Below are 144,179 nucleotides of genomic sequence, written 5' to 3' on the forward strand. Positions count from 1 at the left end.
ATGCTGGAAAAAAAACCAATTTCCATTCATAGTGGGAAGCCAAGTAATATGAACAAAATCGATGGCATGAGGATGGCACTGAAAAGAGCTGGCACAAGGAAAAACAAACAGAGCCTCCGGAAGCCTCCCTTCCTCCATTCATGTTATTAAAACAGACAGAACTAATTGATTATGTTGATATATGAGGAGAGAATCCATTTTACTGTCTGGGCTTGAAGGACCAGAAGATTTGCTATTTTCAGACTGCTAATCGGTTGGTGGGATAATCATCATAAAAGCTCACTGAGAGTAATTTGCTTTCTGTATCTCTGGTAACCATCCTGTGTAGGCATCAAACACTTTCTTCAAATCATTAAGTTTTACAGAGATAATTACTAATTGCTCAGACAAGGCTATTATATTCTAAGCAGTTAACAGACAATGTTTAGCCAAAAAAAATCTGAAGAGAATTCAGGAAGTATTATTTAACTCATCAGCTAGAATCTCATTGGAGGTATAGAACCAAATATTAGTGTCAAAATTTGCAGTCTACTTGCTACAGGCAATATTTTCTTGGAAGTCATCACTCCACAGGAATATGTCACCCTCACTGTGAAGGGAGTTTGGTGTTTTGATGCAGTTTGAATCTGCTTACAGAATTCCAAGAGATTAAATCTACAGTTGAAATTTTTGAAGTAAGGTTATTAATGTTTGGTTGTTTTGCTGCTTCTGATGGTTTTCAAGTTCCAGGGCTGGTTCTGTCTCTCTGTTTTTTCTTACTTATACTGCAGGAAATTTTAAATAAATCTAATAAAATAAACAAAATATTAAGATGGTGTCAGGACCCACCCCAAACCACGTCTTAGGAAGACAAAATTCTTGGAGTCAAATCTATTCCAAAAAGAATCTTTACTATGACATGCTTGGTTGTAGGAAACGAGACAGGACTTAATATTACTCCACGAAGTAAACCCTTATAAAGAGTTCCCGGTTTAACCCCCCTTAACCCCATTTGGTCAGTCCCCCATCCTTTATCTCGTATCATCCCTCTCGTGGGAAAAAGGAATTTAGGACCCTTCATGTTTATTGCTCTCTTCCGTGACACAAGCCAGATGCTAGCCCCCCCCTTTTGTTTCCCCAGTTCAAAAGGCTTCTCCTTTCCTTTGAAATGCCTAATACCGGTTCAATACACATCTATTCTCTTCTCTTCGGGAGATGGCAGAATCCATGGAATAATGTTTGAAACATTCCATTTATGAATATGATATAAATGGATTCTGACAGATGGATCAGAATAAAATAAGGGATAAAGAGAAGGAAACAATAACAAAAGTCAAATAAGATGAGCTTGGATGGAACTTACAAAAAGTACACATAGTTACTTTTATCATTTACAAGAAATTTTAAAGATTTAATTAGTTTCAAAAAGTTACTTTGTATCCCACTTAAATTATTTCTGAATGTCTGATGAAAGACTGAATTACTGAACGATAAAAGGGTGTTGAGTTATATAAAATGGATGTGGTAAAAAATGTAAAAAGTTAAACTAGAGTTAAGAATTTTTATTATTTGAAAATAATTTTATAAATAATATTTGAAAAATAGTAGAAAGTAAAAACAGCTATCATATTAATGCAATGTTTGATTGTATTACTGAAATATGATATTTGGCTTATATGAGATTGAAATTTCTTCAAACTATGGTTGTATACTTGAAAGACATTTCTAGATCGTGATATTATGTTATATACCGTAGTCTTTCCCAGTCTGAGTGCCATTCATATATTTGGACTTCATTTCACAGAATTAGCCAACCCTAGAATCACATTTTAATTTTCAGGGCCTTTCCCCGCTACATCACAAAAAAACAAAAGCATACTTTTTTAAAAAAAAATAAGGTAAATATTAATTTAGTTAAGTATATCTTTTATTTTTATTCATTTTATCAAATTTTAAAACCATCCATCTCCCTCACAGAAGATAAAATATCACAGGTAAAATATTAAAAACATGCATTGTAACAGATAGTCCTCCTCTTACAACCTTTCCTTTGGTGACTGTTCAAAGTTGCAATACTGAAAAAAAGTGACATGACCATTTTTTACACTTATGACTGTTGCAGCATCCACATGGTCACGTGATCAAAATTAAGTATTTATGTATTTATGAATGCATTTATGATGGTTGCAGTATCCTGGGGTCGTGTGATCACTTTTCCTTACCTTCTCCAAGCAAAGTCAATGGGGAAGCCAGATTCGCTTAATAACCATGTTAACTAACTTAACAACTACAGCAATTCACTTATCAACTGTGGCAAGAAAGGCCGCAATATGGGGCAAAACTCACTTAATAACTGTGTTGCTTAGTAACAAATTTTAGACTCAATTGTGGTAGTAAAATCAAGAACTACCTGTAATTTACTACTACCCTTTCCAGGGAAAGAGACCAGGAAGCCATCACTGTAGAAACTTTTGCTTCAAGGTGTTTTTGTCACTTATTATATTGTACTTTATTGGATAGTTATGAAGCAAAGGTGAAAAACCTGTGACCTGTCAGATGTGGCAGAACTGAACATGCTTCCCACTGAACCCAGGACTGCCAGGAATTCAACATGCAGTAATGCATATACTGTAATCTGTTTACAAAGCCTCCATCCTCATTTAGGAATAACCAGTCCTCCTTATGCGCACAGTCAGAAGGGGTCGTGATGTACCCTTTTAAGGCTGCAATTTCTCTTCTCATTCCCTTGGGAGAGCAGGCTCCAGTGAAGTTGACGGGACTTTCGGTAGACATATAGAGCATCCGCGTCGAGTAATCAAATCATGTCTTCCGCTGAATCCTCTTCTGCGTACACACGTTCAACTTCCAACGCCTTGTCGCTTGTGAAGGGAGAAACGCTTTCCGGGACACCCTCTTTTTATTAATTTTGATTTTTTTTCGCGGTGCAGAACATTCCGGCACGTTGGGCAAGAGTTAGGAAGAAGGGCTGTTAACGAACGTGACTGTGGATGTCGAGAAACCCCCTTGCGAAGAAAGCTCTTCTCTTACGGCACAAGCGCTAGAATAATGGCATAGTTAGCGTTACGTGTGCACGCGCCATTCCGTAAAAGCTATTTCAGGGTTGGAAGGCGGGGGGGGAGGGGAGAGAGAGAGAGAGAGAGAGAGACTGGCTGGCTGGCTCAGCTGGCGGAAACTTGCTCCCGCCATTGGCGACGCTCCCTCCTCTGCTCTCCTCCGAAAGCCAAACAAAGCGAGAGGGACGGGAGCGGCGGCTCCCTGGAGGGAAGGGGAGTCGTCGCTGCTGCAATCCCGCTGCCAACAGCTGCGCGGAGAGTAACGAAGGCGCCCCTGCCGAGGGACGTTTAAGGCAGCTCGGCCTTTTCGGCTTCGCGGGCGCCGAAAGGCCCGGGTTGAGGAAGACCGGCCGCGGCGACGCGCCCGCGTTCCTCCTTTAATAATACAGCTCAGCTCTGGCCAGGCGGGCTTGAGGTGAAGTCGGCTGCGCGGTGAAGGCGGGGCGGGGGAGGCTGGGGACTGCGGCTCTTTCTTGCCCCGGGCAGGCGCGCGCTGCAGCGGGGGCTGCGCGAGGCGGCCCCCCGGAGAGCAGAGGCGGAGGGGGGGGAAAGAGGGCGGAGAAGGCGAGGCAGGCGTGAGGAGAAAGCTAAAGAGGCGGCTTGGGGAAGGGAGCAGAGGCGGGAGTCAACGGTGCGGTGTAAGGCGGGAGAGATGCGGCACGGCGAGGGGGAAGGAAGCGGAGGCGGCGGGTAGTAAGCTAGGAAGGAGAGGCTTTCCCGACCCCCTCTTTGGGCTCGGCTCTCCGGGTTCAGCTTTGGATAGCCGGCTCCTCGGTTGTGGGGAAACGGCGAGGGGGCGGCGGCTTTGCCTCTGGGAGAGAGGAGGAGGAGGACAGTCGGCTTCCTTTGGCCGCAAGTGTTTTAGCCGGCGTGGTCAATTATTGAGGAGCTAATCGGCGAGAGCTGCCGGTATCAGATGTCCCTGCCTCTTGACCCACAACGCAGCGCGTGCTGTGGTATTTATGTGGCCAGCTGTCTTCTGGTCGCGGTGTAGATCTCAGACTGTGCCTTTCTAAGTGGGGCTTCATGGGTGAGATATAGGGTGCTTTTCTCATTCCGTTCTCTTTTCTTGGCTCTCTACTTACTCAGAGCATCATTTAAACGCTGTGTTTTATATGTAAAACTGATATTGCCTTCCTAGCGAGTGTGTGATGTACAGTATATGCTGTAGAGGTGGGGAAGTCAAAAGAGAAAAGCATTATTTAGATCCGAAGAATGAGAAACCTGAATAACAAATAGCTGTTAGTGTAGCAATTGTGGATTAGGAGGTGACGGGGGATTTCTGTGGATATGTGCAAAACGAGTTTATGATTTGCTTCCGATAGATTCTGAGGCTATTCTGAACAAATCGCCAGCAATTAAGATAAAATTGCAGCAATTATCAAATATATAATTGCACAGATTACGGACAAGAAAAGGGGCCTGTACTTAATTGTAGTCAGGGAAAGGCCATCTTGTAATTTGATGATCAATTACTATTTATGGTTAATTTTCAGAGTAATTAACTGAAAGATGCAAATATTTGGAAACTCTATGGGAGTTTGTTATGTAATTAAGAAACTGGGAGAAAGACTAGAAGAAAAATTAGCTATCTCCATCCCTTTTCCCCAATAGAAAATCAGATTTTCAACTATGCTACACTTTCTTGTACCCAGAATACTGCATAGTACTGTACTGGAAGAGCAGAAAACATTGTAAGTTAAATAAAATGTTTGTGAATGTTCACTAAGGCATTTAAAGTTCTTAAAAGGAAATTAAAGTACAGATTTATTTTTAACTTAACTGCCTACCCGAAGAAAAGAGATGAAAAGCGTAAAACAGTAAGAGAACTTGATGTGAATGAAGGCCAGCGCAACTAAAAAACTGGCAGTTGTATTATGTATAATAAAAACATTCATTTAGTGACCAAAGTTACAATGGCACTGAAAAGTGACTTATGACCAATTTTTACACTTAAAACTGTTGTAGCATCCTGATGGTCATGTGATCAAAATTTGGACACTAGACAGCTGGCATTTGACAGTTACACTATCCCAGGGTCATGTGATCATCATTTGCAAACTTCACAGCTAGCTTCTGATGAAAAATCAATTGGGGGAAACCAGATTCACTTAATAACCAAATGATTCACATAACAGTGGCAAAAGCGTTGTAAAATGGGGCACAACTCAACAACTGTCTTGTTTAGCAACAGAGATTATGAACTCCATTGTGGTTGTAAGTCAAGGATTACCTGTAATGCATCCCTCCACATCATTACAGTTATGTGCAATTACAATTCATTTATCTAATCAAGTGTATTCTACTCCATGAAGGCTTATGCCACAAGCAGTAAGATTATCATTGTTATTTGGCACTTCTAGTTTCTAAATTTTTGGAATGTTGTACAGATTTTAAAAGAAGCCAGTGCTAGGTTGTGTAATGCCAAATGGAAACAGAAATGTAGTAGGAAGAGTAAATTTCTTATAAATACATTATATGACTGGATTCACAGTTACTGCCTTTTCATGCAGATTATACTAGCAGTTGGTATCGGGTTAGTATCTGGTTAAATATGATATAAAGAAGGATATTAAGCTAAGTTGTGTCTCATTAGACCATGATACTGCAAGCTAGATTCTAATAATTGGGTCCTATAATCTTGATGAATTTAGAAACCTGTACCGCATACCTTTTAGGTGTGATGGTTGCAATGCCATATATGTCCTCAGCATCCTCCCCTCCCAAGGTACATATGATGCCCATTCTCCTAGTGTTCTTGCAAGGCCCTTAAGACCTGGCTCTGTTACCATGTCTGAGTTAATATATTTATTGGATCTCCTGTGAAGCTTCTTGATTGTTATGGTACCTTGTCATGTTTTTATCTACTTTACTTGTATACTCCAATGTTGTAAAGCCACCCAGAAACTTTTGGATTGGGTAATCATAAATCTAAATAATTATTTTTATGTAACCAGGACTAAGCTCTGTTCAATACAGTAAAAACAGATGTGCAATGGATCACTGGTTCTTATAAGCACTTCTGCTCAGAGTTTGAATTGAAAATGACTATTCCTATGAGTTGTGTCATCTTTAAGTAGAACTGGTATGCAGATCTAATTCTTCTCTCTGCTGTCACTGCCTGTTTACCTTTCTCTCTGATGAGGGAGGGAGGGAGGGAGGGAGGGAGAGAGGATTCTTTTCTATCATAGTACACTAACATATTGTGCCAGTAAATATTTCAGAATTTGATAAGTGTATAAATGCTTTCTGTATAAGCATTTTCTCTGGAATTGGGAGGTGCTATGAGGAAAAAGTGCTTATAATACCACTCTGTTGTATATTATCTCAGTAGTGCAATTAGGACAGAGCCTTGTATAATTTCAGCTCTCTATAGACTACTCACAGAATTAACGAGGACTTGCCAGCAGATAGTGTTTATTGAAGTAAATATGTTTTACAATCTATGGAGCTCTCTCATAGTGTAATTACCAAAACACATTTCTAAAAACAAGTACTAAATTCAGCTTTCCTCTAAAAACAAATACTAAATTGAACATCAGAACTATTTTGTTTTAATCTATGCCTATTTACATGTAGCATTACATAGATATTTTACTTTGACTGGATTATTATAGAAGTATGGCCCTCTTGTCAGCTTGTACCTGCTAATGAAGGCTGGCTGCATTTTTATGCATGCTTAAAAAGAATTTAATCCAGTTGAAATTGTAAGTAATCCTTGTTAGGAGCGGATCACTTACAACAGTTTATTATTTGGACTAAGATGTAAGAGACCTAGATGCAATGCTATACTGTAAGCATTTCTTAATTCAGTCCTGTTGGTGGACTAATTTTAGATCTACGGTACTTCTAAGTTATTGCACGATTTTTCATAAGATTTGTCTTACTGGCCTTTTTTCCAGTCTTCAGAATGACTGTTTAGTCTGTGGGGGAATTTGGAGCTTGATTTTGATTAAGATCTGTGGAAAAATACAGGCATGCTAAACCTGGAACAATTAGTTTGGGTAAATGTTTTTCTTGGGGGGGGGGAAAGCTATTTTATATGGGTGAGATGCTATTTTTTTCTTTTTGCAATCATTATATGTTGTCTCTCTGGTACTCTTTTCAACAAGCATTGCTTTGGAATGATCCTGGAAGAGCAAAAACAATGTCATTCTGCAGAAGCTTAGTGCAGGGGCCCTCCATGAGTCATCATTGTTCCTAGCTTCTTAGGTAAACTTCTATCTAGTTGCTGCTTTCTTAGGAACTGGAACACTAAATGTGGAGAGGAGAGGAGAATCTTCACCAGAGATGTCAATAGCTCTGTGAAGCAGTAGATACGAAATTCACTGTGCGAAAAGGGTTTTCAAGTAACTTGGTGAAATTTCCCTGCGTTTTAAAAATTAATTATATACACAATTTTTGAAAAAAAATCTTTCTACCTTTACCTTCAAATTAAATCCTGTATCCATTACCCTCTCGCAATTTCAGATTTTGTGATTAACTGGTATTTGAAATGTCCTGAAATAGATATTTTTAGTTTTTTTAATTTTTAAAACATACAGTAATGAAGTAAAAAAAATATTTTTGAATACATTGAGTTTAGTAGATATTTCAGTCAGGCACAACAGTACAACACTATCATGCCAAGCTTCAGTGTTCAATTACATGTCTCGTAACATTCAGTTTATTTCTAGCAGGCTTCATACAGTATGTTACCTCATGTTTACTGCCATTGTTGTCCGTCTTTATTTAATAAAGATATATGATTGAGTGCTTTTATTTCAGTATAGTACAGTTTTAAAAAGCTGTAATCATTTCTATCTCAAAAAGAGATACCCTTCAAAAATATTTGTATGATTTTGTACAGTACTAAGAAAAGAGCCATTATCCCTTAGTATTTTCAGTAGAAAATCCTTTAACCTTGTCAAAATAAATTATTTGGTAGTAGATTCTAACAGAGAAAGAAGGCTTGCTAGATTAGATTATATGTTTTTTGCAATGTAACCCTCTTCAATAATCTTAAAATTTGAGAATAGATGTAGATCTGCATGAATGTCTATGAATCTATGGTTGTACATAATGAAACTGAATATCATCAGTATAAAGCTGACAAATAGTTTCAGACCTGCAAAGGATCATTCCCAGCAGGTTCATATAGTATAGATATTACATAATATAGAATTTGGTAGATGATGGGCAGTACAGTAATTTAAGAGATAAGAGCTGAACTATATAAACCAGTTCATTCATGCACTCCAAAATGACACCATGGTAAGTCACATTAGAATACACACAGATCCAGGAATATCAGTGGGGACTCATTCCCCACCACCACCCACCCCGTTTTCTTGGAGATTATCCTACAAGGTGACCAAAGTTCTCTCTTTGTCAAATCTGGTTCTGAAATTCAGTCTGAAAATACTGTAGAAATGTTTGAATCTGTAAAAAATAAGGTTTTTTAAAGTGTGTCATTCCTTTAAACTGTAAATGTTCATTCAGGTGGTAAATTCTGACTCTTCCACTCAATGTTTCAAAAAAGTAGTCTTATCAAGGACTTGGAAATATGAACATAATTTGAGCAGCATGAGTTGCGGAATAATAATGCAGTAAAATGTATTTAATTTGTAAACCCTATTTTTATTTTTATTATATAATAGAAGTATTCTGATTTCAACATTTTGCATTTGAATAATTACCCTTTATGGTTAATGTTGCAATGCTACCAGTTGAAACTGGCTAGTGCACACACCCAAATCAATTGCATAATAGCAAAAAGGGAAAAAAAAGTACCAGATTTTATTTTAATCTATGCTATTGCAAAAAACAAGTATGAAATTGTGGTCAATAAAATGCAAATGCATACTAATAATAGTTTAAGAGCAAAATAGAAAAATTTTGCCATGAGGAACTTCAGGAAATTGTTCAGAACCACAATGAGTTATATAATTTGGATATTTTAAAAGAGTTAATTGGTCATATTAATCATAGTTTAGGATTTGGACAAATTCAATTTTAATAATAGAATCTGAAAACAAATAGCATGTGTGCATATCCCAGTACATGTTAAACTTCTACTTTATTGTATTTGCAATTAAGAAGAAGATACAGGTAGTGTTTGACTTACAGTCACAAGTGGGATTGGAAAGTGATCTGGTTGTTAAATAAGTCATGCCTGATTTTACGTCCTTTTTTGCCATAGCTGTAAGGTGAATAACTTCAGTCATTAAGCAAATCTGCCTTTTTCCATTCTCTCTGCTATTCAGAAGGCCCCCCCACCCCACCCAGTAGGTCACAGATGGCGATCACATGACCCTAGGATGCAGCAACTGTTGCAATATCAATGCCAGTTTGCCTAGCATCTGAATTTTGATCATGTGACTCTGGGGACACTGCATTACTTAAGTGTAAGTGCAAGGATCAGTCATAAGTCATTTTTTTCAGCGCTATTGTAACTTTGAAATGAATGGTCATAAGTCAAGGATTGCTTGTAATGTATTTAGAGCAGCAATACATCTGCAGGTCAGATTTCCTAAAATTTATCTGAGTAGCATCACTTAAAGAGAATTGGTGAATGTTATATATAATTTCACAGAAATGTATCCATTTAACATACTGATCAGTAATATAAGTGTAGTGAATGATACTATGGTTAAAACGATTTAAAGGGATGTACATTTAAAAGATGCATGTAATTGTTTGCTTTTTCAGATGCAAAAATGTCTACAGATGCTTCAAGACAAAAAGGAGTGTGGCGACAGACAAGAGCTCTGGTTTATAAGAATTGCTTGGTTAAATGGAGAACCAAGAAGAGTAGTGTTCAGGTCAGTTGATCTGCAGTTTTCTAAGGTTTGAAGAAGTTAAGAGATTAATCTTTTGGATGTTTTTAAATAATTGTTAATGGTTTTAGATATTTATTTTAGTTTTAATTACGCTGTCCAGAATCACTTGTTTGTGAGATGGGGCAGTGATAAAAAAAATTAGCTAAATAAATAAATCATTTTGTTCATTGATTTGAGCTCTGTTTTAAATTGTTACATCAGAATTATTCTTAGGCTTCTGCGTCATTAAATGATTTTATTAAGGATAATGCTTTAGTTTGGCAATTTCAATATTTGTACAAGTAGTCTTCAACTTATGACCACAGTTGGGACAGTTGTGGTCATTAAGTGATCATGCAGCTCATTAAGTGATCACATGAGGATGCCTTGGGTGGGAGAGGCTCTGGGAGTCCCTGCGCCACTGGGTCATGGAAACCTCCCATGGACCGGGAGATCTCAGCTGGCTGCAAGCTCACCAGTACGTGAGAAGCTGAAGGAGGTTGAGTCCTTTCCCTACACCACCATGGCTGGGAGGCCGTCCCTCTCCCCCTGCGCCCCAATACATGGGCCAATTTACTTTTGCCTTTTTCTGCAGCTGCTGAAAAAGCCTTTGTAGCTTTCAGAACCCGCCACCTTTGCTAGCATCCTGTCCATTTTGAATACCTTTAAATTAAAAATGAGGACATTCTATAGGAATAATGAATGATTCAAAGGTACACAATAAACAGATCTCTTGTTTTTTTTTGCAAATTTCCTCAGATACGTCAGATCCAATTGAAACTAGATATTATATGACTTATTCTACTGAATGGATTAACATGATAATTTACCAAGCCTTTGAATAATTTTGAGAAATTTAAATAAAGGCCATTGAACTAATCAGTAAGATTCAAAATATCCTCAACATATAAAAAAGGCTTAAGTTATCTTCAACTCCAGATATTTTTATACTCTATATGCTTTAACTGTGCAATAAAACAAGTCAGTGTTTCCTGTATCAATTAAAATATGTCTTGTAAGTTTCCCAGAATGGCCTCTAGGTGGGATGGGCAGCATATAAATTTAATAAATAATGAGGGGAAATTAAAAAAAATCTTTCCTGAGATATTTTAATTGGAGGACAAATACCGTAATTCCATTTGTAATCACAATAGATGGATTTTAACCCAAGAAATTATAATGGGGGGAATCTACATCTGAAAAAACATATTAAAACTTCAATCTGTACCACATGAAAGGCTTTTTCTACATTCAGTGAAGCAACTACTGAACAATCTAGTTTCTATGATTTTACTTTTAAAACATTAATCAGCAGTCTAGTATTATCTAAACCTTACTCTTTAATAAAAGGCTTAGCCTTTTATAAAGCCAAATTGCGCAGGATGAATTATTGTAAGTAATATATTAAGTTTCTCAATGCCACAACTGCAGACAAGATTTAAAGAAATCATGGATTGGCTTATACCTTTCTACAGGATCTTTTCTTCAATATTACACTTACATGAGCCTCACAAAAAGAAAAGGACTGCATTCAAACACCATTCAAAAATATTTTTATATATCCACCAGCAATATGAGAATAAAAATCTTAATATATACTGTATGTTATAGGATTCTACTGGATTAATCATGTGGACCAAGCTCTTTCTCTCTTTTCATTTCTCTTAAAATAAAAAAAATAAATACAGATTAAGATGCTGATACTGGAGTATTTATTTATTTTATTTATTTAATTGAATTTTTATACCGCCCTTCTCCCGAAGGACTCAGGGCGGTGAACAGGGCATATAAATAGAAGTACAAAAGTTAAAAAGGATTAAATTGTTGCCCAAATTAAAACAATCAAAATATAAAAAACATTAAAACCCTAACATTTCCCCCATCAGGCCAGGCCAGCTTGTTCGAATAAATGGGTCTTTAACCCGCGCCGGAAGGAGCGAAGATCCGGTGCCATCCGGAGCTCAACCGGCAGTTGATTCCATAAAGCCGGGGCGCCCACAGAGAAGGCCCTCCCCCTGGGGGCCACCAGCCGGCATTCTCTGAGTATAAAGAATATAATTTTGTTTTATTAGATTAAGCATATCCATTTTTGTTGGGCACAAAGTATGGATTATAACTCCAGTCTTATTGATGTTTAAAATGAAAATTAAGCCCCTATTTCAGCAATAGTGCACTTAGATAGAATAGAATAGAGTTGGAAGGCACCTTGGAGGCCTTCTAGTCCAGCTCCCCACTCAAGCAGGAGAACCTAGACCATCTCAAGACAAGTGACTGTCTAGCCTCTTTTTAAAAATCTCCAGTGATGGAGCACCCATGATTTCTGAAGGCAAGCTGTTCCATTGGTTAATTGTCCTCACTGTCAGGAAGTTTCTCCTTAATTCCAAGTTACTTCTCTCTCTGGTCAGTTTCCAACCATTGTTTCTTGTCCTGCCCTCTGGTACTTTGGTGAATAATGTGACCCCCTCTTCTTTGCGGCAGCCCCTCAAATACTGGAATACTGCTATCATGTCTCCTCTATTTCTTCTTTTCTTTAGACTAGTCAAAGCCAAGTCCTGCAGCAGTTCTTTGTATCTTTTAGTCTCCAGATACTGGGAGAGTTGTTCAGTTCCTTCTGTCAAGTATGCAACTGTGACTGTCTATGGAGATTCTCAGTCATCCAGGTCATGGTTGTCCCAAAGGTGCTTTTTCAAGAGGCAACCTGACTTTCTTGTTTTTCTTTGAAAATGTTTTTCTTGTCATCCAAGCAGCTTCTTCAGCTTTGACTGAATGGTGGGGAATGAAAGATCACCTGAGTGGTGCAAATGTGTGTGGAGTCTTCTTGGAACTGTTGAAGAAAGGACTGTGTTGTAGACTGGAGATAGATGATGTTGTATCTCCCCCTGTATTGAGAGAGGGGTGTTCAGTTTTTACACAGGTGGCCTCTTTGACCCCTCTTACAAACCAGCAGTCCTCTCTGTCCAAAATGTGGACTTTGCTGCCTTCAAAAGAGTGCCCTTTGTCTTTTAAATGCAGATGGTCTGCTGAATCTTGTCCTGATGGATTTGTTCACCTATCTTGTGCCTTGTGTTTATGAAATGGTTGTTTTGTTTCCCCAATGTACAGATCTTCACATGCCTCACTACATTGTACTGCATATATCATGTTGCTGTAATTATAATTGTGAGTGAATAATGCAGGCTGAACCATTACGATCATATTAGTTTTACCCCTATGACCACATTGAAATAACTATAGTATGTGTGAAGTTTTGAGATGTGATTTTTCTTGTGTAATTATCCAGACCGTGTAAAATGATCTGTTCTATCAAATGTAGTTCATATTTGCCAGGGAAAATATGAATGCTAAGATTATAAGAGCGTTAAAATGTAGTTTGTACATCTTTTCAATATTAGATAACTTCATGTTCTATTTTAATTTTACAAGTACACTAATTTAGCAAACTTTGCCTGCTCCATTGGCCATCAACATTTGTTGTTGCCAGAGTGTAGATGTTATTTCTGAGCCCCTGTACTAGTGCCCAGTAAGTGCTAGTTAAATCAAATCTTAGCCTGCAAGAGAGTGGAAATTAACCCTGCCCCATCTTCAACTCTAGATTTTGAAATAGTCTAGATTTATGTTATTCAGAGAAAGCTTCTCTCTCATCATGTTGAGAATAGTAGGCAGTATTTGTGAATGCTATACAAATATAAAGATATGTAATGTTTAAATAGTGAAATAATGGTAAACAGATTTTTAAGAAGACTCTGTTTCAGTGAGTATTGTATACAGCTGCAAGTGGTTGTTTCTGAGTGTTACTCATTTAACATGTTGATTTTATTTGTGCAGGAAATACTGCTTCCACTTTTCTTTTTATTCTGGCTAATATTACTGAGCATGATGTATCCAAATAAGAAATACGATGAGGTGCCTGACTCTGATCTTTATTCTGTGGATCACTCTAGTATTTCTGAGTTTGTTGTGGGCTACACACCAGTGAACAATGTGACGAGAAAAATCATGCACAAAATGTCTGCAGAATATTTTACAGAAGGTATTATAAGCAAACTCTTCTGTTCTCCCATATGTTTATATTGTATTTGCTAGGAAGATACAGTTAGAAAAATAGATTAAACATGTTATTTCCATATAATAGCAAGCACATTGTTATTTCATGTTAAATATTTATAAATATTCTTTTACATTAACACACATTTATTTATTTTTTCCTTCTAAAGCTTATTCTAGCAATATGCTTCTTACTTGTGTCCCAAATCAATCAATCAATCAATCATATACTCTTTGGGAGTCATTGAGGTTCTTCTGATTGCAGTGGGATACAAATGTGATAAACAGATACATAAAATAAATAATAAAAGCCCTATTCTAACCTATCTGCTAATAGAAAGGTGGCTCAGAGGCCGCAGATCCAAATTTCACTTAGAGTCCAGCAAGTTCCATGTGAACAAAACAAATCGATTAATGCCACCTAACAGAAAAGACCAGAACCGCTGAATATGTATCCAATAGAGCTAAATCTCATCCTACTTGGCACTGGCAAGGAGAATGATTCTTGTAGCTCTGTTCCTCATGAGTGAAAAAATCTTGCCACCATGCAGTCTGTGTTGAAAACCCATACTTTTTAGTACAGGTAGTCCTCGACATATGACCATGGTTGAGCCCAAAATTTCTGTTGCTAAGCAAAACAGTTGCTAAGTGAATTTTGCCCCATGTTACAACTTTTCTTGCCACAGTGAATCACTGCAGTTGTCAGGTTGTTAAGTGAAACTGGTTTCCCCACTGACTTTGCTTGTCAGAAGGTTGCAAAAGGTGATCACATGACCTTAGGACACTGCAACCGTCATAAATATGAGTCAGTTGCTAAGTGTTTAAATTTTGATCATGTGACCATGGAGATGCTGCAATGGTTGTAAGTGTGAAAAATGGCCATAGGTCACTTTTTTCAGTGCCGTTGTAACTTTAAGCAGTGTCTAAAGCAGCGGCTCCCGACCTTTTCTGTATTCCGCACCCCTAGAACGCTTCTGATATATTCTTGCACCCCTTACAAAAGTTCGAAATAATGGCAACGAATTATGTATATACACTATAATTTTGAAAACCCAAGTTTTTGCACCCCCTGGAATATCGTCTTGCACCCGCGTCGAGAACCTGTGGTCTAAATGAACTGTTACAAGTCAAGGACTACCTGCACACAGAACTCTGTTGTGTAGATTTAAACTGATCCTCTCAAAATAACTTACGTATTTTGCAAATATACATTACTCTATTCATTTAAAAGATCCCACACTTTTAACAGAGACTTAAAAATTTAAGTTGACATCAGTAGCTTCAGATATACTTTAGGCTGAATGTTATATGTAAACAAAAATATATGATTAATAAATGAGACAGTTACAGATAGAATTGTACTTATATTAGTACAAATAATCAGAGATGAAAATAATTAGAAGAAATACTTTTCTTTTATAGGAATCACTACTGAAGAATTTCTAACTGAGCAAGAAATGCAAGAGGCTGCCTTTCATAGTCCCCAAAACTTTGTGGGTGTAATTTTTAAGGATTCTATGTCCTATCAACTCAGATTTCCTCCTACAAAGGTTCCTGTTTCTGCTATTCACGTGGAATCAAGAGGTATTATATATGTATGTATATATATATATATATATATATATATATATATATATATATATACACAAACAAACTGAGGCTTGCTGCGAAATATTTGATTTTCCTCAGACATAGGAGTGATCTTTTGTAATATTTTGTTCATAATTTATTACTCAATTGACAAAATTACTTCTAGATACTTATGAAGTTCCATATGTATTTTAAAAACATTCTAGCTACCGGTATTCTGTTTCCATAAAGGCATGCAGTCATTCAAATATACTATAAACGGAGATGCTGTAATTATACCTGCTGGACATTTAATTTGAAGTCAGTTCGATCTACCAAATGGCTTAATTAGATGTGTCTGAATTTTTTCTTAGAATTGCTGAATTGAAATGATGATCCGAAACTGACTGAATGTTGGAATTAGATCCATAAACCCTTAATATATGTGTTTTTAGTTTTAATTATATAAACAATCTAAATATCTAAATTTAAGCTTTTGCCACTGATTAGAAATGAAGATTTGAAGAATATGTTGCTTCATTCTATAAAATAACAAAATTGTCTAATACTATGGTATTATATTTTTAATCTTTTCGAATGCTTTTAGATGATATAAACGTTTCAAATTATATCCATGCTTTCTTTACATGTATATCTTTTTATTTTTCGCTAACAAAGATATCTGTAGAATTCTTTGAATTACAGCTTCAACTATGTGAATAATTGTAAATTTTAAACAAGAATATATGCTGCTAATATTTTTGTCTTTTAATTTCATTATGGGTTTTTTTCTGAGCACCTATTTGGAAGAAGGCTATGTTAAATATTAGTTTCTCCATATATTTTATATGAAATCTTATATTTTAGTATAAAATAATAGATGAGTTTATTCATGCCAATAAGATAATTACTTAGTTGAGGATAAAGTAATTCTTTCCGTCTATATGGCAGAAACATTATATGAGCCTATTTTTGATGTTTTGGAATAGATAGTAAAAAATATTTTTAATTTTTTTTTACAGCCAGTTGTCCAAGTCCTTCCAAGGTATGCGAAGCTGAAACGTACTGGCGGTATGGATTTATAGCTCTCCAGATCGGCATTGATGCAGCTATTATTCAGGTAAATATAAATGATTAGCATACAACTCTCAATATTGCTTTGTATTAGTCAAAATACAATATATTTATTTATTTATTTCTTATATAGGAAAATGCTTTATCCAATTGAGCAGTTAGGCTATGCAGTGATCTGAATTTGAAAAAAATACAGTAGATAATTTGGAACACAGAGTACTTCTTGACTGGTCCTTAATACGATATTTGATTGAAGAAATAGTCAAATGTGTCTATCAAGTCTCCATATTATGGTTTTCTCTTCAAATCTACACAGTGCACTACCTAGTGAGTGGCTGTAATAGTCACCAAAATGTTTGATGGAATTTCAAATTAATGTTTGTAACTAATAGCTGAATATGAAATAATTTTGCTTAAGATGCCACATGCATATAAACAAAGTGTATTTTGGATTTATATTTTCACCAAATACACCCATCTCCATCTTCATCTATATCTCTCTACATCTATATATCTATATCTGTATATCTATATCTTTGTGTTTCCTCATATTGACCGGTTAATTCATTATGTAGTTAAGTCTTGTTGACTGTTGGGGACCATAAATAGGATTACCTGTCTCTTTGGGTGTCCTCCAACTGTGCACTGACCATGACTTTTAAATGAATACATCCACCTTGTTGCTGTTCATCCTTTGATTTTCTTTACTCCTGCCTTTCCCAAAATTACATTGGCATAATGTGTTCAGAATATAACAGCAATAGCAATAGCACTTAGACTTACATACTTCTTCACAGTGCTTTATAGCCCCCTCTAAGTGGTTTACAGAGTCAGCCTATGGCCCCTCAACAATCTGGGTCCTCGTTTTACCGACCCTGGAAGGATGGAAGGCTTGAATCAATGGGGAGAATCGAACTGCTGGCGGTCAGCAGAGTTAGCCTGCAATACTGCATTCTAACCACTGTGCCACCATGGCTGTTAATAATTTGTCCCCAATCATGTGTGTCTCCAGTAAATTTTGGGTTGATTTGATCTATAATACATTTGGGTGTTTTTTGTTGTTTTTTTGCTATTGATAGTGTTTCCAAAGTCTTGTCAGTACCACAGTTTATTCCATTCCACTTGGAAACCATCTAGACCATGAATTCAACCATTTTGCAATGATTGGATCAGTTCCAATATTTCTTAAATAAAGTCGCAAAGGAGCTTTCAAAACATCAATATTCCTTTGTGATATTGCTGAATATCTGTCTCATAAAGTGATTAATATCATATTAATTACCAGTTATCCAATTCATAAAATGACTTCTTAAGAAGGAAAAAAACACCCTGATTACCATATTTTCCGGCGTATAAGACGACTGGGCGTATAAGACAACCCCCTACATTTCCTGTTAAATTATAGGGTTTGGGCTATACTCGCCGTATAAGACTACCCCTCTTCCAACGCACACCAAATAAAAATTAAAAAACATCAGATTTGATTTTAATATGGTAATTTTAATTCAAATGCTTATGACATGCAGGTGCTTAGTAGGAAAACTGTCACTTATAAACATAAGGCTGTTTGTCATCAAACATGTAAACAAAACAGTGCAAGTGGATTAAACTATAATAATAATAAGAAGAAGAAGGAGGAGGAGGAGGAGGAGCAGAAGAAGAAGAAGAAGGAAGAAGAAGAAGAAGAAGAAGAAGAAGAAGAAGAAGAAGAAGAAGAAGAAGAAGAAGAAGAAGTAGTAGTAGTAGTAGTTGGAGGGGACCTTGGAGGTCATCTAGTCCAACCCCCTGCTAAGGCAGGAAACCCTATACCATTTCAGACAAATGGCTGTCCAGTCTCTTAAAAACTTCCAGTGTTGGAGCATTCACCACTTCTGGAGGCAGGTTGTTCCACTGGTTAATTGTTCTAACTGTCAGGAAGTTTCTCCTTAGTTCTAGGTTGCTTCTTTCCTTGACTAGTTTCCATCCATTGCTTCTTGTCCTGCTTTCAGGTGCTTTGGAGAATAGCTTGGCTCCCTCTGCTTTGTGGCAGCCCCTGAGATATTGGATCACTGCTGTCACCCCTCACCCTTCTCTTTGTTAAGCTACACATACCCAATTCCAGCAACCGTTCCCTATTTTCCTAATTCACTTTTTCACTTTTCCTAATTCACTCTAAAGCTTTCCCTGCGCAGAGCCTTAAATAGCACCAGCTGCCTGCAATTATTGCAGGTTCGCATCCCACCAGGCTCAAGGTTGACTCAGCCTTCCATCCTTCCAAGGTAGGTAAAATGAGGACCCAGATTGTTGGGGGCAATAAGCTGACTTTGTAATAATGCTGCTTGGGGGGGGGTGTGAAAGCCCTAATAAACAGGCATATACACAGAATGAAGGCTATTGCTAAGCACATTGATTTGTGCTTTAAATTGTAAGCCACCCTGAGTCTTCGGAGAAGGGCAGGATATAAATGGGATTTTTTTAAAAAAAGACCAAATGGGAGATCCGCTCCAGGTTTTCCAGCCAGCCCGCCCAGTTCCTGAGTCAAATGTGTCCTTAGAGCTAAGCCGCTGCTCTGGCTGCTGCCTTCCCCACCTGCCTTTCAAGTTGGGATATACTACAGCTGCTCTTCAACTTTAGAAGGAAAGACGCCCAGACCCCAGCCTGTAAAAAATTACAGACTGCAGCTTCTTCTCCAATTGGTCCCGCTTTCCCTGCGCAGACTAAATGGGAGATCCGCTCCAGGTTTTCCAGCCAGCCCTGTCCCTAAATTTTCAGTACCCGGCGTATAAGACGACCCCTGACTTTTGAGAAGATTTTCATGGGTTAAAAAGTAGTCTTATACGCCGGAAACTACAGTATTAAAAGCTTCTGAATCTACTATCTATCAGCTACAACTATTTCAAAAATTTGACTCTACTGGTTCCTTTGCTTCAAACAGTGGGCCAACAGCTTAATAGCTTTTTCACCTCATTACCAGCAATGGAAATTCAATCTCCTCAAAGAGAAAACCTGATCAGCCTAAAAAAAAATCACTTGGCTGCAACTGGGCTAATAGAAATGTATTAAAAGTCTGATCTATAGGGTGTTTTTTTTTTTGCCTAATCCGGTAAGAGTTCTTTAACCAAGTTTTCTGTCTATTGATAAAGAACATTTTTATCTTATGTCTTCCTATTTTATTTATTCCACTTTTTCTTCATTCTAAAATTTGAGCAGCCAATAGAGAAAAAAAGCAGATATATATAAAATAAATCAGAACTCCTTTGTAAAACTCAAAATTACTTTGTGTGGAGATATAAAATAGATAGATCTATTGTAAATTCTTTTACAGCTTTGGAAATAATGCTTCTTTATTAGCAGAAGCTATTCCAAAACCTGGTTTTAAATAGTCATTTTCTTTTTTCAGCTGAAGACCAATCAGTCAGTTTTGGAAGAACTGGAGCAAACAAAAGCTGTCATGATGGGAGAATCTGCTATTTTGGAAATAGATAATTTTCCTCGTGCAATCATTCTGATTTACTTAGTGGTTGCCTTTTCACCCTTTGGTTATTACTTGGCAATCCATATTGTGGCAGAAAAAGAGAAGAAAATAAAAGAATTTTTAATGATAATGGGCCTTCATGACACTGCCTTTTGGTGAGTAAGTTTCTTAGCTCTTTGGTGTTAAAACAACTGCAACAGCTATTGTTCAGTTACACAATTGGAGAGAAAAGGTATAGATAGCATCTTGATTGTGACCCAAGGTAAAGTCTCTTTGTAGAAAGCATTTCAGGCTGCTCTCGAGCTTTCCTAGACTATTTCTTAGAGCAGTGATGGGAAGAGGCGTGGCAAAGAGTTGATTGACTTGGTCTCTGAGCAGGAAGACAAGGATTAACCCATCTATTGTGGATTCTCCATCGGTCATGCTGGAGAACAGGCATCAGCTAAAACAGTGATGGCGAATCTTTTAGAGACCAAGTGCCCAAACTGCAACCCAAAACCCACTTATGTATCATTGGGTGCCGGGTGGGTGTGGCCCTTTGGGTGGGCTTGGCCCATTGGGTGGGCGCGGCTGCAGTGGTAATGGCAGACTGGGTGGGACTAAAAAGTTCAATCAATCAATTCCAACTTTGCGAGAACTTTTTTTCCCACGAGAAGTTGAAATTGATTGAACCTCTTTTTTTGTACATGGCGACTGAGGCCTAAAACGAAAAGGTTTTATGAAACCCAGCTGAAGGCCTAGGACTGGGGCAAGGGTGCGTGTGCCCACAAAGAGGGCTCTGCATGCCACCTGTGGCACCCGTTCCATAGGTTCGCCACCATGGTCTTAGAGTGAATAGATATGACTACAGTGTGATACATTTTGAACACTGAGCTGTGTGAAGAATCAGATGCAATTTTGAAAATAAAAGTGACACTTGAAACGATCTGCAGTTTTTGGTCACAATTATATCATCACTGGTCTATCATCACAAGTGCTTTTTTTGTAAAAGAAAAAGGTGCCGGAACTCACACATGTCATACAACCCGCCTTGCCCTACCCTACAAGGTTCCATCCAAAAAAGGTGCCGGAACTCTGTTCTGAGCGTTCTATGACAAAAAAAGCCCTGATCATCACTGTGTATATATGTTAACGGAGTTACTTTGTAAACATGTACAAAATTTATTTAGAGATGGCTCTTTAAATGTAAGCTGATTTGCTTTTCTGGATTGACGCTGTTATGCTGAATGCTTGAAAAAGCTTTGCAACTCTAATGCTGTGTGCAAATTCTCTTGTTGAAATTTCAGTTTAAATTTCAGGTACATATGCATGAGAAATCTTTAATTGAGGGCAAATGTAAAGAAAATGCATGAAGCACTTGATTGGTGGAATTGGAGAGGATTTCCATAACCCCCATTTCTTTTTTTTAAAATGTAATTGATGTGATAGAATTGTCTTGTCTAGTTGTACTTTGGAAAATTTTGGGGCAGTCTAGTTTGAAAAAGAAAATATGTCCATTGATAAGCCATCTTTTCCTCTAAATAACATTCCTAGAAATCTTAGTTCCACACTTTTGTTTTCTCTCTCATCAAATAGTATGTTGAGAGAATAATTATGATATCCATTCTTGAAGGATTTGGACTAGTTGTTACAAAATCTGGTTTTAAACAGTCTTTTGTTTAAATTTCTTAAACAAAGAATTCCATAAGCAAATTCCTTAAACAAAAGAATTAATTTTAGCATTTCTGATAAAGTTAGTTCTTTTTATTTCAAAATTCATGTGCAGAAAAAACTTATATTAGCAAACATGATTTCTCCATATTTTAAGGCAAAATTATGTGCAAAAATATGTATATTAGATGAAGCAACATAAAAAAATAATTCTTAATTTTGGAAAATTCAATGAATTTTATTTTAAGATAGTATAGAAGGATTTTTCCAGAGCAATGACACTTTTTGTGTAAAGTACAGGTCTTAAGGTATTCCTCTATTTTCTTGAAAAATCCAGATAGTCATAAAACGCTGTTACTGCTGTTTCCTCTGTTGGGGTCAGTGATCACTTTAGATATTAGATCTCTTCAGTGTTTTGGATTAGCTTTCCAAAGCTTCTTTTGGAATGTGTGTGAATGTAGTGCCTGCCTGTAACTCTTTAAAACCACAGCATCTTTTCCCAAGAAGATTGCAAACAAGTGATTTATTCTTATTCCTGTGCTCTAGGGCACTTTTTTGGAATCACATCCAAAAGATTTTAGAGTCCTGCTAGATCAGGGGTCAGCAACCTGAAACAGTGAAAGAGCCACTCGGAACTGGTTCCCTCACAAAAGGAAAAACTGGGAGCCGCAAAAAATGTGTGCACATGTGCGTACATGCGCGCATGCGCAGAACAGGGTTTGACTGAATAATGGAGCCAAGGCGAGATATGCACCTACCCTGCATATTTGAATTGATTGGTTGAACTTTTTTAGTCCCACTTTTTTTTTGGGGGGGGACTGCACATGGCAGAGGACTGGGAGCTGCAGGAGACGGCTGAAAGAGCCGCATGTGGCTCCGGAGCCACGGGTTGCAGACCTGTGTGCTAGATACTTATTTGTCAGTTGCCTAGATACTTGCAAAGCTTTTGTCTTTTGTATTAACAGTATTGCAGGATTCTGTAATTCTTCATATGTTAGGTTGCATGAATGTAGACCTCTGTGTTCCTATTAGTAGGTCACCTAGACACATTAATAACATTCATATCTTGCACTAAAATAATTTTTATGAACACAGTTTGTTGAACAAATTGTAATGGTTTGGTTTACACATAATACTGTCTTTGGAAGTGTCAAGAGCAAGAGCTCTTCGATTAAAAACTTTTTGTTTAAAGGGGACTTCCCCAGTTCTGTTGTATCACTTGTTTGTAAAATGGGCAGCTATATAAATTAGACAGACAGACAGACAGACTGACAGGCAGAAGGACAGGCGATCATGTTCACAAGACTCAGTTTTTGCTTGGTTGCTTTGAAAGAGCTAGATGAACATGGATTGGCAGCAAATGGGCATTTTGCTATCTATGATATCACTGAATTATGTTCTTTGAATCCTTCAGTTAAAACAACAACAACAGCTGGCTGACCGTCTTCTCAGATAACCAAACATTGCAAAATATTTATGTTGTTACATTAAATACCACGCTATTTCTGCGTTTTAAATTTTTTTTAATTTATTTTTTTTGATGTCTGCAACATTGTGCAAACTAGCATGATGGTGCCTGCTGCCTGAAAAGATTGCTGCTCTCTGAAGCAGAGGTAAGTTATCTTTGTGTAGTAATAACGTATAGCTTTGAATTCACGAATCTTCATTGTATGTTTTCTTTTTTAGGCTTTCTTGGGTCCTACTGTACACCAGTCTGATATTTGTCATGTCTCTTCTTATGTCGATCATTGCAACATTCTCTTCGCTTTTCCCCAAAAGTAGCAGCTTTGTGATATTTCTTCTTTTTTTCCTGTATGGAATATCCTCCGTAAGTGTTTGTATATGTGTGTGTGGTCATTGTTGCTATATTGTAGTTACGGTTAATGTTTTAGAGTCTTATTTGACCTACATAAGCAATTTGGTTTTCTTTTCACTGAATGATAGCTGGCAGAGGTCTGATACAGTTTTATTTGTTTAGTTTAACAGATGTTGCTTCTTATTTTGTTCTAAGTATACTTTCTGATTTACCTAAGTGTTTACTAAGTCTTTAAACGTGTAATATTTTGTGATGATTACAGACATCGCTATTAATAAATATTTATGTAGTCCAGAAGGCACTAATATTAAAGTTAGTTTAATAACATGACATTATTATATGGAAATAAGTATGTAGTCTAGCTTTTTATTGATTTCTGGTCTGGTTGTGTATGTTGAATTTGTTGTCCATTCTTACAATGGAGCAGTTGTGCAAATTATATAATCAGCACATTGCTATCTTCATTTTTCATTATTTACATATCAGTTAACAAAACTAAAAAAACTCATATAAAATATGACTTCAATTATCTCTCAATCATTGACATTCCTGAACTGGAACTGTTTGAAAAGGCAATACAGTATTATTTTTTCAACTCACAATGAAAACATACCGGTATCTTGCTTTTAGTAGTGTACTTTTATATATTACATTTTATATTTTTACTTATGCTTAAAGTAAAATTGAATATTGCAGTATATGAAAGCCAGATTATTCTAGAAATTTAGAAATGCCTTGATCATCTCTGGCTTTTAAATCCTCAGGCCACCCCCAAAACACATAATTTGAAAATTTTAAGAAACAAAATCAACCCGCTGATTGCTTCCAATGAAAACCATCTTAATAATAACCATTGGTGTGTTAAATTGAGATGATTCTAATTGTTGCAGTATCAACATAAGAGACCATAATTTCAGCATTTTACTGCAAAGTTTCTAATGCATTGAAATAATTGTTTCATTTCTGTTTAGGTTTTCTTTGCATTCATGTTGACTCCTCTTTTCAAAAAATCAAAACATGTTGGTACAGTTGAGTTTTTGTCAACCCTGGCTTTTGGTATTATGGGTCTCACAATTTTCCTGGTAGAGGATATTCCAAAATCCCTTGTGTGGCTGGTAAGCCCTCTGTGTCAATGCACATTTTTAATTGGTGTTGCACAGGTTAGTAAAATACATTACTTATACATTGTTATACATCTTTCTATGGTTTGAATCCCGGCTATCGACACTAGTGAGAGAAAGATAGACATAGAGACATTATTTGCCTTATTCTATACTTGCAGTTAACATGCTTCTTGCTTGTTGCTGTTTCCTTCATTAGTTAAAATTATTTTTTAAAAAAATCAAGGACCGATTTCTGTAACAAAATAATAATCTTAGACTAGGAACTGATAGATATCAGATTCTTTAGTGAGCACTGTAAAGCTACATCTCAAGTTATGACAGCAATTGGACCAGAGTTACTGTTGTTAAGCAATGCAGTAATAAAGCACAGGTGATGTAATCACACTTCTTAGTGATGGGAGTCCAAATTGCTATAAAAAAACAGGACCTCTGGTGGTGCAGTATTGCAGACTAACTCTGCCCACAGCCTGGAGTTTGATCCTGATGGGGCTCGAGGTTGACTCAGCCTTCCATCCCTCCAAGGTTGGTAAAATGAGGACCCAGATTATTGGGGGCCATATGCCTGTACTCAGAGAGTGCTGTAAAGTATAATAGAGCAGTATATAAGTTTTGAGTGCTAGTGCTATAACTCCCAAATGTGTGAGTCATTAAGTGGGAAGAGGCAGGACTCTAAGGTAAAGAGTGTGGGCAATGCTGCAGTCGAGTGCTAGGAAGCACAAGCAGGTCAGTGCGGGCCACAGGAAGACTGGTGAAGGCCTAGGGCAAATTGGTAGAGGCCCTACGGGGACCACAGGAAGGAGGGAGTGCTGCAGGCAGGCACATGCTACAGAATGTGGGTGGTGAGGGGTGCTACAGAATATGAGATCTTTGGGATCTCATAGTCCATAGTGGATTCCTTGTGAGAAGGTCTTGCGACCTTCCCTGACTGCTTCCCCATTTACTTCGCTTGTGGGAAGACGGCAGGGAAGATCACAAATGTTGATCATGTAATGCAGCTTACTGTGCTATAATCATGACCCAAGCACCCAGATCATCACTGCAGTCAGAACATCAAGGACTGATCATAAGTCCATTTTTTCAGCACTAGTTTTGTAACTTTGGTTAAGGAACCAGTGGAGGTAAGCTGAGAACTCAACTATATGCAAGAAATGATTATTAGTTACAATCTTGTTTAGCAGCTTTATCAATAACATTTTTGTGAAACGATTTATTTTTGATATAAATTTAGGTCATAATAAGTCTATTATGTTACAGCAAGAACAACAGCTACTATTCTTCTCTTGAAGCTATTTCTATAGTAAACATTTACATGCTATATTCTGGTCATTGTATTGCTTAATATTTTTCCCCTATTTTATATGACAACATTTCAGATCAAAAAGCAAGGTTGCAATATAGTCAGGTTTTGAAATTTGCAATCAAAAATGTGGCTCAACAGGACAAAAGACTATGGCCATTTGAAAACGTGCAGTGAAATGTGTGCTTATTTTTAATATAAGTATTAATTGCCTGAGTTTGAAGATAAGAATTTACTTCAAAAATATTTACTTAGTATAAGTAAAGCTAATTATAAAAATAAACAGTAAACAAACTGTATCCAAAATATCCAAGCTAAACCAGATAAATTTATGAATCCTTAAGAATTAAAGTGGTTTCAAATTATTTGATAAAATGGAAGAATTCTTATGTGCCAAACGGTGTTAATTTGCAGTGGAGTGCCATAAATGTTAATTACTTCCCTAGTATTTTAATGCTTTGATGGCGTTCCAAATAATATTCAGATTTCATATTTGCTTGCAGGTTATGTATTTAGAAGATTATGAAGATGGAGTTAATTTTTCAAATTTAACTTACGGACCTTATCCACTAATTATTGCTATACTACTTCTGGCTCTTGACAGTGTGCTTTATTTACTACTGGCAGTTTACTTGGATCAGGTCATTCCAGGTAGATTTAATTTTTGACTAAGAAGAATGATTTTAACTAGGTATAATCATTTATTTGATCGGCATTGAATTCAAAACTCAAAATATATTTATCAGCAATGTGCATTTTACGTATATTTCTAGCAATAAGCCTGAACTAGGATAATTGCTTTAACCATTGTAATTTATATAATCCTTGTCTCTCACAGAAACACAGCAAAAATGTATAAATAACTCTTGACAATAATATATTTATATACTATCTGATGTTTAATAAACATTTGAACTGTTTATTTTCACTTTTTTCTCTTGAAAAATTGGAAGTTGTTTGATGTAATCAATAAATAGCAATTTATATTCAGATGTCTCTTTAGTTTTAGATTGTCAGCAAATCAGAATTTGCCATTCTCTTTAAATTGGGCTAGAGTGCATATAATTATATTCCAGTCCCAAACCACTTCTAGTTTAACAGAGAAAATCTCTCTGTATAAGGGGTGTTAAACTGCTGGCCCACGGACGGGACGCGTCACGAGGAAACTGCGCCCACCCCATTGCCAGCAATGGGGAAAAAGCTCCGATGTGTTGCGTAATGTCACGTGACGTCACGAGTTTGACATGTTTGCTCTATATGTTTAGGTAGGGAAAATACTTAGCCAAGGGTTTAAAATAATGTGAAACTTTTACTTGTGCATTGTATTAGCATTAGTATTACATAGATTCCAATGTATCGCAAGCATCAAAAAGTACAAATACTTGGAATGCATGAGAGTAAATTCTTCCAGTTGTTGACTATTATTGTGCATAATTTGTTTCACGTATACTCTGGTTACATTAAAAAAAATAGTTCACCAGAGATGAATTCATTTTGGAAGTTAAGCCATTTCTTAAATAATATTTTGTTTCATATCTGATAAAGAAAACTCAAATACCGTAATCTGCATTTTGGCTTTGTGAAATATACGAACCCAGTGATATATTTCTTGATCTATTTGAGTAATAGAGTTTTGATTTATTTTACACTTAAAGTTTAAGACCATGTTCTTTTGCTGAAGTTTGATACAGGTAGTCCTTGCTTACAACAATTTATTTAGTGATCAAAACCACAACTGTCATAAATCGAAAAGTGATTTATGACAGTTTTTCATACTTGGGTCCTTTGCAGCATCCCCTTGGTAATGTGATCAATATTCAGACACTTGGCAACTGACTCAAATTTATGGTAGTTGCAATGTCTTGGGGACATGTGATCATCTTTCATGACCTTTTGACAAGCAAAGACAATGGGAAAGCCAGATTCACTTAACAACTTGTGACTAACTTAACAACTGCCATGATTTGCTTAACAATAAAAGAAAGGTCTACAAAGAAAGATCATAAGATGAGGGAAAAGTCACTTAACAACTATCTCACTTAGCAACAGAAATTTTGGGCTCAATTGTGATTGTAAGTCGAGGACTACCTGTAATTGATGAAAATAATTCAGTCATAGACCAGTATAAGTGAACATACAGTATATCTTTTAAATATTTATGTACTGTTACTAACAGCATTTAATATTTTTAGTCCTTATTTTTCTTTTATTGCTCAGGAGAATATGGATTGCGTAGACAATTCTTTTTCTTTCTCAAGCCCTCATTTTGGTCAAAGAGAACAAAAAATTACAAAGAATTGTATGAAAGCAATATTAATGCGAATTTGGATTTCAATGAGATCATTGAAGTTGTGTCATCAGAATTTCAAGGAAAAGAAGCTATCAGGTATGATTGGATATTCTGTTTTCCTTCAGCTGCTAAAACCAGATGCTAATATTTCTTTTACCTAATTTGAAATTTCTTATCTAATTTTTTTCCTTAAGTTTGATAAATCAGAAGCTTACATAATCAGGAACTGTAGACTAAAATTGAGTTTGAGTGCATGCAATGCAAATATTATGTAATGAATTTTATATATGAATTTATCAAGCCAGGAGTTTTCTTAGTGCTGTATAAAGAATTCACTATGGGGAAAAAAAGAAACTTCCAAACATTTTGCTTGAAGCATTTAAGCACCATATCTTGTCAATATTTTGGCGATCTTTTTATGTCATGTTAGTTATTTCACTTTGGTAGCAACGATAAAGAAAACGTTCAGGCAATTCTCACTTAATAATGGTAACTGGGGCTGAATTTCTGTCTCAAAGTGATGTAGTCATAAAATGCAATGTCATATGACTACACTGCTTAGCAACAGCCATTGTTAAGTGAATCCCAAAGTGTCATTAAAAACGTGACACCATGTCACCATTTGCAACCTTCTGCCACCTTCCCCACTGATTTCGCCTATTAGAAGGTGGCAGTGAAGGTTGCAAATGGTGATCACGTGATTGTGGGACACTGCAACATTGTAATTGCAAGCAGAATGCTGAGCAAGCACCAGGATAGCAATCACACAACCACAAGGATGCTGTGATTGTCATAAGAAAAAGGACCAGTTATAAGTACTATTCATTCAGTACCATTATAAATTTGAACAATCACTGCTTGAGGGCCATTTAGTGAGGATACGTGTGTGTGTGTGTGTGTGTGTGTGTGTGTGTGTGTGTGTGTAGTTAATGTGAGCATTGGGTTTAGAGCAGGGGTGTGAAACTGCCGGCCCGCGGGCTGGACATGTCATATGGAAGCCATGCCCACCCCATTTCCAGCAATGGCAAAACAATCCCGATGCGTTGCATGACATCACATGATGTCACGAGTTTGACATGTCTGGTTTAGAGCATCAATCCAGATACTCTTTGAAATCCTTTTTTTAAAATTGTTGGCAAAGAGAACGTTCATTGGAGAAAAAAACATAACTAATCATTTCTCTACTAAATCACAAAATTGGGTTGGATAGATAATGACTTATAGCAAGAAAGCACTGAAATAATCAGTGTTTATAAAACAGAATTTAAATCAAAGGTCATTAATCATGAGTAAATATGGTCAGCCCATTATATGTAAAAATCAACCATGCCTACATGTAGGAATTACATTTGATATGTCAGTTGTATATAGCAAGCATCTAAGTGATCATAAAGGTAAAACTGCTTGCATCAGACACAGTCAGAGTGTAATTTTTGCCTAGCGGATGAGGCAAATAAAATAGCTACATCAGTCTGTTCAACATGTAGAAACTTTAAAAGGGGAAATTATGTTGGTTTGTATTCAATATATAATGGAAGTTGTTTTACTAGGTGCTTAGAGAATCTTTGCACATGAATCAGTACTAAAACAAATTGATCCATATCCTTTCAAACACAACATGTAGAACTGTTCTGTCACCTTTTTTTAGTATTTCAAACATGAATTTATTTAGCATATGGCATGTCATATAGGGACTAGCAATATATATTAGCATTTGACTTAGATTAGTAAAGCACAATAAAATATAAATGTTAAAAAGAACTGTGTTCAAATACCAACATCTAGGCCAGATATGTGAAACACAAGGCCCGGGGGCCGGATCCGGCCCGTGAAGTGGTTTCATGCGGCCCGTGAAGCCATCCTGGAAACAGTGAGGAAACGGCCCCCACTGCCTTGGCCCTAGCCCAGAGACCCTCCTTCTGCCAGAGACCCTCAGATCTGTCCCACTCCTGCCCAGGCCCCCATAGGCACCCTTGATGCGATCGATGTAGAGCTGGCCATGCCCACCCAGTAGGCCATACACACTTTAGCCACGCCCACCCAGTAGGCCATGCCCACCCAGGCCACACCCACTCGGCCCCCTGAGGGCAACCACAATGCTGATGTGGCCCTCAATGAAATTGAGTTTGACACCCCTGATCTAGGCCATCTAACCATGGAAGCGCAGCATCATTTATGTTAAAAAAAAATCAGATACCGGACCGGTATATGCCCTCAGCTTATAGCCAGTCATGATGTGCGCTTTAGTTTGACGTGAGATCTTACAGTTATGCTTAGAGGAGGATACTATGCCCCATTTATGTAGGCAGACACCATGGGAGGTATAAATCCTATTCAGTATTGTCGATTGCTGACCTACTAGTTCGAAGCCTGGCACTTTTTTTGTGGGGTCATTTATATGTCTACCTATGTCTGGGCGTTCAGTGACCCATTTGGCTTTCCATTGGGAATCAGTGTTAAATGTCATTGGGTAGATGTTGTGTAGGTGCCAGTGTATAATGATAAGAGTGGTTTTAGGATTAAGAAATGTATCCTTTAGCCTTTAATAGGAGTATTATACTGAATTCAACAACTGTTTCTTACATTGACAAAGTTAAAATCCAAGAGAAAAATAGGATACTGTAGTTAGACATGTTCCCTACTTAAAAGCTCTCAGAAACTGAGAAACTTTCAACTATGCTTTGTGAATCTTCAGTTAGCATTAATTTAAATTACATTAATATTCATGATAACATAATGATTCTTTCATATTGCTTGCTTTTATCTTGCTAAAATACGATCAGAGTTTAGCTTTCCTTAAAAAATAAAGTTACCATGCTTTCTTTCAGAATCAACTCTGTCCAGAAATCTTTTTTTAAAAAAGGTGAAACTGTGGAGGCTTTAAAAAGTAAGAATTTTGGGATTTTCAACTATTTATCATAATAAAAATCCTTGAAGTTTAAGTGGGTTTTTTGTTTTCTGATAATCAGAAACTTGCATATTGGCAAGATCCTGTTAATGTTCAATGGCGTATTAAATAATCTGTGAGTTTATTATGTTAATGTTATGATAAACAAAAAATGTTTATTAAAGGTGAATGTAGTTTTATGTTAAGCATCTTAATAATTAGTAATGTAGTGATTAATGGTGTTATATTACTTTTTACCCACTCGCATAATCATTTCATTATTTTATTAGATTTATCTTTTGATATATATGAGGGTCAGATCACAGCATTACTTGGACACAGTGGAACAGGCAAAACAACACTGATGAACATTCTTTGTGGTTTGTGTCCACCTTCTGATGGTAAGTATGATGGAAATAATTTTGATTTGCCATATTTAAGGGCAAGTAAAGAGAAAATGCACTATTTTAAGTTTTTTTCCATGTAATCACATTTTGTTTTGATCCATTCCATTTTCTGTGGTCCTTCCAATCACTAATGCATATAACCTATTGTACTTTTCAGTTGATCAAACCTTCAACCCCAGAATTTGGGGGAAAGGATTGCAAATTTTTTCATAGCGACATTCTACTCATGCAGTGCAGAATACTTTGCATGTAACTTGACATTTCTGTTATGAATAAGTTATTTCTGTTCCCTTTTAATTATGCACTGAGTTTCATTTCAGCTAACTGCAATTTATAATTGCAGGATGTTGGTATCAGATACTGAGAGTGTAATCTTGCTGTTCACTTACTTATCCTTTTGTTCTGTTTGATTTCTTAAATATATGTTTCTTTTTCTACCCATGCACCAATGACAAATAAAAACAAGTACAAATAAATGTCAATTTGTAAAGAGAGAGGATTTGTAAAGAAATTGCTGTGTACATGATGCCAAGTCTCTTCTTAAATACTTCCAGTGTTGGAGCATTCACAGCTTCTGGAGGAAGGTTGTTCCACTAATTAATTGTTCTAATTGTCAAGAAGTTTCTCCTTAGTTCTAGGGTGCTTCTCTCTTTGGTTAGTTTCCATCCATTGCTTCTTGTCCTGCCTTCAGGTGCATTAGAGAATAGCTTGACTCCTTCTTTGTGGTAATGCCTGGGATATTGGAACTGCTATCATGTCACTACTATCATGTCACCCCTAGTCCTTCTCTTCATTAAACTACTGTAGACATACCCAATTCCAGCAACCGTTCTTCATATGTTTTAACCTCCACTCCCCTAACCATCTTTGTTGCTCTACTCTGTACTCTTTCCAGAGTCTCAACATCTTTTTTACGTCGTGGTGACCAAAACTGGATGCAGTATTCCAAGTGTGGTCTTACCAAGGCATTGTAATATAGTATTAACATTTCATGTGATCTTGATTCTATCCCTCTGTTAATGAAGCCTAGCACTGTGTTGGCTCTTTTGGCAGCTGCAGCACACTGCTGGCTCATATTTAAGTCATCGTCAACTATTGAGCAAGGCACCACCTATATTGTACTTGTGCATTTGGTTTTTCATGCCTAAATGTAGAACCTTACTTTTTTCACCATTGAATTTCATTTTTTTAGATAGCACCCAATGTTCAAGTCTGTTAAGATCCTTCTGTATCTTAAGCCTATATTCTGGAGCATTGACTATTCCTGCAAGCTTTGTGCTGTCTACAAATTTGATAAGTTCCCTATCTATCCCCTCATCCAAATCATTGATGAAGACGTTGAAGAGCATTGGGCCCAGAACAGAGCCCTGGGGCACCCCACTACACCCTTCCCTCCATGTAGATGCAGTTCCATCGAGGACCACACGCTTAGTACGGCCAATCAACCAGCTATAAATCCATCTGCTGATGCTGTCTAACCCACTAATGAAAAGAAGGACTAAGGGTGACATGATAGCAGTGTTCCAATATCTCAGGGGCTGCCACTAAGAAGAGGGAGTCAAGCTATTCTCCAAAGCACCTGAAGGCAGGACAAGAAGCAACAGATGGAAACTAACCAAGGAGAGAAGCAACCTAGAATTAAGGAGAAATTTTCTGACTGTTAGAATAGTTAATCATTGGAACAACTTGCCTCTAGAAGTTGTGAATGCTCCAACACTGGAAGTTTTTAAGAAGAGATTGGACAACCATTTGTCTGAAATGGTATAGGTTCTCCTGCCTTAGCAGGGGGTTGGACTAGAAGACCTCCAAGATCCCTTCCAACTCTGTTATTCTGTTAAGACATCCTGCAAGTAATCAGGCCCTATGCCATGTAGGACTCAATATTTTGATTGCCTTCCTTTCTACAAACTGGCAATACACATGCAGAAAACATTGCACTTTTTTCGTTTTGATTTTCTAGTTTTAGGTCTTCCCTCCCCCCCCCCCAACTTTGGAAACATTCAGAAAGGGAGAATTTTCTCGATTTTCTGTTGAAGAAAACTAATTTTAGTAACTATTTTATGGTCACAATCCAGTAAAAGTCCATTTTTGTGATGTATACACAAATGTATGTATTTTAGTGGCAATCATTTTTTCCCCTTGTTTATTTTTATTAGGATTTGCATCGATCTATGGATACAGAGTTTCTGAAATAGATGAAATGCTAGATGCCAGAAAGATAACTGGAGTATGTCAACAAATGGATATATATTTTGATGTATTAACTGTGGAAGAAAATTTGTCAATAGTTGCTGCAGTTAAGGGAATACCTCCCAATTATGTGATACAAGAGGTGAGTAGAATACAGTCTATATAGTGCATGTATTTATTTTTTTATTTTCAAAATGGTATCATATATGTATTCCAATAAAACAAAGATAATTTTACTTGCATAGTAACAATGTATTGACTGCATCTTTTATGTTCAGATTCCATAGTATGCTGCCTTATTTTGAGACCTGTTCTAAAAGCAGAAAAGCTTATAGAATTTAAGATAAAAAGATTATAAGTAAAAGAATGATGTGAGATAGATATAGGCATCATAATTGTTTGTTTTCCTGATACTAATCTATCTGCGCTTTCAAATACCAGCTTAGCATATTTTTAAAAAGGTGTGGTTAGCTGAAGCAAAATGTTTTTGTTAAAAACCACTTTAATGATTGGATGGATGGACTGATGGACTGTTGGTTTTAAAAACCTCTCACCTTAACTCTTGCGTGTGGGGGGGTTGTTTTTGAAATTCCAGAGAATAAATAACATGGAGTTTGAGTTATTTTCATAACGCATTACATTATGGTAAGTTACAGAACTTTAGATTCCTTGAGCTTTAGCAACAATAGCATGGTAAATACTCTGATTAATTATGGAATTACTTGCTTTAATTATCCCTAAATATTTTTCATGCTTGATTTTGAAAGGTCCAAAAGATTTTATTGGATTTGGATATGCAGCCCATTAAGGATAACCAAGCAAAAAAACTAAGTGGTGGACAGAAAAGAAAGCTGTCAATTGGGATTGCAATTCTTGGTGATCCGAAGGTAAATAGCAAAGTAACTGAAATACTGATAGTAATACTCTTTATCAATTCCAAACCACACACAAATTGAACTATAATTGTGTGCTCCAAATAGGAGAGCTGGGATAGTAGAAATAATAGTACCCGTCCATGCCGGCCTTCTACAGCAGCAGTCTGCTCAACAAAAGCTTAACTCAAGGGTGTCAAACTGCTGGCCCGCAGGCCAGATGCATCATGCCGAAACGGTGCCTACCCCATTGCCAGCAATGGAAAAAAACTTGAGATACGTCGCGACATGTCATGTGACATTGTGAGTTTGACACCCCTGGCTTAAGCAATTAATAGCTTTCCCCGCACGTGAATAGGCTGCCTCCTCTCAGCTGGCCCTACTTAATCTTAAAAGAGTATTTTAAGAGCATTTTAAACACTCAACTTTACAAGAATTTGGTCAGATGTCACATGGTTTTCTAGCTGCTAATCACTTTTATTGAAGAATCATAGAAGGAATTACAGAAGTATATTCAGATGTGTGCATCCATATCCACAAAGAAATAACACCAGATTTTACTCTGGGCTCTTCTGTTTACTGTCTAAAATACTTATAGCACTTACCTTAACAACACTTTTAAAAATAGATTAAAAATAACATTACCATAAACCATGTAACTAATTTAGTAGTATACTGTGTCAATAAAGAAAAATCAAGAAACCTTAATTCAAAATTACAGCAGACCAATAGATATACGTACTGTATTCAAGCAAAAACAACTCAGTTAACTCACAATCAGTGAACTGACATTCTGGAAAAAGGACTTTCTCAGCATATGGAAGCAGTTCCACTTTTCTTTCAACCACATGGATGTGAGCACATGTATGCAGTGTGCGCGCGCACCCATCCACGCATAGAAATGTTTCGCTCATAGGTACAAATCCAAACAGATACACATTTCAAAGTCATGATTAGCTTAATGGTGAGATAAAAATACTTAGTTTTAGAAAGCAATGTACTGCGAGGCAGCATCTTCTTTTTAGATGAGGTGCCAGTGAAAATCTCTTCTTTGCAATGAATGCAACACTTAAGTGCTTTTATTGGGACATCTGCTGAAGCATGTGTTATTGCCAGCTTCCCATACTGTTTATCTGTGTTTGTCTATTAGCCATTCTGCAAAGATTGTGCTATGCCAAATTTGCTGGGAAAGTGGGCAGGACAGTGCAAATAAAGATCAAGCCCATGTTTTTGTACTGTATTATCAAGCTTAATTTTCAGTGCATTTGAAGTACAGCAGAATAAAAGATTTTTGAACTGACCGGTTAGGATACATTGCATTCCCCCACCTGGCAGCCTGTTGCAAATCACTCAGGACTGGCAATTTCCTGCCAACTTCCCTATTGACACTGCTTGTTGGAAATCGGCAGGAAGTCTTAAGTTGCTATCAGGTGAGGTCCTCTGTTCAGGACCTGTGATCCTCACTTAACAATGGGGACTTGCCATCCCTAAATGATGCAATATTGTGACACTGCGCTTTATGTCTGCATGTTCTGTTCCAGCTTACGACCGGCCCTGTTTGAATGTCAGGGACAACCCTTTTTTATAGTCAACAGGCTGGAAAAAACCCAACCAAATTTATTTACAAAGAAATCAAAAGTTCAAACGAGTTAAACCAAAAGTTCAAACAAGAGTTAAACAGGAATAACAGACCAGGACTCTAGCAGAAGATCTTCAACGGTTGCCTTCAGCAACTAGCACCTCCCACACCTTCCCCTTTTATCAGCAGTCCCAAGGCGTGGCTTCTCGTTGCCTTCTCCTCCTCTCACCAAGTTGCCTCATGGCCTTTCTCTGTTCTACTCTGCTGGAATCCCTCCTTCTCCTAGCATCCCTGAATAGATCCAGCTGTGAATCATCTACGTCCAATACCTCGTGCTCACATGGCTGAGTCTGATGAGGAGGATGATGGGAGGGGCCAGGCTGAGAGTCCTGCAGTGCATCAGAGCCTCCCTCTGACACCAAAGGCTCTCCAAACCCCTCGTTCTCCTCTTCAGAATCATCAGACTCAGCTGCCGGTATCACAGGCTGACGCTGAATCACAACACTGCATCTCTTTAGTGATGGAAATTTCAGTCCCTGTTGTCATTGTTAAGCAAAGATTAACTATGATTCAGCCGCCTTCCCCTTTCCCTTCAGTACTCAGCAAACCTTTTTTTTTCAGTACTCAGGCCATCATGGGATGTATGGGACTTCACTCCATATTCCCACACCATTTAGAATATTTTGTTTTCCCTACAGTTTTGGTGCCATGCAGCGTTTGTATTTGTAAAATGAATACTTAGTTTTAACTATTGTTTTCCTTGGCTGTTGTTCAGGTGTTACTCTTGGATGAGCCAACTGCTGGTATGGATCCATGCTCCCGACATACAGTTTGGAACCTCTTGAAAAACAGAAAAGCCAACCGCGTGACAGTGTTCAGTACCCATTTCATGGATGAAGCAGACATTCTTGCAGGCATGTTCAATTAGATGCCTGTTAGGTTAGATATATATTATCCATAATATAAATAAGATACTTTTGGTTGCTATCATGTAAGCTTTATCTATTTATGATAAAGATCCCTTCTGGCCTACTTCTAGATCGGAAAGCTGTAATTTCTCAAGGAATGCTGAAATGTCTTGGATCTTCCCTTTTCCTTAAGACAAAATGGGGAATTGGCTATCGTTTGAGGTACAACAACTTTCTGTTCTGTTCTGTCACAATCCTGCTTCAATATTTCTGTTCCTAAGCACATTGAAATAACTTTGAAACTCTTTCATTGTTAGGTGCTTGTATGAATTGGATTGTATGATTAACATTGTTACCATGCTTTGCTTGAGGCTGTCATTGAAAATTACTTGAGAACTTCAGCTGGTATGGAATATAGCTATTCAAATTTTTCTTAGAACTAGACAGCTCATCTGAAATGTCTATTCTACTCAGTTGCTAGTTCAATTTTAAATCTTAATTCAGATTACTTAACATTGATCTTTGAAAAATTGGAGTCATTATTTGAAAGACTGCTTATGCTTGCATTAATGTACCAGGGAAACAGCAAGTAAGCCTTATTTACCTGTTCCTCCATTAATGCTTAAATCTCTTAGTGAAGAACATTGTACAGGTAGCCCTCAACGTACGATGCAATTGAGCTCAACATTTCCATTGCTAAGTGAGATATTTGTTAAGTGAATTTTGTCCCACTTTACAACCTTTCTTGTCACTGTTGTTAAGTAAATCACTGTAGTTGTTAAGTTAGTAACATGGCTGTTAAAGTGAATCGGGCTTCCCCCCCATTGATTTTGCTTGTCAGGAAATCACAAAAGGTGGTCACGTGACCCTGGGACACTGCAGCTGTCATAAATATGAACCAGTTGTCAAGTATCCAAATTTTTATTACGTGACCAGGGGATGTTGCAATGGTTGTAAGAGTGAAAACCAATCATAAGTCACTTTTTTCATTGTAACTTCAAATGGTCACTAAATGAATGGTTGTTAAGTCAAGACTGCCTATACTGTATATTCCTGACTTTGCTCTGGTTTCTTTTAAAGGGGTTTGAAACTATACTTGACCTCTCTGGTATCTAGTTTAAAATTGTTGAACAGTTTGTGTTGTTCAGTAGTCATTTTTTTAAGTCTTTACATTTTGCTGAAGTTTATTAAATTTTTCTACTTTATAGTGTAAGTACCCTTAGGATGATAACTAATATATAATACTTATGAATAACTTTCATGAACTGGATTATGAAAGTACAGATACATTTGCAATTAGACAGCAGTATGGGAATAATGTTTATTCCTATAATGAATATCGTGCATCACTTTGCAAAACCATGATGTGTATATATATGTGTTTCTTAGCATGCATATAGATAGGTATTGTAACACAGAAGCTACAGCATCTGTCATCAGACAGCACATCCCCGGATCAAGTTTGCTAAAACAGAATGAAGAACAACTGATATATGCATTACCATTTAAAGATATGGACAAATTTTCAGGTATAACTTTTTCCTCTGTTGAATTCAAGAGAAAAGCAGAAGACTACGTGGCTAATTACACTTGAGCTCAAAGACTATGATGTTAATATACAGAGAGTTAGTTGGTGGTTACTTTAACAGAGAACAGCTAACTCCAGATACATTTATTACCTAAACCAGACATGTCAAACACAAGACTCGGGGGCCAGATCCGGCCCGCAAAGTGGTTTCATGCGGCCCGCAAAGCCATCCTGGAAACAGTGAGGGAACGGCCCCCACTGCCTTGGCCCTGGCCCAGAGACCCTCCTTCTGCCAGAGACCCTCAGATCTGTCCCACTCCTGCCCAGGCCCCCATAGGCACCCTTGATGCGAACAATGTAGAGATGGCCACGCCCACCCAGTAGGCCATACGCACTCTAGCCACACCCACCCAGTAGACCACGCCCACCCAGGCCATACCCACCCGGCCCCCTGAGGGCAACCACAATGCTGATGCGGCCCTCAATGAAATTGAGTTTGACACTCCTGACCTAAACTCTCTGTAGCGAGTTAGTTGGGAAATTGGGAAGACTGTAAAAAGGGCATTGCAGAGAAATATGATTACATTTACAAATTCATTACTAAGACCACCACCACTACTTTTTCTTGTAGCGCTGTTTGCTGATTTAGATACCCATGCTCATTTGGGTGTTATTTCTTACGGTGTTTCCATGACAACCTTGGAAGATGTTTTCCTCAAGTTGGAAGCTGAAGCAGAGATTGACCAAGCAGGTAAGGGGGGAAAAAACCTGCCAAACCTCCTATATAATACAATACAATACAAGATCAGAAATGCTGTTTCATTAGTAATAGTCTCATATTTCAATTATATTTCAGATTATAGAATAGTAGAATTTTCCATTTTTTTAATTTGGGTTGGGCAATGACATTTTTGGGATGGAAGCTTCACTGATTCCTTCAAATTACTTGTACAGGTAGTCCTCAATGTATGACCACAATGGAGCCCAACATTTCTGCTGTTAAGCAAGACAGTAGTTGAGTTTTGCCCCATTTTATGACCATCCTTGCCACAGTTGTTAAATGAATCACTGTAGTTGTTAAGTTAATAACGTGGTTAAGTGAATTTGGCTTCCTCTGTTGACTTTGCTTGTCAGGAGATCACAAAAGGGGATCACATGGCCCTGGAATACTGCAACTGTCATAAATATGAATCAGTTGCCAAGCATCTGAATATTAATCATGTGACCATGGGGATGCTGTGATGGTTGTAAGTGTGGAAAACCAGTCATAAGTCACTTTTTTCAGTGCCATTGTAAATTTAAATGCTCACTAAATGAATGGTTGTAAGTCAAGGACTACCCATATACATTCACATACATACATACCCCTCATCTACTTGGAAGTAAATTTTAAGCCATCCAAGCTATTCTTTCTTTCTTAGATTTTAGTGTATTCAACTCAGAAAAAGTAGAAGAAGAAATGGATACAAAATCTACTGATGAATTAGAGCAAAGTCTACTAATGCTCTCTGAAGTAAAGTCTTGTGTGGTGAACAGGAGGTCTCTCTGGAAAAAACAAGCTAAAACTATTGCAAAGGTTCATTGCCTGAACTTGAAACGTGAAATTAAGTCAGTGACAGTGGTGTAAGTATATCAACTTTGAATTAACCTGATATGTATATGTATGTATACCAGCCTGAGGATGACGGATGAGATTTCATCGAAACGTTGCTCTTATACCTTCAATTCTACGTGGTCACAATAGTGACAGCTCATATTTGTGTATTTTTTTTTTGAATTGCTAACAAAGAATCAGTCTCCCTTTAATTCTTTGTTAGCAATTCAAAAAAATTTTACACACACACACTAAGTGACATTATAGTCACTTTCAGCTAGCCTGGGCTAGTTTCACAATGGGCGGGTAATGGCTGAGGCCCTTTTTGAAGCACAGCAGCTTCATTCCAGAGGATGGCAATAGGTGGCTGAGAAGGCAACAACAGTTGTTCCAAATGTCCCACTGGCAGCTATCATAACTTCTTTGTAGTGTTTCATAGGAAGTTATTGCTGTAGTGAAGGTATACTTGGAATGGTTGGAAATTAAAACAGCTTTTAAAAGATCACTTAGAATTTTTTTTCTGGAAAAAAACAAAAAACCAAGGGGTGGCTCAGCAGGGTACATTTAATGATGGCTACTCCTCAGGCAGCTCCATGCAAATGAGCTTCTGTTTAAGTGGTGGAGCTGGTACATTTTTCATTTGCACAGTTTCTCTAATGTTGAAATTACTGTGGAATATTCCTCTCATTTAATGAAGAATTTCTAGGCAAATCTGGGGAAAATAAAGGAGAAATTCTTGGCAAATTTGGGAGGTGCAGAATGAGGAAAGAAATGTGTCATTGTGCTTGTGTTTGCACTCTTGTTAAACTAACACTTTATTTTTCCCCCCATTTTACTGCCAATATTCTTTTTTCAGATAAGAATGATGATTCCTAAAATTGATAGCTTGCAGAAACAACTGACTGATAACAGCACTGGTTGCACACATCTTCTGTGCTAGTCCTACCATCTTATTCCCCTTCTCTCTCAGGGAAGGGATAAATGTTGGCAATAGCTCAGTCTGATTGGTTGATTGATGTCTCACTCTAGCAGTAATTGTCAAAATATTTCTTTTCTGTATACTTGCTGCAATGCTGCATTTAATTGTATACTGAAGTTTTAAAAGTATTTATAAGGTTATTTATAACTGGTATATGTTACAACATAGAAAGTTCACATTCCAGACCATTTAATTACAATTCTCAATATCTCAATACTGTATACTTTTAGTCACACACTGATGCACTGTAATGTAATGTAATGAATTCCTCTAGACAAGCCTGCCTAACTCTGATCTAGTTCTTGAATGGACCTCTGTGAAAGCAGGATTGATAATTACATCTGCTTTTTTTTCTTTCAGACTTTTGTTATTTACAGTGTTTCTTCTTATTCAAATTTTTATGTTTGTTGCGCATCACTATTTTAAAAAAGCTGTAGTCCCTATACAGCTGTCTCCAAATTTATATTTTCTTAAGACCAATGAAACATATGACAAGTACAAAACTAGTCTCCTCATTCAAAACTGCACTGGTAAGAATTTTTTTTTTAATTCCATTTATATCCCGCCCTTCTCCGAAGACTCAGGGCGGCTTACAAGCTTAGCAATAGCTTTAAGAACTACATTTTAAATACAATGTACTGATTGGTTTTATTTCAATTCCTGGCATTTCCAGTTCTTTATTTCATCTGTATAAAATCTACTACGGGTGGACTTTCTTGTTCCAAAGGATTGTATTCTAGCATTTCAAAGCAAAATACAAAAATACAGATACAGGTATTTTGGAACTGGAAACTCCATCACTAACTGATGTGGTAGTGAAGTGAAACATCATGTGGCAACTTCTGTTGTGCTGCAGTTGTTAAGCAAATCACTGTGGATTGTTAAGTGTTTCTTCATGTAAGGGTGACCTGCAACTTCCTGCCGGTTTCCCCACTGGCATTGCTTGTCAGAAGCTGGCTGTGAAGGTCCCAAATGGTGATCACGGACCATTGTACCCAAATCACGATCAGATGACTGTGAAGATGGCAAGTTGGAAGACCAGTCATAAACTACTTCAGCACTGTTGTAACTTTGAATGGTTGCTGAATGAGGCAAGTCAGTAAGTGAGGATTACCTGTAATGATACAGGTCGTCCTCAACTTAAAACCACAACTGAGCCCAAAATTTTATGTTGCTAAGTGAGACATTTGTTAAGTGAGTTTTGCCCTATTTTATGACCTTGCTTGCCAGAGTTGTTTGTTAAGTGAATCTTTGCAGTTGTTAAATTAGTAACATGATTGGTGAGTGAATCTGACTTCCCCATTGCCTTGTCAGAAGGTTGCAAAAGCTCATAACATGATCCTGGGACACTGCAATCATTATAAATACGAGCCAGCTGATAAGTATCTGAAATTTTGATGTCCATAAAGATGCTGCCATGGTCATAAGTGTGAAAAATGGCCATAAGTCACTTTTTTCAGTGCTGTTGTAAATTTGAATGGTCACTAAATGAACTGTTGTAAGTCGAGGACTACCTGTATGATTGAAAAGATGACAGAGATTCTCCCAAAAATTATAGAAAGGAAATAAGTGTATTTTAGCCACTTTAGATCTTATGTTCTCTCATTCAGCTTTATTTCAAATAAAGAATAAGTAATTAAAAAAATTAAGGAAATAATTTTCAAAATAAAATACAGAACAGTGGTACTTTGGTAGTCAACTGCTTTGAAACTCATTGGATTTGGTACTCAACACATTTGTGACGCAAACATTTTGTCCCGGTACTCATTGTTTGTTCGGCACTCAACATACAAGCTAGAATTTGTCAGTGTTGGCTGCCTTGGGAGTCACTACATTATTCCTTATGGGAAAAATTTGTTTGGTAGTCATCATTTTTGGTACTCATCACACCTCCTGGAACCAATTAACGATGATTACTAAAGTATTGTTGTATACATAATAAAAATAAAAAGCAAAGATTATAGAATAAAACAGGCCTGGGGTTGCTAATCCCACAGTTGAAATTAGCAGCACTCCATCTCTCTGTTTAGCATTTTTAAGACTATTGCAGATTGCTGAAAAATTATAGTGAGTCGGGCAGGCCACTAAAGAAATGTTCATTTTCACTGTGAAAGGAGTAGCTTGCAAGAGAACACAGTTTACATGTTAGGAACACTGCAAGCGCTGGGGTTACTGAGAAATTGACTGGAAGCTACCGGTATATCCAATTTGTGCAGAGTAAAATGGCAGACTGCTTAGAACACTGTACCAAAAAGTATGGATATGCAAAGTGCATTGTGATGAATAATGAATTCAAGTCCATATAAACCAACCATGGAAAAGAAGGCCATAAATTATAAGATTCAGCTGCATATTTGCATGTTTCAAACTAATAGTTGACCAATGGAGAGCCTAACCTTGTATGTGTCTGCGGGAACAAAAGCAGGGTTGCATCATAAGGTGTTTCCCTTTGTGCTAGAAAAGGTGTGGGGGTGTTTCATGATACTGCAGTTCTGCTTTTGTCATTCTGGTCCACCCTACTGAAATGCCATTTTCTAAGGCTCTCTAAAATTGAAAAGGACCCACTTTTTTTTAAAGAATATTGTCATCCCTCTCCCAGATCATTCTTATATTATACCTGAAACTCTTTTAAGAGTTAACTGAAGTTAAATTTTATATACTTAATTTGCTCTGAATGAATGGAATAATTGTGATATTTTTATGCCATGTTCTCCTTTTTTTAATCCAGGGTCAAACATAGATGACTTAATTAGTACTCTTAGAAATCAGAATATACTGACAGAGGTACACAGTGGCAGTGGTTATGAATCAGTGGATTTTCACAGTACTGCATTAAACAACAGCGTATATGTGTCATTTGCCCCACATAGTGCAGCATTAAATGTAATTAAAGTAGACAAGGTAAGAAGAGATAATAATTCTCTACAAATACAGAGGAATTTAGTAAAATGTGTGTGCAGTTAAATGTAGTTACATAGCATGCTTTGAAAACAAATGTATCAAATGTACTAGGAGCAGAACTATCTCAGTTTAATAAATTTGTAGATGGTGAATTGCTTTCGAACATTTCAGTTTTGTGAGGGAATAAAATGTATACATCTCCATAAAATGAACATGAACAGTATTTCTTTTAAATATTTGGTTCTCCTTTGGACACCCAGAAACCACTGTGACTGCAATTGCACAGAGGTGTGGGGAACAGAACATGAAATTCTAGCCCTGTGGGTATGAGGTGTGCCTCTGCTGATTTTGCCTCTCTCATTCTTACTGAGCCTTTGCCTGCTCCCAAAATATGAAATGCAGCCTCCCAGCCACTAAAATCTGGCCTCTCCATCTTAAATGCTAAGTGTTTTTTCAGGTGACAAAAAACATAGGGAAAGGTTAGAATAACAAAAACAAGTATTTATCTATACATATAAACAAACAATTTATATAGCTGCCCATCTCAGGACAGCAACTCTGGGTGGGACACAGAGTTTTAAGACCCCCCGCCAAAAGAAGCCTGTTTGATACAATGGTTAAGGTGCCGACCTGCAAGCCTGGAGACGGCTTAGGCACAAAAGACGGCTGGCTGACTTTGGGCCAGTCGCTCTCGCTCTCTCAGCCCAACTCTCTCACAGAGAGGGTTGTTGTCAGGAAGGAGCGTTAGGTATGTTCCCCACTTTTTTTTTAATCCCATTTATATCCCGCCCTTCTCCGAAGACTCAGGGCGGCTTACAATTTAAAGCACAAATCAATGTGCTTAGAATAGCCTTCATTCTATGTATATGCCTGCTTATTAGGGCTTTCGCCCCCCCCCCCCAAAGTGGCATTATTACAAAGTCAGCTTATTGCCCCCAACAATCTGGGTCCTCATTTTACCTACCTCGGAAGGATGGAAGGCTGAGTCAACCTTGAGCCTGGTGGGATGCGAACCTGCAATAATTGCAGGCAGCTGGTGTTGCAGGCAGCCTCCTTTGAATTACTTATAAAGTAATAAAGGTGAAATAAGCATGCAATCTAACAATACATAAAACTATGCAATAACAAAAATAATTTTATTTATTTGTATTTCCTATTTTTTAATCTCCCATCTCCTTCAGAGATAACAACACAATGTACACCTGGGCCTAAAAATCCAATCATAATTGGTTTGGATCAAACAAAAAAAAATAAATCCTGCAACAGAGCTTCTTAAATAAGAAACACGAAAACAGAACAGATGTGAAACATGAAAATGCATAGCCACTGCAGCCCTGTTCAGATGGCAAAGGCTGCCCCATGTGTTGCATCACAAAAAGAAAATAGGTTGTGTCTCCATTTCATTCTCAACAAATTAAGGTTTATTCATGAACCATCAGTGTGAAGAATCGGGACCATACCTTAAGTTGCAGTTCAGATTTATTGCTTAAGCCTATATGTGAAAATCTACAAACTGTCTAGTGCCAAGGATTGACACTAGATAAGGGTCAATGGAATTCAAGAGAGGTTCAAGAGTGATTGGACTTAGACCGTTTGTGGGAATGTAATGACTCTAGGCTGCTGACTTGCTTAACTTCGTCAACCGGCTCTGCCTGTTCTTTTCCTACATCAAGGTTCTGTTCGGTTCTAACAAATAGTTAAGGAGGCTCATGGAAGTGTATTAATTAGTCTGTTCAATCGTGTGTGCCAGGAAATAATTTCGCCATCTAACTTCATGTGAACCATTACTAATGAATAGATTTCAATGATTGAGGGGGTAATAGCCTGGGGCCCTGATGGGGGTGCTCTGTGCTAAGGGTGGCTGACAGGTGACAGAGAAGTTCCCCATCCCCATGTTATTTGTTCTCTTGGTTTTTAGTCTCTATTTAATCTTTCTTAATTTTAATCACATCAAACAAACAAATAAATAAATAAATGGAAGGATTTCAGGATAATCACCCAAATCTAGTAAACCATTTGACAATACCACGTAGGATTCAGCAGAGATGCAGAAATATCTTGTGATCAAATCATAAAAGAAATATCTCTTTTAATGATATCATTGATTTATATTTTAAGTAGCGTGAATGATACCATATTGCATCATTTTATGCTTCTAAAAGTCCATTTTATTTCCTTTTTTGTAATGAGATATTTATCGCTTGTTGCATTATACCCAGGTGTATTCTCATAAATATAACAAGTTTAATCTTTATCTTTGTTGTTGCAGAGTTATATCTTTACTGCTGCTTTTAATCGTACCATGATACATTCTTTACCTGTTATGATGAATATTATTAGCAACTTCTATCTATACAATTCAAACATAACTGAAAAGATCCAAGTTTGGAGTAACCCTTTCTTTCAAGTAAGTGAATGTAAAAATCCAAATGCTGATATTGTAAATTCTGAATATAATCATGTATAATGATGTTATATATTAGGAATTAAAAGAGTTTGGGCATTTTTTCCAATATTCTAGTATAGCTCCAATCTGCTTCAGTTGATTGATGTTACTCACTAAGCTTTTTTTTACATTAACTTTGGCATTTGTACACATATCTTCAAGTTGGTTTTACCATTTACATAGTAAAAATTTTCAGAATAATTTGCATGTATCTACTGTGTAATGATGAAATTCTAAGCTGGGAAATGCCACTTGAGGCCAAAGATTCCCTGAAAAATGAAAATTGGAAAGTTTCAACATATGCTTTCAAGAAAGTATACTTTGCCAATTGTACACAACAGATTGTTGCGCTGACTGATCTGGTTTAAAATGCTCTTGACATTACACTGATACTCAACTGATTATAAGCTGTTTCTTCATCTTTAGTATAGCTAATAGCACAATGTGGCTCATACCTCCATGGTGTACAGATGTCTTGAAATTTGTTAATAATAGGAAGGGATAATATAAAAGAAAAAGAAACTAGAATAAGGCTTGTGGTAGTGGCTAAAAATGGTTGCAAAGCAGTTTTGAAATGTAATCTGGGTTCATTTTTGTCAGTATCAGGTGATACATCAGAAAGGAAAATTGTATCCATAGGTTTTGGTATTTAAACATGTTATTTAAAGTTCTGCATATTGCCTATTTTTGGATGTACAAATACAAACTCAGACATATTGGAATTAGTTGGTATTGTATGATTATTTAATATGAGACACATGAAACCAAATGCAGTTAATGAGGCATGATCTATGGTAGACATGTCAAACTCGCGACGTGACGTCGTGCAACGTATTGGGACAGTTTTGCCATTGCCGGCAATGGGGTGGGCACAGCTTCCATGTGACGCGTCCAGCCCTTGGGCTGGCAGTTTGACACCCCTGATCTATAGCATACCAAAATAAGCTATATGGTTTAGACTTCGTTAGATTTCTATTCTTACAAATACTGATTTTCAAGGTATTTTTTACAATATTTTTCATACACAAAAATCTCTTATTCGTAGGAAATCACTGACACAGTTTTCACTCTTGTGCTGTATTTTGAAGCTGTCTTACTAGGAGTTCTTGTCACTGGAATGCCATCATATTTTGCCATGGAGAATGCAGAAAACCACAAGGTAGCAAATCATAATGTTTATATCTATATATCTATCTATATCTATATCTATATATCTCTATCTCTATCTCTATCTATCTATCTATCTATCTATCTATCTATCTATCTATAATGGATGGATGGATGGATTCTGGATGGTGTACAAATTAAAACATATCCAATACAATAAAAATAAAAATAAGAAATTAATAACCTGTGGACTGATATACCCATTTCTGTGGAGTGCCTTTGAGTTAGTTTTGACATCAGTACCTGAGAAAATGCTAGAAAAGATAAACAGTGAGAGTATAAGGAGGAAAGTGATTATTGGAAACCAGTATGACTTTGTTAAAAACAGGTTTTATATTGATTAAATAGAACAGTGTGATGTTGCCACTACCAAATGGATCACTGAATAACCATAGCCAGTATATGGTTCTTAATGCACGTATGGAGGCAAAGCAGCTGGCTGGCAAGAGAAACAGTCCTTTAATAACTGCCAATGTTCCCCAAAAGCTCCCACATATGCTGGCAAGCCTTCAACCAAAGCGTGCGCGCGCACACACACACACACACATAGACCCCTACACCTTTCAGCTGCCTCTGGCTGAAGGCAATTTCAATACAGCTGGAGAAGTCTACAATGTCCTCAAGGCCAGACAGATAACAAAGAAAACAAAACAGAAACTTAATGAGTCCTTTTAAATCTCAGCTTGCCTGCAGTCTGCAAGAAGAGACTCAGAAATGCAGTCTGCCGGTCCGGTATTCAAGGTGTCCAGGTTAAACAAAGACAAGAGCACAATTCACAACTGTCCCAAGATACCACGTTTGTTCTGGGCAAATGCCCCACCCCACAGCTGTCTCCTTAAATCTTAATCCCCAGGTGTGCCTTGTGGAGTGGGGCGGGACGCTCTCCTCCTGAGCAATTGAGCCTGCCTACATTGTTCTCTCCTCCTCTCTGCTCTCCTTGCTCTAGGATGGGGGGGGATGTTGCTCCTTGCCTGAACTCTGCCTCCCCTGTTCCAAACCTGAAGGGCCCTGGCCTGCCTCAGCCTGCTCTTCCCCTCAGTCCTCCGAAGCCACAGACACCTCCTTCTGGGCCTCAACAGGGTCCTGCTCCAGCTCCATGTCCTCCTTGGATTCAGGCTCGGATGGAGGCATGACAGTATGTCAATATGAAAGCCAATATGCATCAGGATTCTGTCCTGGCCCAGTATTTTATCAACATTAAAAAAATAAGAGGATAAAAGGGATGCTCAGCAATTTTGTAGATGACGTGAAGCTTGCAGGGGATGGTAAAGATTGCTAACACTTTAGAAAACAGGCTCAATGTCAAAAGGATCTTGACTTCCGAGTGCTTCAGCGACCTCGGGCTCAGGGTAGGGGCGGGGGAGTGGCAGTAGTTATAAGAAAGACTCTTTGTCCTCAGGAGACCACCATCGTCCAAATAGCCGGATGTGAATCCCTCCTAAGATGTGGCCCTAGGTCACAGCTAGGCTTACTGCTGATATACATTCCGCCTAGTCGCACAGCAACGGCCCTGCCTGAGCTTCTCGATATCCTCTCGGGGCTGGTGGTTGAATTCCCCAAGTTTATAGTTTTGGGTGATTTCAATCTACCATCCCTGGGAGGATCATCTGAGTTAGCCCGAGAGTTCATGGCTTCCATGACGGCCATGGACCTGATACAAGTAATTTGGGGCCCGACTCATGTGGGAGGCCACACGCTTGATTTGGTTTTTCTATCTAGACGGTGGTTAGATCTTGGTGGGGGTTCCCCAATTATTACACCCCTGTCATGGACCGATCATCATCTCCTGAGGCTGCTCTTCTACTATGCCACCCCCCGTTGTGGAGTTGCGGAACCATCAAGATGGTTCTGTCCCAGGCGCTTAATGGACCCTGAGAAGTTCCAGGCAGCACAGGGGTCTCCACCTGCCTCCTTTGCTCACAGCTCGGTGGAAGCCTGGGAAAAGGCTGCCACGGATGTACTTAACCTAATTGTTCCCTTGCGGCCCCTGACCCGATGCAGATCCCAGTTCGCTCCATGGTTTTCCATGGAGCTCCGGGAGATGAAGCGTCGGAGACGGGGCCTAGAGAGCCGTTGGAGATCCACCCGATCTGAATCCAACCGATCACGACTAAGATCCTTTACTAGATCTTATCTCGCAGCAATGAGGATGACGAGGTCCAATTACTTCGCTACACTCATTGCATCCGCAGATAACCGCCCGGCCGCCTTGTTTAGGATAACTCGCTCCCTCCTTAATCAAGAGGTGAGGGATGATCCCTTACAGGGTCGTGCCGAGAAGTTTTGCCAACATCTGTCGAACAAAATCACTCGGATTCGGACCGGCTTAGACTCCGACTGGGCAGATCAGAACATGGGTGGTCTTGTCGATGTTATATGGGATGAGTTCGACCCTGTGACCTCAAAGGAAGTGGACAGAATTATGAGGAAGCTGAGCTCCACCACTTGTTTATTAGATCCGTGCCCTTCTTGGCTGGTTTATTCAGCTCGAGAGGGAACACGAATCTGGCTCCAGGTGGTGATATCCGCCTCCCTGAGTGAGGGTTGTTTCCCCTCCGTCTTGAAAGAAGCGGTGGTGAGACCCCTCAAGAAACCTACCTTGGACCCAACTATATTAAACAACTTTCGTCCGGTCTCCAACCTTCGCTTTCTTGCTAAGGTTGTTGAGAGTGTGGTGGCACATCAGCTCCCTTCGGTTCTGGAGGAAACTGACTATCTGGACCCGTACCAATTGGGTTTCAGGCCCAGACACAGCACAGAGACGGCATTGGTCGCACTAATAAATGATCTCTGGAGAGCTCGGGACAGAGGCTGTTCCTCTGTCCTAGTCCTTCTAGATCTCTCAGCGGCTTTTGATACCATCGACCATGGTATCTTGCTGCAGCGTCTCAGGGGATTGGGAGTGGGAGGCACGGTTCTCCAGTGGTTCTCCTCCTATCTCATGGGACGTTCGCAGTCGGTATTAACAGGAGGGCAGAGATCGAGATCGAGGCCTCTCACTTGTGGAGTCCCTCAAGGATCGGTCCTCTCGCCTCTTCTATTCAACATCTACATGAAACCGCTAGGTGAGATCATTCGTGGTTTTGGAGTCGGGTATCACCCAGTATGCTGATGATACCCAGCTTTTTATTTCGACCCCAAACCACCTCAGTGATGCCCTTGATGTGATGTCCCATTGCCTGGAAGCAGTTCGGGTCTGGATGGGGAGGAACAGGCTTCAACTCAACCCTGACAAGACTGAGTGGCTGTACGTACCGGCATCTCGGGATATTCAGAACATTCCATCTCTTTCTATAGGGGGTGAGTTATTACCCCCCACAGATAGGGCTCGCAACTTGGGAGTCCTCCTAGATTCACAGCTTTTCTTGGAAGACCACATAATAGCTGTGACTAGGGGAGCCTTTGCCCAGGTTCGCCTGGTGCGCCAATTACGGCCCTATCTAGACCGGGATGCCCTACGTACGGTCACTCATGCACTCGTGACCTCTCGTTTAGACTATTGCAATGCTCTTTACATGGGGCTGCCCTTGAGGACCACTCGGAGGCTCCAACTGGTACAGAATGCAGCCGCGAGAGTTGTGTTGGGAGTCTCCTGATACTCCCATGTTACACCTCTACTCCGTGAGCTGCATTGGCTCCCAGTTGTCCTCCGGGTAAGATTCAAGGTGCTGGTAATGGTTTTCAAAGCCCTACATGGCATGGGTCCGGAGTACCTTAGGAATCACCTGCTGCCAGTGTCAACATCCTTCCGTCCAGTGTGCTCCCACAGAGAGGGCCTCCTAAGGGTTCCGTCGTTCGGAGAATGTCGTCTGGTGGCTCCCAGAGGGAGGGCGTTCTCTGTGGGCGCGCCTGACTATGGAACCGTTTACCGGTTGAGCTCCGGTTGGCTCCCGACCTTCGCTCCTTCCGACACGACCTAAAAACATATCTGTTTGAGCAATCCGGTCTGGTCTGACGGGTTCTGTTGTAATTATTGTTTTAAGGTAACTATCTTTTGCATTTGGGCAAAATTAGGGTTTAATTTGTTTTCAATATCTGTATTTGTGCATTCTGATATTTATGTCACTGTTCACCGCCCTGAGTCCTTAGGGAGAAGGGCGGTATACAAATCAAATAAATAAATAAATAAATAAATAAATAAATAAATAAATAAATAAATAAATAGACTTGAACGTTGGCCCTTTTCCAACAAAATTGCAAGCAATGTAAAGTTCTAAATTGAGGTAGGAAAAAACATATAGAGATACAATATAGGTGGAACCTGGATCAACCAGTAGTATTTGTAAGAAGTACCTGGATGTCCTGGTATACAACCAAGTGAGCATGGGCCAACAGAGCGTTGTTGCTGCTAAAAGAGCCAATGCAATTTCGGTCTGCATTTATAGACATATGTCAAATTCACAGGAAGTAAAGTTTTGCTTGTATGCTACCCTGGACAGACCTCATCTGGCACACTTAAAAATCCAATTTTGGGTGCCATAATAGAAGAAGAATGCTGAGAAATGAAAACGGTACAGAGAAAAGCAACAAAGATAATTGGACTTGGAAATGAAGTAGAATAGTTAGAAGAAGTTCAGCCTTAAGAAGCAAGGACTAAGGGGAGTTATGATAGCAATCTTCTGATACCTGTCAGGTATGGGAAGAGGGTATGAATTCATTTTCTGAAGTGTCCACAGTTAGGACAAATACCAGTGGTTAGAAGTTTTACAGATCCAGAAGAATAAGGAAGAATTTCCTGACTGTGAGAACTATTAAATAGTGGAAAAACTTGCCTCCTGGAATCATCTCACTTCATCTCTGAAATTTCTGAAACAAATGTTGGATGGCCATTTGACTGAGTTGATCTGAAGGTTACTGCCCTAGAAGCAAGTTGGATTAGAAGACTTTCAAGGTCCCTTACAGTCCCGTGATTCTGTTAAATGTCAAAATCCTTAGTGATACAATACCTGTGTGATTTGTATGTGATTTAGTGATACAATGCCTGTGTGATTTAGAATATTTTCCTGCGGCAACAGAAATATTTGATTGAGTCCAGAATCATTTTCTTCTACATATCACATCTCAATTACCAATAAAGGAGATGGAATAACTTAAGAAGACATTTTAACTTGATTTCACATTACGGTAGTTCTCAGGTTACAACAGCAATTGGGATCAGAATTTCCATTGCTGAGTGATGTGGTTGTAGATGGCAATCCCAGTTTGCCATCATAACCCAAAGGCCATATGGTTTGTTAAGAGAAGACCTCACATGACATGGCTTATTGGGGCTGTGTAACAATTCAGCCAAGTCAGAGTGCAACTTAGAAGGGAGAATCTAAATAGGCAATGGGGTATAACTTTCAAAATGTCCAGAAACATCAGTATAGAACCTCATTTCATGTACATATCAGGGCCATTGCAAAGTCTAGTGGGAAAGCAATGTGCAGATTGGCTCCCAGTGGAATTTGTATCAAAATTATTTACAGCCATACTATGGACGTGATAAAATTTGAAGAAGCACCATTAGGATAAGTTTTGCTCTGTTTTGGCTCACTGTCATAGCTATATTTAGATTTAATCACTATCCTAACTATAATTGCCAAGCACTCTAGGGGTTCTAATGTACTATGTAATTACTAATACTTCTAGTATGTACTATTTTAGCTGTCTTTGCTCTTGTAATTTTTTTCTACTCTTTAAGATGTACTTGGTTCATTTTTTTAAAACTTGAATTTTTTTTGATCCAGTTTTATTCATGTCTCACTGTTGGTCCATTTTTTCAGCAATAACTTAATGTTTTAGTTGATTATGTTTAATAAAATATAATATTCTTCCAGCGTTATGATTATATAATGGATCAATAGTCTATTTAAAAAATGCACCATATATAGCATGTAGATACGTTTAATATTAACATATCAGCTAAAAACAGAAACAACAAAATCAGGATGAATGACGAGATCTACTGCCACAGTATGTTGTCTACCCACCTATTGACCTATCTGTTATTTATTTTCCAGATCAGAGCTTACACCCAACTTAAAATCTCTGGACTTTATCCTTCTGCTTATTGGTGTGGACAGGCACTAATTGATATCCCATTATTTTATATAATTCTTCTTCTTATGGTAGGAAGCTTATTTGTATTTCATCATGGAGTTTATTTTTTTCCTGAGAAGTTTCTTGCTGTGGTAAGTTCTATTTTACAACAAATACATTTCCTATTATTTTTCATTTTATTGTGAATACATTTGGATTTTATACTCTCTCTCCATAAAAGTGAATATTTTTCTTTATCTTTTTTTTCAAAATTGAAATCCATTTTATCATTTAGCCCATACTGGTTTATCTTAAGAAGCAACATTACAAACAGATGCTTTTCCAAAATTTAAAGACTGATTATTGCTTGGTGTGATAAGAATGTTTGTTTGTTTGATTGATTGATTAGAATGGTTCATTTTATTAATATATGCCAGAGCTAAGCCAGGATCTCAAGTCGTGGCTAGGGAAACAACACAAACAATAATTAAAAATTTGCTTCTATGAGAAATGGGTTATAATATTGTTCTCGTAGACATATGGAGGTTCTTTATGCAACATACATTTTTATCTAGTGAAAACTCAGCACTGTTGCTAGAATAGATTTCTTTCGCATCCTCATTCTTTGTTAGTGTGGCATTATACACTGTTACTTTCCAGCCATTTTCATTAACACCAAGCTGCCTGCAATTAGTGCAGGTTCGCATCCCACCAGGCTCAAGGTTGACTCAGCCTTCCATCCTCCCGAGGTAGGTAAAATGAGGACCCAGATTGTTGGGGGCAATTAAGCTGACTTTGTAATAATGCCGCTTGGGAGGGGTGTGTGTGAAAGCCCTCATAAGCAGGCATATACATAGAATGAAGGCTACTGCTAAGCTTGTAAGCCACCCTGAGTCTTCGGAGAAGGGCGGGATATAAATGGAATTAAAATAAAAATAAAAATTAACAAGAAAATCCTCTTGTTCCAGTAGAGGAGACTATCTGAGCTCAGAGTTGAACTATAGAGTCCTTGGTGCTCTCTTACCTTGATGGTTTGTTTCCAGACTGTGCAAGCAAACAACCAAGCCCAGAAAACACCAGGGACTCCACAGAATCCTTTGTACCTCTTCTGTCACAGTTCCTACAAAAGGTGTCAGACAAATACATGTATACGTATCAACAATGACTGTGATAAGAGTTTTGAAGAATTTTGTTGTTCAGTTGCTAACTTGTATCTGACTCTTCACAACTCCGCGGACATAGCAATCCAGGCCGTCCTGTCCTCCACAGTCTCCTGGAGTTTGCCCAAATTCACGTTTGTTGCGTCAGTGACACTATCTAACCATCTAATCCTCTGCCATCCCCTTCTCCTCTTACTTCCAATATTTCCCAACATCGGGGTCTTTTCAAGGGAGTTCTCTCTTCTCATTTGGTGGCCAAAGTATTTGAGCTTCAGCTTCAGTTTGAAGAATAGGGCAGCTGAATCTATATGAAGCAGATGAGAACAGAAGAAAAGGAGTAGGAGTTAAATGGCCTCCTAGGTTGCCTGTTAGAAAACTTCTTTTAGGGGAGAGGAAGGCTTAGGCACTGCTTTCTTTATCCCTGATCTTAACAAAACAACAACTAAGAATTTTCTTTTCACCTGCAGGTTTTTTGCCTGATTGGCTACGTACCATCAGTTATTATGTTTAACTATATTGTCTCATTCAGCTTTAACGCCATACAAAATACCAAAGAATTTTGGTCGTTTATTTTTTCAGTGGTAAGTTAAACTTATTTGTTTTTTGTTTGTATGACCCACCCCTTTTATATAGTATAACCTTGGTGGCTAGCAATAAACTGACCACTATAGATGTATCAAAAGTAAAAAAAAACATAACCCCACAACATTTTTTAAGGAATGACACACTCCAGCCAGAACATCTTAATAATTCTATGCCAATTACATATGTGCTGGTTTAAATTTCTATCCTAGCCCATTGCCGTGGGTGGGGGGGGGAAGAGAGACGAGGGACCAGGTGTTCACTGGCTTCTGAAAAGTCAAGAGGAAAGGGGCCTCCAGATCTTGGAGTGAAGGCTGTTGTAAAGGAGAGGTATTTTTACAGAGAAGGCATGCCTCCTAGATCCAGCCAGGTTACATTGTTTAATAGAGGAGGTCTGGAACACACCCATCCTATCTGATTTGGCAGGGCAGGCAGATACTCTCAGGTGTTGCCAGTCCTGTTGATAACCTGTCCCATGCATGCAGAGCTTTCAGGATAATAACCAGCATCTTGAATTGCATTCAGAAGGAGATTGGGAGCCAGTGCGGCTTGCACAGCAGTAGTGTAACTTGTGCAAACCTTAGAGCACTCCATACCGTGTGCCCTGATCTATTCTGAACCAGTTGAAATTTAGGTGGTCTTCATGTACAGTACTATACTTGGGAAATGACTAAAGGGGCAGTGGCTTTTGAATTGTGCACAAACTCGCCAGAGGAGTGCTTTTGAGATTTAATGATGACAACTGCCCAAATCCAGAGGGATCCAAAAATCCCAGAACCCTTTTGTCTTGCTAGAGTTGAACTGCAACCAATGCTTCCCCATCAATACTTTATAGCCTCCAGGAACTGAGTAAGCACCTGAGTGGCACCATTTTGTTCTGCCTCAGTGGAGATGTATAGTTGAGGATCGTCAATATACTGCACCCTATGCCACTGAATAATCTCACCCTGTGGCTGTTCTCCCCCATCTCTATGAATACAAACTGGGACTGACCACAGAGGAAAGAGAAGCCTTGCAGAACACTGCCCCTTGACTCTCAAACCCCTAGGCCAGGGGTAGGCAACCTTGGCTCTTTTATGACTCGTGGACTTCAACTACCAGAATTCCTGAATTCTGGGAGTTGAAGTCCACAAGTCATAAAAGAGCCAAGGTTGCCTACCCCTGTCCTAGGCCAAGTCCATAAGTATGCCATGGTCAATGGTATAGAAAGCCACCAAAAAATCCAGGATGGAGACATCACCCTATTCCAAGCCCTTCAAAGATCAACCATAACTCAGTACTATATCTCATTCTGAACCCCCACTGAAAAGGAGTCAGACAATCGGCTTCTTCAGATTATCTTGTCCTCCCTCTCTCTAGGCCAGGGGTAGGCAACCTTGGCTCTATTATGACTCGTGGACTTCAACTCCCAGAATTCCTGATCCATCTGTGCTGGATCAGGAATTCTGGGAGTTGAAGTCCACGAGTCATAAAAGAGCCAAGGTTGCCTACCTCTGCTCTAGGCTATTTAATGCTTTTCTCCACTTTCCTTAATTTACTACATTACTAAGTCTTAAACCTGTCAAAGGGCTAGGACTAGCCCTGCACCCTGAGATGCCATTTATACGTTCGCTACAATGTCTTTCTACTATGTATTTGATGTCACATGCTGGGACATTGATTGCCACTGGATAAAAACAAATAACAAAAAATAATCTTTAAATTTTCTTTTCTCTTCCAGGCGGCTTTAGTTTGTTCTGTTGTCATCGAAGTAGCCTTCTTTATGTGGTATTATACAACAGCCGCTGTTCTTCACGTTTGTTTTTCTATTTTTGTTCCCATCTATCCTCTTATTGGGTGTCTTATTTCTTTTATAAAGGTAGGTTTTCTAAGGAAAAGACAATAAGTTACAATGCAGGAGAAGTGGGAACAGAAAATATTTAAATGGGTGATTCTGCCTTCACTTTAATCCTATTTGTGGGGTTTTTGTTCAATTGGCTATCCTCCCCACCACTGCTTAACACTACTGCAGATTGTGCTATGAAGTGTTTCCCAGCCCCCAGGAGTAGATGTCGACACTGTGTAAAGCATTTGGATCACTAGAGGGTTAAATTACTTCCATCTTTTATCTTAAATAAGATTATGATGATGCTCTTTACAAATTGGGAATCAAAGCGTGAGAAAGTTACCTTCAGGCTGAAGATCAGAAGAAGACTCTTACAACCTCTGATTTAGATACTATATTTAACATCATTCCATTTCAGTTAATATGAATTGCCACTGCAATGCTTTTAGTGATTTATTACAACCAAATCAGATAGCATACATGGGGGGGGGGGCTCTCATTTGACTGTCCTGGATATTTTCTGAACTTAGCATCTCTTCCTTTCATTTTGTTATTGTCATCACTTCTTCTCACGATAAAAGAAAGATTGATTAATCTTAATGAATCTTGACACTACTGCTGATGACAGTAGTTTATAAAAACTATTTTTTTATTAAAAAGTTTTAGAATACATTTTAGCTTTAACAAACAACAAAAACAAAACAAAAAAGGAGAAAAAAAAGAAACCCCCCCAGCCCCCTTCCCTCCCACCCTCCCCAACCCTCCCCACCCTCCCTTTCCCCTCCCCCCCACTTCCCAGAGCAGAATACAGGGTATAAAAATACAAACAATCATAATCTAGCTTACGCAAACAATCCTGAACTATATAGACTATCGAACTTTAACTCATATAGATAAACTCCAAACATATATATATATATCATATCAATAATTATTCTAAAACAATATAATACTTTTCAATCTACCCAATAAAAACAATCACAAATAAAACAATTTATATCAATTGTCTAACGCTGTTCTTCTTCCCAGCTAAGCTTTAAATTCATATTATCCTGATATATTGTACAAATTAAAATACCATAGATTACTTCCAAACTTAAAAAATTTTTTTATATAATCACATCATTCTTATATTCTTATATTCTATTACCTACTCCAATATTGCCCATAAAAGTAGTTTATAAAAACTATTGTAAGTTATCACTGGTTTATAAAAAGCTAGTCTAGTAAATTTGACTGTGACTGTCAATTCTACTGATTTTGGAAAAAAAATAAGGCATGCCATGTAGGTAGTTCTCGACTTACGATCACAATTTAGCCCCAAATTTATGTTGCTTACAGGCGTTTTAAGTGAGTTTTGCTCCACTTGACGTCCTTTCTTGCCATACTTGTTAAGTGAATCACTGCAGTTAAGTTAGTAACATGGTGGTTAAGTGAATCTAGCTTCCATATCTCAGAAGGTCACAAAAGGGAATCACAGGACCACAGACACTGTAACTGTCATAAATATCAGTCAGTTGCCAAGCATCTGAATTTTGATCACATTTAATTTAATTTAATTTTAATTTTAATTAAATTTTTATACCGCCCTTCTCCCGAAGGACTCAGGGCGGTGAACAGGGCATATCTTAAAACTACAAAAGTACAAAAGTTAAAAAAAGAATTAAATTATTGCCCACAATAAAAACAATAAATATATATATATATATAAATATTAAAACCCTAAGTAATTCCCCATCAGGCCAGGCCAGCTTGTTCAAATAAATGGGTCTTTAACCCGTGCCGGAAGGAGCGGAGATCCGGTGCCATCCGGAGCTCAACCGGCAGCTGATTCCACAAAGCCGGAGCGCCCACAGAGAAGGCCCTCCCCCTGGAGGCCACCAGCCGACATTCTCTGACTGGAGGCACCCTGAGGAGGCCCTCTCTGTGGGAACGCACATGACCAAGGGAGTACTTCAATGGTTGTAACTGTGAAAAATTGTCATAATTCACTTTTTTAAAATGATGTTGTAACTTCGAAGGCCACTAAATGAACTGGTATAAGTCAAGGACTACTGTATTTTCTTTATGCATGAATGTGTTTTAGAGCTGATATATAGAATCAGTGAGATAAATCTAGACAGAAAACCTAATTATTTATACATTTTGGAACAATCTATATTTGGGAAAATTTTGTCACTCTTCTGAATAAATTTCTGAATAATAAACTTAACCGTATCCTGTGAAAAATATTAGAAGAATTAAAAATAAGAGTATTATCTTGTTTATCTGGAATCCCCTCAAGATGGAAGAACATTCAGATGGTTTATTGAGTTCAGTAGCCATACTAAGTACCATTTTTTAAAAGTTTATTAAGGTTTGCTTTAAATATTTCTTGTTTTGTTAGATAGTGCGGAAACTTGATAACAAGATGGAGAAGCACTCAGAAAGATTGTTGATTTCTGTTGTAGCGGTAAGCACCTTTTAAATAAAAGATCCAAGAGATCAGCTATTTTCTTACAACTAGAAATAATAACGCAGTGTGTTATTTTACAGTTAGTCTGTTTAAAATTTGTGCAAAACTATGACATGTTTAAAAATTGGTTTGGCCGCTGTGGTGAACATCTCTCTCTCCCTGCAAAAGTAATAATACTGTTTGATTTTGCAGGAGCACTTGTTATAACCTGGAATAAAAAGCACATATTTTCAACTTTATTATGTTAAATGCAGTGTTATAATTATGTAGAAAAAAATGAGTTATTTTATGAAGGCAATTTAAGTTGCTTTTGGACTGGGGTGGGAAACGAAGGCAGTGCTCTTACGAGCTTCTTGAAGGAACAGAACTTTTTTTTCCAAGACCTTCTTAACACAAATTATGGGGTTTTCAGTCCCTCTTTTAGTTTATGTTCATATTTATTGCTTGGTCATGAAGAATTGTTTCTAAAAAGCTGATAATTTCAATTATAACCACTGTGTCTCTATTGATACAAGTGGTTTTACTTCAAAGGCTAGCATAGGAGCAACAGACGGATCTTGCCAGTGCTGTGTTTAATTATTGAAGAATATTTATTTGTTTCTGGCATGCAGCCCATAGTTGCATTACTCCAGATGGGCAGTCATATAAAATCTTTAAATAAAAATGAGACAAGACAGAATATTTCTTATTTCATTTTCATGTTTCTTAAATATAAAACAGTTCTTGTGATGGTAGGTGGAAATGACCTTGAGATGCCACAACCTAGGCTACAGTCTGGTGGGAGAAAAGACTTGCCAAAGGGACCCTCCCTAGTTTTTCAAAGAAAAGAGAGGAGAGACATATTTTCAGTCTTGCAAGATTCTGCTAATGTAACCTTACAATAGCAACAGCAATAGCACTTAGACTTCTGTACCGCTCCACAGTGCTTTGCAGCCCTCTCTTAAGTGGTTTACAGAGTCAGCCTGTGGCCCCCAACAATCTGGGTCCTCATTTTACAGATCTTGGAAGGATGGAAGGCTGAGTCAACCTTGAGTCATTCAGGATTGAATTCCAGGCTGTGGGCAGAGTTAGCCTGCAATGCTACATTCTAACCACCGCACCACTGAGCTCCTAAAGATAGTGTTGATGCTCCTGGTTGTTTCTTGTCTGGACTACTTAAAAGAGTTAAAATTAATCTTGCCAGACTGAAAGTACTTTTCCCCTTAGAAAACTAAGTGTTTCTCTTCTGAAACACTTCCCATGATTCCCCCCCCACCACCACCATTTGCAGACTGAACTTCCTCTTATCAGACATTGCCTAGGCTCTGGGTCTTCGTCCTGCATCCCAAGGTCATTCTCATATGCCGCCACAATTCCATTATTCACCTTTTGAGATGGATTTAAGAAAGTGAAATAATGGAATGTAAAATGGACCCTCAATCCATTATAGTCATTTCACTTTGTGCTATATTAGGGGAGAGTGGAATTGTGGTGTAAGTAAGTGATGGGATCAGGCATTTTTATTCATGAAGTGCACATTTGACTTGACAGGAACCTAGGGCAAAATATAATAAACCGCATCTGAGAAAATAATGCACACAAGAACATCACCATAAATAGAATTAAATTTTAAAAGCTAGAATATTAAAGGCCAAGATGAAACAATAACAAATAGTATTAAAAAAGATGAAAAAAATATGCTGTAAAACCAAAACATACCCGCTCTTTTTCATGCATGAGATTTATAAAAAGACTTATACAGGTTATAATATAAAGTACAGACAGATCTGGATCAAAGGGGACATTCCTTCAAATGTCCCGAAGCCAAATGATTTAAGCTTTCTGAATCAAAGCAATAACTTAGATTGTTGGGGAGAAAAAAACTAAAACCTAGTATAATACCTCATAACAACACAATTTACAACCACAATCTCCATTGCTAATCAAGACAGTTAAGTGAATTTTACCCCATTTTATGACTTTTCTTTCCACATTTGTTAAGTGAATTGCTATAGTTGTTACGTTACTGACATGGTCATTAAGTGAATCGGGCTTTCCCATTGCCTTTGCTTGTCGGAAGGTGTTCACGTGATCCCAGGACACTGCAACCATCCCTACATACACGCCAGTTACAAGTGTCTGAATTTTGATCAGATGACCATGGGGATGCTTCAGTGGTCATACGTGTGAAAAATGGTCATAAGTCAGTTTTTTCAGTGCTGTTGTAATTTTGAATGGTTGCTAAATGAATGGTTGTAAGTTGAGTACCTGTATTCAATTGCTGCAGTGAATTATTTTGTAAAATATCCTATCACAAGCAGCTGGCATTCCAAGCAGCTGTTTTCAGTTGTCTGTTTCGATTGTACTTGTTTACCAATTGTTCTTGTTTCTAACAAAACAGAAGTTTTGATATGATTTTTTTCCCTTTCATATTAGCCATATTTGCAATGTGTAATCTGGCTCTTTCTTCTGCGCTATCTTGAAATGAAGTGTGGGGGGAAGTCAGTAAGAAAAGATCCATTTTTCAGGTTGGTATATCACTGATACGAAAATGTAATATGCTAGTACCAAGTTTCAATAGGAAATGATAAATTTTAGATACGTGGTCATAATTTTTTTACCTGGCGGCATCCTCATTAATTTTGCTTATCAGAAACCAGGGGGAAAAAGGATACAAATAGCAACCATGTGTCTGTGGGGATCTACAGCCAGAAGAACCAGTCATAACTGTTACTATTTTTTAGCACCATCACAAATTGGAATAATCCCCAAACAAGTGGTCGTTAAGTGAGGACCACCTGTATCCATTTAAATAACATTTCCCAATATTTTCAAACCCAGTTTCCTTCTCCACTCGTTTTGCTGATATATTTACAAGTGCCTTCTGCTGATCCTATGTTTTATAAATTGTTTGGTGGAAAGTCTGCAGATATCCTTGTGTTGATCATCATTTGTTCTACAGCTTCATTTGAATTAATGGGCATTATCATTTATTTTTACATAAGATCCAGCTTCTCCTGACCTTTTCCATTGATCATCTTTCATTAAAGCTTCCTAGACTTTAAAGTATGTGGCCTGAAAAGCTTTTTCTTTTTCCTGATAGATGTTTCAGCAAAGGGGCAGACTTGCATCTGTACCTTTTCTCCCTGTTATGTTGAATTGTTCCTCACATCATGACACCTGGGAACTTTTTCCAAATAAAAACAGGCTAATTTGAGGGGTCTTGTTACCTTATTGTTAAATATTACATGGAATATTTTCCTGTCTATTTTGTCTGTTCAAAGAGCCATTGTAGAGAATGAATCTTTTACCTGTTTTCAGAACACCTGTGAAACTCAAGCCCTGGAAACTCCCTGATGTGCCGCATGATGAGAACGAGGATGAAGATGTTACAGCAGAGAGGCTGAGGGTAAAAGAGTTGATCACTTGTCAGAGCTGTGAAGAGGTAAATATTGCCTCCAGTTTTGGTCAACATGATGTAAAAAAGATGTTGAGACTCTAGAAAGAGTGCAGAGAAGAACAACAAAGATGACCAGGGAACTGGAGGGTAAAACATATAAAGAACAGTTGCTGGGATTGCGCATGTCTAGTAGTTTAACAAAGAGAAGGACTAGGGGTGACATGTAAGCAGTGTTCCAATATCTCGGGGGTTGCCACAAAGAAGAGGGAGTCAAGCTATTCTCCAAAGCACCTGAATGCAGGATGGAAACTAACCAAGGAGAAAAGCAACCTAAAACTAAGAAAAAATTTCCTGGCAGTGAGAACAATCAGTGGAACAACCTGCCTCCAGAAACTGAATGCTCCAACAACGGAAGTTTTTAAGAAGAGACTGGACAGCCATTTGCTTGAAATGGTATACGGCAGGGCTTTTCAACCAGTGGTATGGGTACCACCTGTGATAAATATTGGCACCTGGCAGGTGGTACGCGACCATTTTAGAAAAGTAGTGGGGGAAGGGAATGAGCTGAACCGGTGGCAGCACCGCACAAGCCTGAGCAAGAGATGGCTGGAGATGTAGGGCTGTCAGGGCTCAGCGGAAGTGCCAGGATCAGCTCCAGGCTCCAGCTGGAGCTCGATGCTGATCCTGGCGCTTCTGCTGAGCCCAGAAGAAGCGCCAATCAGCTGGAATGTTGCAGCATCTCCAGGGTCTTCTGATTTACATTCAGATGCTTGGCAACTGATTCATATTTATGACGGTCACAGTGTCCCAGGGTCATGTGAAGTGACCAAAACCTGCTGCAAACACCCAGCAGACAGGGGGAATAAAAACCAAACACCCCCCACCCCACCCCCGCTGCCAATCCTCAACAGAAATGCTCACAACAATGAAAACCTTGGACAGGAGGAAGAGCGCCACCAGGCAGGCAGGCAGATGTCTTGTTTGGCTGTGGCTTGGAGGGCACTTTTTCAGTGCCATTGTAACTTCGAATAGTCACTAAGTGAACTGTTGTAAGTCGAGGACTATGTATTTCATCACTTTTTTCCCTTTTTTGTTTTTTGTTTGTCATCAAGTTTTTGACACCTTGCTAGGCCACTGGTGGTACTCAGATGTTGCCATATCCTAAAAGTGGTACAATGGGTGAAAAGGTTGAAAAGCCCTGGTATAGGGCAGGGGTGTCAAACTCGCAATATCATGTGATGTTTTGTGACGTATCACAACTTTTTTCCCATTGCTGGGAATGGAGTGGGCACAGTTTCGGCATGATGCATCCAACCTGTGGGCCGGCTGTTTGACACCCCTGGTATAGGGTTTCCTGCCAAGCAAGGGGTTGGAGTAGAAGACTTCCAAAGTCCCTGTTCTGTTCTGTACTGTACTATACTAATACTAATACTAATACTAATAAGTATTCTAATTCTAATACTAATTACTATACTATACTAATAACTATACTAATTCTAATTCTAATTCTAATTACTATACTATACTATACTATACTATACTATACTATACTATACTATACTATACTGCATTCAAGAAAAATAAAAATAGTTTGTTGCTGTTCTTGTGCAGAGTGTTATAGTGCATTGCTCCTGTCCCTGTACATTTTGTATGTTGCTGTGCCAGGAGCTCTTCATTTCAGCTTCTTTGTGATCCGCTGTACAATGATATGCAGGAACTGGGAAACGAGAGGAGTGCTTTTACTGTGATTGTTCAGACCACACCTCCTAGTGGCAGAAACCACAACCAACTTGGGAAACAGAATTAAACCTATTTCCCACACAATGTAAAGAAAGAATATTTTTGTTCAATATTAGTTGTGCGGGAGAGGGGAGATAGTGATCTCATGTTGAGTAGATAACCTCCCCACCACCACCAAATTTGGAAATGTTTAATCTATGTACATTCATTTTTATATTCTAAATGAGATCCAGGTTAGTAACTGAATTGTGTTTTTATTCATTTAAAGGAATGTATTTGCATTGTATATTCATTCTAGCTCAGATATAAGCTCTGCATTCTTTCTTAATTAGAAACCAGCAGTTTTAGTCCACTCTTTGCACAAAGAATATGATGAAAAGAGTGATTTTCTTCTTGGAAGAAAAATAAAGAAAGTGGCAACTAATCATGTTTCCCTCTGTGTAAAAAAAGGTTGGTGTTACAAGTTATTTATTATGGACTCTATATTTAAAAAAAAGATGGATAATCTTGCCAAGCAAAAACTGCAGATTCCGGTATTTTTTTTTCTTAGGGGAAATACTGGGAGTGCTGGGTCCAAATGGAGCTGGGAAAAGTACGCTAATAAATATTCTGGTGGGAGAAATTGAACCAAATTCGGGCCAGGTAATTGATTTTAACCATATCTTTTTACTAGTTTTTGCAACTGGACATTATGGCATTCTCATCTAAAAGATCTTACAATGCAGGTGGTAATTCTGAGTTGATAACTTGAATATTTCATATTGAGATTGAATATTCATTATTATATATGTTGAATGATGAAGGAATAGCATTGGAAGTATATTTCTTAATACACTTTAGTGATGTGTCCACTGATGGTTCCTCATGCAAGCTTCTTCATAAAGTCCTCTTTTTGTGATATTTTATCCTTTGAATTGAATAAATAAAATGACCTGACTACAAAAATAAGTGCTTGAACTAAGCAAAATTGGGGAAGGGACGTAGAAGAGCTATCCAGATAAATGGATGGAAGGATGGAGTGAGCCTCTTTTCCTTTTATATATTACATTTATAACCTACCTTTCTTCTAAGGAGCTCTAGATGACATGCTTTTCAGTCACCCCTCATCTTATATTAAGAACAGCTGTCCTCTAAAATAGATTCCCAAGAATCTACAAAGGGAGCTCAGTGGAAAAGTGGAAATTAAAACTTTGATTTTTCTTCAAACTACTGCACCCCACTGGTTAAAGAGAACTGAACTCCTTGAGCTAATATATCCTATTACTGTCATTTCAGTAAGGTGTGCGTATAATAACTTTTAAATGTTTCTGGCGTATTAATTAGAATTATCATCTGAAAACAATGGTGTATCTATAGGTGCTGATGGGAGACTTTTCTTCAGGTGATAATAATGAAGATGATTCCATGAAGTTTGTGGGGTACTGTCCACAGACAAACCCACTTTGGCCTGAAATCACATTACAGGAACATTTTGAAATATATGGTGCCATCAAAGGAATGAGTGAAAGTGACCTGAAAGAAGTCATAAAGTGGTAAGACATTGCTAATAGAAAAAATAATTCATTAATATATGCTAATAATTCATTGATACATGTTAATACATTCATTAGCACGTATTGACATGTTATCAACTGTCCAAACTGTCAACTTTTTTGGAAGTTGACACCATGATTTATTGTTAAAACTGCTTATAGGGTAATTTCACAAACCTCTAATTAGTATGATGAAAAACATCATAGCATATGCTGAGTATAAAGATCTCTCATATTTATTTGTTTTCATACTGCTAAATTACCCATCTCCCTCAAAGAGAGGCTCTGGGTGGTAATATAATGTAATATAAGTGATAAAACAATGTATAAAAATTAAAATTAAATTAGGATTTTTAAAAAATATATATACACTAATGACAAAATTCTAAGATGGCCATTTAATGTTGGTTATTATAAAGCAGGGGGAGGGGGGTCTCTCATGGAACTAGCCAGCCCCAAAGTTGGATTGTCCTAGTGCCCCTCCTCACACCCAAGGCTGCAGAACCAAGATTTGATCCCTTTGGGGAAGGAAGGCCAAGAGATTGGGGGCCATATTGCTTTTTTCACATTGCTTACAGGTATAATACCCTTTCAAGACAGAAAAATGAGTTTGTTTTTCTTGCAGCATCTCCAGTGCACTTGATTTTAAGGAGCAGCTACAGAAAAAAGTAAAGAAACTTGGAGCAGGGATCAAACGAAAGGTTTGGTTTTCTTCTGAAATAGTTAACTTTCTAATTCATGCTATGGCATAAACATTTAACTATGTAAGCAGAGAAAAAAATGTTCCTTCCCTTAATCTTTTGCCATGGCCATTAAGAATTATAAGATAATATCCCAAATATCTTTTCATCTGGAGGAATAGAACTAAAACTGCCATCAGGTCATTTAGTAGTTGCTATCTCCTCTTTGGAGGGACGCAGTGGCTCAGTGGGTTAGGACGCTGAGCTTGTCGATCTGAAGGTCGGCAGTTTGGCGGGTCGAATCCTGAGTGCCGTGTAACAGAGTGAGCGCCTGTTACTCGTCCCAGCTTCTCTCAACCTAGCAGTTCGAAAGCACGTAAAAATGCAAGTAGAAAAATAGGGACCACTACGGTGGGAAGGTAACAGTGTTCCGTGCGCCTTTGGCGTCTAGTCATGCCGGCCACATGACCACAGAAATGTCCTCGGACAAGCGCTGGCTCTTCGGCTTTGAAACGGAGATGAGCACCGGCCCCTAGAGTTGGAAACAACTAGCACACATGTGCAGGGGAACCTTTACCTTTACCTTATGTCCTCTTTAACATGTTCGGTTACATAAAATGAAATTTGACACTTCTTTGAAAGTAGCAGATGTAGAAAGTCTCCTAGAGAGTTTTGGAAGATTTGACTTTAATTTGTATGGATGCAATCCATCTTGAAGTGATTTGTTTTCTTCACTTGGCTTTACTAAAAGTAAATAACCATCACTGATGTGGTCCCCCCCACCCTGGTCTCTTTTTTTAGCTATGTTTTGCCTTAAGTATGCTTGGTAGTCCCTGTATTACTCTACTAGATGAACCATCTACTGGTATGGACCCCAAAGCAAAACAGCACATGTGGTAAGTGTCTCCAAAGGACATGGAGAATATATTTAATGTGAAATCGCAACCATTTATTTACTTTAAATTTATCCATCCTGTTGCATAGTGGGCCAGAATGGGCAATGATTAATGAAGGATCCATTCTGTAAGCCTTTAAAAGGCATTTTACTTTTGGTAAAAAATAACTTAAGCATAACAAATTTGGTGAAAAGACAATGCTCAGAATAGAAACAAAAACGAACATACTACAAAGTTGCGATCCCAAGAAGCAGAAAAAGGCTTCTACTCTTTCCCCATCTGTCTCTATGTAAACATCTGGTCTAACAGATCTTAGAAGACTAATGGCCTTCATATTTCAAAACACTTTCAAAGGAACTAGCCATAAACAATAAACAGAGATCGAAACCTCTCTTACAATTGTGTCAACCCTCCTTGCTTTCTTCATGATTTGCTCTTTGGGCAGGTGTAAAATTAATTGCAGATGAAGCTGATCCTGGTAGTGGTTCTGCAAAAGTGCTGTCAGGGCTGGCTTTACTTGACTCACACAATATATTTCATTTTTTTAAAGAAGGAATGGAGAGATAATGTCATAGTGCCAGACTGACTGGGTGGTACCCAGCATTCTGATTAGGGAGGGCACAAAGTGGCTCTGAGAGGGAAGGCAACAAGAACATAAACCTCTGAGAGATAATAAAGGGAGCATTTCTTCACTTTACATGGATGATCTGGTGAATTCACCACTGGAAGAGAATCTGTTCTCTAGCCCTGAAATAGAAAAGTGCAACATTAGCAAAATTTAAAATAGAAGCATATTTTCTTTATTTTTCAGCTGGGCGGTTTGGGAAAGTAACACATTTATTATGACATACAGTACACTGCAGGTCCTATTGCTGCAGAGATTCTACAAGAATAACCAGAAATTTCCCCATTGCTGGCATAACATCCATCTATCTATTCAAGTGCTGCTGCTACCATCCCACCTTTCCCAGCCACCGTTTGTCTCCTTAATCATTTTTCTCTTACTGTCCAGCTTAATAAATTTGAGTAATCTTAGATTGCAGAGGACTTGATTCAATTTCATGGATTCATGCAGGATTGTGGTTTTTAAAGTATCACAAGGCAGCATTTGTTTAAAGGGAACTGCTATATTTTTCCCCTGAAAAATATTACAGTCGAAGCATATTATACCCATCAACTATTTTAGGCTCAGTAATAAGTTTTAAAAAAGCAAAACATGGCTAGAGGATATTAATGTTAGCTAGAGTCACATTACCTCATTCAAAGAGTTCTTTTTAATGGCTATAGCTCAGATTGAAGAAGAATATTCAGTAGATTGCTTTTTAAAAGCAATAACTTGGATGTGGGAGTTAAGACTGCATCTCATAATTGAGAATAAGTGGAATAAAATATTGAGAAGACAGCAACAGATTGCAAATGCCATCTCTGCAAAGAAACTGAAGAAACAATGGATCTTCAAATTAGCTGCTGCAAGAAGACCGCACAGATTGCCTACAAACAATGGCATGACAAAATAGCAACAGCAGTACATTGCAATATCTGCAAGTAATACCATTTGCCTGCAAGAGAGTCCTGGTGAGACTACAAAAGAGTTGAAGTAATAGAAAATGAAAAAGCTAAATTGTTCTGGGACTTTAGAATTCAAAGAAGCAAGCACTCATCACATAACACCCTGGAACTAACAATCATTTGAGATGAAAAAGGCTGGATAGTGGACGTTGCAGAACCTGGAAACAGCAGAACAGAAGAATTGGCAAAAATCGCAAAATATCAAGACCTTTATATAGAAATTAGAGGGAAGAAAGCAAAGGTAGTGCCAACAGTAATAGGTGCCCTGAGTGTAATTCTAAAACTTCTGAGGCATCACTTGACAAAATCACTGACAAAAGCATTGACAAAATCACCATCAGTTACTTGCCAAAGGCAGCTTTACGTGGAACAGCTTACATCCTGCGACAATATCTTTAGCACTATTAGACAAGATCTACCTATCCCAAATCCTTGGGAAGGATTTGATAGGTCGATAACAATGACAAATCCAGTCTAAACATCTGGCTGACTGTGCATCCAGCCATGATAATCAGCATGGAATGCGGATATATTTCCCTTTTTAAAATTTTTATTTGATTCAAATTTGAAAACAAAAAAGTAAACTAAAAGCAACAAAACGGGAAAATCAGACAAAAAAGCAAGATAAATGTGGAAGCAAAAGAAAAAAGTAAAAAAAAAAAGTCTTCCAATTTTCTTTGGTACATATATAAATAAAGATACATCTAACCCTAAAATTAATAATAGTCTATATTACTTCTATAATTCTGTATAATTCTAACAAATCCCAAAATAAAAGTTGTTTCCCTACTTTCTCACAAAAAGTCCCAAAGTGGCTTTATTAACAACTCATCCCTGTCTTATAAAATACAACCTCTTCGTTCCATTCCTCACCCCATTTTCTATAAACTCAAATGTTCAGCTCTCCTTATTAATTAGCAAAGACCAAGTAAAAAGTAGCAAAAATACCAAATAACACAAATATATACCAACCCAGGAATTAGGGGTGTATCCTGACCTGGCCATCTAGTACTTCTACTATGGGAGGTTGATTGCATGCTAATTAGCTTCCAAGTGCAATTCAAGGTACCACCTACCACCTTAAAGACCCACATGGCTCAGGGCCCAAATTTCTCCGAAGCTGCCTTATCCAGGTTTAATTTGCCTGCCTGTTACAGTCAGAGAAGGTTTTCTGAATATCCTTGTGCTGAGAGAATACAACCAGCAGGGACCCCATTATCAGGTTTTCTCAATGATAGTCCCTTCTCCCTTGTGGAACAGCTTATTCCTTGGTTTGGGGGATCCTCTCAATTAAGCTTCTAAAGAGTCATAAAAACTCTTTTTACTAGAGTTTATTGGAGAGGTGTGTTGTGAAATTATCAGCCTGGCAAGGAGGAGGGATCAGGCGAGGAGTTAGCCCTGAGACTGTCTCCCCTAAGATTCATGGAGCTTTATATTTGTTCCCAAGGAAGGAAGAGTCTGGGGATATTCTTGTATAGGTGGAATATAATAAAGTAGTCATCTTGAACCCTTCATGTATGGCTGTGGTTTCTTGCGCCTAACAAAGTGAGTTATTCTGTTTGTGAATGGTGGCATAACTGCTTGGTCATGTTTAATTGCTAAGTATTTTCTTTTTTTAATTGGCTTTAGCTCTTTTATTTTATTTCCCGAAAGCTGCTCAGAGCCTTTTGAAATTGAGGAACATAGAAACCAAATACATAAATAATACTCCTTGCCATAGCCATCACTTATTTCTATAGGGAGAGTTGAGGATCAAAGAGCATTTCCAGACTTTAAACTTACTCTTCCAAGGGATAAGCAATGTTATTCAAAATAGACAGAACCTTATTTTTTAAAAAAATTTCTTACCAGCAGCAGCTCCATTTTGTCTGGATTTAATTCCTGTTTGTTCTTCCTAGCTGCAGCTTTAGTTTTGGGAAATATTGATAGATCTCTTTATGCTAATCAGATGGGACCTTATATAGACAATGATATGAAGAAGAGTTGGCCTAGCAAGACTAATCTTTCCCGAATATCTATTATGTTTGATAGGAAAGCCATACGAGCAGCCCTTAAAAGTAAAGAGAGAGCAGCTATTCTGACTACTCATTACATGGAAGAAGCAGAAGCCGTGTGTGATCGAGTGGCCATCTTGATATCTGGAAAATTGAGGTATCTTCTCTAGATATTGGGGCATTTTGGGGGGGGGAGAAAGAAAAAATTACAATTAAATATATTTTTGCTTTTCTCTTATTCCTGCCTCAAACAATTGATAGGTGCATTGGGACAGTTCAACACCTCAAGACTAAATTTGGCAAAGGATATTTCTTAGACATGAAATTAAAAGAAGTTCCAGATTTACAGATGAAGGAACAGCTCCAGAGGGCAATTTTGCATATCTTTCCCAATGGAAGACCTCAGGAAAGGTAAAAGGCTGCTGTTGCAAGTCAAGTGGCTATTAATCAATTCCATCACATAACTAGAGTTGTCTCGTTATATACTCAGCATAAGGATTAGAGAGAATAATATATGGTGGCAACATGCCTGACTACAGTACCGTTTTTTATTCACTCTAGGTCCTTCCCATTACTAATCTGATCTGTGCCAGCTAGGTAAAATCTTGACTTCTGAGTTTTGATCAATTTAAAAAAACATAAAGATGCAATTTGAGAAGCCCAGGCTTCTATAGTACAGATTCAACAATTAATGTATGAAATGAAATTCATTCTATGGGCAGTTGGTTTTTGTTAAAAATCATGGAATGCTTAACTAGCAATTTTTTTGTTATTATAAGTTTTATTAATTTTATACTATTTACACTCAAATATTTGTGAAGCAGTACGGTGGTTGGGTAATCAAAATGAAACAATATCAAATAACAGGTTATTTGTACATAGCTCAGGTTACATCAACAAAAATTCCCTCTCCACTTCCCTTAGTTATAACATAGTCAACTTAATCAAACTAATACGTTTCTAATTGTGACCTAGTCAGTTAAAAGAGTTTTCAATATATTTTAACTAGCAATTTAACTAGCAATTTTAATTTAATTTAATTTATTTAGATTTATATACCGCCCTTTCCCGAAGGACTCAGGGCGGTTTACAGGGTATTTAAAAAAATCAATACAAACGTTAAAACAAATTAAAAAAAAGATTAAATAAAACCCTGAAAAAAATAAAAAAAACCAGTTAAAATTAAAAATTAAAAAATTCTCAGTAGATCTTTTTCCTATCAAGTGATGATAGTAATAACACCAAGTTACATAAGCAATATTTATTGCAGAACAATTATGATATAGGCTTTAAATCAAGTATGCAGACTATCTAGGTCAGGGGTGTCAAACTCGCAACGTCACGTGACGTGTCACAATGTATTGCGACTTTTTTCCCATTGCCAGCAATGGGGTGGGCGTGGTATCGGCATGACACATCTGTCCCGACATTCCTTCAATCTGTGTAGTGTCAGTTTCTTGATCTGGTGTCCTACAAAGGGCTGCCAGTAGGCCAGAAAAGCAACTGGAGAGAGCCTCTTCCAAACATATGCAGAAACTTTGGATAATTATATCACCTGCGAGAGACAAAGCAAGCTTTAGTTTCAAGCTGTCATTCATTTTTCAAACCAGGAGTCCTCACTAGTTTACCCCCTTGTTTTGTTTCCTTATTAGCATCATCCACTGCTGAACCACGGAGTACACAGTCTTCTAGCTCTTCTCTTTCATGCAAGAACATGGGATATTTTTCCTTTAATAAAGTGGTGAATTCATTTTCATCTTCTTTTTTTTTAAAAAAAAAATCATCTGTGTTTAAAAATTTTGCTGATCTCTCTTAATACAAGTTTACCTTCTGAATCCTTTTTCTTGTACATTTATCTTATTCTTCTGCCTCTTTTTTCTAACCAGTTTTCTGTCCTGCTGAAGTTTTCTTTAACCACTGGTAGTTTTTCAAACTTTAGAGCAAGTTCCTCTTTGTCCTTTATTGGATAAATCTTCCTTGGATCTCCTCTTGTCTTCAGGTTACTGGACTCGGTCTCTGTTTCCTTTTTTTTTGATCTGAGGTTTCTGAGAGTATCCTCCCACAATTGATTGTTTTTTGTCTTCTAATGACATTTTCAATCCATAACTGTCGGGATTTCAGCCAGGAACTCAACTAAGAAAACATTGAATGATATTTCAGTGCTAAAATCTTAATATTTTATTGCTATAACGAGTCCTTTTAGACATGATGGCAGCATTTTGACTGTCTCAACCATTGAATATTGTTGTTTAAATTATGGTTCCTGGGCATCATTGCCAATGTCCTAGATTGATATAAATGTTCTTTGTCTTATCCTTTTTCTGCAATATTGCATGGTGGATTACAGTCCCAGCAATTTTCTTTTATATTCAGTGTCTTTCAGGGATCAGTCCTATATCCTGTTCCCTGATTTACAATTAGGGTTTTCAATATCATTGATATGCTGATAATGCTTAGTCTATTGGTCTTTTGGGACCTTTGATAACAGTGCATGGCCCACATCTTACTAGCATTTCCTCTTGAATGTGTTCCCATCTCCTCAAGTTGAAAATGCGTAAGTCAGAGATAGCATTTGGCCTGATTATCCTTCCCATCCTGTATTATGTCTTCCCTTATTTGTCTCCAGAGATGTTGAGTGGTCTCAATTTCTTTCACTTGCAGCCTCAAAGTTTTTTGGTTGATGATCAGCTGACTTTATTTGTATATTTATTTATCAATTCTTTATAGCCTCCCATCTCAGAACACCCATTTGATAATCTTAGAGCAAGGGTCACAATTTGATTTATTTATGTATCAAATTTGTGTAGTTGCTCATTTCACAAAAAGTGATTCTGGGTGCGATTCAACAACCTAATCAGCAAAAATTATAAATATAACAGAGACAAAATATATTACATAAAAACCAAATCCCACATGAAAATATAAATATTATAAAAACTAATAGAGATATGATGAATAATTGTAGGAAGAGGGTGGGGAACAATGGAGGAGAATATAGCTTTGTTAGTGCTTTTGTGTGTGTGTGTGTGTGTGTGTGTGTGTGTTTAACTCTTAGATTACTGCAAGTCTTCTAATAGGTGTTCCTTTTTGTGTCTCAGGTCTTATTCTAGCCCAGTTCCATTCCCGATTATCTGAAACATTCCCGTTTTCTCATGTTCTGCTGTACCAAAAGGCTCTTTACTGGCTACTTATTTGTGCCAGAGCCCAGTTAAAACCATTGGTACTTATATTTGGAGTTCTCTGATCACAAATTTCTCAGTAGCTATCTTAATTTTCCCTGCAATCCTTTTTACTCCTTATTTCCTTTGCACTGGACCATCCTTCAGTTTCTCCCTCCAGGATTGTAGTCTCTAGGTTCTTTCAGGATCCTGGGCTTGCAATTCTGTAATCAGCTCCCTTTTTGTCTTCCTCCCTGTGAAAGTTTATTGGCCTTTAAAGGGAGCTAAAAAGCATTTTATATGACTATTAGTTAGTCTAGGGCAGGGGTGTCAAACTCAGCATTGCAGTTGCCCTTAAGGGGCAGGGTGGGTATGGCCAGGGTGGGAGTGGCCTGCTGGGTGGGCGTGGCTAGAGTGCGTATGGCCTACTGGGTGGGCATGGCCAGTTCTACATCGTTCGCATCAAGGGTGCCTATGGGGGCCCGGGCAGGAGTGGGACATATCTGAGGGTCTCTGGCAGAAGGAGGGTCTCTGGGCCAGGGCCAAGGCAGTAGGGGTGTTTCCTCACTGTTTCCAGGATGGCTTCGTGGGCCACATGAAACCACTTTGCGGGCCGGATCCGGCCCCCGGGCCTTGTGTTTGACATGTCTGGTCTAGGGCCAGGTTATCCCATCCTACTAATTAATCTTGGCAGTTTACATTAATGCTGTTTTATGCAGTATTTTATTTATTTATTTATTTATTTTTAATTCCATTTATATCCCGCCCTTCTCCGAAGACTCAGGGCGGCTTACAAGCTTAGCAGTAGCCTTCATTCTATGTATATGCCTGCTTATTAGGGCTTTCACACACCCCCAATTATATAAGAATGCATTGTTTCTAAACATGTTTAGTTTGTCTCAGTGATTAACGTTTATTTACTGGTTTGGCTATTAAGTTGTGAATTACATTTAGTATACAGAGTGGAATTTTGTAGTCACTGCCTTTCTGATTTGTACTATGTCTCAGAGGTATCTAATAAGTAATTATTATTATTCATAAGTGGATAAAGCAAAGATAAAACAGTAGTATTTATCATAGGCAGGGTCAACAGTCTCAAAATGATGAGCATAACTTAGTGACTGTACACAGTGTTTGTGTGTGTGTGCAATGTATCATACATATTAAAAGAGGGCAGGGCTTCACTTGTTGGTTGCCTCTGTCATTTTGATGTCATTGACCCTCCTGCACACCCCTCATGTCTGATGAAATATCTAATGACATTGCATTAAAATACCCAAATCTAGTATTACTCAAACTACTTGTTTTGGAATACACTTACTTTCTTTTTATTTGTTGCAGCTTTAGCTCAATTTTATCATACAAAATCCCAAAGGAAGATGTCCACTCACTTGCCCTGTCTTTTTCCAAACTTGAGGAAGGTGAGGTAACAATACTAAGTGAACTGATAACCTTAGAATGCCTATCTCTCTGTTAATCTTTTCAATTTCTTCATAATGTATCCTCATCATTTCGCCATCTCGTGTCATGATTTCATCCATTTCTGTTCAGTCAGAGATACATTTAATATATGTCAAGCTATTGCAGTAAATGAAGTATTATTTTCTATTCAATATCATAAAGTGCTTGGAGGCATGAAAACAGCATCTAACAGCATCTATCTGCAATGCTCTGAAGCAGCTGTATCTGATTGTTCAGCAGCTGCACAGAGCAGCCACGTGATCCCATGATTTTTAATACAGTGTAGACAGATGTTGTGTGCATGTTCTCAGTCACATTATGATGATTAAATTCAAAGGACCGCATATCCTAATTTCTAGCCTTTCTAGCTTGCTCTCAGGTTGTGTAGAGAAATTAGTTGAACATTAGAATTGTTACAGAGGTGTGTGTTTTGACAAATGGACATTCTTTTTTTTTAAGCTGTAAACAGTGCTTGACAAAGTACATCCATCAAGGGAAACCACTTCCACACTAGTACACTACTGCTGATTTCCCCCCTCTTACTTTTCAAAAAAGACTTTGCAGACGAAAAAAAATCCAACAGAATTTCTCCTGTTAATGGAAATAACTTCCACTGAGAAAAGCATTCCAATAGATTAACTAAGAGTGCACACAAAACTTGGATTTTGTCCCAATTCAGCAATTGGATAGTAGTTTTATAAGTCGTCTTGTGCATGGACTTTTGGAATGATCTAGCTGTTCAATGGTTTTGACATCAGATGGAATTGTTTGTTTTGAAAAGTATCTTAATATCAGATATTTTGATACCTGTCTTTCAATGGCAATTAACAGTTTTTAATTCTTTTAAACAGCAAAACATGCCTTTAATATTGAAGAGTACAGCTTTTCTCAAGCAACCCTTGAACAGGTAACTCAGACCTTTCCAAATAATTGTACAGTATTATACTTATTTATGCACATATATATATATATATATATATATATATATGTTTTCTAATTCCATATAAATCAAGAATAATTGAAATGACATTCACTCATCCATAGTTTCTGACATTTCTGATTTTACCCATTTCATTCATAACTAAGCTTGACCTTCATCCCTGCAACAGATCTGAATGAAAGTACCATTGATTAATTTAAACTCATCATCATATTCTTGTTTTACATTCCAAATAAAATTTTTCCATATACCATAATCACAAATAGGCTCATGAATATTGACTTGTACCATTTACTAAGGCTTTGATCAGTCAAGGATGTTAAATAATTTGTTGTATTAAAAACTTGCATTCTTCGTAGGTTTTTGTGGAACTTGCCAAAGAGCAAGAAGAAGATGAAAGTTTTGGAACGTTAAATAGCATGCTTTGGTGGGAACGAACCCAAGGAGAAAGAGTTGTTTTCTGATATATTCCATGTTGCAGATTTCAACTTCTACATCCTTCAGGTTTTTTAAATGATTATTTTTATTATTTGAAGTTACTTTATTCTCTTGGAGTGTTCATCCTTCATTTTGTATTAGAAAACGATTACTAGTACTTAGGAGTACAAATAATATTGATTCTCAACATCTAAAAATGCAGCATTGACCCTATTCTCTTTATTTATCTTATATACAGTACTTCCAGTGTTTGTCTTTGATAAAATATTTTTAATGAGTCAGTCTATGCTTTCTATTGTAGAACCTGATATTCTGAATTTCATCAGCCACGATGTATCTAATCTTATATTATTGGTAGAAAAAAGTTAACCTGAATTATCTGGTTATAAAGCCATGATACATGTTGGATTTTAGAACCTTGTTTTCAAAATAACTTTCTACTAGAATAATGAGAAGTTCATCTGCATGGTTAAAACTTTAGTAGAATTTGAATGAAAAATTTCCTTTGTATATGAAATACTCCAATTGATCTTCTGTAAATAGTGAATCTGTTAATACCCACACACATACACATACTAGGACTAGGATGCAAATGTAAGATCTATATATTTAGAAAATCAAGCTATCCCAGCTGTTTCCTAGGTTCTCAGTATGATGGTTAAAGAATAAATTCGAGGTTTTTCTTTTACACAAAGTTGATTGCATATGAAGGTGCTAAATGTACAATAAAATCACTAGACAAAGAAAAAAATGTTTGTATCTTATGATTACTGATTGTAACTATGATTTATGATCTATGACCTACCTATCACCTATTCTATTCTATTCTATTCTATTCTATTCTATTCTATTCTATTCTATTCTATTCTATTCTATTCTATTCTATTCTATTCTATTCTATTCTATTCTATTCTACTCTACTCTACTCTACTCTACTCTACTCTACTCTATTCTATACCTAGTTTCAAGAAAAAGAAAACCCACTGACATGTGCTTCTGATTTGTTAAGAGACTGCCATGGGCTGGCTTTGTAGGCAGTGCATGGATACAAATTTGAAAAATAATTAGCAGGATACTAGCAATGGGTCTATCCATTTGGTTTTCTTGGCAGCAATATCTAACTGTTTTGCCAGAGTTTTTAAAATTCTCAGTCTAATCTGTAGCTTTGATGTATCATGGTGGTTGATCAAGAGATTTCTAACTCATTGCACCATTGATCTGATCCTATCCCTTCATTCTCGTATCCCTTTGTCCTTTCAGGCATTGAAGAATTAAGTTGGGATTGACTGCCTTCATTCTTACTGGGACTGTTTATTGATATATTTGCTCAGTCAAAAAAGTTTTGGAGATTTCTGCCTTCCCTATCAGAAGACCGAGGATTGCTTTGGCTTTCAAGAGACTTCCCAACATTGAGCTCAATAGTCTTCTAAGATGTGCTGGGGTCAGTGCAGCACCTCAGTTTTTTTATTAGTTGGGCAGTAGCCAGTTTGTTTGTAGTCTTGTATTCCAGTAGATTGCAGAGATTAATTTGTGTATCGTGCTTTCATTCCTGTTTGACCTAGCTCATAATTTTTGGCATGTTTTTACTCTCGGAACCTACTTGTAAGGGATATATGCTCTTTCCTCGGAAGTGGTATCAAAGTTGCACTCTGCTCCATCGCTCTCAAAGGACTCACACCAGGCACCACCCAACCAGTTTTTTTTCTCATAGCTTGCTACAGTGGTGGCTGCAGATGGAACATTTTAGCCCAGCAGTTTGTACTTCTAAAGCTAGGGCTATATTTTCCAAAACCTTAAGGCTATAGCAGTCTGTCTTCTGAGCCAGTCACTTTGTATTTTCTACATGAAAGGGGATTATCCATTATCTTGACATTCCCACATTCTAAACTTTCTCATTTTCACTACAAGAGAGAAGTTAGTCATTTTTTTCTCTTGCTCCCAATTGTCCAGAGAAGCACCACTGCATTTCCTAAATGTTACACAAGCACTGAAGATTCTCCTTTGCTTCCCTCATCTCTTCAAATGGTCCTCTTTTCTGTTCATTAACATTGGGACAAGGGATGGTTAGACTTGCTTCAAAAACCTCATTTGCATGGTAGCACAAAACGTATTTTTCAGAGTAGCCCTTGCCCTCATCTTTCACATTCAGTTTTAGTTATATCCCATTGTTAACTGATTTCATGAATTACTTTTGTGTGAATGGCAAAATTGTTCTCATTTTAAAGCATATTTAGTTTGCTGTATAAAATTTTAATAGAATTATATATTAGACTCACAGATCTATCAGTGGTAAAGTACTGCAATATTGTTGCTGCTATTATGTTAAAGTGCCTTGCTGGAACGTTGTTGCTTGTAATAAAGCATTCTAAAATGTCCGTTTATTGTTCCAGTATAAGAATGTGAATAATTTATTTGTATAATGTTATCAACACTGAAACATTTTACTGAATCTTGCTTCTGCTGCAAGTAGACTGCTTTGAGTTTCACCATTGCACGTTCTCCATGGCTTATTTTACAGCTAGTCTTGACTGTGACATTACACTTTACATGGAATTATCCTTGAAAATTGCCTAAAGACTGCAGTTGGTACAAAATAATGCAAAATTGTTTTTCTGTTTTCTGAGCACAGCATAAAGTAGTAGTGCTCTATTATTAAAGCAGAGTAAGGCCGATTTGCAGAGTACTCTTTACAAACCTAATCACACAAATAAAGGCTTTCATGATTTTCTTCCTGCCACCAGTGAATGATACTTCAGATATGCAGGAGAGGTCCTTTTTCTACATTAGGTAAAGGTAAAGGTTCCCCTGCACATGCGTGCTAGTCGTTTCTGACTCTAGGGGCCGGTGCTCATCTCCGTTTCAAAGCCGAAGAGCCAGCGGTTGTCCGAGGACGTCTCCGTGGTCATGTGGCCGGCATGACTAGAAGCCAAAGGTGCACAGAGCGCTGTTACCTTCCTACCGGAGTGGTCCCTATTTTTCTACTTGCATTTTTACGTGCTTTTGAACTGCTAGGTTGGCAGAAGCTGGGACGAGTAACAGGCGCTCACTCTGTTATGCGGCACTTGGGATTCGACCCACCAAACTGCCGACCTGATCGACAAGCTCAGCGTCCTAACCCACTGAGCCACCGCATCCCTTTTTTCTACATTACATCCTTCTTTTGAAATAAACTCCCTTGAGAATTATGTTTGGCATACTTAGATTGATATTTGTTGAACCTAACTTTTTATGAAAAGGGTTTTTCCATGGGAGAATATGTACAGATTATCTGTAGGTATTCAGATAATTAAATGTAACTAATAGTTATCACTTTAACTCAATATTAGTGTGTTTCCTGGTCCTGTCCCTGGACAATGTGTATACGCTCATACATATCTACATATCTATATCTATCTATCTATCTATCTATCTATCTATCTATCTATCTATCTATCTATATTTCGACGATGACGGATGAGATTTCGTCGAAACGTTGCCCTGATCAATTCTACGTGGGGAAAAACCCGAATGACCAAAGATCTACACACACACACACACACACACACACACACACACACACACATATATATATATATATATATATATATATATATATATTTATACACACACACACACAAATATAAGTTGCAGATATACATTTGTTGGAGAAAAAAAATAGGACTGTTTTCAGCTGAAGTTCACAATTGGGTGGTGTATGGTATTTTAATCTAGGTGTTCTGGGCTGCCCACAATAATAATAATACAGATCATATTGATAATATTGATAAACTGGAGAGCAAAGTGTCTCACTGTCCTTCATCAAAGGTCCAGTTGAAGACTCAGGAAATAAGAGATAAAAGAGTGTGAACAAGTCAGACCGCTGCCATTTCCTATTTTGAGGCTCACTAGACATACTCATTTCTCAATATGGAGTGATTGATTAATCTTTCCCCGAGTGTTTCCGTAAGAGCATATTGGATACCTCCCAACAGTTTATAGTGTTTCAATGTTTTTTTTTCTACATGCTGTCAATGAGAACAAAACCCAAAAGTTAATAGAAATATTTTGTGGAATGGAAAGGAAATGAGACAGGCTAAGCATTCTTGGTAAACTACTGTAGATCGAGTTTATTTTTATTTAAAGCCCTGTTCTTAGCCCGATTATAGCAAGTGCTGCTGCCATTTCAGTATTTTTTTTAAATCACTATGCTGGTATGATTTAAATATCTAAGTAAATAATTAAAACTCCTAAGTAATCAGCATGAAAGCACTCAGTCTTAAAGCACTTTGAAAAACTCACTGCCATTAAACACTTACATTGTATAATCAATATTTATACATTGCATAATAGAAGATTACACTAACATGAGAAATGTTTTTTTAATATTAAGATATTATTAAAGTCCTCAAAAATATTGTACACACACAGAATCCCTTAAGAATCCTTTCAAACTCTCAAAGCAACCAGAGTTTCAAGTGCTGCTTAATTTCAAATTGGTTTTTTTTCCAGTTTAAATGTTTATTAGTTTAACATTTCATTCTATTGTCTCATTTCCTTTCCGTTCCATAAAACATTTTTATTCATATCAAAATATAAAATACAAAGAAGAATGAAAGGAATGGGAAAGGAAGAAAGGAAGGAACAGGGAAGAAGAAAAATGTAGGATAAAAGGAAAGGAAAAAAAATATTGACTTCAACTTTTTTTAGTGCAGTAGTGTAAAATAATATTGTACAGCCTCAGCCTTTTACTTTTGCATGATACTATATACTAGCCATTTCTATAACAATAAACCTATTTAATTAGCAAAACTCCAAACTTTAATTTTTCCCCTCAAGCATAAAGTCCAGAAGTGGTTTCAAAGTAGAAACAAAGTTAGTTGTATTCTTTTCTTTAATTAAAGCAGTCAATTTAGCCATCTCTGGTCACTCCATCAGCTTTTGCAGCCAATCATCCATTGTGAGAATTAAGGTATCTCCATTTTCATGCATAGAGCATTCTTGCTGCTGTCAAATTGAAATAAAATTTTCTTTTATTCACTGGAAGGAGGGAATGAATTTCTTTCGCTTCTCTTTCAATTTGTTAAATGCTAATTCAGGCTAATTCTACCCATCTTATTTTCACTCCAGTGGATCCAGTCAAGACAGGGATGTATCACCTGCATGAATTGATAACCTCTTTTGTGGTTTGCAACTAATTTTAGTGGCTTCTGATCTTGGGATTTTGCTGGGAAAGAGGGTTGCAATTTTTCCTCCCAGCATTATGGAAATAAGATTTTTTGAGTATATAAGGCACAAATGCACTGTCTCTGACATCTCCTGCAGCTCTATGGTTTATACCTTTGTATTCTCAGATCCAAAACTTTTTCACCAAATGCCCATTTTCCTTAATTTCTCTTTAATTTTTCTTTCACATTCATTGCTCCCCGAGTAAAGAACTGACTCTTAAACGCTTAAAAGGGAATGTCCAGAGCATGAGGGTGCTTGAATTTCTAATTTCCTCTAACAAAATTTTAACATGCCTTCTTTGGGACCATCGCCTACTCAGGACCAGCAGTTGTGGCATTCTGTGGCTGCTGCCTCTATACAAGTTGTCTAACCATGGACTAATATGAGCTAGCTGACACATAACATCTTTTCTTTCCTTAGAAGTACATGGAGATATTGACAGTTTGAAAAAAAAATCCATCTGAACATCCATTAGAAATTGGGATTTGCTAATCTAGATGCCCAGTTTAACATATTCAAGCACAAAGGGCACATAATAAAAGTTGGTGTTTAATTTCTCTGTAACATGAGATTCCAAGTCTCATCCTGGACTAGTGCTGAACATAGATACAATCAATACTGGAAAAGAAATAGGACTAATTGGGAGACTGTTCTATGAGATCACTCTACCCTAGAAAACTGCAGTATTTTAGAGCTCAATAGTTATATTTAGAATTTTGAATACATACTAATGGCATAATCAGTCACAGCGAAACAGAAAGCACCTATTTCCTAGATAATATGTGAGGTTAAATTGTCCTAGGCTTATTAAAAAAAAACTAGTTTTGTATCTGGTTATTGCCATAATAAATTGTCAAGCTAATCCCACTGCTGTAAATTTAGTCCAAATTCAGCACATACATGACTTACCAAAATGGCAGCATCAGAAAGAGCAGACAAGATATGTCAGAAGATGAGTCAAATCAAATTCAGAAATGTTTTTACAGTGGCAAATTCTATCCATGAATTCTTTCATAGAGTAGCATTATTCCATTGGCTTTACCAAGCCCAGACTGAGTATTTACATTCCTAAATACTAACAGTTGGCCCAATTCTGTCCAACTTCTCTCTCTTCTGATATAATCTATCCACAAGAAGGTATTATTGAAGGGTAGCTGAGAAGGTTCCTGGTTGGGATTGAATCCACTGAGTCCAGGGCAGAAATGATAGGATTGCCCAGCATCTCACTAGGTCCCCTCAGCCCCAAAATGCCCTCTTCTGGATCCTCTTCCTTGTCTGAGGAGCGCTCGAGTATGGAGAAAGGACCAGGACAGGAAAGAAATATTCTCTGCCACCCCCAAGCCGCTTATCTCTGCTTTGATATCTTTAAGATGCCCAGAACTCTTCCTATCCAAGTTCGTGGGTTTGGGATAGGGCCAAGACGCATCACCCCAGTGGCTTAGGATCCACCGTGCCTTTTTTCTGGAAGTCCCTCTAACGTGGAATCCTGATGCAATTAAGGACTCGGATCCACTGAAGGCAAAACCACCTGTCACACTTTTAATCTCTCCTTTCGTTCCCTTTCCCTTTCCCTTTCCCTCTTTTCCCAAGAAACGGGACAGGGAAAGTTGCTCCTTAATAAAGTTCCTACCGTTATCTCCACCCACAGCGCTGGCAGGCGGCTAAGGCGGCGGCGGCGGCGGCGGCGGCGTGCCCTGCAGCAACCCCGCTGCCAAGGGGACAGCCGAGGCGCTCCGCCCTAAGGCGGCTTGGGGAGGCGAGTGCGGGCGGCGGAGCAGCCCGACTTCGGCGTCGGCCGCCTCTCCGCCAATCCGAATCGGCGAGGAGGCGCTGCAGCGCAAGGGAGCGCCGCTTGTGGCTCTTTAAGGCTGCTTTCCGGCTGCGCATCTGACGGGACCAAGAAGCGGCGGGCCGAGGTAGCGGCAAGGAAGGCAGATTGCTGCGTCAGGTTTAAACAAGTGGGGTGGAGAGGAGGCTGAGGGAGAAAAGTGTGCGTTTGCGTGTGTGTGTGTGTGTGTGGTGGGCGGGATAGGAAAAAGGTGGCGTCAGGAAGGATGGGGAGACGTGCAGAATTTGGGGTGGGGGGGTGTAGGGAGAGCTGCCCCCTCCCTCTGGGCGGGGAAACGGTGTAAAGAGGAGTCTTGAGGGCATCCCACTGCCCGCCTTGCCTGCCGCGGAGACACAGCGCAGCGCCGGCACTTGCTCCAACGGCGCCACTTCAAACCGAGCCGCCGCCGCCGCCGTGACTAAGCAAAACCTGAAGGGTGTCGGGGCGGTGTGAGGGGAAAAAAAGGAGAAAATAAAACCAGCACCGCTTCGTTCTGCTTCTCCGGCGCCTTTGAAAACTTATTTCAGGCTGGCTTCTCGCTGACTGAAATGTCTGCCCTTATAAAGGCGCGGCGTACGGAGCCTGAATAGTGGTGGATAACTTTTGGTACCAATAACAGCCAAGGTTAGAGGTGAGGCTCAGTGGGAATCTAAATACCCATTCGGCTCTAATCCGGGCCTCTTTAACTTTCCTCTGGCCTTTTGGTTTCTTTTACGTCAAAGTCACCACAACAACTTTCTGCTTGCCTGACCTCCTTATAATCCATGGCGTTTCTATGGTTCTTTGACAGACTTGCCTGCTCTGGTGACATTTTCATCTCCTTGATCTGCAGTGAATGGGGTGCAATTAGTTCTGGACATCACTTAGCAGTACTGAGAATGGAGCCTCACAAAGTGATTTCTGCCTTTTGATTCCTTTCCAGTATGCATTGATGTTTGGTTCCTGCGGAAGGGACTTATTGGAAGAGACCATTTAACTGAGTGCTGATAAAAAAAGGTAAGAGGCAGAAGTAAAAGTTTAGCCAAAGAGGAATTTAGAATCAGTGGGTTGTTTTGGTCTGGGTCTGAAGGAAAGATTAGGAGTCTTCTTTGTCTGGCAACTGCAATAAAACCAATAGGAAGAACTTTGAAGAAGAGTGTTAAGTTTATATAAATGATATGCAATATTTATCATTCAGAAGTCTTATTAGATCCAGCTCCTTAGGATTTCAGGACTACCACTGTCTGTCTGTCTGTCTGTCTGTCTGTCTGTCTGTCTGTCTGTCTGTCTGTCTGCCTGCCTGCCTGCCTGCCTGCCTGCCTGCCTGCCTATCTATCTATCTATCTATCTATCTATCTATCTATCTATCTATCTATCTATCTATCATCTATCTATCTATCTATCTATCTATCTGTCTATCTATCTATCGAAATTTATATTTGTATTGATTTAGTTACTTTTCAGGATAACACTGCAATACTTTAATTAGAATTACATGCAACCCTGTCATCATAATTTATTTATTTATTTGTTAAATTTATTTGCCACCTATCTTGCTTTGGGGCTAGATGGCTTACAACAATAAAAAAGAAAAAAGGAAAAAATGGAAAAAGTGTAAACAGAATAGAAGATAATAGAATAAAATAAATAATGAAAAAGAACACCAAGAGAATACATCAATAAGATACCCCCCCAAAAAAAGGGTGAAGAGCAGAGAACTAGGTGTGTGTGGGGGGGGGGAGGTGGAGACTGCCGTCAATCCAGTGCTGTTCAAACAGAAAATTCATGTGGATGAGAAAGATTTGCAATGATGGGTGAAGTTACCTAGTAGGTGCTACAGTATAAAGCTGGGCAGCAGCCATTCAATGTGAGACATGCTTTCATCAATGAAATTAGGACATAGAGGGGACAATATTGAAAGCAAAATACATGTTGCTGTTAAATAAGATGCTAGCATTCAGGACCTCTATGGTAGCATGTAGTTTATCTTATGATGCAACTCTCCTTGACTCTAAGTGGTTTGAATTGGAAATATGATTCTATACATAACTGTGAAACCTGAAGGGCAGTTTATTTCAGCAGAGCTTCAAGTAATGCACTCTTAAAATGCAGTCACAAATTGAATTGCACCATTCCCATTTCTTTCAGCCCCATTCCTGTTTCTGCCATAAAGATTTTAAATGTGTCACTGCAGATAAATGATTTCTGCAGATTCTCAATATACTCTTGGTTGTTTCTTACTGTTCTTCCTCATCTCAGTATACCATGTTTTTATTGTCCTTCTATTTGGGTTTCGACTGGGAAACTGCTAACTGCTGTAAATCTCATGGTCTCATGGACATGCACTGTAAAGCTCTGTCAACAATAGCTCATACTCTCATCACCATGTGCTTAGACTACTAGAATGCACTCCACACCTGCCTGCTTCTGAAGATAAACTAGAAAATGTGTATGCAATATTAATCTATTAAGCCTTTAAAGCTCTGATCTATGGTGCCTCAGGGACACTTTATTTCAGGTTGAAGCTTCCCAACCCACACATGCAAGCTGAGAGAGAATGCTTAAAGCAGGGGTGTCAAACTACCGGCCCATGGACCGGTTGCATCATGTGGAGGCTGTGCGAAAAAAGTCACGATACATTGCGGCATGTCACGTGACGTGGTGAGTTTGACACCCATGCTCCTAGGAGGGAATAAAGAGACATGCAGCAATGTCTGTACTGTTGGGGCACACCATTCCCCTGGAAATGTATCCACCACCCATCTCATTTGTTTCCCTCAAACTCTTTTATTTCAGCAGGCATTTGGTGATTTCATTATAGTATTCTTATTATGAATGCATGGCATTGGGTTCCCATTTTTATTAGGTTGATTATCAGGTTCTACATATTCAGTTTTTTTATTTTGTTATAAACTGCTTAGTTGGGAACTGGGTGATATATAAATTCTGTATATATAAATAAACAGTTAAGTTTAAGAATGTAAGCTCTAAACTTTCTACTGAACATTTTCATGATAACAAAATGCCTTATAAGAATGACAACATTTCTTTTCCAAACCTTACATTACTGTTTTGGTCAAGTACCATTCACAGAATTAGAAAAAATATAAAGCTAGGCATTTGAAGAAGGTACAAATTAATTTTATGTGCACACCTCATGCATTGTTTTTCAGGCTACACACACACACAAAATGTCTACAGAGACTCCAAGACAAGGAGGAACATGGCGACAAACTAGAGTTCTTTTATATAAGAACTGCCTAATTAAATGGCGGACGAAAAGGACTAGTATTCAGGTGAGTAGATCAGAAGTATTTTAACCTCATTTCAACATTAAATCAGATGATTGATATCAAACATAGCGAGTCTGTATACAGGTGCACTCTATTAATAAAATTCCATATTTTAAAAGTAATATATCATATATCTACTATATTTTTATTCAGAATTATGTTAATATTTGTTATGACAAAGTAAAAATCACAAACGAACGTGACCAAATCATACGAATCAGCCATTAAATTTCTTACAATGTCAATATAAAAAAAAATCTGATATTCACCCTTTTTAAAACATTCTTTGAGATGTCCATTAAATACAAAACAAGATTTTTGAATGAATTAACTTCTTCTCTAAATCTTATTTTAAGATCATGTTTTTGGGGAAAATGCATAAAATTGAATTGTTTGTTTTACTTCAAATACAGAGCAGCTTAAAGATCATGATATTTGAGGTATCTCTGAAGCTGATAAAGCATCAAGTCAGTTTGTTTTGTCAATGCTTCAATTTAATGGACAACCACTTGTCTGAAATGATATAGGGTCTCCTGCTTGAGCAATGGGCTGGATTAGAAGATTTCCAGGGTCTCTTCCAACCCTTTTGTGATTCTGTTAATGGTATATACCAGGGGTCGGCAACCTTAAACTCTCAAAGAGCCACTTGGACCTGTTTCCCAGAGGGAAAAAAACACACTGGGAGCCGCAAAACCCGCGCACGCACACAAGGGGGGGAGCTTGATTGAAGAGTTTAATTAAAAAGAAATAGAGGTTGCTGTGCATGAGTTCTCTCTCTCTCTCTCTCTCTCTCTCTCTCTCTCTCTCTCTCTCTCTCTCTCTCTCCCTCTCTCCCTCTCTCTCTCTCTCTCCCTCTCTCCCTCTCTCTCTCTCCCACCCCCCTCTCTCTGTTCTTCTGCTCTTCTGCTCACCTGGCAAGCTGGCTTCACGCGGTTCTTGGACAAGCTGACACACATTCTTATTGGGCTTGCTCTCCTGCCCTGCTTTCTGCTGCTTCCTGCTTCCTGTGGAGAACTTGTCAGCTTCTCAGAGAACAGCGTGAGTTTTATACACACACACACACACACACACACACACACACACAGAGAGAGAGAGAGAGAGAGAGAGAGAGAGAGAGAGAGAGAGAGAGAGAGAAGGGAAGTGCAAGTGCCTCTCTCTGTCTCTCTCTCTGCAAATGGCGGAGCACAACGCATGCGGCTCCAGAGCTGCGGGTTGCTGACCTCCAGGTCCATGGTCCAATAACTTGAATAGTCTCTTAAAATTCTTTAACTACTGATCAGCTGGTTTAAAATACTGATTCATTGTTCAGAATAAGAGTTATTCTTTTTCCTTGTTATCTTCAAATTGAGAAAGCTTGCCCATGAAAGGAAGGGTATAGAAAAGGGGCCAAAGTAACTATGATCTACTAACAATCCATTTGAATATTTTGTCAAAAAAGCCTAAAGATAATTCACAACCAGGTCAGTATCAACATGGAAGCTGAGCCCTCAAAGTTGTAAATTATCCAACAAGTAATAGGGAAGAATATGGGATATACATGAGTGGTCCTAGTGCTTTTGATGTGATATAATTGACTGGTGTAAATATAGATGCCAGTCAATTATATACTAACTTAAGGACTTGCCAGGATTTCACAGAAGTTATACATGGGCTCTAAATGAGCCCAAAGGAAATAATAAATCAAATTCTCATTCTATATAAATATAGATGTTAAGATAAAAGCCCACTTATAAGATGGCAAAAGTTACCATCCTTATAAATCAATCTCATGTTGGCCAAAAATAGCCAAAGAATCTTGCCTTGCCACAAAAACGTTCTCAATAATTTTCTTATTTGTGTAAAATATGTAATAGGAATTAACACTAGAATTGCTCTTTAAAATAGATTAATCTACTTACATTAATCTTAATTAATTCAAAGGTTATTTTAAATAATCAGCAGTTTCTATATATTGCAATTGTAATTTCCACATACTGTGATATATTTTAGGGGAATGAATTCCAAATGTTTTATATAATCTAAACTAATAATAAAGCAAGCTAAAAATAAAATGTAATCTATATATTTTTATCCAAAAGGAAAAATAGATATTTTCCACATACCGTATATACTTGAGTATAAGCCGAATTTTTCAGCCCACTTTTTGGGCTGAAAAACTCCACTTCGGCTTATACTCCAGTCAACAAAAAAAAAAAGAACTGTCCCTTCGTTCGGAACAGGCTGCTGAGAGAAGCTGCCTCGCCTGCTGCGCCCCCAACAACCGCCGCTGCCGCTTTTCCCCCCCCATCGCTGACCTGCTGCTCCCGAAAACGCTGCTGCTTCTTTCCCCCCCATCTCTGACCTGCTGCTCCCAAAAACGCTGCTGCTTCTTTCCCCCCCCCCATCTCTGACCTGCTGCTCCCGAAAACGCTGCTGCTTCTTTCCCCCCCCATCGCTGACCTGCTGCTCCCGAAAACGCTGCTGCTTCTTTCCCCCCCATCTCTGACCTGCTGCTCCCGAAAACGCTGCTGCTTCTTTCCCCCCCCATCGCTGACCTGCTGCTCCCGAAAACGCTGCTGCTTCTTTCCCCCCATCTCTGACCTGCTGCTCCCGAAAACGCTGCTGCTTCTTTCCCCCCCCATCGCTGACCTGCTGCTCCCGAAAACGCTGCTGCTTCTTTCCCCCCCCATCTCTGACCTGCTGCTCCCGAAAACGCTGCTGCTTCTTTCCCCCCCCATCTCTGACCTGCTGCTCCCGAAAACGCTGCTGCTTCTTTCCCCCCCCATCGCTGACCTGCTGCTCCCGAAAACGCTGCTGCTTCTTTCCCCCCATCTCTGACCTGCTGCTCCCGAAAACGCTGCTGCTTCTTTCCCCCCCCATCGCTGACCTGCTGCTCCCGAAAACGCTGCTGCTTCTTTCCCCCCCCATCTCTGACCTGCTGCTCCCGAAAACGCTGCTGCTTCTTTCCCCCCATCTCTGACCTGCTGCTCCCGAAAACGCTGCTGCTTCTTTCCCCCCCCATCGCTGACCTGCTGCTCCCGAAAACGCTGCTGCTTCTTTCCCCCCCCATCTCTGACCTGCTGCTCCCAAAAACGCTGCTGCTTCTTTCCCCCCCCATCTCTGACCTGCTGCTCCCGAAAACGCTGCTGCTTCTTTCCCCCCCCATCGCTGACCTGCTGCTCCCGAAAACGCTGCTGCTTCTTTCCCCCCCATCTCTGACCTGCTGCTCCCGAAAATGCTGCTGCTTCTTTCCCCCCCATCTCTGACCTGCTGCTCCCGAAAACGCTGCTGCTTCTTTCCCCCCCATCTCTGACCTGCTGCTCCCAAAAACGCTGCTGCTTCTTTCCCCCCCATCTCTGACCTGCTGCTCCCGAAAACGCTGCTGCTTCTTTCCCCCCCATCTCTGACCTGCTGCTCCCAAAAACGCTGCTGCTTCTTTCCCCCCCATCTCTGACCTGCTGCTCCCGAAAACGCTGCTGCTTCTTTCCCCCCCATCTCTGACCTGCTGCTCCCAAAAACGCTGCTGCTTCTTTCCCCCCCATCTCTGACCTGCTGCTCCCAAAAACGCTGCTGCTTCTTTCCCCCCCATCTCTGACCTGCTGCTCCCAAAAACGCTGCTGCTTCTTTCCCCCCCATCTCTGACCTGCTGCTCCCAAAAACGCTGCTGCTTCTTTCCCCCCCATCTCTGACCTGCTGCTCCCAAAAACGCTGCTGCTTCTTTCCCCCCCCCATCTCTGACCTGCTGCTCCCGAAAACGCTGCTGCTTCTTTCCCCCCCATCTCTGACCTGCTGCTCCCAAAAACGCTGCTGCTTCTTTCCCCCCCATCTCTGACCTGCTGCTCCCGAAAACGCTGCTGCTTCTTTCCCCCCCATCTCTGACCTGCTGCTCCCAAAAACGCTGCTGCTTCTTTCCCCCCCATCTCTGACCTGCTGCTCCCAAAAACGCTGCTGCTTCTTTCCCCCCCATCTCTGACCTGCTTCTTTCCCCATCTCTGACCTGCTGCTCCCAAAAACGCTGCTGCTGCTTTCCCCCCCCCCCCATTGCTGACCTGCTGCTCCCGAAAATTCCGCTGCCGCTCGCCCGCTCGCTCGCTGCCTCGCCCGGGGACCAGCACCAGCCAGCCAGCCCGCCGGCGAGAAGCCCGTACCGGAGGTGAGGGGAGGGAGCGGAGTGGCCGGGGACGCAGCCCGGGGCCCTCGTGGAAACAACACAACGCTTCACACACACACACACACACACGCACGCACGAGGAGGGAAACAAGCTTGACTGAGGAGGGAAACAACGCTTGACTGCCCCCTCCCCCACACACACACACACCCACGAGGAGGGAAACAACGCTTGACTGCCGCCTCCCTAGCAGACCTCCCCATTCCTGTTAGAAATGGAGCCCAGTACTTCTAGTACTCCTGCACCAATGGAGCCCAGTACGTCTAGTACTCCTGCACCAAAACAAAGACGCAGGTCATACGAAGCTGCTTTCAAACTAAAGGTTGTGTTAAGAGCAGAAAAAAGCAATAACAGTATTGCAAGTAGGGAATTTGGTGTTGATGAAAAACAAGTGAGGGAGTGGCGGAAAATGAAAGCTGAGTTGGAAAAGATTCCAAAGGCAAAAAAAGCTCGACGTGGTTTAACAACTCCATATGTGGCTCTAGAGACTGAATTGCATGAATGGGTTATGGAGTGTCGTCAAAATGGTTACTGCGTAACACGCATGGGAATTCGCTTACGTGCCCTTCAAATGGCTAAAGATGACAAATTAAAAGTACCAGGCATTGAAAATTTTGTTGCGTCAGCAGGATGGTGTACTGGCTTCATGAATAGGTATGGCCTATGTTTGCGGCAAAGAACAAAGATTTCACAGAAGTTGCCAAAAGACCTTGATGAAAAAGTGATGTCATTCCATTCATTAATCATAAAACAAAGAAAGATCCATAACTATGACCTGGGAGATATTGGGAATATGGATGAAACACCTATGACCTTTGATCTTCCAAGCAACAGAACCGTGGCAAGTTTGGGAGACAAAACTGTTTTACTCAGAACCACAGGTAATGAGAAAAACCATTTTACAGTTGTTCTGTCATGTTTGGCTAATGGAACTAAGCTGCGGCCTGTCATTATTTTTAAAAGAAAGACCTTGCCTAAAAAGGTCAAATTCCCACCACGAATTACAGTGCGTCCACATGTTAAAGGCTGGATGGATGAAGATGGAACAAAAAAGTGGCTGGAAGAAGTTTGGAATGGACGACCAGGAGCAGCCTTAAAGAAAAAACCATCATTGCTAGTTTGGGATATGTTCAGAGCCCACACATCTGATGACATAAAAAGATTGGCAAAGTCTTCTCAAGTTACTTTAGCCGTTATTCCAGGTGGGCTTACATCTGTATTACAGCCCTTAGATGTGTGTTTAAATAAACCTTTCAAAGACCGTGTGCGAAAGATGTGGTGCGAATGGATGTCATCTGGTCAAGCCCGACTAACAAAAGGTGGAAATATGATGAAGCCTGACATAGAACTGATAGCAAAGTGGGTTCGTGATGCATGGGAAGAGATTCCAGAGGACATGGTGAAGCACGCCTTCAGGAAATGTGGCATAAGTAATGCTATGGATGGCAGTGAAGACACTGCTTTGCATGAGGAGGACAACTGTGATAGTGATGACAGCGAACTCTGTGACAATGTATATGATGATAACCTCACACCAGCTACAGCTGCAGCTCTATTTGCAGATACAGATGAGGAGGAGGAATCCAGTTTTGAAGGATTTTGATGCTTGTGTTTTAGCTTGGTTGCTTATTGAGTTAAGGTTTTTGTACATTTAAAGTTATTGTTAATACTTTAATATTATATATTGTTTTTGTTGAATATACTGATAATATATTGTTTTTGTTGAATATACTGATAATATATTGTTTTTGTTGAATATACTGATAATATATTGTTTTTGTTGAATATACTGATAATATATTGTTTTTGTTGAATATACTGATAAGATATTGTTTTTGTTGACCCTCTTTTCCACATGCCTCAATTAAAGCAATTTTATTGTTATCTACCTGTATTTTTATTTTTGAAATTTACCGTGAGCTGCTGCATTTCCCAGCCTCGGCTTATACTCGAGTCACCAACTTTTTCCAGTTTTTTGGGGTAAAATTAGGGGTCTCGGCTTATAATCGAGTCGGCTTATACTCAAGTATATACGGTAATATTCCTAGAATATAAACTATATTGTTGCATAACTTCAACTAAATATCCAAAATATTATCTACATATAAAAAATTTTTATATTTGGTGCTCACTGCTATAACACCAATAATATCTTGTAAAAATAAAAAAAGATGAAAATTCAAGAACCAAACTAAAATTAAAGGCGACAATGAGCATCCATGTCAGGTGTTATATCTGCTGATATAAATCAGCTTGTAATCACTTTAGTTATAGTATGAAGATGCCAAATTATAATCCAAGATTAAACTTAATTATATTTAATTTAATTAATTAGCTAATGTTAAACTAAGATTTAAAAAAGATTCCCCAATAGGTTGTGGAAAAATAATTAAAAAAAACATGCTCCAAAAATTTACTATGAACCATTTTGAAGACTTTTTCATTATACAGCAAGATTAAGATGAAGCAACTAATGAATAGCTGTTTCCAACGTTTCAATCACCAAATGAATATTACTAAATGCCTATCAGCTTTTTATAAATCATAATTGAGTTGGATAAATTTTAGATCTCTTAGCTAATGCTATTATTATCCGGACATCAATGTTAAGCAGTAATATTAGCTTATAACTTTCACATCCAGTAATGTATTTCTCTTATTTTTATTTTAATATTATTGTAAATTGAGCATCATAAAATAAAAATTAAGTTTAGTAAGGTTGAATGACTTGTGGTAAACCTCTAATACAACCATAAAATTTCAGTTTTTTTCACTTAAAAAACCATCTAGACTAGGAGCTTTACTTGGTTCTGTTTATATAATGCAAGCAACAATATATTGCTAACAGCAACAATAACACAAACAAAATAACTATAATGACAATAATACAATACCATACCTCCCCAACATACAGTCATCATACAAATGATGCTTCTTGCACAGTTTTTCATTAAAAAATCTAAATGGTCCTTTAATTTTCTCAATTTCCCTTCTAGGCAATCACTCTGCTCTTTAGGCACACATTTTTTCTGCTTGCTTTGATGAACAGTTTATACATGACTGTGATCAGGTAACCTGAAAGAGCATATTGTTGTATAACATTGTTAAGAATACGGGGAATTTATTTAAGTAGAACATGCACACAAAGCTCAGTGGGACTCCTTTCCCTCATTACTAATTACGGAAGCAATTAAAATCTTTTAACAATAAGCAAGCACACCGATTTCCATGCTTAGTTAAGTGTTATTGCTTTTAGAGCATTCTTCACCCATACTTACTCATTCCCTCATGCATTAACTCAACTTACTAATGAAACTGGGAGCTGGCCACCCATTTTGTTCAAGGATGTAGGGATTATCTAAACAGGAAAATCGTTTGTTTTAAGTCCAATTGCTAGGCTAATTGCATTGTCCAACTCTGATATATGAGATGGCATGTTAGGTATTTACTTCAACAGTCAATACCCTCATTCACACAACACACACACACACACATTCATACATATAAGTGCATGTAATATCCAAAACTTACCTAAAGTTCCTCATCTGTTATATATACATCTCAGAGTAGAGATGTAATGTACCATTCTGGATTATTTTTCCTCTGTCCCTATTGAACTACCCATTACAGAAATAGAAAGGCATTTCCTGGAAGTAAATCTTCCATCTAGTTTGCGTTTTGTTATATTCTGAATATGCTCTGGTCCAGGAACAAGTCTATGAAACATCTTTAAGGAAGACTTTGAAACATGGCATTCAATAATATCATTACTTTTCTTTTCAAGCAGATAATAAGCATAACTTATTTAGAATGCAATTTGATGCTTCTACTTAAATTAGCAGCATTTAAGATGGCATCTGATTTTAATGGACAAACTAACACATATGCATGGTTTTCCTTTATTCATAGTATGCAAACTGAATGTCACCATTCTAATAAACAGCTCAGCCAACCTGTTTGCTAAAGTATGCTTTTAATTCATTTCATTTAATTCATTTACTTCTCTTATAAAATGTTATTTTAAAGATCTTGAAATCTACTTTGAATGTTGTGCATATCAGTTATATCCACAGAAGGATCACAAAAGCCACGATAGTGGTTGTGGCAGGGCTATCTTGGGAACACTGATGACGTAATATATAGGTAAGGTAAAGGTAAAGGTTCCCCCGCACATGCGTGCTAGTCGTTTCCGACTCTAGGGGCCGGTGCTCATTTCCGTTTCAAAGCCGAAGAGCCAGCGCTTGTCCGAGGACGTCTCCGTGGTCATGTGGCCGGCATGACTAGACGCCAAAGGCGCACGGAACGCTGTTACCTTCCCACCGTAGTGGTCCCTATTTTTCTACTTGCATTTTTACGTGGGTTTCGAACTGCTAGGTTGGCAGAAGCTGGGACGAGTAACAGGCGCTCACTCTGTTACGCGGCACTCGGGATTCGACCCGCCAAACTGCCGACCTTCTGATCGACAAGCTCAGCGTCCTAACCCACTGAGCCACCGCGTCCCTCATGTAATATATGTATACCCTTAATTCTTGTTTGTTTCTCTATAAAAATTGAGTTTAAGGAATCAGATTGCTATTATTGTTATTAGATTTTTAATCCCATCTTTTACATATTTTGGTCAACTAAAAGCAGCAGACATGCTTAATACTCATGCCTCCAACTTTAGCTTAAAGTCACCTGCAAAAATGCCTCCGGGCCCTCTGCAGAAAAAAAATAAAAATAAAACATCGGCAAGCAGGGGGATATAAAATATTCCGGGGAATTTGGGAAGGTTGTGGAGAGCAACCTTATCAGTTTGCCTTCTGATAATAATAAATAATAATAAACCTTTATTGTCAAAGTACAACATGTGTACATTGAGATTAGCTGAGCCTCCCCCCCGTGCTCTCTCCCCCCAACACACAGTGACAACAAACCCTCCATCCTACCACACCATGTGAACCAACTACACCACACACCGGCCTCCCAAGTCAATTCTGCATAAATTCAGAGAGATTATATCCCATTCAAAAGCCTAACAGCCCACAGATAAAAGCTGTTTTTCAGCCTGATGGTGCAGCTGGCTATACTCCTATATCTCCTACCCGATGGTAGAAGAGTAAAGAGATACCGTCCAGGGTATGAGTCATCCCTGAGAATCTTCCTCACTCTTCCAAAGCAACGAGCCCTGGCGAGGTCATGGGTGGTTTCTGATGAATCCCTCTTACCACGCCACCTGTTTTCTAATAGGTGGGTTTTAAGCTGCATTTATCTGTGCTTCATTTAAAATATGTTTTTGATTATTTTTAAAGCTATGGTTTTGTGCGCTGCACTTTATTGCAGATATAAGTGAAAAATACTGTTTTTTTAATCATTTCTATTTTTACTTTTTTCATCTATGCAGGAAATCCTCATCCCTCTTTCCTTACTAGGTTTGCTCATTATCATCAGCATGATCCAGCCAAACAAAAGACATGGCAGGATGCCAGATGCAGTTCTTTATTCTACAAATCGCACAAGTATTTCTGAGTTTATTGTGGGCTACACACCAGTAAATAATATGACAAGAAAAATCATGCACAAAATGTTTTCAGAATTCTGCCCAGAAGGTACTGAGAATATGTATGGTATTTCGTCCTAAATGAAACTGCTTTTATTTTGGAAGTTTCAACCCTTCAATGGCAGTTATTATCCAGGCATGAAAATCTATTTTCTCCTATGTAAACAGAATTTAAAAACTTGCTTTCAAATTTTGGCAATTTAAATATGCAAAAAAATCCCAAAGAAAGAATAGGATGCTCTTTACTGTTCCAAAATAGTATTTAAGCTCATTGTTGGATCATTCAGTGTAAAATTTGCGGATAAAAACAGAATGATGCCCTTTTTAAAAATTTAGAGGTAGGTTAAATTAGGTAGATTTTTTTAAAATTTTAACTTTGTTCATATTAAAAATGAGTAATTGCATTCTTAGTTTTGGTATGTGGCATTTGTAAGAAAAAAATTGCTCTCTGAAAGGTTTGAGAAAATAGTAAGTTGAAAAAATGGTGCATTAAGCCTTATAGAAGTTTGTCATTTATTTCATTTTTTTAAATTGAAAATTGTAACTAAAATGATAGCACCACTAAGTTTTGATTGCTTGACTTTGAAAGGGCTAGTGCAAAGTGCTGCATGCATTACACTGGATTCTCACCCCTAATTTACAAGATGTATAAGCTGGATGTTAGATCCTAGGGTTAATAATAGCAGTGCAATATCTTGTGAATATTTTTTGGTTTTTAAGAATGTTTGCAAATGTCATTATCCCTGGTGAGTAAGTACAAATAGAAAAGTTTTATTATTTTTCTGGGTTCATAAATGTGTAGAACATTTGAACATATAGTACTGCACTCCTATCACTATAAAATAAGCTTTTAATATTTTGCAGGAAAAGAGGTACAAGAATTTTTAAGTGAACAAGAAATGAAAGAAGCCAGCCTTCTTAGTCCAGAAAAGTTTATAGGTGTAATTTTTAAGGATTCTATGTCCTACCATCTCAGAGTTCCTCAACAAATGATTCCACTATCTTCAAGCCATTTAGAATCAACAAGTAAGTATAATTATATAAGATACACATGTTCTTTTTTTTAAAAAAAAAATAGAGCACTTATCTTGCCTAATTTTGTGCAATGTTGAAATTAGAATGTAAGGAATTTATGCTACAAAATTGGATAATAAAACTGTTCAGTAGGGATAGTAGTAGGAGCTATTGGATGTGATTTTAGGTCATGCAAATTACATAAATTCCAATAATTTGGTGAAAGGGATGACATATCAAAGGAGTAAACATACTAAATAGATGCTTTTATACTTCTGGAGATTAGTATTATTGTTGGCCATCATAGATTCATTGGACCATTTTTCCATCTCATGACATAGAATAAGGGATATACAGTGAGTTCATAGATTGCTGGGATTTTAATATATAGAATAGAAAAAGCTCAGTTTTAGCATATTTAAGCAATTAAAATAAGCTAATATTTTCTTTCTTATAATTTGTTTTTTCCATAGCTAGTTGCTCGAAGACTTCTGAAATGTGTGAAGCTGAAGTATACTGGTACCATGGATTTACAGCACTACAGATCTGCATTGATGCAGCAATTATAGAAGTAAATGTAAAATAATTTAGAATTTTATACACTTGGGAAGTTTTTAAAAGTACTGATTTTTTTCTTGAATTTTGACAATATATCACATCATCCACTATTTATTAAAGTGATTAATTGAATAAATTGTAGGTGATTAAATTCACAATCAATAGTAAGAAAATATGGTTTACAATGGTTTAGATTAAATACCATACTAAACCAAATATACACAAACCACATTAGTACGTAGTGAAATATAAACACTGATAGCATTAATTCATACCTGACAGGACAAGGCATTCTCAGATTCTTTACAAAACAATTAATAAAACTCACAGTTTTTAATGTGAATAATTAGCAATGTATTTGTTTCCATTTCCAAGGGAAGAACTGGTCCTATTAAGTTATTGTTCTATATAACTTTAATATCTGTATGCTACTAAAAGTCTGGTCTATAACCTTTAACTGGGCAAAATAGAGCATCATAGGGCAAACTTTTTTTAACCAAGATACTTCAAATGGGCTAACTAATTGAGTATGTCCAAAATCTGGAACTCATGACTCTTAGGAATTGAACTTTGACAAATTTCATAAAATATTTTAAAACATAAAAGTTATAAAGCATTTTATGATATAATACAAAATGTCCCAAAACATTTCTTATGGTGGTCATCTCTTGATGTTTGACTGTGCTGTACAGTTCCAACATGGACTACTTTGAGGCAGATCAATCTCTGAAACATGGTGATATAAAACAATCCTTTTAAGTTTCATATGTTAGGCAAAGCAAACTGTTTAATTAAATCTAAGACATTTTTTTTCACTGATAGTAATCCTTCCACTGATAGAAAAAGGAGAGAGGGCTGTCCCTCTCCCCCAACAACGTGTATAACCTTACCAGGCCTGGGGGTCAGGAGGTGGGGCTGAGCCCATTCATTAGTTATGTTAACGTGTAACTGATGTTCCTGTACATTTTTTTAACTTCAGCTGCTGCTTTGTTTTTGTTTTTCTGTGTTTTTAAATGCTTTAATATTTTTCTTTTAACATTGTTAGCTGCCCAGAGTCATGAACTTGAGATGGGTGGCCATATAAATTGAAATCATTCAGTCAATCTGTTTGAGATGGTTGGGGAATCCTGAATAACAGACCTGGAAAAACCTAGGGGGGGTTGTAGGCAGGAGGAAGAAATGCTGTCAGGATCAGATTTTCACTTGGCCAAGATTGCATTTTCCCCTTTGGTATATTCAAGCTTATCTCTGACTTTGAAAACAGAAACAATCTGTAAGACCTCTGGTAATATTCAACTTATTTTAACCTTTCCATTTTTTCCCTAAGTTTAAGACCAATCATTCCATTTTGAAAGTCCTGGAGGAAACAGAAGTTGTCATAATGGGGAAATCTGCTTCAGTGGAAATTGATTATTTTTTTCGTGGCGTCATTCTGATTTATTTAGTGATTGCTTTTTCACCATTTGGATATTATTTGACCATCCACATCATGACAGAAAAAGAAAAGAAACTGAAAGAATTTTTGATAGTAATGGGACTTCAAGACACTGCGTTTTGGTATGTGAGTTTATTTAATAAATAAATAACTCAAGGTGGTGAAGATACCTCATACTCTTTCCTCTTCCTATTTTCCCCATAACAAAAATTCTGAGGTGGTTTGGGCTGAGAGAGAGGGACTGGCTCAAAGTCACCCAACTGGCATACTGTTTGTCTTTCAAAAATCTCAAATGTAAACTAAAATACCTTCTCCAATACTTTTCACCTGTAGACTGGAACATTAGAGTGTAACAGTTTTTCTAATTAAATATAATGCTCTGGACAATGTTAGTATAACAAAAATAGAATCTGCTTTGAATGAGTATGGATGGATGTACATGTTGTAGATTGTGTTGTCATATTATTGTTTGTAAATTATTTCTGTCTTTTTATCTTTTTTAAAATCTTATCTACTATTTATATTTTTTTTCCCAAATGCATTAAATAATTTTCAACGACTGGAGTTTTTCCTTTGTGTTTAGCTATCAAATGGGAATCAGTTCTTTTGAGTTGACAGTTACTGTTTTAAAATAATGTTTGTTAACATAGAGTAGATATTGTTAATGATTATATCAATTAAATCAATCTTATTAATGCTATTTAGAACAATATCAAATTCAGACATAGGCCAAAACAGAAAAAATGTTCAGAAATAGTAGTTTAAGAAAAGTAAAATTTTTCTTGAAATGTGATGCTAGATATACTGACTTTTTTTTGCTTGTGCAAGGCTGCTAAAGATCATGAGAGAAGCATCCTATCTGTACTTCAGGTTTTCTTGCACAAAAGTATATCATTTTTGAGCATGACTACATTTATTTAACACTATTACCTTCTTTTTACTGTATAGTTACACAGTCGTATCTACATCTTGTGATGATCACCTCCATACAAAAGCAGCTGTACCACAGTGCTTAAAAGCAGGAACAACAAAGCATTTATGTTGTAGGACACAATGAGGGATTTTAAAGTGCAGATTCTCTTCATCATTTGTAATGCCACAATGTAATTCTCTGTAATTTGAATCAGGCTCATTTAAAACATTGTGGAGTAACAAATTCAAAACCTAATTGACTACAGGTTTTCCTGAAATCAGCATCTTTCCAATTTAATTCTTTGCCTATTTTTTTTCTATATGTCTTTGAACTAGCTATCCAAAAGAACATGTAGTATTCACTTACTGTCTGCCTTGTTTAGCGAACCTTTGAAGTTGTAACACTTGGGAAAAAGAAGCAACTTTGTGATCGCTCTTCACATTTATGGCTGTCACAGCATCCCACAATGACCTAATTACCATTCAGGTGCTTTAAAACTGTCATGCATTTATTACTGTCACAGCATTGGTCATGTTGTTGCTAATCTTCCCAACCAGTTTTCAGTAAGCAAAATTAATGGAGAAGTTGGAAGTGAAATCATAAGTCACAGACACGTTATGTCTCACTTAACCATGGTGATTCTCTTAACAATGGTAGCAGAAGCGACATTGTAAAATTGGTGTGGTCATGTGATTCTTAGCGACTGCAGTTTTTAGCAAGTTGCCGATCCCAATTGTGGACTAGCTCTATTGTTCTGATATCTTCAGTCCATGCTGCTAGTTTTCATGAAATCATGGAAACTAAAGCCTAAGCTGCTTCCATCCTCAGTACATGTTTACAATCCCATTCCGATTTATTTCATATCACTTTTCCCATTTTTCCGTGTTTGCTTCCTGCTTCTTCCTTATTCATTTTTTTCAGTTCTACAGTTGTTTTTAATTTTTTTTTAATGTTAAATTAAATAAAATTTCTATTTTCAAATGGTATTGCTTTTCTGTAAAAATTTCAGAGTGCGAGTGCAGATTAAACAAGTTGAGAAGTAGCATTCTGCAGAGTACAGAAGAAATGTTAAACCTAATTCGACTAATTAGCTGGAGGAACATTTAAGTAACCTTAATCAACTGTAACAAGACCTCAGTTTCAAAGTAACTAGTCACTGAGGGACAAACCAAAGATAATTTAAATATGTTCTTGCACTGATTGTATAGTTTTTTAAAAATTAGTTTTCTAAATTGGTCTTGGGTGGCTAATTTTTTTTTTCTTGTTAATTGTGTCCGATTCATGGAGATGACCTGGACAAGTCCCTGCAGTTTTCTTGGCAAAGTTTTTCAGAAGTACTTGGCCATTAGCTTCTTCCTAGGGCTGGGAGAAAGTCCCTGGCCAAAGATCACCCATCTGATTTTGTGCCCAAGGCAAAACTAGGACTCAAAGTCTCCCAGTTTTAGCCTGATACCTTAATCCTACAGCAAACTGGCTCTGCCCTAATGAATGTAAATATAAATAGAAAAATAAATAGTATCAGTGTGGAAGGAGGATAAATGGAGAATGACTGGAACTTTATGAGGTTAGGAGGAATTCAGAGGAAAACTCTTTTTGTGGAGATAATATTAGCATTGTGAGAAATCTCCAATTCAACAGTAATTTTTAGATGAGTTTTAAAGCAATTTGAAATAGTACAACCTTTTCACTAAAATAATGTTTGTGAATAATTATATTCCTTCAACTAAAAAACCCATAAGTTAATCTAATATTAATTATGTTCCACCCATTAATAGCCATTTCTTAATAGAAAACTATCTTCTTCTGAAGTTTAATTAATCTAATATGTTACAAAAGATACACACAGCAATTATTTTGTACTGTGATAATATTTGCTACAGTTCTGTGTTTCTTCGCTTTACTTATTTCGTGTAAGAATGTCTGGAAGTACTGGCCCTCTTCATTGCTCTGAATATTTTCTTTCAAATTAATAATTTGCACAGGTTACCTTAAATTCATGAATCTTTGTTTTGTGCTTCTTTTTTCTAGGCTGTCTTGGGTCTTATTATACTCCAGCCTGATATTTGTTATGTCCTTTCTCATGTCGGTCATTGCAACATTTTCTTCACTCTTTCCTCAAAGTAGCAGCTTTGTGATATTTCTTCTTTTTTTCCTATATGGAATATCCTCCGTAAGTGTGTGCGTGTGTCTGTATTTGGGTGTGTATGCACTCCTTGTCACTCTGTTGTGGATACTATGTGAGTTCACTTGGCTGTTAATGTTCCTAGGGAATAATTCTAGGATCTTTTCACAAAGGTAACCAGCAATACAGACATTTACCTTCGGGATATATATCAGGAACTTGTACAGTTCTGGCATATACATTGCTGTAAACAAAGAACAGCACAGGAAAATGGATAAAAATCCAAATCACCGCATGAGTATTCTGCCACAACGGGAACAGTATTATATTCTTGCTGTGCAATACTCAACAAATAATCAGAAAAGTTGCTTTGAAACACGTGGGAACGAGAATATAGCAGATATTTACAACTCAGGAACCTGGGACTGTCTTCTGTGGCTACCACATAATTCTGGGGAAAGCCCTGGCTGTTTCAAAGAAATATAGATAGATATTTTCACATCCCTGTACACTTTGAAACAACTTTTTGAAATCAATTCCAAAGAATTTCACAGTCCTAAGGATAACACCCCATTGCTATGTATTACCCATTCATGAAAAACCCATTCAGTTAAGAAATGAGGATTGCAAAGGATTCAGTAATCTTACAGGTAATCTTTGACTAAGGAGTGGTCACTTAGTGACCATTTGAAGTTATGATAGATCTCCTCCAAAAGGTACTTACCACCCAATTCTGACAGCTAAGGCCATTACCACCCCTGCAGTCATGTGACTGTATTTTGGGACTTAGCAACCAGCCCACATTTACAGCTGTTTCAGGCATCCTATCGTCACATTTACAATATTTACTTAAAATTTTTGGCAAACATGCCCCATAGTAAAAAATGGGTTCATTTAACAACTGTGGAATTTGCTTAACAACTGCTACAAAAAAAAATCGAGTCAGTCATGTGGGTGACCCACTTTATGACTGTCACTACTTACAACCATAATGGGCAGGCTCCATTACAGTACTTGGTTGAGAGTTTGTCCAAAATATAAAACAAAGATATCGTAGACTCATATAGCAAAATGAATATTATGTATTATTTATATAGATGAATTTTCTTCCCTTGTAGTCACTAGACAGTCAAGCTGGAAAAAACAAAATCTGTCACTTTTTTTTTTACTCCACAAGCCATAAACGAAATAAACCCAAAACCTAAATCGCATCATAATATTCCACATGACATTATAATGTGCTAACATAGCCATATTACAATTATGTGTGTACAGAAAAGAGTTTAAGCCTCATTGAACGAAGAAGTTCTCCGATAATAACTGCATTAAGGAGAGTGGGTATCTCAGTGTGCTATCCACCTGCACCAGCACTAAGGCTTCTCCATTATCTAAGGAGTGATCTAAGATAGCGGTCCAAGCCTTGCAGTAGGGAGACATTGATTTGATTCTTTCTAAAAAAAACAAAACACCAGTCTTCACATTTTGGCTGCTAGTTAATAACAGTAATGTCTGATGTATAAGAAGTGGAGGAAGCTGAACTAGAACTTGTACTCAGTTTAAGTTCTGAGTACTGCTCAGTTTAATGTTTTAAATTTATAATTGTATCATCCAGAATGAGGAAGTTTTTCATAGTTTGATAATTATTGTGCTCTTTGGAACACAATAATTTTAGTGCATAGAAGGTTTGAAAATTCAAATGGGAAGTCAGTCTCTCTTTCAAGGATAAGATATGCACACACAGAAATTTATCTGAAATGATACTGTGCTGTAAACAATGTAGTCCCAACGCATTTGCAGGTCATTGGCACACTGTACTTTCTGTAGGAAGTTCTGTGTGAGATGTGAGATAGATACTACTTTTTGCCTTTTGAGATAGGTGACTGCATATAAAAATCTGATTTTGACATTTTGAAGTGAGATTTTTTGCACCCTGAAACATGTTTTCTATTTTTCTTTAGATTTCCTTTGCATTTATGCTAACATCACTTTTTAAGAAATCATCAAATGCTGGCTCAGCACAGTATTTCACGACTGTAGCTTTTGGTGCTATAGGTGTGACCATTGTCCTGCTGCAAGACTTCCCAAAATCCTTTGTGTGGTCATTAAGTCCACTGTGTGAGTGCACATTTTTAGTTGGTGTTGCACAGGTTAGTAAAGCATACTATTGGCTTGTTACTATTATTTGTAACTGGACTTTATTCTACTTTGATACATGTCAGATATATCCTTGATTCAAAGTTTCAGCAGATGTAATACTTGTTTGTTAATTTCTCAATTCAAATGGGTATTTTATTTTTAAAATGAGAAGTATGTCTTGTTAATATTGAAAGCTGTGCACTAATTTCATCTTAATTAACATTTGCACAGAGATTTGTGGTGTGGCATTTGATTTCAACAAAAAGAACTAATCTCATATCGTAAGCTTTCACACAATATACTACCAGTATATGTATGGCTTTACCACAGTGAACCTTCTGTTCAGTGGTTCGTATAAGTTTGTATTTCCTTAGATGTAGGCACAGGTTTACATGAGCTATAATATTCACTTTTGATATAAATGTCACTTCCAGTCAGTTTAGTTTGCTATAAATTCAAGCTGCAAAACCCTTTTTCCTGCTAGTCCCTCTTGGTTGGAAAATTCTTCACTCTGTTTCCCCCCCCCCTCTGTTTAGAGTTCATTTTATGTGCCAGAATCATGATTTTAAACCATATCTTGGGTTCTCTGGAGAAATTGTTTTTCCCAGCACACTTCTTTAACAGAATGCAGTTGCAGTGGGATGAAGCACATGAGGGAAAATTAGCATAAATTATAAGAAGAATTTGACATTATAATCATAGGCATCTGTGGGAGGGAAAGGGGCCAAGTGGTAGAACACATATCATGATATCCTGATGTAAATCTTATGACCAGCCTCTTGTATCCAATTGCAGGACATATGTACAAAAGGGTGGGATTTCTATTAGAATATCACAGTGCATGTTTAAGGCATGTTTTGTTATCAAAATAGTAGTGGGTCTCTGTGAGTGCAGCTTTTGATTTAAAATAAGAAAGATGTAAAATATACCGTAATAGCTTCTTTATTTCACGTTGCTACATTCCCCAGTATTCCTTTTGGCTTCCATGGCCATAATTTCTGATGTAGTGCCAGCTGCAAACCAGAGATGGAGAGGAGAAAATTTAATGAATGTAGAGGTCTGATTTCCTGAGCATTCATTAGCTTGTAGCTGCTGGTTCCAATCTAAATTAAGTTTGGGGGAGATTTTCCTTTCATTATTCTTTATAATTAGAGTTAGGTAACTTGTTATTTTTTTCTTAACATTTTAATGGTGTGGCACTTTCACATTTGCTTGCAGATTATACATCTGGAAGATTTTGAACATGGAGCTGTTTTCTCAACTTTAACACATGGCCCTTATCCACTAATTATTGCTCTTACACTATTGGCTCTTGATAGCATGCTGTATCTACTCCTAGGGATTTATTTTGATCAGGTGATTCCAGGTATGTTTATTAGAACTGGAAAAGAATGTAAATGGTGAGATATATTCAGTAACCCAGGCATGTCAAACTGCCGGCCTGCGGGCCAGATGCATCACGAGAAAACTGTGCCCTCCCCATTTCCGGCAATGGGAAAAAAGTCATGATACATCACGCGACATCATGCAATGTCACTAGTTTGACATGCCTGCAGTAACCATTTAGATACTTAAGTAAGGAAGAAGAAATTTTGAATCTGAAACTTGGTCTTAGTGAGAGAGCATCCATGGAACTTAACATACCGCAACATTCATATATGTTACAGAAGCTCAGAAAGAAGGCATTACACATATTCCTTGACTTACAACCATAATGGAGCCTGCTCATTCATAAGTGGTTTTAAGTAGTGATGGTCATAAAGTAGGTCATCACAGGACTGACACGATTTTACAACATTTTTTTTGTAGCAGTTGTTAAGCAAACGCCACAGTTAAGAGAACCCATTGTTCATTCTGTGTCATTTTTTTGCCAAAAACCAGAATTAAATGACATTTTTCAGCAAAATATGACTGCGGGGTGCTGTAAACAGCTGTAAAGGTAGGTTGGTTGCCAAGCATCAGAAATGTGGTCATGTGACTATCGGGAGGGGGGCAGTCGTCAGAACTTCATAACTGGGTTGTAAGTGTCTTGGAGGGGGTGTCCATCTTAACTTCAGATGATCACTAAGCGATCAGTTGCAAGTTGAGGACTCTTTACATACAAAATGAACTACTTTACAAATTGTGCTAATCCATGGTATATTAAACCTTAATTGTTGTATAAACTAAAATTGGCTGATTTGCACAACTTAATATGCCATAACCCATGGTTTTCAAATCACCATAGATGATTTTATATCATGCCACCAGAAATAAATCATGTTATGAATAGTTTCATTGTGTAAATCCAGCCAATTAGTGAACAATTTTTTATGCAGCAGGGTAAGCGTTCAAATGTATATATCAAGATAACAGTTTATGGGCTGCATAAGGCAACATACACTATATAAATTGTATAGACATGTGAGTAGTTGTACATGCTCTTTGCCCACATTTTATAAGACTGAGTGCTATACTTCTAACTAACAAATGAAGAAAATGCCCTTAGGCATATGTGAATCTGGAACTCCAGTCATAAATCATCTATCTAGTTCAGGATCAGACGAAGATATACCTCATTCAGGGTTAACCATTTTAAATAATTTCTTGTGTTTTTTCTAAGTGCTGAAATAAATCTGACCATTAAAATCACATCTGTTGACAAGTAAATGGACTATTGTACTATTTTTGCTGGCAAGCCTTGACAATATATACTTTGGATCTTCTTTCTTAGTTTGTCTTAAATAGGAACAACATGTTCAGATTACTTTTATACTTGATCTTGCTTATAACTACTACACTTAAAAAGGGAATAAATTGCTTATAACTACTACACTTAAAAAGGGAATAAATTTGTGAAAAAAATAAGAGTAGTGCTCAAAAATGAAAACGGTGAAGGCTGGTGGGAGAAATGAGGTCTTGATCAACTGGAGCATTTCCTTTCATTGTTGTATACATAGTGTAAAACCACCTTTTTGAACTGTCCCAGTACTACAAAATATTTAATATTTACCCTTTTATATATGGGTACTTTATTTCCAGGAGCATATGGATTGCGACGGAGTTTTTTCTTTTTTTTAAAGCCCTCATTTTGGATAAAAAAACCAAGAAATTATGAAGAATTGTATGAGAGCTGTAGTAATGAACACCTAGATTTCACTCAGGTCATTGAACCTATACCTTCTGAATTTAGGGGAAAAGAAGCTATCAGGTATGACAGATTAATTTTCATTAAATTTAAATTGATTAAATTTAAATAACATGATGCCAATTAATATATATTTTGTATGAGAAAGTAACAGCATGATTTGTTTATGCAGCCACAAATAAAGAGTAATGTTAATTGAATACAGTTTTGCTTCAGGAATGTGGAAAATAAATATTATCTTCCATTTAAATATTATACAATAATTTTCATGTATAAATATTCTTTACTCTGGCATATGAAGTTATTTTGTGTGTGTTCTTTATAGGGCTGTGGTGATTTATAGCCCAAGGGAAAACAATCCATATTGGACAATGGCATTGGTTTCCATACCCTTTTACTACAACACCATAAAAAGCATTTGCATGTCAGCCTTCAAGGTAGACCAGATCAAGAAAGAGACTTCCATGCATGTCTTGTCACATCTCATCTTGTATCAGAAATGCAAGAACTAGGAAGGAGAAAATTATTAATTTAAATTTTAAAAAATTCAAACTTTAATAAAAACATAAATTTATATACCATAGTTCTTGCCCAATGCCAGGCCACATTGATAGCAGGAATATTTCCAAGCAGCAATTCTTTTGTGTGCATGTCGGTTCCAGGGGGCATTGTAAAATATAGATAGTTATTTGAATAGTGCCAAATTCTCAGTAAATATCTTTGTCCTCTGGGAGAAACCTCCATTTTTTCCATGTCGTCTTTAGTTCTAGCCAAACCAGCTAAACATCATGCACGTAAAAATTACAATGTAGAATGTAACTCTGATTTCTTAAAAATTGTATCTTCTTAAAAATTGCATCTGCCTGTTTTTTCCCCCAGAATCAGCCATATTGAGAAATCTTTTGTTAAAAAGGATGAAATTGTGGAGGCTTTGAAAAGTAAGAGTGTTTAATTTTCAATAATCTGTGACATTAGAATTCTTGCACTTTCTTAACAGTGATATAGGCAAAGTTTTCTTAACAATCATGATTTGTTAATTCTTCAAGTACTTTAATTACATTTAATATACGGTAAGAGTCAATCACATGTTCTTTCAATGACATAAATGTTTATAATGGGTCTAGAACTAAGGAGAAATTTCCTGACAGTTAGAACAATTAATCAGTGGAACAACCTGGCTCCAGAAACTGTGAATGCTCCAACACTGGAAGTTTTTAAGAAGAAACTGGACAGCCATTTGTCCGAAATGGTATAGGGTTTCCTACCTGAGCAGGGGGTTGGACTAGATGACCTCCAAGATCCCTTCCAACTATTATGATTATGATTATTGTTGTTGTTATAGCAATGCTTACTGATATATTTCATTCCCCCCACTAATTATTTTAATTTTTAATAGATTTATCCTTTGACATATATGAAGGTCAGATCACAGCATTACTTGGACACAGTGGAACAGGCAAAACAACTTTGATGAATATTCTTTGTGGATTGTGTCCACCTTCTGATGGTATATATTGTTAAAATGTTTTCTTTTTTTCTTTTTTATGTTCACTTTTTTAAAATCATGCCCATTAAAAGTCTCTTTGCCATTCTATACTGTACATATGTAAAATACTTAAGATATACAGTCCCATTCCCCTTTTATGTATCTATAAATTGTGTCAGCTATGAATGCATAAAGTTTAATTTGGATTTCATGAGCATTTTCTCGTGAATGTTTCTCTCAATTATTCTTTAATGTATTATAATAGCTATACCTATTTCATTGTGTTCTGTCTGTTGTTAGCCATATGATTATTTCCTCTCTTCTCTATTTTTATAAATTAGGTTTTGCATCGATATATGGATATCAAGTTTCTGAAATAGATGAAATGCTAGATGTAAGAAAGATAATGGGAGTTTGCCAGCAGATAGATATTTTTTTTGATGTATTAACTGTGGAAGAGAATCTATCAATAATTGCCTCTGTTAAAGGGATACCTCCCAATGATGTAATACAGGAGGTGAGTCAGTTAAATGCCACTTGTATTCAGTGCCCACTGTTATAATTTTGATCAAATAAAATGACCAAGAATGTTTTTTGCAGCAAGGCTATAATCCATCATAGCATTCATCAAGCCTAAGCCCATTAAAATATGTACCTTTTGAAAATGTTAACATATATATATATACCTGGATTAGTAAAATAGTTTTTTATACTAAAGACAACAGGGAATTAGAATGTAGAACAATTTTGTAAGTTAAGTTTGAAATGACTTATTTCACAATATTTTCCTTCATTTCAAGAAACTTTGTAAAATAGGAAAGCAATAAGGAAACATCTTTTACCATACCAAATGCTCTAAAAATTCTTGTATTTAACAAGTTTTTTTAAAATCTATGCTTGTGTGTGCACATATACATGTATAAGTTTTATGTCTGAAAATTTCTTCCAGTGAATCTCTGGTGGAAGGGATAACACTTGACTGAGCTGTTCAGCTGATTGCTGGGAGTGAGAAGGTGTTAAGCTATTATGACTGTTCTTAATATTGTCAAGAACAGTCATAATAGCTTAACACCTTCTCACTCCCAGCAATCAGCTGAACAGCTCAGTCAAGTGTTATCCCTTCCACCAGAGATTCAGTGGAAGAAATTTTCAGACATAAAACTTATACATGTATATGTGCAAACACAAGCATAGATTAAAAAAAATGTTAATATTGTCAAATAGGGACGTGGTGGCTCAGTGGCTTAGGACGCTGAGCTTGTTGATCAGAAGGTCGGCAGTTTGGTGGGTCGAATCCCGAGTGCTGCGTAACAGAGTGAGCGCCTGTTACATGTCCCAGCTTCTGCCAACCTAGCAGTTCGAAAGGACATAAAAAAATGCAAGTAGAAAAATAGGGACCACTACGGTGGGAAAGTAATAGCGTTCCGTGCGCCTTTGGCGTCTAGTCATGCCGGCCACATGACCACGGAGCCGTCCTCGGACAAGCGCTGGCTCTTCGGCTTTGAAATGGAGATGAGCACCAGCCCCTAGAGTCAGAAACGACTAGCATGCGTGTGCGGGGGAACTTTTACCTTTTAAAATATTGTCAATTTTTAACTGTCTAGAATCTAAATTGAACTGGGTAGTATACAAGCTTCTATAATTAATAAACATAATAATACATAATATTTTATTATAGTACACACAATGTATACATAATAAACATAATTAAAACCTTTTTTCTGCTGGTTTTTGTAAGGTTCAGAATGTGTTATTAGACTTGGATATGCAGTTCTTTAAAGACAATCAAGCAAAAATCTTGAGTGGAGGCCAAAAAAGGAAGCTGTCAGTTGGATTTGCAGTTCTTGGAGATCCAAAGGTAAATGCCAAAAGAACATTGATCTCCCTCTCCCCTCCCCTCCCTCTCGTTTTCCTTCTCTACTAGTTTAGGTAGGTAGGTAGTTTAGTTGGTTAAATTACCATCATTACTTTAGTACATTTTTCTCTCAAAATTTACTCAGATGATTACATTACATTACATTACATTACATTACATTACATTACATTACATTACATTACATTACATTAGCAATAAGTTTGAGGCTGGAATGGGACAATTCACTGCAGCCAACTCGCCATGGCCAACTTCTTGTGGCCAACTTGCTGCAGGACAACTCACCACAGCCAACTAATCACGGGACAATTCAATAATTCAATTTAAGTATTTAAAATAATTTTTAAAATATTCTATTTTTTATCATTCACATTTCATTTTGTCTCCCCTTTTGGATCCTTTCTTTAATTATTCTATTCCACCATTTCTTTAATATTAGTAACTCTTTTCCCATAGTAGTTGTGGCATGGCTAATTGCCATAGTGAGTTGGCTGGGGCAGGCTGGCAACAGCAAGTTGGCCACTGCGAATTGGCTGTGGCAATTTGTCTTGGACCCATCATAGGCATGCTAACCAGACATATATAGAAATTGAGCAATTGATTGAATAAACTGAAAAACACAGTGCCTAGAGATCAGTCTCTTTTTTGCCCTGTTTCAACTCCGTGGAGAAATTCCAAAATTCATTATGCAGTGCGGCTCATAACCACCTTGGCATTGCTTATGGTTCTGAGAAGAATAATAGTACCATGAGGAACTCATGGTACTGTGAGCAACTCCAGTACTGGCTGGGGCTGGTCCTGATATTGAAATATTCAAAGGAAGCCAAAACCTAAATAGGAATTGAATTGAGAATAGTTGCACCATTTGATTTGTGTTGTTTTGAGACTTGCTTCCAAAATTCTCAGAATCCTTTCCTGGAAATCTTGTATGCCAACAGATGTGGAATTAATAACATTGTAATTAGTGGGGCACAAGGTGGGATTTTCCAGTTGCTTTCATAGATCAAAAAAGTGGGAAACACAGGATCAGGGGAATTATCTAATGGAAGGATGTAGTGGCCTGTAGTTTGCTCTGAATACCTTGTGAGGCAAGGTAACTCAGTCTGGAAAAGGTGACTTGCTAAATCTTAAGTGTGCATATGCTCACAGTAGAAATATTTTGTTACAACTGGTATAAAGTTATACTAGAGTAAACTGTAGAAGTGATACAGATGGTCCTCGACTTACAACCATTTGTTTAGTGACTGTTCAACAGCACTGAAAAAAAAGGTGCCTTATGACTGTTTTTCACATTTATAACTAACATTCCCAGGGTCAGATGATCAGAATTCGGACACTTGGCAACTATTATATATTTATGACAGTTGCATTGTCCCAGGGTCATGTGAATATCTTTTGCAAACTTCTGACAAAGTCCGTGAGGGTATCAGATTCGCTTCATAACCATATTACTAACATAACAACTGCAATGTTTCACTAAACATTGTTTCACTAAACATACAGCAAGAAAGGCTGTAAAATGTGGCAAGCTACAGAAATTTTGGACTCAATTATGGTCATAAATTGAGGACTACCTGTACTTAGTGTGATTTCTATTGTGAATTCCAAATTAGGAGTGTCAGCTTTGGATGACATTAATTTATAAAACTTCATATTTACTTTGGCCATTGCGTCCTTATAATGGTTATATCCTTATCCTATCACATATAATTTTGTGATCATATCACAAGTTTTGATAGAAAGTAGTCATAAAGTTAATGAAGATTGTTTATGTTGTGTTCAAAATGACGATGATGATGATGGTGTGTGTGTGTGTGTGTTTACATATATTTATTTAGGTATTGCTGTTAGATGAGCCAACAACTGGTATGGATCCATGCTCACGGCAAACAGTTTGGAACCTCTTGAAAAACAGAAAAGCCAATTCTGTGACAGTATTCAGTACCCATTTCATGGACGAAGCAGACATTGTTGCAGGCATGTTCAGAGATATGCACCCCATGAATACAGCAGTTATTCCTTTGATGGTTACTGTCTACAAAAGAATAACTGAAGATTCCACGTACTCTTGTTTCTAGATCGGAAAGCTGTGATTTCTCGAGGAATGCTGAAATGTCTTGGCTCTTCTTTCTTCCTTAAGACAAAATGGGGAATTGGCTATCGTTTGAGGTATTATTAGCTTCACTGCCTATTTCAAATAAATTTTACTAACTACATTATTTGTACCTAACCTTTATAAAGTCTTTCTGAACCATCATAGTTTTATTTCACAATAGAGAGGGTTGAAATATAGGAAAAGTGTAAGTTACATAACGATTATTTGGGAGGGCAATAATGATGAACAAACCTAGTAAGAAAGACAAATTGTAACCCAGCCTGAAAACCCATGAATAGTGGGCAGCCTATAAACATTTGAAATAATTAAAATTAAAACGCTTTAGATTTTAGATAGCTCATAATGCTGTTTTCTCGGTTGCAAATATGAAGTAGTTGCCATTTTATGAGTGGCACACATAATAGTAAATTATCTGAATAAATTTATTAAATATTCAAGTAATCAAATATGAATAGATGAGAACATATTTGCTTTCTTGAAGTTTAAGATTTTTGTACTGTTTCTATAATGGAATGTTTGTAGTTAAAAAATAATGGCCACTTTTCACTACAATGATATTGAAACAAAAACAGTAGGGGGAAATTATCAATTGTTTACTTATTAGGAACCTTCAAACAGATTTGCTATAATGAAAAAATGAACATTTTTCAGAGACCCTGACCAAGTAGCTCCAGCACACAATTTGTAGCACTTCAACATGTTTATTTATTTATTAAACTCAAAAGTAGCTCTGGGTGGCTTACAATGTTTAAAAATCCAGAACATAAAACTACATAAAAACCCCATCCCATCCCCTCATTTCATCAGCAGCAGCACAATCAAATCACTTGATAAATCTCCATTTGCCGCAGGGCTGCTGACAAAATCACATTTTTAGTCTTTTGGGGAAGGAACAAGATACAGTTGAGCTGTACCTCTAGGGCAGGGGTCAGCAACCTGAAACAGTGAAAGAGCCACTCGGAACCGGTTCCCTCACAAAAGGAAAAACTGGGAGCCGCAAAAAATGTGTGCGCATGTGCATACATGCGCGCATGCGCAGAACAGGGTTTGACTGAAGAGTGGAGCCAAGGCGAGATATGCACCTACCCTGTATATTTGAATTGATTGGTTGAACTTTTTTAGTCCCACTTTTTCTTTTTTTGGACTGCACATGGCAGAGGACTGGGAGCCGCAGGAGACGGCTGAAAGAGCCGCATGCGGCTCCGGAGCTGCGGATTGCAGACCTGTGCTCTAGGGAAACAATGTTCCACAGAGAAAGGGCCACCCGCAAGAAACTTCAACATATCTACTATAGATCCTGTCTGTCAGGCTCAAGAACCAAGAACAACACATGGAGTTATTTCTGAATATATTTTTTTATTGTTATTCACTTGTAGACAGAATCTTGCTAGGCTAGAGCAATTAGATAGCATAGGTAAAGGTAAAGGTAAAGGTTCCCCCGCACATGTGTGCTAGTCGTTTCCGACTCTAGGGGCCGGTGCTCATCTCTGTTTCAAAGCTGAAGAGCCAGTGCTTGTCCGAGGACGTCTCCGTGGTCATGTGGCCGGCATGACTAGATGCCAAAGGCGCACGGAACGCTGTTACCTTCCCACCATAGTGGTCCCTATTTTTCTACTTGCATTTTTTTAATGTGCTTTCGAACTGCTAGGTTGGCAGAAGCTGGGACGAGTAACAGGCACTCACTCTGTTACGCAGCACTCGGGATTCGACTCGCCAAACTGCCGACCTTCTGATCGACAAGCTCAGCATCCTAAGCCACTGAGCCACCATGTCCCTCTTAGATAGCATAACTAAACATATATCCGACAAACTGCTAGGGAGAATCCTAGCACACTTCTCTATTATAATCTTGTTTGTAATGTTTAAAAATAGTGAAATCCATGGTGCAGCAACAATGCTTTCATCCCTGCTATGTTTTTATTCTTCTTTAGTATGCAGATAGACAGGTATTGTAACACAGAAGGTACAGCATTCTTGATCAGGCAGCATATCCCTGGAGCCAGTCTGCTAAAGGAGACTGAAGAGCAACTGGTCTATGCCTTGCCATATAAAGATACAGACAGATTTTCAGGTACAAGTTTTCTCTTTTTCTCCACTGAAAATTGGAAGTTGATGGTGTAGGTTTCCTCAGTAAAATCTGAGGAAACGAATGGCGGGGCTGGCCATAACACCAAGCACCACACTAGCTGCTGAGTGTTTTGAAATCGGAGCAGTCTGGGAGAGTGCTGGTACAGTTGTGAGGGGCAGCTGTGGTTGATTAGTCATGGATGGGGTAGTACAGTAGTTCCCATTCAGAACTGAGGTATAGTCTGTGATTTTCTTCAACTTCCAGCTCCTGCTCAAAGAGCAGGTGGTAGCTGTGAGCAGGAAGGTCTTTGAAAAGATTCATTTCAGGCACCAGCTGTGCCCATTCCTAGATTAGGGGATTCTAGACCAGCATGCCCACACAGCTCCACTCACGCAAGAGGGAAGAGAAGACTTTGGGACACGGTTTCACGCTCCTTCAAGCTTCTCCCTGCCAAAAGCTTTTTGCAAAGGGATGGAAGGCCTGAAGCAGGTGAGATTGGTACCCCAAAACCTTTCATCCGGAGAAAAGAAGCCTTTGGAGGTGTTTCCCAACCATTTGTTATCAGGATCCAGGAAACACAGCTCTTTAGTTATAGCACTTACCTTTTGGAACAGCAATCTCCACCACCCCCACCACCACCCCGCCCCTATATTCATATGGTGAATACCCTGGTGATATTCAATAAATCTTTGAAAATGTATCTGTTCCCCAACCCTTGATTTAGGAGGGGGGCATTGAGCCCCTACAGGATATTATTTCCTTGAAGAACTGCATTTTCTGGATGCATTATGATTTCTGTTTCCTATTGTTCATTCTCTCTCTTTTTTTAAAGGAAGTACAAGTAGTTCTAAACTTATGATCACAATTGAGTCCAAAGTTTCCATTGCTAAGCAAGACAGTTGTTAAGTGAATTTTGCCCCATTTTGTGACCATTCTTGCCTCAGCGGTTAAGTGAATCATAGCGATTATTAAGTTAGTAGCACGCTTGTAAAGTGAATCTGGCTTCCCCATTGATTTTGCTTGTCAGAGGGTCACAAAAGGTGATCCCAGGAACACTGCAACCATCATAAATATGAGCAAGTTGCCAAGCGTCTGAATTTTGATAATCTGACCATGGGGATGTTGCAACGGTCGTAAGTGTGAAAAACGGCGTAACTCACTTTTTCCAGTGCCGTTGTAACATGGAACGGTCACTAAACGAATGATTGTAAGTCGAGGATTACCTGTAAGACATTCAGAGTCTGATAGAATTAGCCCAACTCTAAATGTAATCAAATAATAATCTGAAAAAGCATCCAAATGCATTCTTTCTACTTTGATATGGAAGAAAATGATTATGGCTCCTCTTAAAGAATAGCGCTCAAAGTTCATTTGGAAATCATTCCTCTTCCTCTAGCACTCTTTGCTGATCTAGATACTCATTCTCATTTGGGTGTTATTTCTTATGGCCTTTCTACCTCAACCTTAGAAGATGTGTTTTTCAAACTGGAAATTGAAGCAGAGACTGACCAACAGGGTAAGAATCAGTTTTATAACTTCATGTGGTATTTATCATATGATGACATTATTAAAAGTATATTTCATCTTAGTATTATTTGTAATTTGGGGATTACTGTACAAAAATACATTCTTTAAAAAATTTACAGTACAAGATGATTAAAACTCCAAGAAAATCGTAATATATTTATTTCTGAGAATTGTGCCTTCAAAGTATATGTATGTGGATGTGTGTATTTTCTTCTCCCATGAATAGTGGTAATGTTCTCAAAAAAATATCATTTAGCATGTGCTGATATATTCAGTTAATTATGAAATGTTGCTAACAAGGTGATGCCAAGAGTTATAGAGCTAGTTGGAAAACATAAATTTAAAAACATTTAAATTTCTTTTTCCTTTATTTCCCAGATTTTGGTGTTTTTAACTCACAGCAAGCTGAAGACAAAACGAATAGTAATTCTGCTGATGAACTAGAGCAAAGTCTGTTAATGCTATCTATGACAAAATCTTGTGCAGTAAGCAATAAGTCTCTTTGGAAAAAGCAGGCCCTCATTATTGCAAAGGTCCATTTTCGTAGTTTTAATCGTGACATTAAATCAATGTCAGAAGTGTAAGTATCTTCACATTGGGTTTCCTCCACATTTTGGAAAGTGTTTAATTGGTATGAAAAATATAAATAAGAAACTTTGTTCTTAATTGGCTGATCATACTAGTTCCCAAAATTATAAAAATGTCCAGTGTGGAATTAAATGTAACTTGTTGAAAATAACAATACAATTTGTGATTTTAAATTTAGGAAATTTCTCTCTGAGGGTTTACATATGTGGAAAACTGAGTTGGCTGGGAGATGGGCAGACCTGAGGCAGTAACTTTTATTACTAATAAACTGAGCAACACAGGTTGCTTAACTTTGGAATTTTAAGTATCCAGAAGGTGGAAGGCGAATTAGAGATAAAAGAAATGGACACCAGTTCTCATAACATTCAGAAATTTTAGCTGCAGATATGCCAGAAAGTAATTTATGTTCTCCCAAAGATGCTTTTTCACGAGGCAACCCGACTTTCTTGTTTTTCTTTGAAGACGTTTCGCTTCTCATCCAAGGAGCTTCTTCAGCTCTGACAGGATGGTGGGGAATGGGAAGATTTATACTCCTGCAGACAGCTGACCATTTGCATTATTTTAGCGAGTCATTAAAGCTACCTGGAGGTTTATCTATGTCTTCAGGGTCACCTGAGTAGTGCAAATGGGTGTGGAGCCTTCTTGGAACTGTTGAAAGGACTGTGTTGTAGACTGGAGATAGATGATGTCAGATCCCTCCCCCTCTGTTGAGAGAAGGCTGTTCAGTTTTGACATAGATGGCCTTGCTAAAAGAATGCAAATGACCAGCTGTCTGCAAGGAGTATAAATCCTTCCATTCCCCACCATCCAGTCAGAGCTGAAGAAACTTCTTGGATGAGAAGCAAAACGTCTTCAAAGAAAAATAAGAAAGTCCAGTGGCCTCGTGAAAAAGCATCTATGACCTGGATGACTGAGAGTCTCCATAGATAATTTATGTTCAAAACGCAAATATTGTTTTAGGGAAACGGAACCATTTTTAAGGTACTTCAAGAAATGAAACACATAGATTTGTGGCAAAGTTTTTCAAGTTTCGTGAAAAATGTGAGCAAGTTTCAGTGTAGGATATAATTCAGCCAGTCATATTACCAGGGATGATTTCCTCACCCGCTCATTTTAGTCTGAATATTTTTATATGTGCCTAGATTACAAGCTGGCACAAGCTGATTTTTTAAAAAATAAGAAATATCAGTAATGTTGTAGTGAACTGTGATATTTATATAAGAACAGAACCCTATTGATCTGGGTATTTCATTAGACAATTTATTTTATCTACAAATTCCTTTATCTCAGGTTTGCACATAATAATTGCTAATAGGCCTTAGATTAGAGGGTTAGACAAATGGTAAGATTTTCTTTATTGCAGCAAAAATGCAATAATGTTTGCTTAATTGAAATAGTACTTGGAGCCTTTCATTTGATAGCTTCTTCTGTGAATGTAATGAAGAATGGGTTGGAGGCACATTGTAACTTATTTCCAGTGGATCACCTGATATGCAGGTTAGGGTGATCTTTTTGATCCTGCACCAATAAAATTCCATCAAAAATACATTTATAATCAGAGATCATTTTAGGGCTATACATGTGGACCAGCATTCGTATCTAATGTGTAGCCTGTACAAACTGTACTGCTGTAATTCATGCTAAACACTGTATTTAGAAAGTTTTCCTCACTAGTAAAAGAATTTGTCAAGGGAGCATACTTGTAAGCATATTGGACCTCCCTGATTTATTTATTTTTAAATTAGGGACCTCCCTAGTTTATTTTTGCAACTAAAAGTGCAACTTTTCTAAGATGATATAATTACACTTTTATGTCTTTTCCTCTTTATTTACTCTCGCATTCTTGTCAACTGTTCTTTCTCTGCCTTTATCCCACTATGAATTTTTATTCCTGTTGTGTAGTGGGTTCTGGAGAGCAGGAAAGACGCCGGGACGATGAGTACAGCATAACAGCTCTTTATTAGGTGGGAGTGACCATACTAGGGAATAGGGGTTACCTGCACTCTTTATATACCTAGCCAGGTATGCAGCCACCCAATCGGATTGAACCTCTGTTTCCCGCCGAAACTGATTCCCGCCAAAACAGTTACAGTTCAACGCCTGCTGGTGGTGACTGTTATACAAGTGCTTTAGGTGTTCCTTAAAACCTAATGCATAACAATTCCATTGAAAAAAATTCTCCATTACTCCCTTCATTTATTTCTTTTATCTCCCATTGTTCACATTTAATTTTTCTTCTCTATATGATTTTCAAAAATATTTATTTCTTTTATCTCCCATTGTTTACATTTAATTTTCCTTCTCTATATGATTTTCAAAAATATCTCAGATGAAATTAAGGTTATTTAAAATTTATTTTTCTAAAAAAATGCAAAATCAGAATTATTTACTGTTCAGCACTGATGCCTTCAGATGTGTTTAGTATATGTTTGTGCTTAGTAAATTTAATATAGATAGATGGATTGTGGGATTTTTTAATAATAGAAAAAAAATTCAACTCCAGATTGAAGTTAGTCCACTTTTATTCTAAAGGACCGTAATTCTCTAATGTAATTTGATTCAACTTTATTTTTTCCCCTTAAAGGTTGGCGCTATTCCTAGTATTTCTTTGTGTTGAGGTTTTCATGTTTCACATGTATGAAGAATACTTGAAAAACGCTATAGCTCCTATCAAACTCTATCCAGATTTATACTTTCTTAAACCAAATGAGACTCATCATAAATATAAAACCAGCCTTCTTATTCAAAACTTCACTGGTAAGTAATAGGAAGCACCAATATTTTTCCCCAGTTTTTTCCTTCTAATCCTTTTAATCTCTATTATTATTATTATTATTATTATTATTATTATTATTATTATTATTATTATTATTATTATTATTAAAAATTTAAATTTAAATTTAAATTTAAATTTAAATTTAAAGAATTTTATTATACATGGCTGAGATGCTTAGACTCAGCCTGAATTTTTCAATTTATTGAAACAAGAGAAAGCAATGTTTTTGCAGCCAAACTTTTCTCTTTTTCCTGGCATCCAAGAGCTCTAGAAGTGATGTGAGAATAAAGTGATAGACTTCCACATTGTAACTGCAGCTCCACACATTCAACAAGAATATATACAAACTGCTTTTTCCGTCGCATGAATGGAGAAATACAATGCAACCATTACATTCATTTGAATGTGGAGAGAGATTATTGGAATGAAACAGACTTGTTAATGATCACTATCTTCCTTAATTCTTTATTTTCTAGGAATAAACATTGATGACATGATCATAAACCCACTTCAGAGCCAGAATATACTGACAGAAATGTTCAATGGCAGTGATTATGTATCAGTTTCTCCTCACAATGCAGCATTAAATGTAATTCATGTAAGCAAGGTGAGAAGATACATAGCTGGTAATGCATGGTCTTGAACAGTTTATTTAGAACATAAGAAATTTTGCTAAAAACTAGTAATTCTATGCAATGTACTATTCTGATTGGATTTAGTTTTGTTTCAACTAGGGCAGGCATGTCAAACTCGCGACGTCACATGACGTCGCGTGACGTATTGGAACTTTTTCCCATTGCCGAAAATGGGATGGGCGTGGTTTCTCCATGATGCTCTGGCCCGCGAGCCGGCAGTTTGACACCCCTGAACTAGGGCAAAGCTGATAGGTGTTGTTACTTTGGATTTATAGCTAATAAGTTAAATCTTTATTGTTTTTGCAGAACTATATCTTTAAAGCTGCTTTTAACCGAACCATGCTACATTCTTTACCTCTCATGATGAATATCATTAGTAATTTGTACCTACACAATTTAAATGTAACTGAAAGCATCCATGTCTGGATTAGCTCTTTCATTCAAGTAAGTAAATGCAAACTCAAATGTTGATATCATAAAGTGAAATGATAGACAGACTTCCTGTGGAAACAGATATTTAAGACATGTTGTATTTCTTATGCATTATCTATTTGTGCAATTTGTGAGTCACAACATGAAATACAGCCAATTTGCCATTTCTCCTGGCCTTCTAGTGCTTTTTGTTTTCTCATTTTCAGACAAGCTGGAATAAAATATATTGAACCAGTGGTAAACATCTGAATGTAAATTATGTGTCATTTTAAGTTTTCATCTATTTTCTATTATTAACATCTTTATTTTTCAGGAAATTAATGATAGAACTTTCATAATGGTGATGATTGTTCAATGTTTGACAGTAGGTGTCACCATGACTGGATTGCCTTCATATTTTACCATGGAGAATGCAGAAAATCATAGGGTAACTTTACATTAAATCATTTTTTCAAAAGAACAGGTGAAGCAACAAAAAATCCATGTATTAGTATAAAGCAGTGGTCCCCAACCTCTCTGGCTTAGCAGTTCCATGCAAGTGGCAAGCGCTTGATTGTGCAAATGGAGCTGTGTGAGTGCCCACCGCTCCCACAAGTGAAGCTCACCCACCACTCCACTACCGGGCCATGGCCCGGTGGTTGGGGACCCCTGGTCTAAAGCGTGATTTGTCTGCCGACGTTTATATTCAATGTATAAACAGATGTTGGGTCAATATTTGAATTTATTTCAATATTTGAACATATTTTAAACTGAAACTCATAAATTATTTTAAAAATCATTCCCTGCCTCTGTTACTGCTCCCACTTTTTGGAACAACTTTTTTCCCCTAGAGATTTGGTTAGCCTAACCCTGCCTGCCTTTTGGAAGGCATTAAAGACCTGTTATTTTTGTCCAGACATTGAGTATGAGAATCGGGTACCTGACTGGATGAGCTTTTCCCCATATTTAAGAATTTGTATGTTACTCCTTTCCCCTTCATGGATTACTGCCTTGTCGTGGCAGTAATAGAACTCCTTTGGGTTCTATTTTCATATTTCATTTTTAATGTACCTTTAATTGATCCATTACTGATAATGAAAGCTGGCTTGAGTCATGCTGAGTAGGGTGGCTATATAAAGTGGTTAAATCAATCAATATTTAACCACATTTATAATACAAAGTATAGCAAATAGCATACATCTATGCCTGAGGCCAACTTGAATAAAAAGGCCAATCTAATACACAAAAACATAAACAAACAAACAAACAAACAAATAAATAAATAGGGCAATCTAGTTCAGCAGATAAAGCAGAGAGATAAGCAAATCAGATTAGATCAAAAGTTAGACATAGCAAAGAGGCAGAGTCACGTCGAAAAAATGTTAAAAACTGAGAACCAGCAAATATTTAAACTAATTAAATATTAATGTATATTGGATAATTTAACTTTGCGGTTTTAGTACACATGTATTTACAGTTATTCCTGCCCTTGCTAATCTGAATCCTGAGTTTAAAAGCAAACATAAAGAACCCCACTAAAAATTCATTAACTCATAGATCAGCATCGTCTCCTTCTCTCTCTTCCTGATGCTTTCTTCATCCAATCCTCAATTGTGAATAACCATTGTTAGATTTGTTCCAATATGCTGTATCAAATACACATTTTAACCAATTTATTTTTTGCAGATTAAAGCTTATACCCAACTTAAGTTGTCCGGCCTTTATCCATCTGCTTATTGGTGTGGACAAGCATTAGTCGACATTCCTTTATATTACACTATTCTTCTTGTCATGACCGGGATCTTATTTGGTGTTTATCATGAAATTATTTTTTCCCCAATGAAGATCTTTGCTGTAGTAAGTCTTCCTACTTTCAAACAATTGTTCTTTGGTTTTTCTTCAGTTTATTTCCACTTACCACTTAGTCAGCTCATTTCCACTTACTTAGAATAAACTCAGATCTTGTATTATTTTGTACTCCTCTCTTTTTTAAAATGCCCATCCCTGGGAAAGCACTATTTTAGCAAAAACACCCTGTCTTCAGTTTGAAACAGTTGTATTAAATGAAAATCTATTGTTTCGTATTCAAAACAGGCTGTTTCAATTTTTCCGGATATGTTTCAAGCACAAAGTGCTTCCAAAACAACCTGTTTCAAATGCAGTATTTCACTCAGAAAATATTAATCTGAACTTTAAAAAAGTTACAAATTTAAAACAGTTCTGAATTCAAAAATTGCACAGCAATTATCTTTCAGGATAATTTATAAAAAACTGAAAAAATGTGAAAAATTATGTATGAAGCTGCCTCCTTCATCTCTCTGTGACCTACCCTGGCAGGTTTGGGGGTGAGGGAATATACAATAAAGGAGCAGTTGAAGTACCCTAAAGTGGAAAATCAGTGTATATGACTGAGGGCAGAGGTTCCTCCATAACACAGGAAGAAGCTTAGTCTGCCTTCTAGCTAAAAAGGTAAAATTAACCCTTTCCTGTAGAATCCATCTTCCAGTGACTAGAAAGGGATCGTTCTGTATGAGTAGACCTAAAGGAAAAAATGATGGGTTGTTTGCTGTGTTTTTCATTATTCTGGTCTGTTTTCATGGGAAAGTATGTCAAGAAAAAATTTAATGAATGTATTTTTTTTCTTGCAGGCTTTTTGCATTATGGGCTATGTACCCTCAGTAATTCTGTTTCATTATATTGTCTCTTTCACTTTTAAAAGTATACAAAACACAAAGGAATTTTGGTCATTCATTTTTCCAACTGTGAGTAAACGGGCAGAGCCTAATTTGTTTTTCCCATTTATTCAAATGTCTAATTTTGTTTCTCTGTTTATATATACATCTTCATGTTGGAATATATATGACTTCATTTTTTCAAAAAATTAAATCATGTGTGCCCTTATTCTTATTTAGTCTATAGTAAACATCGTGCATATCTGTCTGTTTTCTCTGAGTTACACTTATTACAATGAATCAAATCATGGTTCTGTCCAAGTCATAATGTGCTCTGTCTAGTTTAGGTCTTGCATAATGTACCATCACAATCTTGTAGTTCATTATGTACTATGGGGAACACACAAACTCAGCCTTAACAAACCATGATAAAGTTGTTAAAGCAGCTTTGTAATAGTCAGAAGGTGCTCTGAAGATATTCCCAGCTGTCTCAGCATTAATGCGGAACATCACAGAGACAAGAAGAACTCTAGTTTGATATTTCCCCATGAATTTTATTACGATTGTATTTGTTTTGTCTTTCAGGCAGCTTTGATCTGTATTATTGTTACTGATGTGGCGTTTATAAAATGGTATACGGTAGCCATTATAATTCACATGTCCTTTTGCATCTTCGTTCCAATTTACCCTCTTATCGGGTGCCTCATTACTTTATTAGAGGTAGGTTTACTATAGACTGAATTCAATATTCAAAATTCTAGTGTGCCAAAGAGCACTATAAATTCCAATATATATTATATATTTTAAAATTGGTGATAAACAACCCTAATATGTCTTCAAAACAGCAACTTTCTCTACAATTGAGGCAGGGGGAATGATTTATCCTAAGCTCAGTTTTAAGCTAAATTAGGACCATTATGAGACCTGACCTCTTCTCAACTTTTTGTATTGAAAATGTTTTTGTATGTGAACTTTTTCTATTCGTTTCAGAATTAAAACTGCTAAAATATAACTTACGTAAAACGGCAGGCACTAAAGATATCAAAGTGTTGGGAGAGTGGATATAACTTGCCTCCACTGTCCTCATCAAATTTTATTTTCATTTTCATTGTAGTCAAATTGATATCTCTAGAGCACGGGTGTCAAACTCGCGACGTCACATGACGTGTCGGGACGTGTCGCAACTTTTTTCCCCATTGCCGGCAATGGGGTGGGCGCGGTTTTGGCATGACATATCCGGCCATTAGGCCGGAAGTTTGACACCCCTGCTCTAGTGCTACGGGTAAGAGAACAGCCTTGATGTGGGAATTTCCTATCATTCTCTCACATGCCCATATCTTTTTAAGGGCCCCACCAAGTAAGATATGAGAGATCGCCCTTTAAAACAATGTCCAATGTTCAATTGACAGAGGAGGAATGTTATCAGTAAATGTATCCAGAGAAAGAAGCTAAAAGAGTTACATAGCAATCAAAGACTAAAGAATTCCGCGGCAGCTGAAGAAGTCAGGTTTGGCGTCAGAATTAAACAGTCTTCAACTTCCTGGAAAGAAATGGCAATTAAAGACAGTTTCACAAAAAGCATGACTGATGACCATGGCAGGATGAAGAGCTATCATACAGATCAGCTCTTTATAATTCTCTGAAAAAGGAGAGGACTTGAGATCTCTCACAAATGCTTTTAAACCTCGTGAGAACACAAAGCGATGATCTCTGGCATTGTTGCAATTGATTTGTGTACTATGTTGCTGTTGTCTTCCTTCTGTCTGACTTTAGATAGCTTTTTTCTGAGTGTAAATGTGGGTTTGTGAGCTATCATTTATTCCTAAGGGTTGCAGTATTCTGGCAGCCATTTCGGATGTTCCTTTGATGTATGGCAAGACAAAATACAAACCCCAACAAAATACACAGCCAATCAAAGCACAAAAAACAAGTCCTGCCATTCATCAAAGGAACATCCAAATGGCTGCCAGAATTAATTGCAACAATTGTAACCAATCCTATGTGGGACAAAGACAAAGAACCAGACCATTCGAACTACCAATCAACAAGAGAACCAATCAGCTGCTCAGAATTTAAATATAGCTCCGAACAACCAACCAATCACACGACCAAATGATCACACTGGCACACAAGACATTCATAAGCTAAGGAAAATAGCACAAGAAGATCCTGCTGCTGATGTTACCTAGTCTGATAACGAAATGTTCAGAAACTAAATTGAAACAAGCTTGGAGAGCAAACCACTGCCAATTTTTTTTTTAGGTTTGCTAAATAAAATTCTGAATCGAATCAAGAAAGGATTTGTTGTTTTATTCTGAAATATGAATTATTGTTGAAACATAAGACTTTTTAAAAAATTAACTATCTGTCAAAAAATGTAAAAAATAATTGGAATATTATTATCTTGCTAGGAGACAAAAAAGATTGGCCAAAAAGTGGAAAGAAGTGCAGAAAGATTGTTGGTTTCAATAGTGGCGGTAAGAATCCTATTTCTTCTTCAGAATTCAGGAAACCTTATACATTTTAAGATGTTTTGGTATATATTATACTTTTATTGTTTATAATCTGAATTGGATTATCACATTCTTCATTCTATATTCTAAATTCATGCAACGTATGCAATATGTCAACAAAAGATAATGTACTCCTTGTCAACAGAACAGTCAGGCATGTAAAAGCTATATAGTTTGGTGAGCTCTGGATAGAGTTACTCTCTAATATATCCTCATTTAGGGAAGATACTCTAGAATTTGATTTACAGTATTATATCCTATTATGAGGACCTGTGTTTAAAAGCAACTTATTGCCTCTTAAAAGCCTCCTCTCAGATAATATACTCTGAAAAAACTGGATCTCGGTTAAGGGCCAGCACAAGAACCAAAACCTGTCATACATATACTTTATCCTAACCATACCCTAATATTTAAACATTGCGCACGCACACGCACACACACACACACACCTTATAAGTTTCCAAAACAAACAATAAATAGTTCTAGGTGCACCATCCAGATATCAATGAAAAAGCTGCAATGAAAGGTAAGGATTCTCATCAGTTTATTATTTGTATTTTAGTATATTATCATAAAATGTTTGGAAGAACATAAGAACGTAACAGGTTTGGAGACTACCGTAGGAATAAGGTAATGAAGTATAAGAAAAAAAGTGACAAAATTGAATTATCAGAAAACTACTACATTCCAATGTATCATTAGAAACGTGGGCGAAGCTCAGGCCTTTTTGGTCTCAGTGGCTGTTCTCTAGGTCCCCAACCTATGGACCGCGGCCCACTACCGGGCCATGGCAGTGCATGTGCACGTGCTCCCCTCCCCTCGTGCCACCATTGCCGCTAGTATTACGTGGATGGCAGCATTGCCACGAACCTTGCATGGGTGGCGGGAGCACCGTGAGCAGCAGGTGGGCAGCGGAACACCTGTTGTGATTCAGGGTCAGCCTGTGGGTTCGGCAGTTGGGTCGGATGACTCAGAGGAGGAGGAGGAGGGGGGTGTTGAAGAGCTTGCTGAGGGGGCTGGACAGCTTGATGAGAGCCCTCAGCCAGGCCCTTCTCACCTGGTCACGACGCAGACCCAGCTGTGTGAGCCTGACAGCGTGGATGAAGATGACCCACAGCTGGCCCTGTTCAAGGACGCCCGACGCAGGAGGCAGTCAATCAGGAGTAAACAGAGGAAGGCAATGGGGCTCCTCGGAAGGAGGCAGAGAAAAGCCACGCCCTGAACTGTATTTAAGGGGGAATGCGTGGGAGGGCTGGTTTGCTGAAGGCAACCGCTTGAAAAGCTCCTGTTTCTTGGTTCATGTCTTGTTCTATTTGTTTTTGTAGCAATAAATTTGGCAGGCGTAATTCCAGCCTCTTGCCTTCTTGTAAAAGGGGTTGTCCCTGCCTTTTCTGCAGGGCCGGTAGCAGGCTGGTACAGAACAACACCACACACGTGGCATTGCCATGAAACTTTTGCGGGCAGCGGCAGCGTTGCAAGAGGCAAGCAACAGGCGGTCTGCAGTGTGAGCCTCACGTGGGGTGGTGGCGCGATCCTTGCACTGGTGGTAGCATTGCCATGAGCCTGGTGGCAGCAGCACAAACCCCACACAGGCACAAGCATCGCTGAAAGCCATGCGCACATGCTCGCAGCCCCATTTGCGTGGTGCACATGCTCATGGCCTGTTTGTGCGCATGTATACATGTGTGGCCACATTCATGTTTGCGCATGCACGTGTAAGGCTCTGACTCTCTCTCCCACCATGCCGCCAACCCAGAAAGGTTGGAGACCCCAATCTAGAATATATAATCACCTGTTATTAGATTTGCCCTTACTTTGCTGGCCTTCCAGAAAATATTCAACACCTTTCCAGACACGAGAGTAAGGAAATTAGTGAAGCTTAATTGGTTTGGTTTGTTTTAGATTTTATTCTCAGTTGTCTTTTTCTTAAACTGTGATCATATGTTACATTTATAATTAGTTACATTGTTTAATTTTAAATTCTGTTTACCACCCAGTCACTGGTGAGAGGAAAGGTCATATAAGTACATGAAATAGTATAAATAAATAAAATGAAGTATAAGAAATAAAAACATATAATATTATAAGATTTTTCCTACACATTTTCTGAGCAAAACTGAAAGTACTTGGTTAATATTGTTTAGCATCGTTAATATAGCAGACATTAGAAGAGTTCTGTTTTTTTTTTGTCAGGAATCAGGAAGCAATAAGCTTTTCCCATACAATTACTCAAAATGTAATTTGGAGCAAAGCTGTGTTAATGTTGGTTTTTTTTGGTTTTTCTCTTTCTTTTAGCCCTATTTGCAATGTATAATTTGGCTCTTTCTTCTACGACACCTTGAGGTGAAACATGGAGGAAAATCAATGAGAGCAGACCCTTTTTTCAGGCAAGTATTCTGCATTTTTCTTTTAAAAATCAGTATTGAAATTACTTTTCCAAAGCAAAACTGGACAACAATAAGCTGCTTGTTTGTCGTTATTGAGGCATTTGTCCATAAAAATGTGAAATCCATTTATTAGATTTTTTTTTCTAGGTGTAGCTAGGCTGGTCTTGAGTGTTCCCTTAAAGTAGCAGGATTTTTGGCTTTGCTAAGACTATTGATCCAGGAAAATCCATGCTTCTCAAAATGTTTTCATATACTTTTTCTCTTCCTCTTTATATTTCCAAATTTATTGTCTTTTATAAACCCCTCATGGTATCCTATGCCTCTCCCACATTTCTATTTGGTGGATTATTTTTGCACCCAGCAGCATTTTTCCTATTGTGACAAATGAATGTACAGATAATGGGATTTTTTATGCTGTTTCTCTATTAGGACTATCTCCTTATCCTGTTACCCTATTAATAGCACTTGGTAATTCTAGGAACATGGATTGGACCATTCTTTGTAACAGTTTTTGCTTAGACTAGGGTTCCTTCTAAGAGTCAGAGTGAGGGAGAAGACTCACAACTGTAGAATCTTTGCAATGAAGTGAGAAGTCCTTCCTAAAGTCCTTCACTTGAATGCATTCTTATCTGGCAGCAAGGACCTTAGGTTTTGGTCAACAGAATGGCTTGGGTCCAGGATATCTGAGGGAACACCTGCTGCCGGCATCAAGTTCCCTTCGTCCTGTGCGCTCCCACAGGGAGGGCCTTCTCAGGGTGCCGCCAGTAAAAGAATGCCGGTGGATAACACCCAGGGGGAGGGCCTTCTCTGTGGGGGCGCCTGCCCTTTGGAACCAGCTGCCCGTGGAGCTTAGGACTGCCCCCGACCTTTGATCATTTCGCAGAGACCTGAAGACCTGGCTCTTCGAGCTTTCTGGCCCAGGCTGAGTTTTAATTGGGGTTTTATATTTTTTCAGGGATTTAATTTAATTTTTTTAAAATTGTTCTTAATTTTTGTATTGATGTTTTATATACCCTGTAAACCGCCCTGAGTCCTATGGGAAAGGGCGGTATATAAATTCAATAAAATTCAAATTCAATTTCATAGGATCAGACTTACTGTCTGGCCTACTAGACAATATCTTTTTGCAGTCTATTTAGAAGTCCCACAAGCAGAGATTGAATATGTTTTCCCATCCAGAGCTCCTACACGGCTCAAGGCCTGTAAATTCCTAGATGTATCACACGAAGAGGATGGCGATGAAGATGTTATGGCTGAAAAGCTGAAAGTTAAAGAGATGATAACTTGTCAGGACTGTGAGGAGGTAAATGAGCCTGGCTTAATCCTTCCATCCTAATGACATTATATATACAAGAATACAGAAAATCCCAAAGGTGCTTTTTCAAGTGAGGCAACTGGACTTTCTTTGTTTTTCCTTAAAGACATTTCGCTTCTTATCCAAGAAGAAGCTTCTTGGATGAGAAGTGCAATGTCTTCAAGGAAAAACAAAGTCCAGTTGCCTCTTGAAAAAGCACCTTTGGGACAACCATGACCTGGATGACTGAGAATCTCCATAGACAATAACACAAAAAAGAAATAATCGACTAGGCCACATTCGCAGTTATTAATGCAAACAGAAAGTATACTGAGAATTAATTTCTCAGAGCATCAGAGAAAGCAACCTGTAGTAAAATCACAAAGAGACCTTTATCATTTACCTGAGCTTCATGGATTGATTATATCCCTGAACCAGCCATACTGTTGCCCTCATTCTCAGTCCTGGGCACAGGAGAATGTAGAGCAGACATATCAAACACAAGGCCCGGGGGCCGGATCCGGCCCACGAAGTGGTTTCATGTGGCCCGCGAAGCCATCCTGGAAACAGTGAGGGAACGGCCCCCACTGTCTTGGCCCTGGCCCAGAGACCCTCCTTCTGCCAGAGACCCTCAGATCTGTCCCACTCCTGCCCAGGCTCCCATAGGCACCCTTGATGGGAACGATGTAGAGCTAGCCATGCCCACCCAGTAGGCCATACGCACTCTAGCCACGCCCACCCTGGCCATACCCACCCGGCCCCCTGAGGGCAACCGCAATGCTGATGCGGCCCTCAATGAAATTGAGTTTGACACCCCTGATGTAGAGAAATGTCAAATGAAACTGGCCTGAGAAACCCTACACCCATTTTCATTTTTACATAACAACAGAAAAGGCTTCAGACTGTTCCCACATATTGGCTAATTGTGCTGACTAAAAGAAATGAAATAATTCCTTTGAAAGGAATTATTGTGCATCACATATTCATGCTGATTCAGTATAAACTTTTTTGTTGTTATTCTTTAGAGACCTGCAGTATTAGTCATCAGCTTACATAAAGAATATAATGGAAAGACCGATTTCCTTCTTGGAAGAAAAATGAAAAAAGTGGCAACCAACTATCTTTCGCTTTGTGTTAAGAAAGGTTATTTTTCAATTATTTACTACGGAATTACTTTGTCAAAAGTGGAACAATTAGCTTGTTGAAAAAAATCAGTTTTTGCTTCTTTTTTTAGGAGAAGTTCTGGGAATTTTAGGCCCTAATGGAGCTGGGAAAAGCACATTGATTAATATTCTAGCAGGAGAAGTTGAACCATCTTCAGGCCAAGTATATAATTTTTGATCAAATCTTTGTATCCACTTTCCCTTATTTTTGCTTATTAATCACTATTAAGTTCCCATGAATATTTCTTATTGAAATATATGTATTTCAGCATTGTTAATGACAGAATACCACTTGAAGTACATATTTTACTTCTAACTAGCACAGAAGTACCGAAACCTCATATGGATAACCAAATATAAATATTTGGTTCTTCAAAACTATGCCACCTGATGGGACCCAAACAGCATATGTTCACTGTCAGAAAGCCTGCCCTCTGGAATTATCTCCCCCCTCCCCCCCAGTGGTCTGAGATGTCCTGACTTTGCTGCTTTAAAGAGCTGCCTCTTTTCCTAGGCCTTGGTTTAGGAATATATGCCTTGGTGGTAATTTTATTGTGATTGGTATATGAACTCTTGAGTTATTCCCTTTGTTTATGTTGCATTGAATCTGTTTTTAACTTTTATGCTATCCAGAGCCATCCTGAATTAGGTGGTCTGTACATCTGATTTATAGCTCAGTCAGTAACATAGAAAAGATGCCTGCAATTAGCAATATTTGAGCATATGGATTCATCCTCCATGTGCCTGTATGTACAGATTTGATGGCACTCTATTAATCTCAGCAATCAATAGAATATGGGAACAGGCATAAGAAATTAAATTAATTAATTTTATAAAAGAACAAAGACTATTGGAAAATAAATTCATAAATAAATGCTTATATTACATTGGAATATATTTTTGATAAAATAAAATGTTGCATTTTGTCTATTATATTTATTTAACATTCAGATTTTAGTTAATTCAGTTTTTCACAAACAACTTTAACTGGAAATACTATGAAGGAATACTGAGAAGAGATTCTTGTATCCACAGGTGCTGATGGGAGATTATTGTTTAGGTGAAAATATCATGGATAATTCCATGAAATACATGGGATACTGTCCACAGACAAACCCACTTTGGCCTAATATTACATTACAAGAACATTTTGAAATTTATGGAGCAATCAAAGGAATGAGTGCTAGTGACAGGAACGAAGTCATAAAATGGTAAGAATCTTTAATTTTTATCTACATTAACTGTATTTTTTCTTATTGTGCAAAGATATGATCTTGTTGAAGATACTGATTATATTAATATTTTTAAATACTATAAAGATTCTAATATAGTTGGTTGTTTATTTACATCTGATAGTTTTGTTCATTTATTTACTTATTGCCTGCCTTTTCACCAGAGTGACTTTATTTTTTTTTTAAATGGCACATTTCAATGTTTATTATTTTATATTTATTTATTGGGGATAGTATTCTCTTTAGTTGCATATAGTTAAACATCAACATATATACAATAGATTAATGCAAGTCAAGGTGCCTACACATTCCATCAGTTTACTATATTATTAATGAAGGATATCTCAGTGAAGGATATCTCATTCTTGTACATATACTTCATAATTTTCCTTGAACAAAAGCAATTTAATAATTAACAAAAAAGCTTGTGCATCTAACCATGATACATGTAATTCCAGTGATTACTATGAAGCTACTTTATATTTTATATTTGAGTTCAATAAAATACCAGGTCCTTCATCATATATGATGAAAATACTTGTATAAATCCTGTAGACCTAACCCTGCCTTTAGACTTAATACCAACCAAAATGAGCAGAAAATCTTGCTACCAACGTTCTGCAGTTTTCTGCTGAAGTTTTCAAAAGTGAAGTCACCCCAAAATGGGGCTTGTGGGTTACAGTTATTGCTGCTATAAAGTATTTGGAAACAGTGCTATATGAGAATTTTAAAGAAGTTTGTGTAGGTATTCATGTCTTGTATTTATCATACTTGATGAGAGATTGAAAACATATTACAGGAAGTCCTCGAAGTATGACCACAATTGAGCCCAAAATTTCTATTGTTAAGTGAGAAATTTGTTAAGTGAGTTTTGCCCTGTTTTACACCCTTTCTTGCCATAGTTCTTAATCTCTGCACTTGTTAAGTTAGTAACACAGTTGTTAAGTGAATCTGGCTTCCCCTTTGCCTTTGCTTGTCAGAAGATTGCAAAAGCCTATCACAAGACCTTGGGACACTGCAGTCGTCATAAATACAAGCCAGTTGCCAAGCATCTGAATTTTGATCACATGATCAGGGCGATGCTGCAAAAGTTGTAACTGTGAAAAATGGTCATAAATCACTTTTTTGTGTATGGTTTGAATGGTCACTAGTGGTTGAGGACTACCTGTACTCTGGCTTCTATGCTAGCAAAAAATGAAGACTCATGTATTTCAGCTATAAGGTATTTCAGAAGATTATGTGGCCCCATACCTCTGGACTGTACAAAACAGTGATATCCCTCAAAAACCATTGCTATCAGCCTTAAGAAAAAATCCCCAGTGTTCACTTATTTTTCTTGGCCTTCTCCCAAGTTCTCCTTATGGAGATGCTGATGGTTTTGAAGAAAATGTTTTTTATTCTAAACACTCTTGGGGATCTGTTTTGTTATTATTTAGATTTAGATTTTAGATTTTATTAGATTTATATATCGCCCTTTCCCGAAGGACTCAGGGTGGTTTACAGGGCATTTTAAAATCATACCAATACAAAATACAAAGTTAAAAGACAAATAAAAGATTAAATTATCCCTGAAAATAAAACCCAGTTAAAATTCTCAGCCTGGGTCAGAGAGCTCAAAGAGCCAAGTCTTCAGGTCCCGGCGGAATGAGCGTAGGTCAGGGGCAGTCCTGAGCTCCACGGGCAGCTGGTTCCAGATGGTAGGTGCACCCACAGAAAAGGCCCTCCCCCTGGGTGTTATCCGCCGGCAATCTTTTGCCGGTGGCACCCTGAGAAGACCCTCCCTGTGGGAGCACACTGGACGAAGGGAGCTTGATGCTGGTAGCAGGTGTTCCCTCAAATATCCCGGACCCAAGCCATTTAGGGCTTTATAGGTCATTACCAGCACCTTGAATCTCACCCGGAGGGCAACCGGAAGCCAATGCAGCTCACAGAGTAGAGGTGTTACATGGGAGTATCATGTACCAGTATTATTACTGGTTTTTATTAATATTTATATTTACTATATTATTTTTATGTTGTATGTTACTTGGGAAAGTTTTATCTCCTAAAGTGGGGCTTGGAAATATTTTAATTAAATATACTGTATTGTGCTGAATCTATCCTACTTGCTCCTTATTATAATGTTCTATGCTTTTATGAGTCAGAGTGCAGTTTCTTAAATGTGCAAATATTTAACCCTTGTTAATACTCTCCTTTCAAGACTACAAAAATGTACTTGTTTTCTACAGTTTTTCCAAAGCACTTGATCTTCAGGAACATCTACAAAAGAGAGTGAAAAAACTTGGTGCAGGAGTCAAGCGAAAGGTATTTATTATTTTTAAAAAATGATTGTGCAAGTTGTGTTATATAAAGCAAATGGACAGTGAAGTAATGACTTCTGATTCTTTATTTTTCAGTTATGCTTTGCCTTAAGTATGCTTGGTAATCCTCATATTACCCTATTAGATGAGCCATCCACTGGTATGGACCCTGTAGCAATACAGCACATGTGGTAAGTAGCCTCCATTAGTACAAGATGGAAATATCATTTTGCTTTCTTTGTAATTTAAGTTGTAATTTAACATAAGTGTTTTGTAAAGCATCTTATCCTTCTTTCACTATCAAAATCATGGCTTTCTAAGCTCTTGTTTCAACAAACAACAGAGAAATTTCAACTGTTATTCAAGGATTCAATCAAAGTTTAAATCTTGCAGATGTTTAACAATCGCTCAGAGAAAGAAAATAAATCAGATTCAGGAGAATAGAAACTTCACTAATTGAAAACAAAAAAAATAGAAAATGAAATGGAATGGAAATGAGGAGATAATAGTGTACAAAGATGAAAGAAAGAGGAAGAGAAATAAGAATAGTTTATTCCTAAATGAGTGAGTAGGTCATTTCTTAGTTCATCTACAGAGATTTTTAAAATGTTCCCAAAGACAGACATACAGTATAGACCTGCCATAGAAATCAGCAGGGATTATTATACATGTGTCCATCTATTTTACATCTAGCTCCATCATTGTACATGGTGTAGAAAACCAAACGTTTAGTGCTAACTTTTGCCTTTCCTTGGAGCTCAAGTTTGTGAAGGGGCCAGGAGGTGATTTTACATCATTAAACATGACTGCATTGTTTAAAATCAGACCATTTACAGACTTGTTTAAGGAACCTATTCTTCTTTGTTGAGTGTGCATTATATTGTACAGGAAAGCAATCCGAGCAGCCTTTAAAAGTAAAGAAAGAGCGGCTATTCTGGCAACACATTATATGGCAGAAGCAGAGGCAATTTGTGATCGTGTGGCTATCTTGGTATCTGGAAAGTTAAGGTATTTCCTTAGCATCTAATTTTTTTTTAAAAAAAGGAAACTTAAAACACGATTGTGGACATTGAATTCATTATCTGTCTATCTCATCTTTTCCCCACATAACAAATAGGTACATTGGAACAGTTCAACATCTCAAGACTAAATTTGGCAGGGGATATTTTTTAGAAATGAAATTAAAAGAAACACCAGAATCACAGCAGAAGGAATACATCCAAAGGAAGATCTTAGGCATTTTTCCAAATGCAAATTGTCTGAAAAGGTAAAAATTAATGGATTGATTCTAGATTTGGTCATGTGGAGTCTTAAAATAAGGCCAATTGAAATTGAATTATTTAAAAGCAAAATAGTGCTTTATAGCACATAAGGAACTTATCTAACATCTTTCGTAAATCAAACACAATTTTTCCTAAGTTCTCCTATAAACTCAGTGGTTATTACTGAGTATTTAAATCAGTGTGACAATAGGGGTAAAGTAATGCTTCTTTAATTATATATTGATAACTTTGAGAAACCTTAATGTAATGCATCAGGCCTTTGTATGCTGTGATTTATTTGTCAAATTTAGGTATCTCCCATTTCACTATCAGAGTGACTCTAGGTGCATAAAAGTATGTAAAAACGGAATAATCAGTAAAAGGAGTCAGATATTTTATGCATTTTAAAACATGTCTTTATGTTGGCCTTCCCTAGCTGTTGTCACTTTTAATATTTGTGAATCACGTTTCAATCAGTGCTTTAATTCTGTTTTATTCTCCTTTTCTCTTACATTTATTGTATCTTTTTATAACTACTATAATCTACAGAATTTTTAAAATGTATGCTAAAGTTGTACTTTTAATACATAATTAGTATTAGAATATACATAAGAACATTAGGCATATATATATATATTCTATGAATGTATTATGAAGAACAATCCATCATTACAGATCCTTATTACTGGGCTACTTGCATAATTCTACTTGTAGATATTTTATTGTTACTTTGGGATATTTTAATTCTGCATGAAACATGGACCTTTTCATATCAACATCCTTTACTGTTCAGAAGAAGCAATGAGAAAGCCAGGATGGAGAGCACTTGTTCAACTGTGGTTGCTAGCAGACTATTTAACTCTTCTCTTATTCAAATAAATAAGTTTGAAATTATAAATCTAAAATCTTGCCCTTGTTAAAGTAGGCTTAATGTCATACTTGGAAGATTTTTGCTTAAGTATTAGTCTAGTCAATTTAGCTATAAATAGGCAGAAGTAACACTAAATCCTATACTCAGAAGAAACAGTATCATACAAACTGATTATAACACAGTTGCCAAAATGATTCACTGAAACATCTGTAAGAATTATCACGTGCCAGCAATGAGCAATTGGAGGGAACATAAAGTTGAGAAAGTAGTCAAGAATGAACAGGTTAAAATATTGTGGGATTTCTGAATACAAACTGATTTAATTGTGATTTTAAAAAAAGGTGTGGATAATTGATGTGGCAACAGCAGGAGATAGTAGAATAGAACAGAGGCCCCCAATCTTTTGGGCACCAGGAACCAGTTCTGTGGAGAAAGATTTTTCCGCGGACCAGAGGGGGCGTGGTTTCATGTGCTGTGTGCATCCAGTGGATGGGGTTTCATTTGTTTTCACGGCCCGGTTGCTGGTATGCTGCGGCCCAGTGCTGGTCCACAGACTGTGGGTTGGGGACCCCTGGAACAGAAGACAAAAAAATGGAGAAGATCACAAAGTATCAAGATAGGAAAATATAAATAGAAAGATTATGACATAAACTGGCCTTGGTGGTCCCAGTGGTTATTGGCACACTGGAAGCCATACCAGAAAATCTTGAAAAAAAGTTCAAAAAATCTGTGTATTGATAAAATTTTCATCTGTTAATTATAAAACGTCACACTGCTTGGATCTGCACATACTGTATACTTCACCAATACATCATAACATTGTAGATTCTGAGAAGAATTCAATGCAAATGAAGGCCAACTCCAGCTAAAGAACAGCCAGCTGTGATTTCACATTGTATATATAATAATAATTACTGTACATGGTTAAATCCATGTACTTCTTGTTGAAACCTACCCTATTTTTTACTTTTTTACAGTTTTGCTTCAATTTTGGCATATAAAATTCCAAGAGAAGATGTCCAGTCATTAGCACTGGTTTTTTCTAAACTGGAAGAAGGTAAGGGATTAATTTTCTAAGTACAATGAATATAATAGAACCTTCAAACTCACTTATCCACCTTAATTTTGTTAACTGAAATTCATTTTGTTGTCTATCATCACTAACATCATCAAACATTATGTTTCTATATGCTTTTATCCTTTTATCCAACTAAAAGCTTTTCTCATATTGTTTTCTGATTAGTAGAGTTTATAGTTTTTCAGATTTGCTTTATAGAACACATCTGTAACATTAAAGCATCATGGTGTTAAGTCCTCAAACATCATCACAAAGTTACATTGGAGGTATACATATGCTGCCATGTTAATAACTGATGGTGTGCAACATTTGGATGTGCACATAGGAGCAAGAAAATGAGAAAAGCAGTGTTGTACTACCACGAGTGCCATCCCTTTTAATACGTGCTGTTTGTACAAAATACCATGACACTTTCTTCAGGATGAATCCAACGGACACTTCTGACAATTTTAATAGAACGTGGAAGTCAGAATTAGACATTAAATTGCCTATAAAGCCCCTCCCCAATCACCTTTTATTTCCTTTTATACTAACGCCTAGGTATTAATGGTATAATATATATAGTCTCTCAGTGAATAATAAACAATTATTTCTGACAATTTTAACAGCAAAACATGCCTTTAATGTTGAAGAATACAGCTTCTCTCAAGCAACACTTGACCAGGTAACTTGATAAAAATTTACGGTACAAAATCATAACATGCCCTCCAAATGTATATTTTCCACAAATTTCAAAGCATTCTCTTTGTTATATGAAATTGCCATTTCCATCCATAATTTCATAAATGCCCATTTGTTTTCTTCTTCTGCCACAAGGGCACAGGCATATCATTCAAAGCCAACATTTCATTCACAATGTTATGAGAACAGGAAGGTTTTTCTATACACGGAGTCTCAACCCATGACATGGAGAACCTTGTCCTTCTTCTTTCCGAAGTTTGTCTCCAAATCATTCAGAGATACAAATGAGCTGTGACTTTTGAATCTTTTAATTAACTCAAGTCAGAAATCTGCCCACCTGTTTCCTTCTAGTGAGGAAAAGCATTAACGCACTGTTCATTTCTTTTAGGTATTTGTGGAACTTGTGAAAGAACAAGAGGAAGAAGACAGCAATTTTGCTACATTAAATGGAACGATTAGTTGGGAAAGATCCCAGGAAGATCGAGTAATTTTCTGATTTGTTGCAAACTGAAGAATTTGGCTATTTCATTTTTCAGTGACTTTTTTGCCCTGAAAATTGATGCTTTTTTTAACATGCACTGAGTACTATGAATATAAAACATACTCTTACACAGCTGAAAGAATTCACCTTCTTTGCCTTACTAATGCTATAGATAGGGTGAAATAGCTTTATTTTTTAGAAATCTTATTAGAGAGCACACCTACAATTAAGGGGCAATAGGATTGGCTAGATCTTTTTCTAAGTCTGCAGCAAGCATGGCATTTTGCATATCAGGTAAATATAGCCAGTGAATCAGATTCTGCATTAATCTAGTATTTCTTTTTATGAAAAATACTCCAGTCATGTGTTCCTTTATTATTTGTTTTATAATGGGGTAGAAAGAAATCAATGTACAATGAAATGTATAATATTCTCCTCTGTGGATTTGGGAAATCTAAAAGATTATAGGTGGAGGTACTCAAGGTTGCAGGGAGAAAGTAAAATCAGCAAAAATGAATAACCACCACCTTCTTCAGGTAGCCCTCAGTTAAGTGATGAGCCTCTACTGTATTTTGCTCAATTCCATTAGCTGATTTTATAGGGCAGTGGATTTACCCCACTATTCATGAATATTTATGGAACTTTTTATATACAGTCCATTTTATGAAATTTTATTTTAAGAATCGCTTTATATTCCAAAGTGCTTTTTTCTTATTATTTATGTTGCCAACCTATGTACAATAATCATTATATAATCAATGGGAGACAGTTTTTCCAAGAAGAATTTTTTAAAAAGGCAAATATCATTTTTCAGAAGATACTGCTAAAGGCCTTGTCTGTAAGTTTGCCAGTTCCTGGAAGCTTTTGTCAGTTTTCATTTGAACACACTGTATATAATCTAAATAAAGCAGTTGCCTAAGTACTTAGCTTTTAAATAGTTGTTAATTAGGTGACTTGAAGCTCAGGTATATCTTATAATAAACAATTATTAATTAATCTACTTAAATTTGTATGTTTTAAGTCTCTTAAAAGGCTTAAGTAACAATGAGAAAGTTATCGATACATTAAATCCTCAAACTGATCTTCTTGAATGAAACAATACCATGATAACGTGAGATTAGTATTGAAAATATGTCAGTATATTCATTATGTTCTTAAACAAAACAGTGCTCCAAATGAGTGACATCTGCTTTTTACTTGTCATGCTTTCCACTTTCCTTTGAGGATTAGAAATTCTGATATGCTTTCCACTTTCCTTTGAGGATTAGAAATTCTGATATCTAATGTTACAGGTAAGGAGGTGTCATGAATTTCATTGACTTGTAAGGAAAAAAAATGAACCACAAAAATATATTAATTTTTAGATATCACTGCTTATCAGTCAACAATGACCCAACATAGGAACATATATTGTACTGTTTTCACTAAATACTTTGTCTTGAATTATCTAAAATGTCACTGTTGCAAATTGCTGAAGCAAAGTATGTATTACATTTGCATATAAGTTTGTTTTACTTTTCCAAATATAAATAAATTAGCACTAATGATGTTACCTAGTTGGGTAATGAAACATCTTCAAGAAAATAACCAAGCTTAACATCAAAGACCTACAGTATAAATAAAATAATTAAATTTATGTATTTATTGTTCATATAAAGTGAACACATCACATACACATGTGAACACATTGCATTTTCTTTGATTTTTGTTCTGTATGTACCATCCCAAATCTAATCTTCATCATTTTTCAATATTTGCACCACAGACACAATCAGAATCTTGTACTTTACTATAATGATAACCAGAACAGGGATTAAAGCATATTTAAGAGCATTTCCACGTGAGATTCTTGTCAGCACTCTGATGCACCTTTCAAAGATGAGGAACATTTAAATTAGCAAACGATAGGAGACAGTTTTTCCAAGAAGATGCTGCTTCTTCCCTGTATGTCAATAATGTTGGCTGATCCCCTCAGGCAGAATGATAGAGTTGCTTTGTTAATTATTTTTGCATTGAAGCCAGGAAGGAGGAAGGGATGCATGTTAGGTTTTATGTTTTATATACTGACATTATTAGATCCAACTTGGGTATTCTACCTCTTGAAATAAAGGTCACCATTGGCTGTTCTGTCTGAAGTAGCTAAATGTCTCTTTATACTGTAGATCCCAGAATCACTTCTGCTGATACATTGTCATGTTTTTTTTAGTTCTCTAAGTCTTTTTTATTTTCATTCCCCACATCCTGAAACCAAAGAGAGGTTTGGGTAGGAAGAGAGATTGATTAAAAAGCATGTAAACATGTAAAGAGAGCTTGGAGAAATCCACACAAAATAACAGGCAAGAAAAATGAAGTGAAACCTGTTGGGACAGCAACTCCTCTTTTGGAAAAGAGCAAAAGCTTATCTCCCCAACTCTTGGAATTAGTACTCTGTCATCTGATATTTATTTATTTATTTATTATTTATTTTATTTATTGCATTTATATACCGCCCTTTCCCTGAGGACTCAGGGCGGTTTACAGGGAGTTAAAATCAACCATACAAAAGTTAAAACCCAATTTTAAAAAAATTAAATCGACCCTGTACTATTAAAAACCCCAATTAAAATGAATGTCTCCTCAGCCTGGGCCCGAGAGCTCGAAGAGCCAGGTCTTCAGGCCCCGGCGGAATGATCGGAGGTCGGGGGCAGTCCTCAGCTCCACCGGCAGCTGGTTCCAGAGGGCAGGCGCCCCCACTGAGAAGGCCCTATCCCTGGGTGTCACCCGCCGGCAATCTCTTGCCGGCGGGATCCTGAGCAGACCCTCCCTGTGGGAGCGCACTGGGCGAAGGGCATTTGATGCCGGTGATATAATAAAGCCTTCAAGGCTGAATTATTTATAGGCTTCTGAGGTATTCTTCCTGGTATTCCTGGACCTTATCTTTTTGGCCAGTAAAAAAAAAGCTACCTCCCATAAACTATAATTTATTCTGTGATAAAGATGTCATACCAAATAAAGACCATCTTTGAAATGGGGAGGGCCTCCTTAGGGTGCCGCCAGTCAGGGAATGCCGGCGGGTGATCCCCAGAGGGAGGGCATTCTCTCTGGGCGCGCCTGCCCTTTGGAATGATTTACCTGTGGAACTCCGGACTGCCCCCGACCTGCGCTCGTTTCGCCAGGACCTGAAAACCTGACTTTTCGATCTATCTGGCCTGGCCTGAGGGGGTTTTTATAGTTTCAAGTTTTTTAACATTGTTTTATTGTTGGGCTATTAATTAATTTTATTCTTTTTAATTCTATTTTTATTTTTATTTTATATTGTCTTTTAAATATTGCCCTGTAAACCGCCCTGAGTCCTTCGGGAATAGGGCGGTATAGAAAACTAAATAAATAAATAAATAAATAAATAAATAAATAAATAAATAAATAAATAAAATGTGAAAGAACAGGCAACTAGAACTGCTTTGCAAGTTGTGACAACCCAAGGGCATATTATTCCTGGTAGTGATAGTACCGCTTGGTTGGAAAATCAAAATAACTGAAACTAAGAGTGGGAAGAATCTTTGCTCGGCATATGTTGAAGTGCAATGCCATCTTTTCTCGCTCTTTGAACTTGTGTGGGGTGTATGAAAGAGAGCAGGACTGCATCTCTTACTGTAGTGACTAAGTGACTTCCCATAGTCCATAGTGACTTCCCTTAGGGTGGGAATCATTAACACTTTTTAGCTTGAGGGGCCACACTAGTTACCAGATAGAAAATCAGGACGCATCCTTTTGCAACCATCAAACCATCAACCATTGAGCCTTGGTGGAGCAGTGGGCTAATGCCTCCTTAAGTAACACCAGCTGCCTGCAATTAGTGCAGGTTCGCATCCCACCAGGCTCAAGGATGACTCAGCCTTCCATCCTTCCGAGGTAGGTAAAATGAGGACCCAGATTGTTGGGGGCAATTAAGCTGACTTTGTAGTAATGCCGCTTGGGGTGTGTGAAAGCCCTAATAAGCAGGCATATACATAGAATGAAGGCTACTGCT

General features: G+C 37.7%; 2 protein-coding genes across 3 annotated transcripts; both read left to right on the plus strand.

Annotated features, from left to right (window-relative positions):
• The first annotated feature begins 3,276 nt into the window (after positions 1-3,276).
• Positions 3,277-79,834, plus strand: LOC310633596 (cholesterol transporter ABCA5-like). 2 transcript variants are annotated; one of them, XM_083351385.1, is made up of 41 exons: positions 3,998-4,083; positions 4,668-4,747; positions 9,744-9,856; positions 13,679-13,883; positions 15,320-15,481; positions 16,489-16,586; positions 19,920-20,149; positions 23,331-23,472; positions 24,432-24,620; positions 26,385-26,532; positions 28,099-28,267; positions 31,000-31,058; positions 31,349-31,459; positions 33,622-33,797; positions 34,423-34,542; positions 36,882-37,020; positions 37,146-37,236; positions 38,404-38,543; positions 39,174-39,293; positions 39,964-40,165; positions 41,476-41,645; positions 43,844-44,016; positions 46,286-46,423; positions 47,508-47,621; positions 53,632-53,802; positions 55,278-55,391; positions 57,113-57,250; positions 59,604-59,669; positions 62,088-62,179; positions 62,973-63,096; positions 65,124-65,241; positions 65,342-65,433; positions 66,148-66,323; positions 66,949-67,024; positions 67,805-67,899; positions 71,500-71,619; positions 71,724-71,873; positions 75,962-76,041; positions 76,933-76,988; positions 77,381-77,525; positions 78,720-79,834. In XM_083351385.1, the coding sequence occupies exons 3-40, from the start codon at positions 9,752-9,754 to the stop codon at positions 77,483-77,485; spliced, it is 4,974 nt and encodes a 1,657-aa protein (XP_083207511.1). In that variant the 5' UTR covers positions 3,998-4,083; positions 4,668-4,747; positions 9,744-9,751; the 3' UTR covers positions 77,486-77,525; positions 78,720-79,834. The 2 variants fall into 2 exon arrangements, with proteins under 2 accessions (XP_083207510.1, XP_083207511.1); XM_083351384.1 differs by lacking the exons at positions 3,998-4,083; positions 4,668-4,747 and adding an exon at positions 3,277-3,468.
• A 7,823-nt stretch (positions 79,835-87,657) lies between these two features.
• Positions 87,658-140,302, plus strand: LOC310633597 (cholesterol transporter ABCA5-like). Its single transcript, XM_083351386.1, has 38 exons — positions 87,658-87,767; positions 97,296-97,500; positions 98,316-98,477; positions 98,939-99,036; positions 100,351-100,580; positions 103,400-103,541; positions 105,452-105,640; positions 106,848-106,995; positions 108,651-108,819; positions 109,636-109,694; positions 110,153-110,263; positions 110,584-110,759; positions 111,981-112,100; positions 113,954-114,092; positions 114,194-114,284; positions 116,163-116,302; positions 117,696-117,815; positions 118,205-118,406; positions 120,999-121,171; positions 121,667-121,797; positions 122,132-122,269; positions 122,571-122,684; positions 123,923-124,093; positions 124,885-124,998; positions 125,494-125,628; positions 127,320-127,385; positions 129,717-129,808; positions 130,988-131,111; positions 132,128-132,245; positions 132,337-132,428; positions 133,301-133,476; positions 135,726-135,801; positions 135,894-135,988; positions 136,686-136,805; positions 136,915-137,064; positions 138,908-138,987; positions 139,617-139,672; positions 140,078-140,302. Exons 1-38 carry the CDS (start codon positions 87,663-87,665, stop codon positions 140,183-140,185), a joined length of 4,935 nt encoding a protein of 1,644 aa, XP_083207512.1. The 5' UTR covers positions 87,658-87,662; the 3' UTR covers positions 140,186-140,302.
• Positions 140,303-144,179: the final 3,877 nt, after the last annotated feature.

The sequence above is a fragment of the Vipera ursinii genome (genome assembly GCF_947247035.1).
Source record: "Vipera ursinii genome assembly, chromosome: 2".
Classification (NCBI taxonomy): domain Eukaryota; kingdom Metazoa; phylum Chordata; class Lepidosauria; order Squamata; family Viperidae; genus Vipera; species Vipera ursinii.

Bases quoted from the DNA above. Each gene is read 5' to 3' on its own strand.
- LOC310633596 (XM_083351384.1), top strand. From the start codon at position 9,752: ATGTCTACAGATGCTTCAAGACAAAAAGGAGTGTGGCGACAGACAAGA. The intron at 31,059-31,348 runs GTAAGAATTTTG...TTATTTTATTAG, and splicing joins AACTGTGGAGGCTTTAAAAA to ATTTATCTTTTGATATATAT. The intron at 39,294-39,963 runs GTAAGGGGGGAA...TTTCTTTCTTAG, and splicing joins AGCAGAGATTGACCAAGCAG to ATTTTAGTGTATTCAACTCA.
- LOC310633597 (XM_083351386.1), top strand. From the start codon at position 87,663: ATGTCTACAGAGACTCCAAGACAAGGAGGAACATGGCGACAAACTAGA. The intron at 100,581-103,399 runs GTATGTGAGTTT...TCTTTTTTCTAG, and splicing joins CTTCAAGACACTGCGTTTTG to GCTGTCTTGGGTCTTATTAT. The intron at 114,093-114,193 runs GCATGTTCAGAG...TCTTGTTTCTAG, and splicing joins CGAAGCAGACATTGTTGCAG to ATCGGAAAGCTGTGATTTCT.